The 142,810-nt window shown below is 43.2% G+C and overlaps 6 protein-coding genes across 19 annotated transcripts; 4 read left to right on the forward strand and 2 right to left on the reverse strand.

Annotated features, from left to right (window-relative positions):
- Positions 1-920: 920 nt before the first annotated feature.
- On the forward strand, positions 921-4,771 carry rpl8 (ribosomal protein L8). Its single transcript, XM_076081843.1, has 6 exons — positions 921-1,008; positions 1,636-1,779; positions 1,894-2,035; positions 3,242-3,460; positions 3,596-3,711; positions 4,575-4,771. Exons 2-6 carry the CDS (start codon positions 1,642-1,644, stop codon positions 4,731-4,733), a joined length of 774 nt encoding a protein of 257 aa, XP_075937958.1. The 5' UTR covers positions 921-1,008; positions 1,636-1,641; the 3' UTR covers positions 4,734-4,771.
- A 1,555-nt stretch (positions 4,772-6,326) lies between these two features.
- Positions 6,327-45,170, reverse strand: usp9 (ubiquitin specific peptidase 9). Of its 7 annotated transcripts, none has more exons than XM_076081840.1 (48): positions 44,782-45,170; positions 40,136-40,404; positions 37,731-37,876; positions 37,257-37,336; positions 36,116-36,228; positions 34,000-34,218; positions 32,660-32,775; positions 32,290-32,541; positions 32,041-32,176; positions 31,804-31,956; positions 30,733-30,837; positions 30,352-30,564; positions 30,117-30,253; positions 28,766-28,804; positions 26,587-26,720; positions 26,388-26,478; positions 25,811-25,924; positions 25,473-25,701; positions 23,542-23,637; positions 23,156-23,367; positions 22,688-22,928; positions 22,368-22,517; positions 21,985-22,105; positions 21,740-21,870; positions 21,088-21,366; positions 20,804-20,941; positions 20,525-20,650; positions 20,040-20,206; positions 19,801-19,909; positions 19,552-19,698; positions 19,288-19,434; positions 18,974-19,181; positions 18,666-18,886; positions 18,340-18,527; positions 18,076-18,249; positions 17,837-17,978; positions 16,948-17,704; positions 15,056-15,179; positions 14,749-14,974; positions 14,401-14,530; positions 14,068-14,253; positions 13,555-13,775; positions 13,377-13,465; positions 13,118-13,274; positions 12,179-12,391; positions 11,446-11,475; positions 8,851-8,949; positions 6,327-8,521 (listed from the first exon to the last, which is right to left on the reverse strand). In XM_076081840.1, exons 2-48 carry the CDS (start codon positions 40,235-40,237, stop codon positions 8,195-8,197), a joined length of 7,935 nt encoding a protein of 2,644 aa, XP_075937955.1. In that variant the 5' UTR covers positions 40,238-40,404; positions 44,782-45,170; the 3' UTR covers positions 6,327-8,194. The 7 variants fall into 7 exon arrangements, with proteins under 7 accessions (XP_075937955.1, XP_075937953.1, XP_075937954.1 ...); XM_076081838.1 differs by having other exon boundaries at positions 20,525-20,662; positions 44,928-45,169; XM_076081839.1 differs by having other exon boundaries at positions 20,525-20,662; positions 30,358-30,564; positions 44,782-45,169.
- A 4,048-nt stretch (positions 45,171-49,218) lies between these two features.
- Positions 49,219-62,480, forward strand: med14 (mediator complex subunit 14). Of its 3 annotated transcripts, none has more exons than XM_076081827.1 (29): positions 49,219-49,665; positions 50,185-50,211; positions 50,330-50,435; positions 50,556-50,729; positions 50,847-50,976; positions 51,114-51,242; positions 51,373-51,480; positions 52,350-52,482; positions 52,644-52,794; positions 52,908-53,019; positions 53,382-53,507; positions 53,726-53,804; positions 54,167-54,326; positions 54,453-54,644; positions 54,864-54,998; positions 55,131-55,207; positions 55,351-55,511; positions 55,608-55,754; positions 56,105-56,349; positions 56,515-56,784; positions 57,428-57,677; positions 58,179-58,301; positions 58,527-58,703; positions 59,811-60,049; positions 60,160-60,339; positions 60,628-60,735; positions 61,161-61,286; positions 61,382-61,571; positions 61,717-62,480. In XM_076081827.1, exons 1-29 carry the CDS (start codon positions 49,490-49,492, stop codon positions 61,788-61,790), a joined length of 4,305 nt encoding a protein of 1,434 aa, XP_075937942.1. In that variant the 5' UTR covers positions 49,219-49,489; the 3' UTR covers positions 61,791-62,480. The 3 variants fall into 3 exon arrangements, with proteins under 3 accessions (XP_075937942.1, XP_075937943.1, XP_075937944.1); XM_076081828.1 differs by having other exon boundaries at positions 56,135-56,349; XM_076081829.1 differs by lacking the exon at positions 58,179-58,301.
- Positions 62,481-63,584: 1,104 nt separating this feature from the next.
- Positions 63,585-66,527, forward strand: LOC142938560 (uncharacterized). The gene is made up of 6 exons (XM_076081830.1): positions 63,585-63,936; positions 64,814-64,942; positions 65,070-65,172; positions 65,979-66,097; positions 66,189-66,334; positions 66,413-66,527. Exons 1-6 carry the CDS (start codon positions 63,778-63,780, stop codon positions 66,519-66,521), a joined length of 765 nt encoding a protein of 254 aa, XP_075937945.1. The 5' UTR covers positions 63,585-63,777; the 3' UTR covers positions 66,522-66,527.
- A 1,711-nt stretch (positions 66,528-68,238) lies between these two features.
- On the forward strand, positions 68,239-86,243 carry LOC142938531 (cohesin subunit SA-2). Its single transcript, XM_076081778.1, has 32 exons — positions 68,239-68,523; positions 68,996-69,085; positions 70,247-70,334; positions 71,752-71,916; positions 72,216-72,312; positions 72,702-72,778; positions 72,866-72,937; positions 74,064-74,268; positions 75,128-75,279; positions 75,360-75,433; positions 75,529-75,652; positions 75,795-75,893; positions 76,140-76,219; positions 76,313-76,420; positions 76,500-76,620; positions 76,700-76,817; positions 77,410-77,513; positions 78,795-78,887; positions 78,973-79,059; positions 79,297-79,497; positions 79,809-79,891; positions 79,987-80,074; positions 80,163-80,243; positions 80,980-81,072; positions 81,174-81,348; positions 83,368-83,504; positions 84,071-84,172; positions 84,255-84,409; positions 84,502-84,630; positions 84,705-84,895; positions 84,984-85,059; positions 85,143-86,243. The coding sequence occupies exons 2-32, from the start codon at positions 69,042-69,044 to the stop codon at positions 85,276-85,278; spliced, it is 3,555 nt and encodes a 1,184-aa protein (XP_075937893.1). The 5' UTR covers positions 68,239-68,523; positions 68,996-69,041; the 3' UTR covers positions 85,279-86,243.
- A 123-nt stretch (positions 86,244-86,366) lies between these two features.
- On the reverse strand, positions 86,367-115,321 carry ppp2r3b (protein phosphatase 2, regulatory subunit B'', beta). Of its 6 annotated transcripts, XM_076081784.1 has the most exons (15): positions 115,129-115,320; positions 114,249-114,633; positions 100,091-100,282; positions 99,678-99,781; positions 98,939-99,041; positions 97,499-97,573; positions 97,299-97,385; positions 96,491-96,647; positions 95,869-95,917; positions 95,693-95,782; positions 95,429-95,604; positions 93,933-94,051; positions 93,728-93,834; positions 88,336-88,377; positions 87,363-87,501 (listed from the first exon to the last, which is right to left on the reverse strand). In XM_076081784.1, the coding sequence occupies exons 2-14, from the start codon at positions 114,600-114,602 to the stop codon at positions 88,359-88,361; spliced, it is 1,632 nt and encodes a 543-aa protein (XP_075937899.1). In that variant the 5' UTR covers positions 114,603-114,633; positions 115,129-115,320; the 3' UTR covers positions 87,363-87,501; positions 88,336-88,358. The 6 variants fall into 6 exon arrangements, with proteins under 6 accessions (XP_075937895.1, XP_075937894.1, XP_075937901.1 ...); XM_076081780.1 differs by lacking the exon at positions 88,336-88,377 and having other exon boundaries at positions 86,367-87,501; positions 114,249-114,629; XM_076081779.1 differs by lacking the exon at positions 88,336-88,377 and having other exon boundaries at positions 86,367-87,501.
- Between the last annotated feature and the right edge of the window lie 27,489 nt (positions 115,322-142,810).

Raw genomic sequence — 142,810 nt, forward strand, 5'->3', positions numbered from 1 at the left:
GAAGCATATGTCTTTTTATTTTTTGAGTATAATGAAATGATATTACATTAGTTGGACAGTATAATAACTTGTCCTCCATTGGGTGGTTAAATATTTAAAGATTCAGAAGTTCCTCTGAAAACCAGCATGCATCAGGATCTGTTTACAGCTGCAGTGACATCTAGTGGCTTCAGCTGATCTCTCCAGTGTTGATGCTAAATCACAGCTGCAGTTTGTAGCTGCAGCTGTGATTTTGCTCCATGAAAAGCACCTAAAACCTCAGCTAGTCTGATGACAGAGCTGCAGCTCCCAAATGTTTAACGCAACATTGAGGTTGTTCTCCTACAAATTCATGGCTTTAATGAGGAACAATTCAGGTCACAATCCAGTGTTTCATGCGTGGCAAAATATTTTTTAATCACTTGTATCACAATGCAAGTTCAAACATAAACCTAGAGAATTCATTTCTCACGAAGGTTTTTGTATTATTTTGTATTTCTGCTTTATCAGAAATAAACAACAAAAAGTTAAATTTATTCTGATAAGAAATGTTGCTATTGTTGTTATTCATGTAATATATCATTTTTAAAGCTCTTTATGGTGGACACATCCAAAGGCCCATCAGATAGGAAGTTAGTTATCGGGCATTTGATACATTCAGAATTTGCCCTATTGCATCGTTAGAGGGCAAAGGTCAAATTATGTTGTCCTTAGCGTCATTCAAATGTGACTGGTAGATAGATTATAGTTTAAGCTTTACAATGATATACGACTTCAGGATATTCTGTTATACTGGCTTTATTCGTAAAATAGCGAACAAATGTGGAAAAAATTGTAATAATGGAGTGATTGCTCTCCTATCGTTTTTACAGTTTTTTCAGGAAAAAAATAAACTTGTTTCTAGGGTTGAAATATTTCAAGAAGTTACACAAGGTAGTCCTCCAACTCCCATCATCCACCGCGGTGATTTATCCGGAAGAAAACCTCCGCTTCTCCCTTGCACTTCCTCTTTCCGTCAACGGAGTTTAGGTATGACATCTACAGTCTGATTCCCATCCTAAAATCTGCTCTAAATCATGATTTTGTTAGTTCATCCACTGTAATACAACAGATCTAAATATTCGCTAAATGTATGAGAATAAGTTGTACTGAGTATTTTATTGGTAGACATGTTTTGAAGCATTTAATTGTGGTTGTGAGTAGCTCCGTGATAACATGGTGCCGTAACGGCTAAAAGGCCGGTAGCCGCTACAAGCGGGAAGGGTCTGTGTTTTATCTTTTAAGTGAGCCGTTTACACAAGTTATATTTAATTTCGATGTATTTACAACTGCCAGTAAATTTACAGCAAGTTGCGCTGTTACTGTCAAACGATATCCCGCTGTATACCGTGACGTTAGCATACATTAGGTCACAGTGGCTAGCTTGCTATGCTGAGGATAGCTTCTAAGTGAAACATTTAGTTTGGAACATCAGGTTAAAGTTGCTCTTAACTGCTGTTTAGCAAACTCCTGTCATGGCTGCTTAATAACCTTCCCTTCAGAAAGTGAACTTGTTGAATGAAGTCAGTAATTAGCCATTAGCATTAGCCACAGGCCTCAAAGCTAGCACTCGCATGCCCAGCTGGTAAATAACGCTGTCTTGTGGTCTTGTTTCAGTACACGATGGGACGTGTGATCAGGGGACAGAGAAAAGGTGCGGGCTCCGTGTTCAAAGCCCACATCAAGCACAGGAAAGGTGCCGCTAAACTCCGTCACATCGACTTTGCTGAACGCCATGGTTACATCAAGGGGATCGTGAAGGTAAAGTTAGTTTAGCACTCAGACACGTTTTATAGGAGCAGATTGAAGTCCTCATACTTGTTGGTGAATGCAGACTGACTTTGTTTTCCTATGGTGGTCTACCCTCTCTCTCAGGATATTATCCACGACCCTGGCCGTGGTGCTCCCCTGGCCAAAGTGGCCTTCCGTGACCCGTACCGATTCAAGAAGAGGACGGAGCTCTTCATCGCTGCCGAGGGCATCCACACCGGACAGTTCATCTACTGCGGCAAGAAGGGTACGAGGCTGAAAGTAGACTCTCCTGGATCAGCATGAGGCAGATGAACACAGTACCTCAACTGTTTGGACCAGTCTGCTGTCCTAGCACTCCCAACGTGGTTCACATGTGACGGGGTCATTATAGATACAGTTGTTTTGCTTGCACGCCATCAAGCGATGGATTTGAAAAGCTATTTCTGCTTTAATGTTGAACTCAAAGTAAATCCACGACCATTTAAAGTTTTTCGGAAATGTTATTATGGCCGACTTGGTGAGATTGCAGTCACGATGTTAATGGAAAAAATATTTTGAAGGCTTAAACATTGAAATTGTCAGCACATTTGGATAGTAAACACTTTGGTGAATTTAGTTCACCTTCAGTGTTTTAAGTGCGTTCCTATTAATCCAGGAGTCCCACCGGGGTTTGAAATAGAAACATTTTGGACTAATTTCACTGCATCTGGCATCTTTCTGTTGGCTCTGTATGCTGTTATGATGCCTCAAAATCCTTTTAACATGAGTGAATCTCATGTTTACATTCAGTCTTGCATGTGGCAGCCTACAGGGAGTTGCATCCAAAGTAGTAAGGGTGCTCTGATCATGATTTTTGGTGCCGATCAACGGGGAGCAGTATAGTCTAATCAGATCACGGGGTCTGTTTGGAGTAATTTCTCCACGCCGGTCAATAAGCGATTCTGCTCTTTGTGTGCTTGATTCACTCTGGGCAGGAACATTAAAAAGGGTAGGCAAGCATTTGTTTATGTCGTATAAAATATATCCTTTTATATTTTTAACTAGCAGTGTGGTTTCTTGCCAGATTAGCTAATGGAAAAAATAGATCAGTGAGGCGCCGAAGCTATTGGTGCAGATGACGAACCGGCTGTGGAGCTCCGCGGTGCCGGGCCTTCGCATGCATGCGTCTTCAGCTGTGGAGCTCTGAGCAGGAGAGAAAGCAATCAAATGAGTATTGAACATGTTTGAACTTAGAATCGGTGCGTCATCTGATTGGCCTTTTATAGAGACCACCAATTAAACTTCTTAGAATGATCATCAGCTGATGACGATCGGAACACCATTTCAAAGTTGTGTGATGGGATTGTTAGAATAAGGACAGAAATGGGTTCTTGTAAACCAGTGAAATTGAGGTCACATTGTTGGATGGAAGTGTAAGATGTTTCAGTGTGAAGCCCGTGCCTTTAAAAAATATATTTTTTTAATTCCACAGCTCAGCTCAACATCGGCAATGTCCTGCCTGTTGGCACAATGCCCGAGGGAACCATCATCTGCTGTCTGGAGGAGAAGCCCGGCGACAGAGGCAAGCTGGCCCGCGCATCAGGAAACTACGCCACCGTCATCTCCCACAACCCCGAGACCAAGAAGTCCAGAGTGAAGCTGCCTTCAGGCTCCAAGAAAGTCATCTCCTCTGCCAACAGAGCAGTTGTCGGTAAGGACCTCAGTGTGTCTTGCGGAGCTGATGTTTCCTCGTTGACACTTGGACGTAAAGTGACGATCAGCAGAATATGAGTGTATCGGTGCATTTTTTGACCAGCTCTGCCCTGTTTGTGTGTGTTTGTTAAAGGTGTGGTTGCCGGAGGTGGTCGTATTGACAAGCCCATCCTAAAGGCTGGTCGTGCCTACCACAAGTACAAGGCCAAGAGGAACTGCTGGCCACGTGTCCGTGGTGTGGCCATGAACGTAAGTGAACACGAGCACACTGCAGCAATGTTATCTGTGACGCAAACCAGGTACAACTGATTTTCTGAAGTCCACTAAGGATGAGGAACAGCTGAGAGAAGTGAGAGATGACGTGTAGACAGATGGCAATCTTGACTTAGTGGGTGCACGTATGAACGCATTTCATTTGGTTCATATTTTGCAAAATAGATCGTTCCAGTGGGAAGAGCGATCACTGGAATTTGCATTTTTTTTTTTTGTGTTGGTCCCATCAAACAGCTTTATTGGTAGGCTATGTTTTGCAGCATATCAGAATCTGGAGAAAGGGATGTTTCACGAGGAGGAGGTGACCATAAGGCTTTAACGTCTTGTCATTTCTACATGGCTCCCCTCAAGTTCTCAATAGCTAATGGGAACTGTTTTCCAAACCTGTATTTTTTTTATCTGAAGAAGTTACAAGAGTTTTTCAGACATTGCACGTGTTAAATCGAGCACATTTTGATGTGTGACGTGGGTCAGACTGCTCGTCTATGTAGAAGGTGGTGCTGACATGAGGACGTGGTCTTAATGTAGATGCGTGTTAGAGGGGTGGACCACTAAACTTTTTTACCTAATAGGATGGTGTTGGTTTCACCCTTGTGAGGGTCTTCATTTAAAAAAACAAATGTCTCTCAAAGTGAAGCACCTTGTGACTGTAATGTCTTTAAAATATAACCACTCACTAAATACAAGCTTGTTTGATGCCGGGTGTCTGGAGCTAATATTATGCACTGAAAACAAGGCAAGGGGAGAGGAGGAAGTTTATTTTTGTTCCATCACTGTGAAGTCTCCAAGAACAAATGATGGTTCCTCTGACTAATGTCCCTTTTCTTCTCTCTGTGCAGCCTGTTGAGCATCCCTTCGGTGGTGGTAACCATCAGCATATTGGCAAACCCTCAACAATCAGGAGGGATGCACCTGCTGGTCGCAAGGTCGGTCTCATCGCTGCCCGTCGTACAGGCAGACTGCGCGGAACAAAGACCGTCCAGGAGAAGGAGAACTAAATCTGACTTTCTTGATAATAAAACGTGTTCCAAAAGAAGCTGTTCAGTTTGTTCATTTCTGGGTCAAAACACGGGTCAGAGATTAACAAAACACCTTATTGTAGATCATCACGAATGTAATGATTGAACTCTGTTTAGCTAGTTAAATCATCATCACAACAGAATAAAGCGGAGCTACTAAAAAAACAGGATCACCTGTTTTTCTATTTCAAGTGTACTACGAACACAAAACAAGTTTCTGCTTCCAGATGGACAAATAGGATTTATTTACAGTTAAATGAAACAGGTTTGTGGGGCTTTTAAGGGTTGTTTTTTTTACATTAAAAAGATTGACTTTAAGATAATTACAAAACCAGAGACTATGATGTTGGCTACTAATCAAACTACCCTATTACAGCAGGTAATCTTCCATTTTGAGGATAGTATTGGATACATATAGCTCGGACTGATGCAGGACAATGTTGCAAAACATCATTCATCCATTGAGATATTAGATTATGTACTGTTCAATACTAGAAAAGCACGAACTACAGCCGTTTGAAGGAATGTTGAGGTAGAATTTTTAAACTAGTACACTAGTCTGAGCTTGGTGTCCCTGCATCAGGACACTTGTCAGCCCTCATGCCAGTGATGGATGTATTCGTAGGCCGATTTAATAGCGCAGACATTCCAAAGTTTATTTGGAATGGTTTTTGTGAGCCACTCAAAGATTAAGGTCTTTTTGTGGAACAAAGTGAGGGGATTGTTTTCCTTTGAAGGGATTTTAGACATGCAGAAGTTCTCCAGCATTTCTCAAGAAAAACTGAAAAAAATATTACAGAAGCATTAGGTATTTTCTTGAGACCAATTGAAGGCTGCCCCACCCCCCTCGAGTTGGGAACGACAATAGAATCCATGTCACATCAATAATGCTGAGGCTCTCCAAAGAGACAGACCTTTCAAACAAAAAAAGAACAGTCAAAGTTGAAGCAGCAGAGACATCGTGACTTCAGGTCTGTAGTAGCCAGTAACTCCAGAAACACTGGTTCCTACATTTCCCATAATGCAACTCAGTGGCAGGTACATCTTTCAAAGGCTGTATTGAAGGGTTGACGTCCTGAGTTCAAAACTTGCAGGCTGGTCTACACGGTCACATTTACAGAAACACTAATTTATGCCCGTTTATTAGGTACACCAAACTAAAACAAACAGTCTAATCCAACAGTACTGCGATACATTCTACCTTCACAACAGTTACGTTCTTGTTTTCACTGATTTGGAGGATGTAGTTTGTCGTGCTGCTGAACTGAATTACATTAAGTTATTTCTGTTATTTTGTCCAACCCACTTAGATCAATGGAGGCAGGATAAATAAGTTCAACTGCAGCACAAACTACATCCTCTAAAATAACATGCATTGGTTTTAGCTAGGTGTACCCAATAACCTGAACCCAAATTATCAGATGCAGAAACAACAAACCACACACAACTTCCAAACTTGGTTAATAAAAAAGTAAAAAAAGTAATCTAGTTTGTGTGTATAGCTGCATGCTTTGTGGAAGAACGTTGGCAAAGCTTGGCGGTTGTTGTCCACAAGTAAAAATGAGACACGGGCAAGATTCCATGTTCTTTATTTGCTAAGGGCGCAATGCTTTTTTTGTTATATTTCTGTGCACAAAAAACCTCACAAAGTGAAAGTCCACATCGCGACTGTAGCTCCAGAATTCAACGTCACACCATGGCCAAAACAAAAGTCGGCAAAAAACAGGGCGCAGAACTCTGTACAGTCAATATCTCCTTTAAAAATAACACAAGGACAAAAATGTTCCTCTTAAATCAAATTCTATTTTTTTTTGTGAAATACAACAAAATAAATTCTATAAAATAAGAGCAAAATATTTAAATATAATACGATGGGCAGAATATTTTCATTTGCAGGAGTATTTGGTATGTTTTAGACAAAAAAAAAAGAAAAAAAATTCAAAAGAATACATGCATTCAAGTTACCAATTAAATACAGTATTTACTGATGTTTACCTTTTACTCCTACAGAATTACAAATTAGCTCAAGTTGCAACATGACTAACCAGCCACTATTCTTACAGTACAACCCTGCTGTGGGACCTGGGGACCCTCGCCCTGTTGCCACAGGGCGAGGGTCTCACTGAACCAGACCAGCTCCACGGCAGAAAGGCAGCCGATGGGCAACGAGTCTGTCTACGACTAGGCTCTATTGAAGAGACGGAAGCAAACCACACAGTCTATGTGACACCGGGTGACCCCAGTGCAGCGCTTCTGTTGCATATGTTTCATTTTTCAGAATTCCTAACGATGAAAGCTAAGCTGTCTAGCCCACCAAAAAACGGACTGCCAAATGTTGAAGTTGGAGGATTATAATGTGCAATTGAAAAGCCACTTATTCATACATTGGTTCAAAATATCACCCTCATTGTAGATAGGGTAGATGAGTAGAAAAAAAACCCAAACAAAAGAACCTCAGGGTAACAGCACCCCTCTGGAGATGTGGATTAAGAACAGCTTTAGGTTGTTATGATCACAAGTCTTCCCTTGGGCTACACTATTCTGGTGAGAAGCCATGCTAAATGTTACAGCATATTAACGAGAGCTTCAAAAAGGATTGAATTAATTACCAGAACAAAACAAAACAAAAGAAAAAGAAAGGCAATGAGTTTCAGAACAATGTTGCATCACTGCTTTTTCACATCAACCAAAAACACCGTAAAAGTCCACCCAACCATTCCATCACACTAAAACCAACCACAGCTCGTGAGTTGATTTGGCATGGGTCATAAGGTTGCCAAGGAGCTTAAGAATAATAATATAATTATGATAATAACAATGCGTCCTTCTACAGTTGAATGACCAGTAACCTTCCGATGGTAGAACAAACTTTACTGCTGAGCATGGGTGATAAAACAAAGAGGAGTCGTTGTCTTCTTACAGTTTTTTGGGGCATTTTTCTTATTTATAATATCCACTTTTTTTTTTTTTTTTTTTTCATAATATCTGCGACATCTCCCAACAGCAAACCACACAGAGTTATGCTACTGGGGGATCTGAACAGTCAGAAACATTAACATACTATGTACACCTTTTCGTCGTGTAGACAAGCGCGTCAGCATCGTCAGCTCCGGGTGAATTTGTTTTTTTCTTTATTAGAACTCTTGTCCACTCCCCTCGACCTCTGCGGCCGCCAGCAGGCCCCATGTCGCACGGTCAGGCCGCTCCAGGCCAGGGGAGAGCGCCGCCCGGAGGTGGCCTGGAGAGGGGATGGGAGCCCTGGCTCTGCCCTGCCCTGGGGCCGGAGAGAGAGGGGGGGAGAGAGGGGGGGAGAGAGAGAGAGAAAGAGAGAGCGAGAAAGAGAGGGGCCCAACAAAGAGCTCTGTTGACCGAAGGATGAGAGGAAGGAGAGCAGGACGATTGAGGCTCGAGGCACAGCAGAGGGGAGAGAGGGGGGGACGTTACTCCTTAGGTGGGGCAGGCGCTGGGGTAGTGGAGGAGGTGGTGGGCGCGGGGGCCGGGGCCGGGGCCGGGGCCAGGGCCGGAGCTGGGGCCAGGGCCGGAGCTGGGGCCGGGGCCGGAGCTGGGGTCGGGGCCGGGGCGACCTCCTCGGTGCTCTCCCAGTTCTCTTGTGCTCGCGGACCTGAGCCGGGAGTGGGACCAGGGCCTGGTGTGGGGGTGGTCTGGGCAGGGCCCGGAGTTGGGGCAGAGGCAGGACCGGGACGCTGAGGGTTGTTCATGTGCTGAGCAGCGGGCCCGGTGTACGGCTGCCCATGTGGGTGGTTGTTCTGTTCAGGGGGGGGGGAGAGAAGTGGACGAAAATCAGTTCAACTGTTTAACTAAGTACATTCAAACGTAACTCTATTGTAATGCATCTAATGTGATGAATAAACTAATAGTATTAACAAATATCTGTGTATCAAAAGTTAAATAAAAATCATCAAATAATCTTTTTTGCCATGGTCGCTGGAGAGACTGGCTACGATTTAAAGTCACCTTCCACGTTCCTACTCCCATCACATTTCATACGTCATCGCCTGTCATGAGGACGTGAACGGGTGAATGGGTGAACAGGTAAACATGTGAACGGGTGAACATGTGAACCCTGACACGCTACCTGCTGAAACTGAGCGGTTCCAGGAGAGTGCGGGTACAGAGATGTGTCCTCGGGTGGGGAGGAGTCTTGATCATCAGGTGCTTCCTGTTCATCTGGCTCCTGAGCAGACACGAGAAAGACGTTATCGTAAATTAACTCAACAACAGTTAAACAGACACTTCTATAGAAAGTATGCACAGCAGGAAACGCTAGTTTTATCTGAACACAACAGTGGGTGCGATGCTAAGCTCCTGGGTTTTCAGTGTGAAGTAGAGAGTGGGGTTGTGTGGGAAAGCCAAATTTCCAACTGCACTAGGCTAGCCAGTAAATGAGGTTTAGATGGGATTCGATAGTGTGCGTGTGCGGACTCTCCACCTGAGAGCATCCTGCTGCTAATTCTTTAGAGAAAGGGCTAACAGGAGGCGAACATGCACCTTTCTACTGTGGAGGCTGTTTACAGTGCAACACTTTCAAAAGGCTGGAGATAAATGATAACATGTTTTTCTTACTGTCATGAAATACCAGCTTCATTAAATAATTGTCAATCACTGTGGTTCGCTGGAGTCCCAAAGCTTTAGAAATGGCTTTGTAACCTTTTCCAGACTGATAGATCTCAATTACTTTGTTTCTCATTTGTTCCTGAATTTCTTTGGATCGCAGCATGATGTCTAGCTTTTGAGGATCTTTTGGTCTACCTCACTTTGTCAGGCAGGTCCTATTTAAGTGATTTCTTGATTGAGAACAGGTGTGGCAGTAATCAGGCCTGGGTGTGGCTAGAGAAATTGAACTCAGCTTTCGAAAGATGTGATAAACCACAGTTAATTTATGTTTTAACAGGGGGGGGCAATCACTTCTTCACACAGGGCCATGTAGGTTTGGATTTTTTTTCCCCCTTAATAATAATAACCTTCATTTAAAAACTGCATTTTGTGTTTACTTGTGTTATCTTTGTCTGATATTTAAATTTGTTTGATGATCTGAAACATTTAAGTGTGACAAACATGCAAAAAAATAAGAAATCAGGAAGGGGGCAAACACTTTTTCACACAACTGTATCTATGTGTCATGGTATTGTGTTTAACATGTGCACATATAAATATATATATATATATTTATATATATATATATATATATATAAATATATATATATATATATATAAATATATATATATATATATATAAATATATATATATATATATATATATATTTATAAATATATATATATATATATATATATATATATATATTTATATATATATATATATAAATATATATATAAATATATTTATATATATATATATATAAATATATTTATATATATATATATATATATATATAAATATATATATATATAAATATATATATTTATATATATATATATATATAAATATATATATATATATATATATATATATATATATATATATATATATATATATATATATATATATATATATATATATATATATATATATATATATATATATATATATATATTACAACATGGAAATACAACAGATCCTGTAGAATGTAAAAGCTTGTGTACTAATAGATAATATCACAATCTAGCTATTATCAATCAACACTGGACATTTCTACTAACTTTGAGATTTTTAACAATATTTTAAGAATCTGATTTAATTTAAATAAAAAAAAATTGAGTAAAAAAAGATTGACAACCTTGTGTTAAGAGGTTGTTTTGTCAAATTGTGTCCTATTTTTCTAAAGGAGTGGCTCTCCCAACTAACTAACAAGTAAAGCCTATTAATACCTAGCATATTAGCTGTACATATTAGATACGATGGCATAATGGAGAACAGAATCTGGCTTAAAGCACAGTACAGCTGTGACCTCACAGCTTAAATATCGTTTACTAATGATCACTGAAGTATAGATGAGGCTAAGAGCTTTCTGTCAGATGCAGGTGGCATCACAGTTTGAGTTGGGGAGGAAGCAAATATTGGGCAAAAAATAAAATAAAAATAAAAAGAGGCTAGATTGAGCTATGTCAGTGATGTGGCTTTGGCGAATCACTGGGTCCGAGCAACAGGACCAGCAGGAGAACAAAGTGGTCTCACAGGCAGCCGTCCTTCTCTTTACTGTATGGGTGGACGTCGGGATGGGGGGGGGCAATTTTGTTTGTCATTTATCTTTGGTCACAATCTGTGTTGCTCGTGTACGTTTACATCATTTGAGAAGTTAACAGAACAACAATAATACACGTCTCAGGTATATACTGTGAATAAAACTGTTGACGACTCAAAGTGCAAGTCATTTTCAATCTGGCAGTTGGTATAGCCTTACTCGAATCTCCTGTATTTATGCAACACTTGTATCACATAAATGCATATCGAGAGGGTACAAAAAGAAAATGGAGCAAAGTCGACAAAATGGGAAAATCTACGAGGACTCAACATGACACATTGCTTCTAGCCTCTGCCACTGACGACTGGTTAAGCTACAGGAAACTAAACAAAGTGTTCACTGTGTTGGTGATCTAAACATTGGCCAACTGTTCATCGTTTCTCTGCTGATTCTTTAATAAAACAAATTAAAAAAATAAAGATTTGTTTTCATTTCCTTCCTTTTATGTTGTGGTGCCTGGAAATACTGACCTTCCCTGGGCTTCCCTGAGTACACTTGAGCTGTGTATGGAATATTACAGGAGAAGTGTGTCATTGGACTGGATTTGTCAACATAAAAATACAAGCAACTTATTTTACGTGAGAACAAAAAAAAAGATATTTTTTATGCATTGTGAACGGCAGCCATGAATCAAGACAAAACATATTCAGCATAGCAAACATAGTCATAGTTGTAGCTTAGGGCCGACATTTAACATTTAATGGCTTTTTGGAAACAATTAATGGGTCCAATGAATCTAATAAATGTCAGATTTCAAAATTATTATCCACAAAAAAATCATTTATTCTATCAAAAGTCTGAAAAATCAACAAGCCCAAGAAACCCAAACATTCAATTTATAAAGACATGAGATAGAAATGAATCATTAAAACTGTTCATAAATGTTCAATCCAGTACTTAATTAACCCCTTCAGTGTTATCACATGTATACACCCAGTTAACAGCTGATCGTGTTGTAAAAGCTCATCTGGCTCAGTCTCCACTGTACACCATTGTTTACACGTTGCCATATAGGTATGTTTTACTTAATCATCAACGTCCGACAGCGATTTTGAACAGCTGTTCTGAACTACAGATGTTTTCCACTGTATACTTACATCCAGTGTCCCACAGCTTCATACACTACTGGTCCCTAAGACTGGAGGATAATGTCAATGTGCACTGTAATGTGTGTGTGACGGGGACAATGTCAATGCCGTTTACCTCCTCGGGACAAAGTTCACAGGCCTTGGCGAGTGTCATACGTGCGCTGTGCGAACGCTCCAGGAAATAGCCGTTGGAGGTCTCGTTGCTCTGGACTGGAGGGGACCAGTTGTTGTAAGTGTACTGGGGGTTTCCCGTGTACGGCCTCCTCTCCAGCTCGTCCCCTAACCACTCAACCGCCCACGTCCACTTCCGTTTCAGGTCACCGTTGCTCTGTGTGCACAAGAAGGAAACGGGGATTAGAATCGCGGCTCCACCTGTTGAATGCAGGAGTTTTATTAACAGGAAATTTGACAGAAAAAAAGGAGCAAAAAGAGCGTTGGCTCTTATTCAGTCACTCTTGGACGTATGTTTGCTGGTGTTACAGAGAGATTGAAACCAGTGGAGAAGCAAGAACTGTGTAGTGAGTATTGAAATACAAGGACTATTTTTCTGACCGATAGCCGGCCCTCGTTAATCGATCATGAATTGTTAACCAGCAAGAGTAGTGCCTTGCATGCGGGGACTGTGCTGGTGGTGCCCAACAAGCCGCCAGCTGCAACAACAACTGATGCACAAACAGGCTAAAATGTCAAATGTATCACCAGCTGCAGTGTACGTGCAAAACAAGCTACCGAGTCCCCAGTTCACCCATCTGAGAGTTAGAAGTCACAGTGTTGTGCGCGTTGTCATAGACACATGGGTCACTTTCCCTTAAGTCTCCACCGCATCAACTAGTTTAAGCTGCGAAGCTGTCAGCTATGCGTCTGCCGGGACACTCTGCACAGGAAAACCGCCAGTGGATGTTAGCGATTGTCCAGTCAAGATAGTGTATGCGACAATGAGCATCAAGTTAGCATTAACATTATAGCTGTGAACGTTTGTGTCCAACAATGTTCCTTTAAGTGACAAGCCGCTCCTCAGAGATAGAGATAGAGCTCCATCTGTCACTACGTGTACCTGGAGGATCTGGTAAGCCACGGAGCAGTTGCTAAAGAGGGCCACCATGCACTTGATGCACTGGTAGGCCCGTTTCTGGTAGTGGTTCTTGGAGCGCTGGATGGTGTCAAAGAGCCCATCTCTGTCATCAGGAATGCCCTTCAGCACATTGTGGATCCTACACGAGCAAACGGGGAAAGAAGATATATAAACTCTGATCACACCCCAGAAAACCAACAATGCAGCATTCGCACTTTAAACACCGTGCAATCGGTCTGACCTGTGCGTCTGCCAGGAGTCCTCGATGAGCAGGATCTGTAGCAGCAAGTCCAGGTAAGGCCTCAGCTCATAGGTGTAGGAGTACGCCACCTGCACACGCACAACACGCATAATGTGAAGTGACCGCGGACACATGCGAGTGAGCCCCCTGCGGAATTAGAGTCAGTGGAAACATTTACCTGCCAGAGCAGCTCACTGAGCACGGTGGAGGAGAACTGAGGGTTCTCCCAGCAGCTGAAGCGGAGCAGCTTCACCGTCTCCTCGGAGTTGCTGCAGTCCTCGATGATCTTCTTCACGTAGCTGGTCCTCACGAACAAGATCTCTGCCACCAGCTGCTGCACCGGCATCACCGGGGCCGTCAAGATGGTGTCACCATACGGGTTGGGGAGAGGAGGGTTACCTGGGGAGGGTAAAAGGGGGAGGGACTAAGAGTAAGTGATCTGAAATGCATGTAGTTATTAAAAAGGCAAAAATAGGTGTTTCTATCTATTAAAGCCCTCAGCTCCAAGCTCTACACAACGCAGAGGCTCAGACTGCCTGGTTTGTCAGTCACTAGATCCTGAGCAAGGATGAAAATCCTCATTGGGCTCCAACTCTGCTTCCTGATTTATTATTGGCTCATATCTGCAGCGTTCGCGTCACATTTTGTGTGGCTGAAGAGTAAAGAACAAAACAAAAAAAAAACAACTCACCATTTATGGAGGACTGCATGCGTGAGGAGACGTCACAGCAGCGGACCAGCTGGGAGACCACAGTGTAGAGCTTGCCCAGCTCAGCGTACTGATACTTAATGGGAGGGCCGGGACCCTCGTCCAGAGCGACCAACATGAAAGTAGCAGGGACGTTCAGCTTCAACAGCTGGGTCTTTTCTGCCAGTCCTGCAAATGGGACGGGGACGGGGGGGGGAGAAGCAGCATTTTAAGTTCCAGGACAAATCATTAATTAGTTTTACATAAACCTTGCTTGTACAATACACTCAACAACAGCTGTACACGTCAGCCGTGCGATTGCCGTGTGCTTCTTACCCAGATTGGCATACATGACAAAGAGGTTGAAGTACTGCTGCAGGTGACGGCCGTGTTCAGACACCTCTCTTCTGAGCAGGTTGAGTACGGCTCTCAACAGGTGGTCACTTAAACTGAGGTTATCACTGCCCTGATAGACAAACACGGGAGAAATAGCAGACACGCGGCAGCAGGGTTACAACAAGCTAAAGTACAGGAAGAGAAACCTCTGTGATAAACTGTGAGGTAAACTGCTTTAGTTATCTTTCAGGACACTCGTGATTCAAAAAACAGCTTCAAAGTATCTTCCAGAGAGTCCTAATAAAAAAATCTTTTTCCCTCCACAGAGCTCGGAAGTCTGGAACCAACCTGAGTGGAGGGTCCGGGCGAGGCAGTGGGGGAGGGGCACGGGCCGTCTTGCAGCGAGAAGTGAGCGATGAAGACTATGAGCTTGGCAAACGCGCCGCGGACCTCGGCGCTCGGGCACTCGAGCAGGTACTCCGAGAACCGGTTGGGGTAAGCAAACAGGACTTTGTGTGCAAACCAATAGCGTACATTCTTACTGTGTCTCAGCAGGATGCAGAGGGCGTCATACCTGGAGGGGAGGACCAAGAGAATATGATTAAGAGAGGACGACGAAACGGAAAACCAAAAACACGAGGCGGACGGAGCTTACCAGTCGCTGGCGGGACCCCGTACTACTTTCTTGGTGTGAAAACCTGTGCTGAAGAGGAACCTAGCAGCCAGCTGAGCACTTATCATAGCAATCTCCTCTGCCTCTGGCAGAAGATGGTCTTGTCCTGATAAAAATTTTTAAAAAAGGACAGCAACGATAAAAACAGTGACAATCTTCCTGGTAATTTGCTTATAAGTACTTTAACATGAGCTGACAATCTATGACGCTTAACCAAGAGACCAACGTAAAGGCTTCATTTAACTCGCTGTTGGATTACTGAATTGTTACAAAGAGTAAATCTTGTGAGCAGTGATTTGACATGAATAGTGATGACCCAGACAGAGCGTTAGCGTGGATATGTACAGTACACGCCACAGCATACATGAACGTACATTGCAGTTTGCAAGGAGGGCAGTGAGACACTTCTCCTGTGTTTTGGCTCTGTCCTCCAGCACACTGGGTTTGAAATTAAATTATAACTACGAGGTTATAGAGCAGACTTTCTGCTTTAAGGGTGTTTATTGTTAATTAAGTCTAATTCGTCTTTTGTCTCCCCAATTTGATGCCTATAAATAAAATGCCACAGATGAAAACATCCTTAAAATAAAGCAGTCGGCAGCTTGACCTCGGTCACAGTTTCAATCAAAATCCAATGTGCTGCAGTACACGGATACTGTGCTACATATACATCATATCATGAATAGTGACGTAAAAGACACGGAATGATCGAGAAAATCCACATCTCATCCTTGTTCAATCCAGTAAAAACTAAGAGGTAAGGCTCAGAGGATGCTCCAAAAAATATCAAGTGATCTCTGAGTAAGGCCAGAAAATAATATGTCAAATCAAACATTCATTGTCTAAAAATCTAGCTTACAATAATAAGTTTTTTTTTTTTTTTTAATCTTTGCTGCTGAAAATATAAAACGTATCTCAAATGGATACAAAGTAGCTAACAAAGTATAAACATGACTGCCCTCAAACATGTGTTTTCCTGTCTAACTTTACGGGGCTCTGGTTCCATTAATAATGCATTCACAGAGGCAGTGCATTTCTGGGAAGCCCGTGCTAAACGCTACTGACCACCAATTATTTCCACTGGGATGCTGTGCATTTACGTCACTTTAAATATATACATTTGTTCAGACACGCAGGCCAGAGATCAGCAATACAATCATAACGGCAGCTGCTATGTCTTTAGGAGGGAAGCGTTGACATCTAGTGGAGCTACGATGTGGACTTCATTACTGTGCTGAGGATCAAAGCAGCCCTCTGGGGGTGTTGGATGTGCAGAGTCATGACTGGAGGAGTGACGATATATTGTGCAGCGACGACAAATCACACGACGACGCACATGCAGGGGCTGAACTGTTTGTGGCATCAATGGTTTTCTTATCGGGTATACTGTCCCTGAGGTACGTACGCATGTTGTAGACATGTATACTAATTACTTGTGTGGTTAATGATCGGTCAGTTATTAGCTTATTTTATCCTACTTAATATTATTTCTTGTGCATATTTTGTATAATTTTGCCTACAAGTTTATTCAGAAGTTTTCAACTTCAATGGGAACTTACCTGGTTAAATAGAATAAGTAAAAAATAGCTACACAGCGTGGGAACATCAGATTGTGTTCATAACTATCATTTGGCTCATAACATCATCATATATCACCAGCATGATATTTGTTGTACTAGCCAGCTTTTGTGTATGTTTTTGTTGGTTTATGTTTCAAAAGTGATTCTCAACCCCCCCCACCACCCAAGGTTTGAGTTGAGGTTAACTGGCTACCTAGATTAATTTAGTTGTAATACTTTAACATACAATAATACATAATCCACGGAATGAATAAATTCATGAATTAGCAGCACACACTCAGGAAAGAGGCATACCTGGAGGAGGGTTTAAATAGACACTGTTACAGGTCAGAAGTTTCTTAATGAATTGGAAATATTCCAGGCTGTATTGCATTCGGTTGTGCATGAATTGGACGTTCTGCTTGCGGACGCTGCACTCGATGACACCAGGCATCTTGACCTGATGCGGCTTGGTGGAGGAGATGGTCAACTCAGAGATGTATTTGACAAGCTCGCTGTCCTTGTCCAGTGAGTCCATGCGCTCATAGAATAGGATGTAGGCATTCCACCAGCGCTTCTGCCTCCGGTACGACATCCTCTTCATCATGTGATCGAACACCTCGCCCATGTACTCCCCTCCGAAGCACTGGTTCTTCATCTCCTCCTCGTCGTCCATCTTGCACTCGGTCACGTCGCCGTCGTCAAACTTGTACCAGCGGTTCTTTTCGCCGTCGCCCCCGTTCCTCTGGATTATGTAGGAATAGTAGTGTCCGCCACTGGCCTGGCCTGAGTGGACCAGCACTCCAACCAGGCGGTACTTGGAGCTGCCGGGGGGCGCGGGCTCGGAGGGCTCGTTCTGTTGGATCACCTGGTTCTCCGGGTTGACGTCGTCGCCCTCCAGCTTCGCCACACCAGCTACCGTGTACGGCTCCATGTCCAGCTCCCTGGGGAACTCAAAGTAGTCATTGAACTTGATGGCGCACTCCCTCTCCCAGTCGTAGTCGAAGCGCTTCAGCTGGATGGCCAGTACAGGCGGCAGCTTCTTTATCAGCAGGCGCTTCACGGTGTCCACCTGAAGAAGAGAGCGGACACAACGGAAGCTTTGAAACAATGGACAGCCATGAAAGCCTCTTCTATTTCTCCATAGCACTTTATTATCACATTCTAATATTGGCAGGCGACCAGGTGGGTGCTTCATTCTCACCTTCTTATTACACTTCTCACAGTGGTAGGCGTTAGCTCCCTCAAGAAGATCTCCTTTAACGTACTGCTCCATGGAGTCCAACAGGTTCTGGTGGTTTCTGATGTCCACATTGAGTGTTGTGAACGACTCCTCGCACTCATATCTGGCAACGCAAAACATTATTAGGAGCATAACAGGAACCAAAGTTTATATTTCAGAAATTGTTTCTGGTGACTGAGCGCAGGCAGGACTGCACTCACCTGTGGGGGCATCCCTGACAGATCTTCTGGTCGGCGAAGGACCCCCCCAGCACCTTGCTCAGCATGGCGGGGTGGCCCAGGGCTTTCAGAGCTTCGTCCAGACTGTCCACCAAAGAGTTGAAAAACTCCAGAGCGTCATGCTGCTCCCGCAAGTTCACTGGCTCACCCCATAACCTAAAAACAGACGGTACAGAGATGAGACGATTAGACATCAGCAACGGCCAAAGAGGAGAAATGCTAAATTACTGTGAGTCTTTGAAATACCTGAACTGTTTCCAGAAACCCCTGGGGACATAGTACTGAAGTCTGGACGCCGCCAGGTGTCCAAAAATGACCTGCAGGTGACGAAGTACCCCGATGTTGTACTCTTTCCTGTCCTCTGACTTACTGGAGGGCTTATCGTCAAACTGATGGTGGTAGCTGAACACCTCATCACGAGGATCTACGTTACTCTGTGGAGACCAAACGCGCAGGTGAAAAATGACTTGCAAGTCCATCCAAAATTGTTCATTGTTTTGCAACCGTGTGTCATTGTGTTCATGGGGAAACAAGACTAAAAACTAATCACCAAATGATGATCAGATATGTACCTCATTCTCTTGCTTCTCGTCCCCTGACATCTCGTCGTCCACATCGGTGCCTGTGCCCTCAATGGCCAGGATGCCATTGCGGATCGGAGGGATCATGTACAGCTGCTGAATGACAGAGTTCATATAACAGGTGGCTCCGGCATTCTTCAAACCCACGAAGCCTTTGTTGGGCCTCGGCCCCACCGGAGGCAGGTACTCCCATTCTGTCAGTGTCTCGCAACCTGAAAGCAGAGGGAAGGGACAACACCCTCATGCATGATGTAGTTTACAAACCATCAAGTGAAGCTGCCGCACCGCTGTTTACATACCTAAGTAGTACATGTCGGTCAGGGTGTCGACTATTTGCTTGAGGTTGCGGACACACCCGACAGCCAGCGCTACCAGGAGCTCGAAGCCAGCGTTGATGGAAGCGGGGGTGCTGCACACTGGGATGGCCTGCTCTGTGGGGAACTCCCCACTCTTCATGTACTGCAGGTACACATTAGACGCTGGGAAGATGAAGTCGTCGATCAGCTCCTGATCAAAAAGAGAGGGAGAAACATTCTCTGAGTAATGTTACGAGAAAGGAAACGATTATAAAAGGACAATGTTGACATTTTCAGGTGTGGTCCATTTGTTTCACCTTAATGAGGTTAGCGCCTCCCTTCTCGCAGCCAATGTAATACTTCTTCTCTGGCGTCTGGAAGGCTAGAAGCTCTTTGGTAACCCCAAGGTGTCCCTCCAGGATGGTCTCCTCCACGCCGGTCTCCCCTGTCCTCTTAACCTCGTCCTAGTGAATGAAACATGTTTGTGTACCATCAACTCTGCCCCACACTGAACTAGGTTGATTTATAGGCAGCATAATACAACAAATCGGATGAAACTTGCGATTAGCAGGCTGTTTTACCCTTATCCGTTTCAGCCAGTCGATCTCGTTGTTGAGCAGCACCTCAGCGTTTGGCAGGTTGATGTTGCTGTTATAGGCATAGTTGAGAAGGTGCCTGAGTAAAGTGAAGTAGTCTCCAGCGTGTTTGGCTCGCTCCTTGGCCGTACTCTGGACACGGACAACTTGAAATTAGGATCTTGTGAGCAGTTAACTGCTCTGACTCGTTATAAAATGATGGTCTTTAAGAAAAACAAGGCAATATCCACTCACCCCCAACACGGTGAAGAGGAGGGTGATAAAGAAGAGGAGGGGTCGATGGCCCATACAGCACCTAGTTGCCATCAGGAAAAACTGCTCCTGGGCCATTTGACGCACAGATCTGTGAAACACAAATGACGACATCACCGTCACGATATCCTGTCAGAACTACGAATGGCTGGAGTTGGGGACGTCTCCGCTACACAAGTCAGTAGATTTAGGCTTCGGGAAACGCGGCCTGGTGTACTTACTTGCTGTGGCAGTGCAGCAGCAAGTCGATGATGAAGGTCTGCCAAGCCTTCTCCTTGCTGAGTGTGTCCAGAGCCGTGGGCATGAGGGCAAAACACAGTGTCATCACCTCCAGGGCCTCGCAACACACCTGCTCATCTTCCCCATCTGGCTCCTTAGCTGCATTTGTCTAACGAGAAAAAAAAGAAACAATGAAACCCATTATGCGAAAACATAGCGTTGCAATTTCTACGTTGTAAATCCCTTGAAAGTCCACAAAGCCCATCAAGAGCTCTTTGTCTCTTGATTGTACTGTGAGCTTTTACTGTCCTGTCTCCGAGGTTCTACAACAGTCTGCATCTATTACGGAACTCTGCACTGCACAACTGCCCCTCTACTGTGCTCCTACTTCCTATCCAGCTTATTGTACTATGTTTTTAAAGGAGTTGAGCAACATTCAACAACAATGTTAAACTCTCACAAAGAGTAACATTCAAAGGGAACTTACCTTCTCGTATATCTTGCTAATTTCTTCATTTGAGCTGAAGACGAGCTGCACTGTGCCACAGCCTGATGCCCACACTATCTTCTGTACCGCTCGGATCACGCAGATGTCTGGGATGTACTTCGATGCCTGGAAGAAATTCTATTGAAAAAAGTAGCCCCATAAGATTGTCATCTATTGGTCCAAACATGGTGCCTATGAAAACTATTCACAAAAATGAGTTACCATTGCTCATTTTTCATGTATTCTATTCTTACAAACCTCCAACCTCCATTTGCTTACATTTTCTGTGACCTCATCAGAGATCTGCTGGGCTAGGCGGATGGCTACGTTGCGCAGCATGCATTCTGAGGCCGGGTTCGGGATGTTTTGCAGGGCACTCTGGAGGACGAGGGCCTGGTCGTGAGTGGCCTGATTGATCTGTAGACAGTGCAGGGAAGGTGATGATGGTGTGGAGAAACATGAAAACATGTTAGAGATGCCAGTCGAGTACTGAAGAGCCAGTCATTACAGGTATGGGTCTGTGGGAATTGTGTGTGTGTGTGTGTGTGTGTGTGTGGTCTAACCGGGGAGACAGGAATATTTCCCTCGGCGTTGGGCTGGCAGGCCTCGGCCACAGCCTTCACATGGCCGAAGCCTACGGCTGTAAGGAGCAGTTTGGCGATCTTCAGCGCGTTGAGGTAAGCACCGCGGCGTGTCTCCATGTCCGCCGATGGGAGGAAATTGTTCCTGGTGAGCATGCTCAACACCAGGGGCAGCCCACCACTCTTCAAGAAGTTGTACTGGAAGTCGCTGGCGTCCTCGCCCAGAGTGGAACTGGCTGGCATCAGCAAAGCATAAACAACCTGGAACATGGGGAAGAACAGTGTGAACCTTTTTATAGATCAACGGACATGGGACCGAAACCACGGGCCCGTCTCACGCAGCAGGATCAGTGGCAGATCCTGGTTTCTTTGTAAAAACAGGAACTCTCTAACGTGGTACATTGTACACACTTTGTATTCACTGCAGCTAATTTTGTAGTCTTGCTCTGCAAGACAGGGGCCACATCATAATTTACCATGTCCTAATAGAGTTCTAGTACTGCTGTTAAAACACCAATCAACTCACAATGGTTTAATGCTATTTCACAGGCCAGTCAAGAGAATGTAAAAAAAACATGGTTACCAGGGCACAAATGTATCACAAACTGCGGAGCAACAGCACACTGGGACCCACCTCAATGAGGTAGAGCACTTGTGAGGGTGAGGGGCCGAAGAAGCGCGAGTCCAGCGAGGGACTGAGGCTGTTCTCGCCGAGCTTGGCGTGGTCCAGACACACGGCTCGCAGATTCTCCACGGTAGTGTTATCTGAAGGGGGAACAGCACAAACGTGAATGAATACGAGTGTTGCCCGTGTGCGTCGTTTATGTTTACATCAAGTAAATTGGCTGGACAATATGGAGAGCACAGGTGCGTGTATACCTGGGGGCATGAGTTTCATGAGAACTCGAGCTCCATCTCTGAGCAGTGGCATGTTGAGGTTGCAGCCCAGGTCAGCCACCTGCCACAGGAAGGAGATGTAGCGCAGATGCAGCGACATAATCTGTGAAGGAGGGCAGAGGGACAACTTCACAATGTGATTTTGACTTCACAAATAAAAGTGATGTCCAGTATAAATGTTCCTAACTGACTATAATAAAATGATAAATAAGCAGTCTGATTAAAAGGTTCTGTCGGACTTGTGCAGCTAGCTACTTTGATTGATAAAGAGTGGGCTGGATTTTAAAAGGTACAATACTTTTAAATGAGGTTTCTCAAATGTTGCAGACCCCAGCGTTAATACAGTATCTGTGCTGTAAACTCACCACACCAGGAAGACAGCTCTCCACCTCAGGGTTAGGGCCATCGCTGTAGTGGTTGCCGTGGTTACCAGGGGAACCAGTGGATGAGTCAGATGAGCTGTCCGGGCTTGAAGGCATGTTGGCACTCACCTGGGTCAGCTTGGCCGTGATCAGCTACACACACCAACAACAAAAAAATCGTAGTGAGTTAATTCTGATCTAAAAACAAACCATTTGACCAGGACACTGTGGTTAGGATCACTAATTTTAAAAGGAGAGTGCAAAGCACAAAGGAGGCAACACAGCACCTTTCCAAAAGAACAACAACAGTCAAACATTCTCACCGTTTTGTCCTTCAAATTGAGCTGCCCAATCAGCTTCCTGTCGTCAGCTGGATCAACGACCTCTCCACCAATGAAGAGCTCGATCTTGGTGTGCGCAGCATTGGCTTTGATCCTGTTGAGGATCCCACGCCGCACCGAACCAATTGTGTCATTGGTGTGTGACCAGATGTCCAAGTCGTCCACCTGACGCCCCTGGTTGGGGAAACGGACGATCAATGTGATATGCTTCCCTCGGAAGGCTCTGCAAGAGAAAACGGAAGACAGGTTGCCCTGAGGTTTCAGTGACGGAGTAAAGACATGCCACCGTTGTTAAACTCAATGAGAGGAACACAGAGGTCCTCAGCTATGTTGGGCAACAATGTACCGATTTTAAGAAAAGTAATCTACATGATTAATTTTAGTAAGAGACTTGTATAAAATATTACTTCAGTCTCTGGGTGGGCATGTAGTTCATTCTTGTGGCTGTACCTTGACATAGGCAGTATAGTCCTCTCCTCGTGGTAGTCACTGTCACACTCATTGATGTACTCTTTGAGTACGGTGAGCACTCGCACCATGCGGATAGCCTCCTGACGGGCGCAGTTGATGCTGTCTTTGTCTCCATCCAACACACACAGCGTGTCATAGGACGCCTTCAGACGGTCAAAACATGACTGGATGAAATCTTCATGAATTTCCACCTAAAAGGGGAAGGAGGCAGGTACAATGATGAAGAGACACAATTTATCACCAAATGATTTTAAATAGTTATATTTGTTGACAAATAAATCTGGACAGGAAGGAGACAAGAAAAAACAAAAACAGACAAAGCAGATTAAACTTCTGCCCCGACTGAAACAGAACGACCAGTCTACCTGATTGACTTGTAACTTTGGTCCGAGGTTGGTGTAGATCTCTTTCAGCAGGTCTATGGCTCGGCTGGCGATGTCATCGCTTCCTTGAATTACCACCTGGGGGAGAGAGGAGATTATAGGATGAAGTCATACTCCGAGCTGAGAGCTTGACTTTCATGCAGACACGTCTGTGGCGCTACGAAGCACTTTAGTAAAGAGGAGCCTTATTATTGCCCACTCAGAACACGAGAGGGGGAAGGCGAGGGGCGCAAGGGTTCACAAAATATGAATTATTACTATTAATAGTTCTGATTGTAACTTTTAGAGATGCCCCGATCACGTTTCGGTTCGCAGCTGACACAAACTGGCGTTCGTTTATGAGCCATATCTGCCGATACAGATCGTTTTTGTTGTTGGTCTATTTTGTTATAGCAGCTGGTATACAGGGCTCCAGGCTGTTATTTTTCACCAACGTCCTGGAATTTTTTTAAATTATAATAATTTCAACCAATCTGGAGTGAGTGTAAAAGTATTTTCTACTATGTCATAGTCATCTATAGTGGTTATTTGCATAAAAAACATTTCTAATGATAAAGAAATAAAATACTTTGGCATTCATATTTTTGATTAGGTTTTATAAATCTGTTATTGCTTGTGTTAGGAAGTAATTCTCTCTCTAATATCCGTATAGTGCTGTGAAAAAAAATCTCTTTCAAACAACTGTTTTTATTTTAGTTTCTTGCCAAAGAGCTACATTTTAGGATTTTTGCAGGATAACCACCGCTTTACCCGGCTTGATCTTCAATAAGGTGCTGGAAGTATCAAAAAGCTCAAACTGATAGAATAGATATCCACACACTTAAATCTATGCAGAGCTTTTAGCTTTCAGTCATAAGGACCTTCCTCAGAGCAAACATCTACAAGATTACATCTGAACACATAACTTTATGATACACCTTCACCCAACTTATTTTTACTGAATCGAGCATTGACTGTAGCATAATGGAACTCAATGGAACCTCCTTACGTTAGCCCCAGTGCTGCCAATGTTACTAGCTCTTCTCCAGCCGATTTCACTACAACACTACGCTCGGTTACATGACGAGGCACGGTGCAATGCACTACAAGAGTGACGTTTAATCTCTTGCATGAGAATGTCAAAGAGACAAAACCAAACAGAAATGGCCCTGGAGGAAGAGAGGATCTCAAAAACACGTGTACAGTCATACCTTGTGTCCACTGTCAACTCCTCTTTCTGTCGATGCAATTCCTACCTCAAGGCTACAATGACAAGTGTACAGGAGTGACGCACTGCAGAGCATCGTTAGCTCACATGTGCGCCATTATATCAGAGCTTAAGTTGTCAGAGCAGAGAGTGCAAGTGGAATGTGAGCCTACCTATTCACAGGTACATTTACTCAATTGGCAGATGCTTTTGGACAAAAGCAACATAAAAATGAGGTGCAATCCAATCCACAATAAATCAAGGAAAGGTCTTTGAGAATAAGTGCTTCATCACCCAGTTCCACCTGACTAAGTGCCACAAACCTTGTGGATAAATGAAGCAACGTAGCAATTACAAATGTTTTTTGAGAGAGAGAGCGAGAGAGAGAGAGAATATTAGGTGGAATATGTATTCTCGGAAGAGGTAAGTCTTGAAGCATTTTCTTACGACATAAAGTAAGATTTAAGTGGTGCTCAAGGTGACTAAATTAAGATCTGTTTTTTATGTTTTCAAATTGTTTCTTAAAGCTAATAAAAAAAGTATATAGCATAAAAAGAAAAGAAAACTGGCAAACGCATTTAAAGGCACTTTCAAATGTCTGCCTCCCTCCCCAATAAACACACTGTGTGTGTGTGTGTGTGTGTGTGTGTGTGTGTGTGTGTGTGTGTGTGTGTGTGTGTGTGTGTGTGTGTGTGTGTGTGTGTGCCCATTGCATGGTACTCCTCACCCTCCAGAGGTAGTCCAAGCCTATTAGTTCCAGGTCATCCATCATGTAGGCCCGGCGCTTTGCCACCAGCTTGCCCTCCCTGCAGTTGACCGCCTTGAAGAACCTCTCGAAGCATTTCATGCCATTCTCCGTCAGCAGGGACGGGTCCAACTGCAGAACGTTGTTCTCAAAGAAGTCCTTATTGATGTCTGGGTCTAGGTCTGGTTCATCACCCATCAGCTTGGAGTACCTATTGGGTGGCATTTGAATAAGCATTCAAAACACATGTTTTCTACTTTTTCATAAATGTAAGGAATTCATTTAAGCCGAAGATGAGAAGAAATCAAATCCAACTGTACCATTTGAAGCAGGCCTCGCGGTCGCAGAGAAACACTGCGTTCTCAGCCAGACACTTCCAGATCTGCTTGGCCTGAGGGGCACACAGCCAAAGCTGACCATCTTTTAGCAGGAACCTGGAAAGTAAAACCAATAGGAAAATCAATAGCAGATGCTGGTGGCCAGAAGGTTAAAGAAATATGCTCGTGAAGGTCATTTAGTTCCTCCCAGACGTGAATCATAATAGCTGGTGGGGTGAAGTCCCCGGGTACCACTTGCTCCTCCCTAATTACCCACTGCTGTCCTTGAACGAGCTACTTCAATTGAGTGGCTCAGTAGCTAGAAGACACGACTGCGGATGTAATGTGTAGCTGCTCGGCTTTTTTTTACAAAATGGACTACGACAGTAATTGAATGGATCTAGTAGCAATACAGCTGAACCGAGCCAACGCATTATGAGAGATGTGATCCTGATTTCACACAAAATCCAGCTGTGTTTAAGGCAGAATATGATCGATAACTAAGGTTTTTATATCTAAATTTCTTCCATTCCTAGTGGTCGTCTCAGCTTTTACTAAAACGTGAGATGTGATGTTGTACCTCAGGAAGTTGAGTCGTTCCTGTACTTCCTGCACATGGCTGTAGCGGCTTCCCGGTCTGACCGTCTGAGGGTCAAACTCAGCCTGTTCTTCTGTAAGAGCACACATACGAGCGGTCAGACTGCAGACAGTGCACACCCCTGACCCAACTGCTGTACCCACTGAACCAGGGCGCTATTTGTGGCCCCCCAACAGCGTACCTTTGGAGAACTGCCTCATGGTCTCCATGTAGGCCGAGAGGTTCTCGGCCACCAGGGTGACCAGAGCGTGGTTATGCTGCAGCTGGTTGATCAGGTCATGGCGGTAAAACACATGAGGACTTCTCTGAGTTTGACTAAGGAGAGAACAGCAGGAGGAGGGGAGGTTGTCAGGGGGACAGAAAACTGAAATACGCTGAGGAAGCAAGGAAGACTAAAAAACAAAGTGAGAATGAAGCTGACATACACAATTGAACACAATTTCTGATTAAAAATAAATAAATAAATAAAAACATAGCATGACTGATTTCTCATTTGTTTGTTTTTTATCAGGGAGATTAAGAAAGCAGCGTTTGGTGTATTTGTGTGTGTATATATATATATATGTGTGTGTGTGTGTGTGTCATAGAAGAACCAGCAGAAGAAGTCATATCAATGAAGGTCATTTCCTGCCTTGTTTTCCACATAAAAAGAAAGTTTTTGGCTTGAAAACTAAATTCAAAAACCAGATGAGCTTCAGTTTTGATAGCCACATGGAAATCTGATATACACTAAAAACAGTGTTAATTACCAATGCCAAATGAAAACAAAAATACATTTTAAAAAGTTGGCTAAGATTTATTAAAATTCTGCAGTTAGATTAAGACTCCTGCATAATCTAGCGGCTGCTGATAAACTGAATAGAGCCACTACTTTCTAAAACACATTCTAGAGCTACTACAGATTATTAGTATCAGTTTGAGTGGGTTCAAGGCAGGAAATACCCCTGATATGTTGCTGTGAGTGATTTGTGCTGAAAGAAGCTGGCATCAGGAAGAATGGGGCTCCATCTCAAAGGACCTTTCATTTAGTTGTGCAACAGTCTAGATTAAAAGGACTATTCTGTGCATGCATTATGGCTTGTGTTCAGTACTGACAAACTGCACAGAAAGTGCCTCTGGAGAAATGATGCACATCAGATAGACTTATCCCAAAGATGTCTGTTTTAGAAACTATGGTAACCACGCCTCATACAAATGAATGGACATTTAGAAACTTGACTTTGATTTGATCGAACCTGAAGTTGCATTCAATATGAACAAACCATTCCATCTCAAGCTATTTTTGTATTATGTTGAATAAACAGAATTAACATAGTAATAAAAGTCATTATTATTTAACACTCAATATTAATAAGGGGCTATTGTATTTTATATATTTCATAATATATGACGGTGATTCTGGTATTAATCATAGCAGTGCGATCATTCTAGTAACTAGACGTTACAGGGAACACTGCTTGTATGACTTTTTACTCCTCATCAGAATATGCTAATATTGTCTGAGTGACACTCTGAGGTGGTCTGCTGTTATTTTGATTTAAACTGAGTTGCAGAAACAGGAAGTTTCTCAATGACTCTGAGGTGGTGTACTGAAATTTGGAAGTTAGATTGATCTTTGGAAATGGATTCTTTATCATCAAGTTTGACTAATTATTCACACAATTGAAACTATTTTCAAGTTTCTAGGCAATATTTAGTTAATTATTATTTAATATATATTTATTTTGTTCTCATTATTTGTGTATATTAATTAAATTATTATTGACAGGCTGACTGACTGACTTATTGAATGAATGTGAAATTCCGCGTCACGTTCACATGCAGGTCGCTTTAATTTTTTGCCAGTTCGTAAATAGGTTTACCGTAATGCTTAGTATATACACGTACCTCAAATCTAGTTTATTTGTCATTTAGAGGCTGGCATCTTCCAGTACCGTTTCTGATCTCAACAAGTACAAACTTGTGACCACAGCCTTTGGTCCTATTGATCAATGCTCTAGGTGTGTCTTTTTTGTTTTTTTGACCTAAGGTCAAGTGCAACAGAGAATGTGATGGATGAGCATCTGGGTTGCTAAGGCTCCCCTTTTCAATAAAATAGATCTATAGCTCATTGCTTTGCTATCAGAATACCAGTATCTTGTCTGTTGTTCGACTGAACTACACATGTGCAGGACTTTGAACAGGAGATAAGATGAGGTATCAGTCATTTGAGATGAAACCCAAGAAAGAATTGCTTAAGCGGATTCATGACAGAGATTTACATTTTATATAGTAAATATATCATAAACATGTTCAAAGAGAAAGTCAGACTTGACGTGAAACAGAAATAGGTAGAACCCTGGAATTAGCACTCAACTTACCCCACTAAGTTCGTTTGTATGTTAATTGGCATTTTCTTTCTGAAAAACAACAGGCATGTATACTACATGTTTTCTACATGGACTAGAAAAAAGCACTACTTCAAATCAAATAATTTGCGATTAATGCTAAACAATATGACTTCATATCAATCTTACAATTCTTTCACAAATGTAGCATGGTAATGTTAAGTTAAAGCTTATGTTTGTAAAATCTTTTTTTTTTTTTTACAGTTCCCTAGCAACTTACAAGTCCTTGTAACATGATTCACTGACAGAACAAGTTCTGAATTATACTAAAGCTACACTTCTTAATAGCATGTATAGCAAAAAGGCATTTTTCCATTGTACACGTTTTGACTTGTGTCAGAAGGAGAACAGCACAGGTGCATCTGTTTCGGGGTCCTGGTATTCTACCAATAACACTGTTAATGTTTCTAGTACAAACTGTGCTTTTCCCTACTACAACGAGTCAAAATGTCCACAGTGAAAAAAGGCCTATGATTTTAAAAAATATTCATGTAAACACAAACTAACTTAATATCTACAAGCTAGCTACGAGACTAGACAGGTAACGAGCTAGTCGGCTAAAGACAAATGGCATTTTGACTGGATGGATGTGACCGATTAGGCACGGGCTTAGGAGTAGTTTAAGTTGGACCTGAGTCTGTATACTTTCTCCTGCGCTATTGTTTTAGCTTTGTTCCAGTATAACAAAGCAAATGAAGGAAGTGTACCTTTCAGCTACTTTCAGTGTACTAAAAAGAAAAGTGTGCATCCCTTGCCCCAGATCACCCCATTACTAAACTATAAAAAACAAGAAGAAAAGTAGCCAAATATCTGTAATGCTTGTTTTAAGGCGCCACACAGTGGGACATGTTTTAAGAACATACAAACAGTCAAAACCAGCAAGTTGGGTGCAAAATTTGGTTGGGTGAGAGATATTTAATAGAAGAAAAAAAAAAGCAGTCAATTTTGTGTCTAACGCCCAGCCACTGGTCAGCACCGATAGTAAATGTGTGCAGCGGGATGAGTTGCAGAGGACAATTGTGATGTTATTGTACAATGATGTGACACTACACTGCAGGTCCAGTTACTCTCTTGGGCACTAAGAGAAAGAGTCACCATGCCTCGGGTCTTGTGCAAATGTGATTAAAATGTCAGCTGGTCAAAATTAAGTGGATGTGAAAATCACGAGTCTCGTCGCTCTCCTATTGGGTGTTCATGCATTATGTGCAAAATACAGATGAATAATTCTGAATATAGCACTCTAAGACTACATTAAATAAACACTTCAAACCTGCCGACATTAGAACGGTCCTGTACACGGTCCTGTGATATAAAGATGACTTACCTAAGGTTTTGAGGGGCTTCTCCAAAGAGGCTACAGATTTCTCTGATTTGCTTCAGGGCAGGGATCACCCATTTGTCATTGGTTCGTAGCTCCTCTATGAAGCGATCTATCCACTGAATCTTCTGCGTGTCTCTGTCCTGTGAGTGAAAATTAAACATCGTCAGGATTTTTGACTTCCACCAAGTCCTCCATCTGGTATTTGGCGTGCCGTGTAACTTCAAACAAATTCACCAACATGCACCTGTGAGCAACTGTAATCTAAAATTTTGATGTGAGCACTAAGCGCCTGGTCCATGATGTCTACAGGCACATCATCACTGTGCGCCAGGTTCCACAGCAGGTTGAGGACCTTGTGGGCCATCACCCCGTCCTTATCGTCCTCGGCCAAGCGCCGGATGAGTTCCAGCAGTTTCTCACGCTGCTTCTTGCTGGCGTTGGTCCAGCTTGCCTGCACGAGAGAACAACCAGGTCCAGAGGTTAAGGCGGCGCGTTCGGCAGTATGTTGTTGTGATGCAGCAACGTAATTGAGACAGAACCGAATGAAAAGATGCAGCGTATTGTGTACAAAACCCTTCTTATGATCTGTGATTGGGTTATTAATCAAACTCTTACTCACCTTGAAACAGTCAAAAAGGTGATCGAGCTGCTCAGGTGAGAAGTCCCATGCCAGCTTGGCCAGGAGGTCGTGGACGTTCTTCACAATGGCCTCATGCTTACCGGCCTGCAGATACAACAAGCCGACCGCTGGGTTAACAACATACTTCTAAGCAGCGTCAGGGATATGTTGCAGCTGTGATGCGGATGTGTTGGAAAGTAAGCCATGACCGGTACCCTGGTTGTTTTTCAAAACACATGTAACAAATGTACATCTGAACTCTGTTACATTGCGTTACTCTAGGTGTGAAGAGGTCAAACTCCCAGCAACACTTTAACGTATAGACAACTTTACTGTGAGACGCTGCCACACCAAAGTGGAATTCATCTCTTCAGACTTTTTCCTTTCTCCGTGCAGCTTGGGAAAAGGTGGAGCCATTCCACAAATCCTTCCTCTGCTGCGACTCCAAGTGCGACCAGAGCCAAGTCTACAGCTGTGTGTGGTGATCGCGCCACGCAGGCTCAACTAGTACTGGTATGGTCGGTAACGCAAACGCTAGTGATAGCAACCCAGTGACTGGTATAAATGGAATAAAAAGGGGACTATGAGGACCATTTCTAGTCTGAAAACATAGCTGGGCAAGAAAACGTGACCGGACAACCACCTGGATGTTCAACAGGCGCGGTCGTGCAAATCCAAAACATACAATATTAACTAACTAAATAGCTCCAAGCTCTTTTCATTTAACATTCTAAAAAAGTACAGCAGCATACAGTTTGCTCGCACAAAACAGAACCACGCACTCAAGTGAGGGCTGCAGTAACTCACTTTTTGGTGGCCGTTTGACACTGCCATTGATTTACTGCTGACTCATCATTCACTACTCTTAACCTGCAAGTGATAACGCAGCTGAGTGCTTCGCCCCTACTCTGATGCCAGAGGCAGTTATTCTGTACCTTTTTTTTTTTTTTTTAACCAAACATTACAGCAGTGGTCACTGCAGCCACACCTGGCGGAGACCTTTCATGTTATTGAATCTTTTGGTAAGAGAATAACATTAATACTGAAAGAATATTGGTCTTTGTAGCGTACCTGTGCCGCCCAGATGTTGTCCAGATCCTGCATTGTAAGAGCTTTTTCTTTGATAACGAAGCGAAGGATCTTTTCCAGCTTCTCTACGTACTGCGGCTGGTGCAAACTGTCCCTCAGCACAATGGACAGGATGTGGTTCTGCTGGATCCACTCCTGACACACACAAGAGAGGAGAGGTGCATGTTAGGTGGAGAAATCATTTGACGCACCGCACAAAAAGTCAAGGGCTGAGCATACCGCCATGCGCTCTGCAGTCAGCCACTCCTCCTCCTCAGGGTTATGCCGATGAGTGTAGTAGGACACACTGGAGATCACCTTGTTCACTTCATTTAGTGCATTCATTTTGCCGTTAAAAGAAGAAATTTGCAATAACCTGGGGATGAAAATAGAGAATTCATTTAATCAACATCAAATCATTAAATGTGTTTAAGGATGATTGCACCAAAATGTTGACAAATAATAATGACATGATCTTTTGGTACTTGCCTAAGAATCATTTTTAATCTAAAAATCTCTAAATTCTTCACGGTTTCCTCCTGCCCTGGTACACGAGAAGCCAGATTCTTCAGAGACTTGATTATCATGGACAGTGCGTCGTTTTTGGCTTCATTCTTGGCCTCTTTCTTCAGCTCCTCGTCCGTGAGGTTCTCTAGAAACTGGGGAACCATCTCGATGACTGGAAGGAAGTACTTCTTTACCGTGTGCAATGTGAGGAACTCGTAACACTGGCCGAAAGGCCTGTAAACGCAGGGAGCACAAAAAAACAGGGTCAGCGTTACACCGACAACACAGAAAACATCCAGGACAGCACATGGACATGTTGCAGAATATTGTGTTCAAGGAACAACGGGCTCACTTGATAAGTGCAGCGATGATCTGGACGTTCAGTGCTTGGCCGCTCATGAAGCGGTCGTGCAACATTTGAAACCCGTTTAACGTGCCAAATTTGTTTATTAAGTCCACCAACCAGCCCTGTGGAAAGAAAAAAAACAAGAGGAAAAATTTAGACATTTTATCTCCATCTCTGAAACACTTTTCAAACTCTTTTTGATAAATCCGTTTCCCTTTTTGGGGTTGCTTTGCAGTGTCGGCAAATGTTGCCAATTCTGATATATAGCAACTTTTTGTGCAGGATATTCCACCGTTGAATCAGGCTTTCACCACCTGAAGACGTGCACGCTCGTATGCAACAGCCAATAGAAACGCCCTTTCTTTGAAATGACCTGTGATTGGCCAAAGTCTCCCATCACAAGCTAGACTGTCTAAAGACTGAAGCAGAGCCAGGAGGATGTTTTCTCTCAGACCACTTTAATTACAATATGCTGACAGGTTATTATGGAATCTTAGCCCAATGATGCAAAAAAACCTGCCTATCCAAGCTTTCATTTCTTCAACTAAATTAACACATTTCTTGGTTTCTTTTTCAGACGACCAAAGTTCACAATCACAGCTTGAAAAAACAAACATTTTGTGCATTATTAGTATTAGTGAGGGACTAGAAGAGACCACAAATACCTTCACCTGACAAGAAATGTAACCGTTGCTTTGTAGCTAATAAATACTTTTAAGCTTAAAAAAAACAAAAGAGTTGCAAAATGTGACTTAATAGTCTCAGCGGGACCCTAAGTAGTCCTGGGCCCCCTGCCAACAGAGGCAGACAGGCGAGCAGTGCTGCAGTACTGTTCACACTGACCCCCTGCCCACGCTGAATTCATCACTTTTCACTAGAAAATGTCTATTCTCTGGTGTATCCACCTTCTCTTTAACACAATCCGTTTTCTGACACAAGTGCCCGATGGACTGCGAGTACCATATGTTTCTTTAGCAGGCTACTCCAGAGAGGGATTCTCTTTATTTCACTAGGACCCTTAGGGTGAGACTAAAATGCCAATCTATGGATTCTGTCTGGCGGGAAGAAAGACAGGTCGACTGTCCTCTGGAGGAAGAACACAGGCTGTTTCTTGTTTAATTGAACACAAGCCCAAACATTTACCACATGATAGAATTTGTTAAGTAACATCATGCACAATCTAAACTGTTGAAGAGTGTCTAGTAGACAATCATCTGATCACATAATGTAGGGCAAAAAGGGTGAGTTTTAAGAAAGAACAAGGATGAAAGAGTGTACGATGAGCCCCATTAAACTTGTTGAACACCATATTAAAGAGGCACAATTTTCATGCGGTGGTGACTCACCTTAGGAGAGCGTGGGTCTGGTGGCCGGGCGAACAGCTCATCGTCGGCCAGCTGTGCTCCAGCGGGGACGGTCTCAGAGGGCCGTGTGCCGTTGTAGATATGGAACTTGCAGTGGGGGTTGGTGGCCATGGCCAGTAGCTCCAGTAGAGGGAACCAGTCCTGAGAGAGCTTGGCCACACACAGCTCCACCAACCGGTGTGTGTTGTTGATGATACACCTCTGTGAGACAAGGGGTGTATGGAGGGGGAAAAAAGTGGTATTAACAATCAGACCATGAGAGATGGAGAACAAAAGCCAGATGGGGCGAGGAAGAGAATTTCAAGTCCAATGTCTTTTCTCAGAAACGCTGCGATCCGCTTCTGGTTTAGGAACAATAATCTTACATTCTGACCTTAAAATCTAGTGTTTCCCCCACACAGGATTTGCTTGGGTTGTCCGAGTATATCCTGACTTATTACTACACAAAAGTTCATAAATACAGATTGACATCTAATTTGCCCTGAATCCCCAGACCCATTCCACAGAACAGTGCACAGCTACGTCACCTGCTCACCTCGTCAATTCAACAGAATTGCAGAACTACCGTTTCTTGACTTCAAAAATATAACTACATTAAACCAATTTAAACCTCAAACCGCTGCAATATTACCAAAAGTATGCACTTTGGGAACAATACGAGTTGGCGAGATAATGTTAGCACAGTAGCCTGTAACTAATGTTCAAATCTTCTCTCCTAATGGAGCCTTTAATCTCCTGGATCAACTCCTCTGCAGCACTTCAAGTTGAAGTCAGAGGCCCGGTATGTTGAAAACAGGTTAGAAAAGGATGTAGAATGCAATTTAGAGATATTTGTCACAGTGTAAGCCATTTATAATTAACGTTTTTTGCACAAATTAAAGTAAATCAGTCATATGCCATGGCCTAATACATACATGTACAATACATAGTATCCAAATAAGAATTTACTTTAATTAACAAGTTGAATCAAAACTAAACAGTCTGGGTCGACGGTTCAAATTAATGTGTTATTACTTTGTGTTTTCGTTTCTAAAAACTCAATGTTTTCACTGATACCTTAAGATTAATACACTTTACTTGGAAATATTAGAAACACTATATTATTCATGGCTTCTGCCCGGTTACCCTGCAGTCAGGCGAGCCTCGATAGAGCAGCTGCCACAGACTTCACCTCTACAATAGACTAACTGTCAACTCGGATGTTTTACACAACAAAACAAAACACGTGCCTGCTAGTCAGATCATTAATAAAATGACCCTTCTGCATGGTTCCTGTCAGATTCACAGATGTGAAGGAGCCAGATACCAGTAATCAATATGGGACTGGGTCATCAAAGCATTCCAGAGAAGCTTTCAGACATCAGTAAAGTCGTGTAGTTTACTAGCATCTGGTTGCATCCTGAACATTTTTGGGTGGAATGAGAATAAATCAGAGCAGCTGTGGATAATAACAAAATAAGTGTTTCCTGTGTAATGTACTAAATTAAAGTTATAGATTAAAACAATGTAGTCAACAATATTTAAAGGGTGACTGGAGAAAGAAAAGGACATTTTGCTCCTTTACGTTCCAGAGATCAATCTCCTTAATACAACACAACAGCAAGCCTCAGCTACCTCCAACAAACGGATCATTGATTGATCACTTCTGGCGTTGCCTCTTTCCCTCAGCTCTAAGAAAAGCAAACAGGTAACTCAATTTACAGGCAAGACCCTGGTCTGAGCATTGCAAGCATCCACTGACATAAGGGCAAATGTGTAAAAGAATAAATAAAAGCTAAGGAGACCATGCTGAGTCCTACCACCTGACAATAATATGGATTTTTGTCAACCTAACGCCTTCGATCCCTCCCATATCAACCAGTACAAAGTAGTTGTCGTGCTCTGTGGGAACTGAAAGTGGCGTCAAATTACAAAGATGGTTATCCTCTACCTGTTAAATTGAGCTTCTACATGCATTACAAACAAGCAGCCATATTTCATTCATTAAAAAAATGAAGAGCTCAGGTATGATGGGTTGCGTATTTCATTTGAAAAGAAGAAAATATACATCTTTCAAGCTATTTAAGTATGCAAATATAAAGCAACAGTGAAAACTCACATGAATCTCAAACTTCCAGCCACTGACCGCCTCGTCTGTCAGGATCTTTGTGAAGGAGATGGTCAGACCATCTCGGAAAAATCTCTGACAAGCCTCACACTTCACATCCAGTCCTGCAAAAAAAAAAAAAAAAAAAAGAGGAACATTTTAGGATTCCATTTTCTTAAAGATGCGAGATTGGGAGCATTTCGATGATCTCTCAACATGTCGACGTAGAGCCGGTGGCTCATAGCTTATGGTGCTAACAGCGCTAATAGTGCAAACTCCGGCGAAGCAGCTGACATAGCTAACAGTGTTCACCAGAGTGTGGGTGCTACGCTTCTGTGACTGTGTTGTCTGCCGGCACGGCGTTATCAGCTATAACCGCAGTACAGAGCAGCTGCAGTCCGACATATATTGAAAATATATTTTTGATAATTGAGTCGATTCAGAGAGCATTTAATATTTATCAACAGCCTGAGTGTAATAGGAAGGGTACGATTCAGACGCTGACCTGACAAAGATCCTTTGTTGACAAAATATTTATTCTCATAACATAATGAGTGCAGAAAGAGTAGAAAAACAAACATGCCATTAATATTTGGTTCAGCATAGAGGAAGTGTCTTGCCTGGTTACAGACATTTGAATATGTCGACTCCACCGAGTAGACAAATTTTAGACCAGAATTTAAATGTGAACATTTGCTGCTTTCTCGGTTTCATTTCATTGTAAATTTAAATCTTTGGGTTTCGGAGAGATTAATCCACAAAGAAAATAACATCAAAAATGACCATATCCATATATTTCTACTAATCGTTTAAGTTCTATTTCAAGCAAAAAGGGTAAAACATTTGTTTGATAAAATTGTACATTACATATCTGTGTGTGATGTGTTAAACACATTGGGTTCTGGGAAGGTGTGGCGGGGTCTTACTCACTATTTACTGAGATTCTATAAACAACATTAATCAAATGACTGAAAACATATTCAACAGATTAATTAAAAATGAAAGTAATCATAGTAGTGGCCTTATTCTCTACACTTAAATTGACTTTGTGATGATGAATAATGTGTTTGATTAGCCTTGAAAAGCAATGACTGTGGGATGTAAGTGCCACAAAGCATCTCTATAGACAGAAGAACACACTGTATATTCATACCTTTTTTACTCAGGTCAATAGCAGCTTCCAAGAGGACTTCTAACTCGCCTTTTGGCAAAACTGGAACGACCCAACGAGGCCTGGGAGGGAAAAAAACATGAATCAACAAAGGCATGCTAAGTGCTACATGCTAAGTCAATGGAAGACATGAGAGGCTGGTTCATGGAGCACTGAATTGAGCTGGATTTGAAAATATTTTAACCTAAATCAAAAATACATAACATCACAAACTATGCAAACAAAATGTTTCTGTGAGAGCCTGTTAGTTCTGTAATTGTTGAAATTCAGTTGTCCCCTGTGGGTATTGTGAGCATCTACTGCTAATGATCAATTATGTGGATATTGTCACAATTACCTACAGACTGGAATTTGAGGAAATCCCACTTTACAAGGAATCCTGCCGTGGAAACTCACTTTTTTGGAGTTTTCAAACAATATTTCTGTGAGCGAGGATGCAGCCATGTGAGTAAATACCTGTTGATCATGTCATCCAGCTTGGCTAGGTCAGTGTGAGGGAAGGCGGGCTCCTCCTCTTCCAGCTGAGGGGGGGCGTCCCCCTGGCCCTGCTCATCCGGTGGGCTCACTGGAGAGTTCTCATTGGATGAGTTAGGAGATGATGTCTAGAAAAAACACACAATCAGAATCATGCAGTGCCTACTGATCTCTGTATCATGCAGTGCCTACTGATCTCTGTATCATATACTACAGTACTACCTCAGACCAGGTATCAAAAACACAATACCTAAAAAGTACTTAATTCAAAGAATTAGTCACAGAGTTGAGTAGATTAAATCCTTCAGATATAAAGCTTGTGTGCATCATGTTTGCAACATAGCTACATTGTGGGAAAAATTTTAACATTTGGAAATGTAATATAATTGAAATACCTGTACTATGTAATGCAAAAGAAAAGTAATAAATTCCCGATTAGCTTTTATGTCCATTACACAATGGAAAACTAAATTGTTGGGGACAAAAAACAGAAGCAACTTCATTTCCGTTTGTTTCTCTCCACTTGTGGGGTGAAGAATTTCAAGTTAAGTAACAGCCATGTTGTTACACATCTATTATTTATTTCTATGTATTTAATTCATATGTAATCTATTTATTGTATAGTTATTTAAAAAAATGTATATTTATTTTGATAGTGTGACTGACAGGAAACAGAGGTGAGGACTAGTTCCTGACTGGATGTCGTGGTAACAGGGCAGGTGTATTGAACCATTCAACCACCAGGATGTTTCCTGTCAATCTGTTTGGATTTTGTGTCTATTAACACAAATGTTATGCCATAAATAAATATGAGAACCAACAGCATCATTTAAGGTGAGAAGAAACACTGAAATAGCGACAACACTTTTTAAAGGTATATTTAAATATTTTTTGCCTGTCAGCTCACTAACAGTCATCATTAACTGAAACAGCAGGCTGCTGTTTATCCAATGTGCGTGCTCGTCTGATCACTCGCTAACGAGGCTGTGCTATGTGTCGTTTATTAAGGGGCACTTTTGATCACTGGTGTATCGAAACAAAGGATCCGATACGGGCCCCGGCTTTATGTAGCGGATACCAATCCATCAAAATTCTTTAAAAATGGGCCCTGAACAATGCACCAGCCTCACCAAATCCCTTGAAGAATTATTCTGAATTTACTAAATACTGTGTTCTTCCATAAATTAATCCAAATCTGCAGCAAAAGAACAAAACGACAACCGCAAAACTCGCTTAAACTTTCAGTAAAGCTGCTGCAAATTCAGTCATTTTTAGTGGAAAAATCCTCTAAAGAGAGAGTGGAACTTGAATTGCTGTTGCACACACACACCGGTTTCTATAGGACCATGTACCAATGGAGAGGCAAGGCCCACTTCTTGCATGGGATAGGGTTTCTATTGTCCCGGTCACTAAGTGTACATGCATGTAGGCATAAAGAAGCAGGTGTCTCTCCTGAAAGGCCTTTAAACAAAGCCATTCAAGTCATTATGCTCGTAGCATTTGGCGCACAGAGCAATGCTCTTTTCATCCTTATCCACCCAAAGGAAACAAAACCTGTAGGCCGACATGGATGTGTTAGAAGTATAAATGTGTTAGCATGTGGGTGTATCCGTGTTACGGTGCTGTCAAACAGACATTTTTTTGAAGGAAGGAGTGCTTGAGAAACAAAAGGCAGCAATGTACATCCACGGATGTGAGTTTAAGCGCCAACGTGACCGTTTCCGTCTTTATCTCCTTCCTAATCCGGTGGTGTGAGCAGCTGTGTGTGTGTCTGTGTGTGACGGAGTAAAAGAGCGACACACATAGTGGAGGGAGATGCATAACTGAGAAATATGAAATGTGGGGGTGTGTGGTGAAGGCTCCTTCTGCTTGGCTGACCTACATAGGCAGCTTGCCTCTCACCACGGCTCATCTCACACACACACACACACACACACACACACACACACACACACACACACACACACACACACACACCCCTTTATCCATCACTCAGGAGGCTCTGTTCATTGATGCCTCGCCTCCACTCTCTTTCTCCCTCTTTTCCGCTCCCTACTCCCCTCCCTTTTTGTCCCCTTGGGCATCTGTGTGTGGTTTAGGTAGGAGCAATATCTTCTTATTTTTAAACACTGTGCTGCAGTGTCTGGACCAACAAAATAAAAAGATATATCAAAAGACATTACATCCCTTCTCCTTTCACAGGTTAATCTAAAAGCATGTGTCTACCGTCAGTGTAGTGCACAGCCATGTAAAACAAAGACGAGACAACGCGATTGGATGAAAGCAGTAGCCAGCCAAAGGGGACAACAGAAATATTCAACATATAGGACAAAATATCGTGACAGACAATGAGTAAAAGTCTAAAGTTTTGGAACGATGATGCTGACCTGGTTCTGTGACAGTGGGGGTTGGCTTTGAGCATCAGGTGCCTGGCCCTGGCCCTGACTGTCGTTGCCCCCCACCGGAGAGCCACGCGTGGTGGCCGTCATGCTCGCCACGGGGCAGATCTTGGCAATCTTGGCCTCTTAGGGAGCGCTGGCCAGGAGGGAAATCACAGCCACCTCAGCTGTAGAGCAGAGGGAAGAGAGCCCGGACGCACGAGAGAGGGACACAAGCACCTGGAGATCTGGACGTGCCGCTGAGACCATTGCATAACCTGGAGCGGGTAAGAAGGGGTAAAGGTCACAACAATCAGCAGACTGGTTAAACTGTAATGCACAAGAGAAACACACAAGGGGGTTGTAATCAACCATCTATATCAACTTGTTCTGAACGAGGCGGTGTCTGGTAGTCAACCACTTTTTTCTCACGACCTCACAAATGTTCTGTGGCCAACTGGATGCGTTATGAGTCAGGATGCTACAGACAAGCTTTGGAGGGCCGACACGGATCACTGAAGTAAATTTGATGTAGAATATCCAGCATCGATGATTCAATAAATCTTAATTACATTTTATAAAGTCAGGACCCGCATCATCTTACACTTAAAGTTGTAGATCGTCAATTGCTAACAGACAGTTTTTACATCGAGTAATTTTGCCAACCATGAGACAACACTACAGTGACCGGTGGTGTTGGGGCTCGCTAGCTCATCTAGCCCTACAATTATAAAATCAATAATGAACAGCAAAATTAATAATAATATCAAATATCAAAGTCACCCCAAAAGTAATCCTACAAATGCTTAGTTAAATTTGAACTAAATTCTGTTGCATCTCGCTAACACAGGGCCCTCAACACTTGCTGTGAAGAAGTAGCCGGAGGACACAGTCTGCCTGAGTCCATCTCAAGTCCCACCACAGTCGACAGCATCATCTCAAATGTGTACACGGACGAGGTGAACATACAGCCTCAGGTGTGTATCGTGGCGTTAGGGCAACAATGATGAATTGTTAAGTGAACACAGTGTTTTATATTTACTTTACTAGTTTTTCTGACTGGCATATTGAAAAACGACTGACTAAGTCATTTGTAATGCGTATTATCAGTCACTCTTTTTCTGTGCCCGATTCTGTTTAATGCAACTTGGGTGTTATTTTAGTTGTTTTGGCCATTGTTTTTTCACCAATTATAATACAATTGAGCTCACCAAGTGAATTGCAGAGATCTAAGAACATGGGGACATTGTCATTGCCGATAGGTCAGAAACCCTGAGCAGTCACATGGTCTGATCTTTTCAAACAACCCGCCAGTTCGGCCAGATTATCTAACAGACTTCATCTGGAGGTAAAACATGTAGCGTCAATAGCGTTTCCTCACTGACAGGTTGAGCCAGGAAGTTGGTCCGTAAACTGGAAACGTTATTTACTGCAGTGTTTGGGCAATACCGGTTTTCTTTCCATTTCTATTCCAAAAATCTTTATATAATCTGGAGGTTTCTTTAAAACCTGCGTGATCAGGACGCCCCATGAGCCAAATGTTTTAAGGAGCATTCCACATAACAACAACTGCCCCGGTTAGATTCCAGCCAGAGCACATTTGTGGCTTGTCATACCTTGCCCCGTCTGACTTCTTCTTGCAGATGGCACGGCATTCTCAGACGCAAGCAATTAACTTGAGTGATTGCAATTATTTATTAGAAAAAGGAACGATGAAAAATACAAGGAAAAGACCCTACTTGTATGACACAGGAATCCCCCCTGTTAAATGTCAGTATGACAATCAGTACGACATGATTCAGCCTGCCAATTCAGCACTTGGCAACAGCACTTGACTGTCTGATCAACAACAAATCCGGAAGAAAAATATGTCCTAATGCATTTCAATCCAATAGGTCCAAGCTTCAGCTTTCATTACAGATAACTTTCAAACACAATATGTTTGAGTGGTTTTCATTTTTTTAGCATCCATTCTTTTTGAAAAGAGCCACATGTAACAAGAGATATTTTGGTCAGGATAACTGTACAACGATAGAACTATGAATGAACTGCTATGACATTTGGGACCTATACATTAGCACACATGCCTTTAAATCAGCAGCCAAAAACCTGAAGTTTAATACTATATATATTTATAAACCAATTAGTTCCTGTTTCTTACGATGTTCAAGACTGGCCATTGGACAACAAATCAAACCACAATTGTTAAAGATAAAGTAGATGGCTGAAAGACACAAACAAGGCAAATGCAACACCCCACCGTTGTTTTCAAGTCATTCACATTAACACTCGGCTATATGCTAGTTCAGAGTCAATGCTGTGTTTAATGCATTTTGCCATTGAAGGTGGAAAGGGCTTTTATCAGGGTTACAGACTGGCAATGAAGGCAAAACCCTTTTCCATCGCGATTCCTGTGATCAAAATCAATACGATGCAGGGCATCATAAAGTGAAGGGAACGTGACTTGATGTTTTTTTTGGACAAAATGGAACATTTTCAAGACATCCCCAATGCTGTTCAAACAACTCAAAGCTTTCACAAAATTATCAATCACACTACGTCTTAGATTGACCCTTTGCAAGGTGCAAAGGATAGGAGTCCTTGAGCTATTATGATCTCAATTTCAATTACTTTCTAAAAGCCCATGTCTCCTGGATCTTCTGCCCAGAAACATCAATAGTTTGCCAGATCAACAAATGACTGGAAATAATCAAATTCAAGTGGAATGATGCACATAATACAAAGTTTAGAGATACAAATAAGTCAACCCCAAAAACATAAACATCATTAAGAACCATAACCCTCTGGTAGAGGGGCAAACATGGGCCTTACAAGTTAACATGGGTACACTAAAGTGGCTGATATGAATTTTGTTCACCATAACTATATTTAGTGAGTATCCATGAATTTCTCATCAGATATGTATTGATTGAAACCAATTGTTAAAACGTATGTTTGGTTTATCTTCAGTTACAGTGTTTCCTAGTGTAACGGTAGTGAAACTAGATTATTTCCTATTTTACAGGTCAGCGACATCTGCTTCAGCATCAGCAATTTGTTTTGCAGCTGTCATTACAGACAGAACATTACATTGAAGTCATTATAATAGGCTAAATCTGGCTAGTGTGCTCTGCGTTCAGAAAACGAAATTCCATCGAATGTATCGAATGCCACAATCAGTGAAACCACTTAGTAGCTAACTATCTACTAATGGGGAGATAGGGTGGGTTACTTTCATGACGCACAAAAAACAATGTTTTATCAACAGTGTCAAAAAGGTGACACATACTTTAACAGCCACCATTAAAACAAGCGCTAAGCTATGTAACATACAACTGCGGCCTTTAGGACTGAACATTCGTTGATGTTATTTAGAAAAAAAAATACATATTTTATGGACGGATAAATCGGTCATATGACATTATGTGTGTTACCTTTGGAATATTGTCAAAATAAAATAGCCCAGGTGCATATAAAGTACACGGTGACATTACGTAAGTATCAATACACACAAGCATCGTCAACCACCGTTAACAGCTGATGGTTTAGTTAGTTAACGCCTGCTGCTAGCTAGCTGCTAGCTAGCTTCGGCAACTAACGTTAGGTTAGCCTGCAAGGCGATCCGCCCAGACCAGTGACGGCCTAGTCGTCCAAAGCCCTGAGACACACAGGCCTCATTACTCGACCGGGCCTGACACTAAACTAGCCCAGCAAACCGTCGCTACCTAACGGATGACCTTAAACACACATATAGTTTAGTTAATAACCTAAATCATCATCCAACATCACTTTCCCCGGGTTAATTGTTGACTAACAATGTCCATATAACGCCATTTACAATGCGCTTCGGTCGTGCTAGTATGCTAGCGAGCGGCAATCTAGATAAACAGTTAACGTTAGCTAGCCGTTAGCTTCCGTGCGAGTAAATACCCGGAGGAGCGTTTAGCTAACGTTAACGTTCCTATTTTGACAAGCGGCTTGCTGGTATGACTCGACAACTAGCAGACTTGTTTTCATATCTATAAAATAAACACCCAGCGTTTAAGCTTTACACCACTTTGTAGCAATTTCGGCATTCAAAATAAATGAACCTGTCTGGCTACTTTAGATAACATAAAATATGTTAGTGACAGGGGAGGCGTCTATTTCCTGAAATTCAGAGTGTTCTGATCTGTATCGTCTAACGTCAAGTTAGAACTTAACGTTAGCAAAAACAAACTGAAAATGAGCTATTGGAAGCCCAAGTGATGCAAAATGTTAACAGCAATGTGGTTTTGACAAATCAACTATTAATTAAATATACAAATTGTGTGCGGAGGACAATGAAATATCAGTAACTTGTAAACATGAGACGTTAAAGGAAATGTTCTCAGGATGTAGACTGGGTCGAGAACCATTAACGTTAGCTCGCGCTAGCTTCAGTGAATCTTGCGGGGTAACGTTAAGATAATCTGACTACACGTACTGTTAAAATCACGAATTGCAGTTTAATCGCGTTGACACCGTCACATTTTCAATAAGCAGTAGCTAGCAGAGATAAAACCACCATCAACTGAACATCACAAGTAACCCCAGTAATGTTACCTTGCATCCACCACCAGCTGACGCTAAGACTAGCCAGCTAACAATCACCAGCTAGTTAGCTAACAACTCACCAGGAATCTGATATGACTTCCCCCTCTATTCACGGGCTACGTCCAGCCTTCAACGATGGTATCGTCGTATATTACATAAACGCGGCCTATATCAGCGACAGTTTTGTAGGACCCAAAACCTGTTACTAGAAATATCTAATTCCTACGTTTTCTCCTCGGCTTCTGGGTGTTTTTCCTGCGTCACCGGCGCGGTAACAGCCCCCTAACTCTATCTAGTCCAATTTCTGGGGCTTGTCACTTCGGTCCCAGCAGTCACTCACAACTTGAATCAGTTCAACATGGCGGAAGCGCAGTCGGACACAAATGCCGCTCAGTAAAACGGGCCAGACGACTGTGTGAACTCCAGCAGTCGGCGTTGTCTATGAGCCAGTTTGCACCACAACGGAGAACAGCGCAGCAAACACAACACCCGCTGAATGGAAAGGGCATAAAACCCCTCTCAATTCTGATAAGGGACTCCGGCTCCAGCGAGGTAATCCAGTCCGTAGTTTGATAAAAACCAGGCGAAAGAAACTGAGCAACCTGGCGCACTTGACTATATCGCCTCCTATCGCACGGGGTGGTCATACATGGATGGGTAACGTTATCGTGTCTGTCAAGCAAACACACAAACTGACATTAAATCATGTATTTAATTAGAGAGGGTGTGGTTACAAGGACACACATAGGGACACATTTAATATAAGCTCATGTCAAAGTCATGCAAGACTGCTTGGGCATGGAAATATTCTGTAAACTATGATCACTTTCACTTTTGTTAATTCAGTTATAGATTGTGGCCAGATTAAAGGATATGGTCACAATATTTTATGTCTGTCTGTAAGACACCAAACTCATCAATCAGCACAGTAAATAGTCAACACCTTCAATCAACAAATTAGAGGGATTTCAGAAAAGGGGTTGCTACAGGGCATTTGTACTGATTCTATTACAATGAATAGGGGTTTGCATTTTTCTAGATACTCTATTCCTCACAGCTTCAGTAAACAAGCAGCTGGCAGGATTTATGGATTGAAGGGGAACATTTAATTTATGACCAGTTCACTGGCAGCATTGAGGGATGATACAAATCTTTTCATATCTCTAATATTCAATTTCAAAGCCTGCCTCTTGGAGTCAGTTTAATATGCTATATATTGTCAGTCAATCTTTTCTGCCATACCCAATGTGTTTTATGTATCGGCGTACACAAATACACAATACTCCACCACCCCTGGAAGCCAACAAGGTTATATGGGAACAATATGAGCCCCTTTCAGACATGAATCTGTAACACTTATGACTTCATGTACATAATAATCTTGATCAAATACACCACTAGGATAGCATCATATTTACAAAATAAGGCAATGAAAGTCAGTAAATGAGATAATAGAAAATATAGAAGAACCTTGGTATGACTCATTGCAGTGTGAGAATGGATGCATGTGTTGTGTCACTTTGCATATTGTGTATGTTTCTATTTAAGGATGCACCAATCCAACTTTTTCAGTCCCAATACCTGAGCTTTGGGGTTGTCGGACGATAACGTTCCGATCCAATTCTTATATTACTTTAATTACCCCTGTTTCACAAAGGGGTACTGAGAAGTGTTGAGCTGGCTATAGAGGTGGGGACATGTAGCAGTAAATCAAAATACAAATAAATTGTGACCTCTCAAACGAAACGAAACAAAATTTATTAATACATTCAGATCTCCTATAAACCATCTCTTGGAATGCTTTTCAAGGTAGACTTGACCAAGATAACATACCATTAAAGATGGCAGGATTTAATAGTATTATAATCACATCTGTGTTAAAAAAAATCAAGCACATGAACACAAGAATATCAAGTATTTAAGATTTGATAAAGTTGTTTAACTGATGCCTGAGGTATCGCTGTCAAAAGCTCTACACATCAGAGCTTATGAGTTTTAATATCATATTAAGTTGTTTATTGTTACAGCATTTTGTGATTCATTAAGTAATGGATTTTTTGGCTCTTTGTTTATTCGTTAACCTTCTCTGTCATCTGCAGTGGTGGAAAGTGAGTAGTACTGAAAAGTACATTTACTCAAGTAGCCTACTGTACTTAAGTACAAGTTTGAGGTACTTGTACTTTAGTCCGCTTGAGTAATTCCATTTTATGTTACTTTATACTTCTACTCAGATTACTAATACAAATTATAACCAACAAATACAAAGTTACGTTATCGCAGATTAAGCTACAAAGCAGTATATAAACTAATTACAATGACCGTTGCCCCCTGCAACATTAAAGCATTACATCATCTATCAATGATTATAATCCAATAATTCAGTGTGGCTTTGTGGCACAAGGCAGTAAAACTGCCTGTGCCAAAGCACACTGTATATTATCCATCGGGCTTACCCATAATAATAATCAGGTTTATCCAAAAGTTTGGCACGCCTCTCCTCACACAGCGTTGCCAACAGCGGCGTGAAAAATATATCAAAACGTGCGGCCTGATCGGGAATAGTGCGGAAACTGTTTTTCGGAGAGATTCGCCCAGCGGTTTTCCCGAAAATCCCGGAAAACCCCGAAAAACTGAGCAAAATGAAGTTTGGCAGCTTCTCCTCACACAGCGTTGCCAACAGCGGCGTGAAAAATACATCAAAACGTGCGGCCTGATCGGGAATAGTGTGCTATCTATTTTTCGGAGAAATTCGCCAAGCGGTTTTCCCGAAAATTCCCGAAAATCCCCAAAAACGGAGCAAAATTTCTCCATTCACTTGAATGGGGTTTCGGCGTGAAGAGAGCTAAAAAAACACTTAACTTTGGGCCCATATTGACTAGCTGTACATTTTCGTAGAAACATGATTCAAAGTTTAAAACGTAGACAAAACGCTGCACTTTATTGAGCCAAAGGGACATTTTGATAGCTATCACAGTTTTCATGAAGTCACAGATTAAGTTTCAGGAAAATTTTGGGTCCGTTTCAGATTTTATAATGGGTGTGTATTAAGAGCTAGAGTGAGAGCATAACTGTCAGAGTGGAGCGGAGCTTGAAAATCTTCTGTGATTTTTCCAAACAAATTGCTCCAGCTCCCACAATTTTTACTCTTGAAACACCATTTTGGCCAAAAAGCTTGGAAATGTTGTGCTGGTCGCAGTAAAGTGTCTATGGAATCCAACGGACTTACACATTTGGCTCAAAGAGCCGCAGAGCGACATGAACTCCAACCAACTGCTCCATTAGACTCCATGTTAAATCTCACCACTAATTTCTCAAAGAAAGCAGACAGTACCAGTTTTGTCTATTGCTCTGGAGCTCACATTATTAACACCACAAACATAAAAAACACATCAGCGCGTTTGCCAGAGTCTTATCTTTCTCACGGTATCCATATTTTGGCACTCAGACTCCTGCTAATTTGTTAAAAGGAGTTAGGGGTTTTGTTCAAAATCACTGTTTACTGTAATGTTTCTTAATCAGTCTGCCTCTAACACCAGGTGCGTCCTCGCCATGGCAACCAGTTACACGCATGCAGGCTCTCTCTCTCTCTCCCACTCACTCAGTCCATCTAACTGTCTGTCTGTCTGTCTCTCTCTCCCACACACTCAGTCCATCTAACTGTCTGCCTGTCTCTCTCTCCCACTCACTCAGTCCATCTAACTGTCTGTCTGCCTGTCTCTCTCTCACTCTGTCTCTCTCTCCTCTCTGTCTATCTTTCTGTCTGTCTCTCTCTCTCTCTGTGTCTCTCTCTATCATACAGTCATTCAGGTCTTAGATATTTTTAGAGGATTTTCCCCTCTCACCCCCCCCCCCCCCCCCCCCCCATTTCAAATTAAAAGCCCCACAGAATGAATTCTAACTGGAATGCTTGTGATGAAGCCTCTCATTTTAGTGACAAACATTATGATTCTGTCTCCTCTCCCCCTCTCTCACCCACCCAGTCCCACCCTTTCAAAATAAAAGCCCCACAAATACAAGTTTCAATCCAAGAGTATGAATCTAAAATGCAGAAAAGAGAGTAGCGCTATCTCAATTGAACCTGAATGACACGACCGGTAACATTGGCGTGTGTATATATTGCGATTTCTTCAGGCAGTAGAAGCCACACTGTCAAAATTTCTTTAGGAATTTTCTAGTTTAAAATACAATATTCTTAAATGGGTCATTCTGCACAATTCAAGTATATCATGATGTTTATATTTTTTTGTACTTTTACTTGTAACAGTATTTCTACCCTAGTATCAGGGCAACAGATGAGAGAATACATTAATGAAAAAATGACAGACGGATCGAAGCTGCCAAGCTAAACTACGTCTGTAAACACACAAGCACATCTCTGGTGTTGTGAACCTGACACTTTCCACCTTGTTTGGTCCCAGTTAATCCAGTCTGGGAACCAGGTGTCAAACACAATTATGAGGAGACTTTCACGACTCTCGCTCCTCAAGGCTCTTGTCCGGGTTTTCTTTCCCACCGGACATATGGTAGGCATTCCCGACAGCAAAGATGGCGGCTGAGCGGCGTTGAGCCTTCTCCGTAATGAGTTACCAAATGTGGTACATTTGTTGAGTTTTCTGCCGAATAACGGAACCAAGTCCACGCCGAGAAACTGGTCTCGTGAAAGAGATGTTGTGAGACTGAAGACCATCTTTTCACAAGGAGTTACCTACTACAACTAGATAGTTTTCCCCCCGTTGTAGCGCTGGGTGGTTATCACCGTAGCTAACTAGCCCATATCGTCATTGTAAAATGGCTCCGGTGCAGATTGGGTCAGATGGGCAGCTTGTCCCACTTGGGGGTCCGGTTGTCTCGGGTCCGCAGCCGCCACCACCGGGGGCACCGGCCACACAGGGGGTCCGGCTGAGCCTGCTGATTGAATTTCTTCTCCAGAGGACCTACCACGAAATTACGCTGCTGGCAGAACTGTAAGTAACACTTCAGCGTTGTAGGCCTCAAAGCTAACTAACCGGCGGGCTAATAAGCTAACGTTTACGAACTCAAGATGATGCTCTTCTCCCAGCCACCATAACACAACTAACGGGCGCACTAACGTTGGCGCTAATGGAGGAATTAGGAGATGCTTCTTGATATTTTAAACCCTAAAAACGTGGATAGCACAGATAACTGTCGTTACTGTTATGCGAGGGGGCGTACCGGTAAACAGCACATCATAATTTGTCTGAAGAGCCTAAAGTTATAGCTAAGTTAACCAGCGTTAATAGTTAGCGTTTATGTGGGGCGTAGATATGTGACTTTATGATAGACCACTTGCAACAGTCTGCTGTTAACTGAAAATATGAACGTTTACATTTGCTGTAATCAAAGTAGTCTCATATAAAGGATGCGCAGTATTTATGCATGTAATAATGTAATGTTGTGCTATTGCTCTACTGTTGCGGATGAGGAACAATTGCAGTAATTAAACGTTTTAATGTTTTTTCTAGACTTCCCAGGAAAACGGACATGGAGAGGTATGCTTCTTTGGATTCTATTCAGAACTTGTCTATCCCTTCACTCCTTTAGTCATGCATTCTGTTAAGCTGTTGTTTTGAAATGTTGTAAATCCCCCTTTTCATTTTTCTTTTTTAGGAAAATTGAGATTGTCCAGTTTGCCAGCCGTAGCAGGCAGCTGTTTGTGCGTCTGCTATCCCTGGTGAAGTGGGCCAGCAATGCGGGGAAAGTTGAGAAGTGTGCGGTATGTTGCTTGTAATTTGACATTCCTGTTTCGGTGGGTTTTTATAATCAACTGCAAACTGACTTGTTTCCTTTAGAACACCAATAAGCTTACTTCTCTCTGTTGTATCCATGGTGACAGATGATCTCCAGCTTCTTGGATCAGCAGACCATCCTGTTTGTGGATACAGCCGATAGGCTGGCATCGCTGGCCAGAGATGCCCTGGTACATGCTCGCTTGCCCAGCTTCGCCATCCCCTTTGCCATTGACGTTCTCACCACAGGGTCATACCCACGCCTGCCCACATGTATACGAGTAAGTCTGTTGAACCCCCTTCTCTGCTGGCTAATACTGCTAACGTGTATGAAAATATGTTGGGAGATCAAACTCGTGCTTTAAAAAAAAGTTTCTCATGCGCGTCCATTTCTTTAGGACAAGATCATTCCTCCAGACCCCATCACCAAGGTTGAGAAGCAGACCACCCTGAGCCAGCTCAATCAGATTCTACGACACCGCCTCGTCACCACAGATTTACCGCCCCAGCTAGCAAACCTCACCGTTGGTAAGCAGCCAGCTAAACCCACTAGGGTGTACTATAACTGACAGCCGTTCCAATAACGTATTTAGCATTTTGTTTTTAGATGTATTTGCTATGGGAAGATTTCATGCATGTGTTTGCTTGTGTGTATATTTTCGTAGCTAATGGGCGCGTGAAGTTTCGTGTGGAAGGAGAGTTTGAGGCCACCTTGACGGTGATGGGAGATGACCCCGACATTCCCTGGAGGCTGCTGAAGTTGGAGATTCTGGTAGAGGACAAAGAAACTGGAGGTAAGGCGTGCACTCATCACACACACAGTGGGTACCGCTGACACACTGATTGACAATATACTTAATTTGCTAATGTTTTCCCTGGTTCGTCTCTCCGTCACCTGATTCCCCCTCCCCTCCACTTTGACAGATGGCCGCACCCTAGTCCACAGTCTGCAGGTGAACTTCATCCACGAGCTGGTCCAGGCACGTCTGTGTGCGGATGATAAACCCCTACAGGACATGTACAACTGCTTGCGTATCCTTTCTATCGACGTTGCATTTTGTCTACGTCGTGCACAAAACCACTTGGCTTTAGTCCCAGTCTGATGGGAACTGCTGCAGTGGGGCGGGAGTGTTTGTCGGAGCATATAGAGTATTGACTGGTCAAGCAGACGCTTGCAGCATTCCAATGAGTAACACAGCTGCAGAATTGCATCCGAGTTAAAGCCCTGTTTTTTGTTTTTTCATGAATTCTCAAAAACAAAACTAAACTGCCTTTTCTTGCTGACAGGTGAAGGGCAGCACTGTTTTCCCTACAACCTGTCACTTAGTCATATCATGTGAGGTGTAATTAATTCCCTATGGAATATTTGTCCAACATCTTTTAATACTGTGCTAAAAAACGCCTTTGTGACATTTTTGTACCATCATTTCAACATCAAAACCAATCCATGAGCATTAGTATTTTCAGGCAGTGATGAGTGTGCCATTCACTATGTTGTTGCAACCTGTACATAAAGTAGGGAGAGGATTTGTTCTGACCGTCACATGCCTATACAACAGCTTGTAAGCATTCATGCACATATCAAAGGGCCTAATCAAGCATGCAAGCCGACCACGACTGTGCTAATCACAATGCTAATCAGTACATCTCTGCTGTGCCTTTCCCCCACCATCGCCAGCAGTGCAGCTCACCGTGTCAAAGAGCAGTCTGTGCTGGGCACAGATACCCCTTTTTACCAACAAAGTGTATGTGTCTTGAGTGTGTGTGTGTGGGTGTGTGTGTGATTTGAATGTTAATGGAAAGATCAGTATAGTGCTTCTTTTTTTTTTTTATATTTTTATCTCTAATCACCTGGACCTGGTATTTTCCCACACTGTTTTCTTTAACCACATTGTTTCCAGACTCCTTCTGTCTGTCACTGCAGCTAGAGGTGCTCCACTCTCAGACTCTGATGCTGATCAGAGAGCGATGGGGAGACCTGGTGCAGGAGGAGAGATATATGCCCGCAAAATACCTCACGCTCACTGTCTGGAAGTAAGACGTTTTACAATTGCCCTTACATAGAAATTGAAGAGAACACTGTGTTCCCAAAACAAACGACCAAAATTGAATGATGAGAGAAAGTTCAAATTGGCGGATGCATGAATGTAGGTTTCATTCTTATTCTCTGTTCTTTTTTTTGTTTGTTTCACCAGCCAACAGGTTTTGGGGCGGAAAACAGGTACAGCCTCAGTGCATAAAGTCACTGTCAGGATTGACGAATCAGATGGATCTAAACCATTGCAAATATCTCATGAGCCTCCTCTCCCGGCCTGCGACCCCAAATTAATGGAGAGAGCAATGAGGGTAAGGTAGACTGGACATATGTTTTCGGCGTAATATAACGTATGGGCAGCATGGCTTACTGTGCAAATGTCCTACGGACAAATAATGTTTGTGTTCTCTCGCTCGTCCCTTAGATCGACCATCTGTCGGTGGAGAAGCTTTTGATCGACAGTGTGCATGCACGGTCCAATCAGAAGCTTCAGGAGCTGAAGGCCATTCTGAAGACCAACAATCCCAGCGACAACTGTGTGTATTTACTCTACTTTCTCGTCATTAAATCAGTGAAACACATTCTTGGGTATATATCGAGCCAATGCACAGAAATCCGTGTTGTCGCCTCCAGCAGCTGCTGTGCTAATCAGTGACAACAGTTGGTAAAAAAGAGGCCTTCTTAAGGATGCGGAACGCTTCACTTTAACACTGAAAGAAATCTAATGGGAGGATTTTCTTGGTCTTAATTATGATAAATTACATGTTCAAAACTCCCATTAGCTCAGAGCGACTTGCTCTCTCACGCTTTCACCCGTTTGCGTTCTGTCAATTAATGTTGTACCATGATTTTGAGCCTTGTGCAAAAGAGATACTAAGTGTGTGTTTGTTTATTTCAGCGTTCATCGAGACTGCTTTACCCACACTCGTTATTCCGATACTTGGGCCCTGTGGTCGTTCGGAGTGCTTACACATTTTTGTAGACCTGCATTCTGGCATGTTCCAACCCATGCTGTATGGATTAGGTAAGTCGTAGCACACATTAACTCGTCGCTATTTTTTCATTATGTTAGTTCATTGTGTTGTGTGTCCGTTTTTTTTTCAGGTTGTGGGTTTGTATAAGGGTTTGTGTGTGTGTGACAACAAAGGAATCAGCAGTTTGGCTGGTAGTGTATCTGGGATGATTTAAACGTTGGTCTGCTCTGCTCTGTGAGAGTGAAACCCTGGTGTGTTCTCTCTCTAGATCAGTCCATGCTGGATGACATTGAAAAGACCATTAACGATGATATGAAGCGCATCATATCCTGGCTTCAACAACTGAAGTGAGTTCTCCATTTGTTAAATAGCAATGCACATGACATGTATATTACCAGCTGACCGTTTAAAGTATTGTTTGGCACAGGCAAAAGATAGCAGAGGCTGTTTGGAGTCAACAGTAGACGGCGAAGTCTGATGCCTGCTAGCGTGTCAAAATTGACTAAGAACTGTCGGTAGCAACACTTGGCTTAGCAGGTGGCGAGATGGGTGTTGAGAAGGATTGCCATGGCTCTGAATTTCCCCGAGTCTTGCACTTGTGAACTGTGGGAATGCTGTGTGTAATAGTATGAGCTATTAATAAATCTGGGACTTTTCACTACTTAGATTTTGTTTCGACACCAAAATCGTTCTTTTTCTCCGTGGTAAGGTTCTGGTTAGGGGAGCAGCGCTGTCGGCAGTCCGTGAAACACCTTCCCACTGTGTGCACTGATGTCCTTCACCTGTCCAACTCGGCTTCCCATCCCGTCGGCAACCTGTCCAAACACAAACTCTTCATCAAGCTCACGCGTCTTCCGCAGTACTACATTGTGAGTTCCTCAACCAATATGTTGTTGGGAAGTGCTGCTTGAAGAACAATCTCTCCACAAAGTTAAAAAGGTTATGATCTGCTTTCATTGTTATGTCCCTCTATTTTTATTTCTTTTTTTTTGTAGTTGGTGGAAATGCTCGAAGTGCCTAGCAGCCCCACAGCGTTGCAGTACAAGTACTCCTTCCTGTCCGTGTCTCAGTTGGAAGGAGACGACGGACCCATGTGTGCACAGCTCCTGCAGCACTTCAAACCCAACCTAGAGCACCTCGTTCAGGACACAACAGGGAGAGGGGTCCGGCCTGGGACTAAGAGAAAGGTAGTTAGTGCTACTGTAGTTATACACCAACCATTCATTATTTCATCATACACACATTTGTTTTTTGTTTTAATGGATGTGGTGCTTGCCTAGAATTTAGAACTTGGACCTTTTTTGTCAATGACAGACAAGCCATTAATAAGAAAAACCATGTGAGCCCAGCTGGATAAATTAAGCTAAATAAATGTCCTTCAATATGCATTTGTTTTGTCTCCGTAGGCATCTGGGTACCAGGGGGACCCAGAGCCAAAGAAGCCTAAGCGGTCTGGAGAAATGTGTGCCTTCAACAAAGAGCTGGCTCACCTAGTAGCGATGTGCGACACCAACATGCCTTTCATTGGCCTCAGAACAGAGGTAAGTCACAGTGCTCAGAGAGTTGGAATCCATTCATGCCAATTATAGATGTCTCGTAAAAAACAATATCAAAACATGGCAATCTCAGTGTTTTTTGGCTAATGCTGTCTGTCTGTGTCCGTCTTTGAGCAGCTGTCCAACATGGAGATCCCAAACCAGGGTGTCCAAGTGGAGGGGGATGGCAGCAGTCATGCGATACGTCTACTGAAGTAATACACACAGTCACAAGCACACACGCATGCATTTATGCACACACGACCACAGCTAAATGTAATATTTTTGTAATATAAAGCGTGAATAATTTTTGCCCAAAGCCATCGCGACTATTCAGTGTAATGCTTTTATTTTGCAGGATTCCTCCCTGTAAAGGTGTAGGAGAGGAGACCAGGAGGGCTTTAGAGCGGTCCCTGCTGGACTGCACCTTCCGGCTGCAGGGCAGGAACAACCGAACCTGGGTGGCCGAACTGATGCTGGCCAACTGCCCTCTGAACAGCACACACAGCAAGGAGCAAGGTACACACCACACACACACAGTGTGCTCCCAGTTGGTCACTAAAAGTTTACAACGCGGCCCAGCGTCTAAACAAACCCATCTGTCCCCTGTACTAGCCTCCACGCGGCACGTGTATCTGACCTATGAGAACCCTCTGTCAGAGCCGGTGGGCGGGCGCAAGGTGGTTGAGATGTTCCTTAATGACTGGAACGCCATCAGCCAGCTCTACCAGTGTGTCCTCAACTTCTCTCGAGCGCTGCCAGGTACGTGCTCGGTCATCCGCAAAGCAAAGATTTCACTGGCATGTAAATGAAAGACTGTCTTAAATCAGCTGATATCTTACTGGTCATTTTGGTGCAGATGTGTGGATTTGCAATGACGGTGATACAAACATTGTTTCCTTATTTTATTGGCTTATTTTCAAATTTAAAACCCAGAATAATCAGATTTACTTTAGTAAATTTGAGCCGTGTGTGTGTAGAATTCTGCACGTACTTAATTCCAGTTAGTTAAGGCTCGCACTGATCAGTGTCACTCACGCTAGTTGGTCAATGCTGAGCAAAAGAAACCCACTGATCTAATGCAGCTGCGCATTGTGACTGCTTCCCTCCAGAGATGCCATCTTACCTGAGCCTGTTTTCAGAGGTGCGGCTGTACAACTACCGTAAGCTGGTGCTGTGCTACGGCACCACCAAGGGCAGCTCCGTCACCATCCAGTGGAACTCCAACAGCCAGCGTTTCCACCTGGCCTTGGGCACCGTGGGGCCCAACTCCGGCTGCTCCAACTGCCACAACATCATCCTCCATCAGCTACAAGAGATGTTCAACAAGGGTCCGAACGTGATGCAGCTGCTGCAGGTAAACCGCAGCCACAACATGTACAAGTGACTTTTAAGGTTCCACTTAAATGTGTTCACATTACTTCCTCCCTTGTTCTGCGTTCTCTATCCACATCACATACCATCTACTTACAGTGTTGTGTGTGATTTCCTGGGTGACGTTTCTACTTATCATCTTCCTCAGGTGCTCTCTGACACACAGGCCCCTCTGAATGCAATCAACAAGCTACCAACAGTGCCCATGCTGGGCCTGACCCAGCGCACCAACACTGCCTACCAGTGCTTCTCCATCTTGCCCCAGTCACCCACACACATCCGCCTGGCGTTCAGAAACATGTACTGCATCGACATCTACTGTCGCAGCCGCGGCGTGGTGGCCATCAGAGATGGAGCCTACAGTCTTTTTGACAACACCAAGATCGTCGAAGGCTTCTACCCTGCTCCCGGACTCAAGGTATCCCAGGCTCGGAGACACAGCGGTGGTGTCAACTAACAAGAGTTTATCTGGGAAAGGGTCTCTCTAAAAAATGAAGTTTCTGTCTGAGCAAAGAAAATCCTGCCACTTTTAGTTCTAATGGACATGCATCTATGAAGTAAACTAATCAGGGTCCACCCAAAATCCACAAATCGCGACCTGTCTGTTTTGGAAATCCACAAATTAGCTTTCTTGTCAAGGGGGAGATGAGATGCCATTCTAATATCTGTACGCTAAATATGAAGCTTGAAGTCAGCAGCTGGTTAGCTTAGCTTAGCATAAAGACCGGAAAAGGCTAGCCTGGCTCTGTTCAAAGTTTAATTCTACACATAACCCCCCATGAAACCATAACGTGTTAGTTAGCTTCAGAGATGCTTTGGGTGGCAGATTTTGTTATCTTTGGACTACCAGGCCAGCTGTTAAGCTAACTGCATATTTCCCTTCATGTGAAAAGCTTTTAAATTCTATGTGTTGAGAACACTAAGGGTATTTTCTAATCAGCACTACAAAATACTATTTGATTCCAAATGTAATACAGATAAACAACGATAAACAACTCAAACCTTTTTTTGGTCCATCTTTTAACATAAACTTCTGTCCTTCTCTCGTGTCCCCCGTCCAGACATTCCTGAATATGTTTGTAGACAGTAATCAGGATGCTCGCAGACGCTCCGTCAATGAAGACGATAACCCGCCCTCGCCGGTGGGCGTCGACGTGATGGACAGTCTGATGAACCAGTTGCAAGCTCAGCAGCAGCCACAACCAATGAGAGGGGGCGCGGGAGGCGTGTACCCACCTCTCACCTCGCCGCCACCAAACTACCACGCTAACGTAACTCCCTCGCCGTCCATGATGCCCACCCAGTCGCCAGGTAACGGCAAACTTTGTGCTCGTCCCAAGTCTGTGTGAGTGAATGATTTCCCGTACTGTTTGTGTCATCTGAGCTTGTTAAGCTGCCATGCAGGATTACGACCAGCAAATCATTGTTTTTGAATATATCCCATTGCTGCCATCAACCTCCCTGCTGACTTACGCATTTCGTTGCCAATCGAGCAAATCGTGTGAATATTCCGAAAAATGAGGAAGAGCAACCATGTGTGCCCATTTTGATTTTCATTAAAAAAAAAACATGAGATCAGCTGTTTCTCATGCAACATGCACACACCTCACAGCCGAGAGGGAACAAAGCATGCATTTAGTCCTGCTCCTTCCATTCCTCTCCATCTCAGCCCACCAGCCAGAGACTACAGCCCTTCCGCCCTGCTTTAGCATGTGTGTACATGCGTGAGTGAGTGTGTGTGTGTGTAAGAAGAACTTGTCAACCTAAGAGTCTGACGAGTGTGTGTGTGTGTGTGTGTGTGTGCGTGTGCAGGGAACATCCATGCCTCTGGCTCCCCTAGCGGAGCTCTGAGGGCACCTTCTCCTTTCGGGCCCACCCCGTCTCCGTCTTCTCTGGGCATAGCAATGGGCCAGACCAGCTTTGCCAGTCCCCACGGTAAGCAGCAGGGTGGCCGTAAAACTTCTGGCCCCAGTGGTAATTCTGGTCTGTGGGACAAGGGCTGGAATGGGCGGAACTGAAGAGCTTCACTTGGCACTGCAGACTATATGACAAATGGCCTGTGGTCAGTGGGCACACGGTGGTGTATTTGTTTCACAGTGTTTGTTGTTGTACGTTAGGTTGTTGTTTCGTCGCTGATGTTCTGGTTCTCCTTCACCATAGGTGCTCTGGACCCCAGCTCTCCGTATGCCATGGTGTCTCCCAGCCATAGGGGCCAGTGGCCAGGCTCACCCCAGGTCTCAGGGCCTTCTCCTGGGGCTAGGATCCATGGCATGTCCCCTGGCAACCCATCGTTGCACTCACCTATCCCCGACCCTCATTCTCCACGTGCCGGATCCAGTAAGTACTCAAACCTAGTTTGGCACTGCTTTACTTGCTTGTTACTTATTACCCTACATGTATACAGATACAGATATGTTTGCAACGAGATGATGTCGTCTGATGTGTCAGCGTAGCTCTATTCAAATATTTAAATGTTTCTCTACAACAGGGGTATTCAATTAAAATTCCAAAAGGTCCAGATTGAGAAAATGTCCTCGTGTAAAGGTCCGGAACATTACAACTGACATAGCAGAAAGCTTTTCAAAAATGTGCATCTTAAAATAAAGTAATTCATTTTAGAAAAATTAATTTCACTGAATTCTCCTGCAGCTTTAAATTCAGTTCATTCAGGTGTGAAGTGATGTCAATAAAAAAAGCCACGATATTATATTTTTCTCATCTTCTAAAAAGATAAAGTGAGCATGGACTTTATCTGTGGTTATTAAACCACTTGTTTCAGTTATATTCTCTCTGTTAACATCATTGGTCAGTGAATTCATGTGTTATGATTCTGATCATATTGGACTCTTAGGTTTATTTTCTGTGTCTTCATTCAGATGTGAGTGGGTACGTTTGCTCAAAAGAGTTGTGCTTTGTCTCGTAGTGTCGCTTCATTTACCGCTTTTAATAATCGCCACGGTCTCTAAACATATGAGACACACTGGTTATAAACTGTCCGTATGAAGAATTAACCTATAAGAGTCTGTTCATTCTTGGTTAAAGACTGGTCTCTCTGACCACTTGTCTCTTTTTGGAGAACGTCACGTGAAATAACTTCTCTGACTCACGTATTATTCTCCTGCTCTTCCTTCTCTTTCCTCGTCTCTCCCCCGGTGAGTGTACATCTCACTCGATTCAGGAAACTTGTCAGAATACCCATATTTGATTGGCTGAGCTGCTTCACGTGATGTGATTTACAACGCATTAGTCGGTGCATTTCCTGCACCACTGAACAAGTGCCGTAAAAGCTGCGCCGGTTAAAATAGAAGCACTCTGTCAAAATAAAATCCATTTTAGGTCCTGGGTCCGGCTACAACGGCGTCTGGGTCCGGATCCGGACCGCAGTCCGCCAATTGGCGACCCCTGCTCTACAACTTCTTTCTCCCTCTCTTGTTTTTGGTTTAGGTTCACAAGTCATGCCCACTAGTATGCCTCCACCCCGCAAGCTACCTCAGCGCCCCTGGGCTGCCTCCATTCCCACCATACTCACCCACAATGCCTTGCACGTGCTTCTGCTCCCCTCGCCCACTCCCTGCCTGGTGCCGGGCCTGGCAGGAAGCTACCTCTGCTCGCCACTTGAGCGTTTTCTGGGGTCGGTCATCATGAGGCGGCACCTTCAGAGGATCATCCAGCAGGAGGCCAACGTAAGTGCCGCACTCATTTGAAGCGATAATTCCACTCAAATTACATTATGTGTTCTGCCCCCCCCCCCCCCCCCCCCCTAACTTACCCTGCTCTGTCAACTCTCGTCCAGTTGTCCATTGTGAACTCTAATGAGCCGGGCGTGATAATGTTCAAGACGGACGTGCTCAAGTGCCGTGTGGCTCTCAACCCAAAGAACTACCAGACGCTGCAGCTCAAAGTCACTCCAGAAAATGCAGGTCCCTGGTCCCAGGAGGACCTTCAGGTGCTGGAGAAGTTCTTTGAGACACGGGTAAGAAAGAGCAGCAGCCACTTGAAGCCTTATTCATACATTATTCAAACATATGCATTGGAGGCATATGTACACACATAGTTGAGTTTGACATATACATGATAAAAGTTTTTGTGTTTATATTTATATATTGGAAGCATTTAAAACGTAGTTGAAGTGTTGTGCTTCAATTAAAAGACTCGTCAATTAGGTTTACAGGGATGGACTTGAAGGCCATTCATAGAAAGACATGCCTGCACTCATGCTGTTATTATTCCATTGATTCATCTGCTGTGATCCTTTTTCTAGGTTGCTGGTCCTCCCTTCAAATACAACACTCTGAATGCCTTCACAAAGCTGCTGGGAGCGCCCACTAACATCCTGAGGGACTGTGTGCGCATCATGAAGCTCGAACTGGTGGGTGGCACTGTCTTTTTTTTTTTTAAGAGCGGTTGTTACAATGTATTGAATCATGCTTGTGTCTAAGCCCCCTCAGTTTATCTGTTGTTGTTTTTAAAGTATTTTGATCCGTATAGCAAACGGCTAAAATGGCTTAGTCTCTACACAGATTCCATAAGAATTTATGAATATGCAAAATGAATGAGACCTTTACTTCCCTGCTGGCAAACAAGAGTAAACATTGCAACAAGATACCAAACAAGTACACTAAACGCTCTGATAAACTGTACTGCTGTGTAGTAGAGAAATGTATTTGTGTGTAATGAATGACACAAGATATCCATCTTATATGTTGATGCTGTTCTTTACCTTTTTGAATAAAGCCATTAGAATTGCCCATGTGTTTGAAAGGTATTATACCTATATATTGCCGTTCCTTGCAGTTCCCTGACCAGGCGGCTCAGCTGAAGTGGAATGTCCAGTTCTGCCTCACCATCCCTCCCAGTGCCCCCCCCATCGCCCCTCCTGGAACCATCGCCGTGGTGCTCAAGTCCAAGATGCTCTTCTTTGTAAGTCTCCTCAGAGCCTCGACATCAGCTCCGTGTAGCATCATTTTGAAACAACCTGACCCCCCCCTTGTGTTTGGTGCGTTTTTGCCTCACAGTTGCAGCTGACCCAACGTATCCCAGTGCCCCAGGAGCCGGTGAGCATCATCGTGCCCATCGTGTACGACATGGCCACCGGCCTCACACAGCAGGCCGACATCCCCAGACAGCACAGCTCCTCTGGCGCCGCAGCGCTCATGGTCTCTAATATCCTTAAGAGGTTCAATGAACTGCACCCAGCCAGACAGGGTGAGACTCGCACTGAATAATTGACTGCGTCGATAAAGCGTTTGCTAAACTGAAAGTGGTGTCAACTGAATATTCACCGTTGTTATTTATACTTTATGCAAAATGTAATTTCTAACGCTGTGGTGTTTTTCTGTCTTTCTGTCAGGTGAGTGTACGATATTTGCTTCTGTTCACGAGCTGATGGCCAACCTCGCTCTACCCCCCGGCACTCGTCAGTAGAAACTACACGCTCAGAACTCTGGAACTCAACCTGACTGGTCCATCTCTGAGCATAGAAGAAAGAGGAAAGTAACAACTGTGGTCCCAAGATGTCAAAATCCAGCCCGTGTCTCTCCGCTTCAGCCACTGGACTATTGACCCGATGTGGAAATGCTGTTATGAAAAGAATTTAAATATGTACAGTTGTGGACCACAGTCTTTATTCTTGATAGGAGCTCACAGACAAGATTTGCCATTGAGGTAGAACATGGACGAGGGGGGGATATAAATGTTATTTTTTTTCCTCCAGGTGCACTTGTAAACAAGATTATCTATTGAAATTAAGGTTGTTTACGAAAATATGTATTATATTGTATATTTGAGTGTTGAACAGAATCAGGTGAGTTAGAGTTTTTGCTAGAGAATTGTCTTTAGTTCTTTTTTTATAACGCCAGACTGATATTATTATAGTATCAGGAGATATATTCCTTAGCACACTATTTAAATGTTTTCTTTCCTTTACTTTGCCAAGACCTCTGCATTTTTATTTCAAACTTTCACTTTGGATACTGTAAAAACTGTGACAAACTTTATAAGCCAGTCGTATTTTATTAAGACCCATTTTGAGTCCTGATTGGAGGATTTGAGACTTCCTGTCTGACTTTGCTATTTAATAAACCAAGCCCAGAGTTGGTTTGTGCTTCGAGGATCTTCCACTGGCAGCACTGAATTCATCCGATCACTACACAAATACTATATTTTAAGTAAATGTCCTGCTTATATATGTAATGAATACAGCTGGGACAATTCAGGGGTTATTTGATCAACAGGAAATGAATCTGCAACTAGTTTGATGAGAAATTACAAGTCATTATTCCAGCTAAAAGGCCAATCAGTTCCTAGTTCCAGCAAATCTTCTCAGTTAAGATTTGCTGCTTTTTGAAACTGAAGGCAATTTTTCAATATGTTTTGACATTGTGTAGCCCAAATGATCAATTGAGATAATAACTGGCAGATTAATCAGTAATGAAAATGACCATTAGTTGCAACCCTAGCAAAAAAATGTTTTAGCGTAAAAGGTACAATAATCCCCTTATTAAATTTGGTGGACTACAGGTAAGACGCGGAATGAAAAGAAAATACTACTTACTACATATAGTACTTTAAATCTACTTCGTTAATCTCCACCACTTACATCCTGGTTGTCTTTGTTGTTCCTGTGTTAAACCTGGAGAGAGGCGCTCTGCATCCTCATCCCTAAAGCATGACATCATCCAGACAGGCCCAGTCTGTGTGGTGGGAGGGGGCGTTCAGAGCCGCAAATCACGGACTGTGACTGCACGGCTGTCGTTGCAAAGGGCGTGAGCATTGTTTTTATTTTTTGTATTATTACATAGCTGCATGGATCGTACGGGTGTTGAGGATGTATTCTTCACCTCGCGGCTGCGCGTGAGCGTCGGCATCTGCGGGAAAACGAACGAATTGCGGACGAAGAGACTCCGTGTCGGCTTTTATTCACCCCGACTGCACGTTTGACACTCGAACGCATCCCCACGCGATGGATTGGATACTTAATGACATAAGATAAATAAATAGACTCAAATGGTGACGTTGCCCTTGCTGCCCTCCTTATGGCTTTCATCGGCGCTGCACATTTAGGAGAATAGCGAGATAACCACCATAGTCCGATATGGCGGTGAGCACATCCGAGCCGCTCTGCCGGCCGTGCGTCTACCACGAAGCTTTCAAAGGTAAGTCCCGGCGCTGCACACAAGTTTTTTATTTTAATTATTTCGGGCTGTAGCAGCGTTGACATCTTTCTGGTGTTCGAATTGCATCTCGGAGGAGTTTGTGAACCGGGCCGCGTCTCATTTCAACACACTGACCACTCCCCTTCGGTCCCTGTAAAACTCCTCCATCCTCCCTGTAGGACCTGTAGGTTAGATGACGCATGCACGTTGTCCCCCTCCCCCCCCCCCCCTTTTAGTTATGTCATTAATAAGGGGAGATGTCAGACAGGCCTACTGATTTGGTTGCTGTGTGGTCAGTGGAGCTACAGGTGAGGAGACCCCTGATGCCGGTCCAGCTGAGTCCAGAGCAGGTGGGCCTGGAGATGTTGTGTCTTTGCGGGCAGCTGGACCTCCTCATCAGGGCACAGATGCAGCAGGTAGAGTTGACCCCGAGCACCTAAATGCATCACTTCCACCGGTGCTGACAAAGATCACATTTAACTCCTGCACTTTCTGTCCCTGTTTCTGTTTCTGTTGAACTGTCAAGTCAAATTTGAGTCACATTTCATATACTATATTAAATATATAGAAATAAAAAATTAGCCCCATGCATCTCCATCAGCCTTAACCAAAGCTAATTAACGGTTATATAATGTATTAACCAATGCACAATGCGCGCCCATTAAACAAGAGTCAATTAGCGCTGGGTGTGCAGCAACTTAATTACATCAGCTAATGTTGGCCGTCCATCACGTTGTATGAGGATGACAAGACATGCACTTGGCAACGGCCTGCAAAGAATGTGTGTAGAGCTGCAGTTAGGGCTTGCACATGCTGTTCCGGCATCTTTCTTTTTTTTTTTCTTTAGTTTTAAACTAAATACAGCGTTTGTTAAATCGTAATTTGCATCATTCTGCTTGATGGAAACCCATTAATAGGAAAATATCCCTTCAGCTAAACACCTTTTTTGGGCATCATTAAGGGTGCTTTTATTAGCCAGGAGCACACATTTTCTTCTTCTTAAATTTTATTAAATTGTGCGCACACACACACACACACGTGCTATTCTTTGAGAAGTCCTTATGATCCTTTCCCATATTATAACTCTGACGTTTACGATGGCACTCAAAGGCAGCATTAGACTTGAAGAAGTCATTGCCAGCTGAAGCACGATCATGTGCATTATGCCCCAACGTGCCAAGACTTATGAACTGGTTTCAGGTCCCACTGTTCATTAAGCACTTTCACACCATTCTCTGCATTGACGCTCCTTTTAATCCGGCGATATTATCGCTCATAGTTTCCATGTTCCAGTTCCAGGAGCAGTTAGGACAGGGCTGTAGCCCAGAGGAGTCAGACACTTTCCAGGCTCAAGGATCAGAGATTCTCGACCAGATGCTGCAGTGCCTTGAACATCTACCAAAGCCCATGCCCCAGCTGGAGGTATAAAGTCTGATGATATTGTCTGAATAAAACAAGAGTATTCACGTCACACGCTTCCCTAAAAGGGGCTTGAATTAAAGGCTACTGTTGCTTGCCCTAAAAGCAGAGGCGTCATGTGTTTCCTCAGGACTACCTGGACATGGTGGGTCTGTCTGTAATGTTCCCCCGTGTGGAGGTGTTCCTCATTCAAGGCAGCCCAGTGGACATGCTGGAGAGGCCGCCTATGGACGGTAAGAGGAGGAGGAGGAGGGAGAAGAAGCACATTTCAGTCTGTTGGTGTTTTTGACGACAGATTATGTATGGATTTAGAAAGGCATGTGAAATATCAAGGCCTATTTTATTCTAGCTGGGATTCAGTTCAAGACATGTAAAAAAAGAAGAAATAAAAGTGCAAAGCTGTCAAAAAGCAGCTTGTTTCTAATTTATAAATATGTATATTGTATCTTTCTGTTCTGTATTATTCTAAACTTGGACACCCAGCCAGCGATGGGATTTTAACTACTCAAGCAATTGTGCTTTACTCAATTATTTCTATTTAATGCTACATAATACAGAAAATACACTAAATTTCAAATTCATATATTTGACTTATTACTCTATTTGACTTCAGTTACGATTCACTTTGCAAAGGAAGATTTCACACACAACGCACAAGATTGCCTTATAGTTTAATTTGCCTCGTTCTAGATTAAACAGATTAAACCAGTAGTTTATAAAATGTTCAAAATAGGCTCGACCTTGACTTTACATTAAATGTATAGACATGATAAAACACTCACAGGGGCCTTTATTCTGCATGATAAGCACATTTTGCTGATAATCCTCCTGTGCTTCTACGTAAGACTTTGAATGTGGTACTTTTTCTTGTAACAGAGTATTTTTACACTGTGGTATTGCTAACCCTACACTCCAGTAAAGGAGCTACATTTACTGTATGTTCTCTCTGCACACCGTACCGGCTGTCCACGTGATTCGAATGCGTTCCTTTTTTCCTCCGAAGATATCGACTAACGTGAGCCGATGCTTCTCCCTGCAGAATACTTCTCCCACGTCGCCAAACTGAACCAGCTCCTGGTGCTGAGTCAGCAGCTGGAAGAAGATATCAGGCACCTCGGAAGCCACAAATACATTGCCCACCAGTTGTCGGTCCTCTATGTGAGGAGAATACATTCCTATAGTGCATCAACCTCTATATTTTCATTCCACTGTGCTTTTTAACATTGCTTTTTTTTTGTTTTGTTTGCAGCAAGTCGTCAGCTCTTTCAGAGGAATTCAGGCTTTCTCCGAAATGAAGAAAGACATCGAGGCCAACTTCAAACAGATGAAGCAGTCTCTGGTGGTGGAGGAGGGCTCCAGGCACGAACCTCAGCTGGCCGCTCACTACATCAACTGGTGAGTTAAGAGTCCGAGCGTTAATTTGATGACGATTACTGCAGCAACAAGCTGATGTCAACCCTGCTCCCTGCGTAGGATATTGGAACTGACTCGGAGCTTAACGTCGGTGGTGTTGACGCTGCCGGAGGAGCTGACGGAAGACCTCGACCAGGCCGTGACCTTCGTGTCCCAGTTCCTGTCCTGACTCCCCCCCCCCATACCCAACGCCTCTGTGTCTATGAACCCTGACGTTCCGGTGCACCGGGTCCCTCCAGGAGCCTCTCGATGAACTGTGAAAAGGTGCTAGGTCATTCGATTCGACCGGTGAGATTGGGTGCTCCATTTACGAATCATGTAGGTTTTTATACATCGTCCTCCTGAATGTGGCCTATGTTAGTCCCTATGGTGAGTCAGGTGGAGATGAATGTAATGTATGAATCCCTCCTTGCACTACTGCTATAACTACTGTTATGCTTTCCTTTCATTTTTTTTACCGAAAGTGGAATAATAAAATTGAATGCAATAGGGGAAAGTGTTTGTATTCTCCCTGTTCTCGAGCAGATGTGATGATCATTTCCAAGGATGGAGCTATAAGGCAGGAACTTTGAGCGGTCATTACAGTTAAATCACAGGCGTGACTATGAGCAAAGGCTCCTCTTCCCTCACTACAGTGTGTGTGTGTGTGTGTGTGTGTGTGCAGGTGCACAGCTATGCAGCGAGCCAAACAAACTTGGTGGTGTTGTAAAAATGTATTGTTAAAGATGCACAATATAGATTCGATTAGCGTTGCATTGTCCCTCATAAAATACATGTGTACAAGTATCATTAGTGAAATATCAACATTAAAGGCCCTGAAAAATCTATTTTCCTATTTCAGTTTTGAGTGATGACCTCCGACATGAACACAACTTTGCAGTTGCAAACGGTTTTGGTAGTTTCACATGAGGGTTTTTCTCTGTTTGTGTTTTTGAAGTGGGCGGGGCTCCGTTTTCATAGGAAGGTCAACGAAGTCAATAATCCAGGAAACATTCAACAAGTCCACAAGAGTACGTGTGAAAAAAATTGCAAGATACATAACAGTTAGTCCTACGGTAATTTTAACAGTTATTTCAAATTATTAGCAACACATTAGCCTCACACAGCTAGTAGGCTGTTATGGCTCGTTTAAAAGTCTGAGCATTTCCATTTTCTGCTGCCAGACTAACTTATAATGTTATTGAGTAATGATACTTACTCTGTCTGTCTGTGTGACTATAAAAATATAATAGAAACAGTATAATTCAGTAAAAAAGTAGAACATGCTCACATAATATATCGTGATATAGTACAGTGTAATATATTATGGAAATAAGAAATAGTAGCATATCAGGTGAAATGTAGTAATGTAAAATAATACACAGTATAGTATGCAGTATGAGTACAGTATAGTACAGTATAGTACGATAAAATACAACGAAGTATTTAATAAAAAATAAAAGTATATTTTGATGCCAATATTTTTTTTCACTAAAGTATAAAATTGAACTCATGACTTTTACTTGTAACACAGTATTTCACTCTACACTGTTGTATTGCTACTTTGACTTAGATCTTCATTTAATTTAATTTAAATGTATTTTAGGATTACTCACGACATAACGATGATGAGTAAATGGCTCCTCCTGCTGTTCAATTCCTGCACAATGATAAATCAGAAAGTACCGCGACAGCTCCCTTCTGAATTAACAACCTCTGGTCTGGTTAATTAAAATAATCGCTACACTGAGGCATTTTTATACCAAACTCAGAGCAGGAAGGATACAACACGACGATATATAATGCTGTTTATTAAAGCACTACATTGTGACGATTGCTGTCTACAGATTACCTCATGTCTCACGCGCCCTACAGATGTTTGTTTACAGTGCTGAGGTATGCAGGAAAACCAAACCGGACAGACCCTTCTGTCTGTGACAGCCGCCGGGGGAGGGACTAAAATGTGAGTGACGCTTTTGAATAACCAATTGCATACGTTCGATTTGGTTCGCCAGCCAATCAAGATGCGGCTAGGCTGTCCGGCAGCTTGACTATGAGAGCTGGGGGGAAAACAAGGAGGATATTCGTGGTGGAAAACGTTTTTTTTTTTTGTATTTATTAAATGTGATAGCCTTCGGATTTAAAATAAGATATCAATGAACATCAAGGCAGGATGAATCAATGTGAAGACGGTGAGTTAAACAAGTTTAGGACAGGCGACTGACCTGTGTGTTTACCTGTCAGTCATCTTTGTCACAACGTAAACACACCTTAGGGTAATTCAGGGACTTGTAACGGACGTTTTCAGCTTTTAGAAAACAACACGTGTCGGCTGGCAGAGTCGCAGCATAGCAGCGTTTTGTATGTCAGTTGTCTCTGAAAGCCTGAAGGGGCCACAAGCATCTGCTCTGCCGGAGTGTCCATGAGCAGCCCTTTAAATCCCCTCTGACAGCTCCTCCCTGTGGAGGGGGGCATACATTCATGCATCGGCCCTAAAACCCCCCTGCAACACCCCTCTAACTGGAGATTATTGGCAACCTCCTCTCTCTCTCTATACAGATGTAGGGTCAATGTTGATCAAGTATCCATGTTGTTTTTCTGTTGCACAAACTGTTTGAACTACCTTCTTTATTTGAACCCTCCTTCATCACACTGTACTTCCAGATGCAGAGACGCACACCTGAGCCCCGTGTTGAGATCTGAGGAGGAGATGATACCAGATCCCACCGCTGCATCCAGGGCCACAGAGCAGAAGTAAGATCAAGATAAACATTTATTGATTCCCAGACGGGGGCAATTCTGTTGTAACAGCAGCACAAAGACAGCAACAGTACAGATAACTAGAGAAAGACAAAAATAATGTAAGAGCGTATAATAAACTAAATTAATAATAGAATAAGAAAATAGAATAGAAAAACCCATACAAGCACAAGAACAGACGGAGACAAAATGTGCAGAGTGAAGTGAGAGTGGAATGGTTACGCCTGATGTGTGTGTCCTTGACAGTGGTGGAAGAAGTACTCAGATCCTTTACCTCAGTAAAACTGGCAACACCACAGTGTAATAAAATAAGATAATCCTTTACAGGATTACAGCGGCATAATGGATCGTGCAAACAAGTATTATAAATATATAAATAAGTAATAAACAGGAAACATGATTGCATTTTTTTTAATGCACACAATTTGTACACGCAAGTTATTATCATGTGCTATAAGATAAAAAAATCGGCTTTATTGTTCTGAGTAAAAATGACCTCCAATCAGCAACATAACTGAAAACACCTGTGTCTGTGGGCCCTTTAATCTATAACCATGCTTATCATATTTAATAAGTTGATGTTTCGTTTGTAAAATCAAAGTAACTATAGCAGTTGTATAAATGTAATGGAGTAAAAGGTACAATATTTCCCTCTGAAATGTAGCAGAGTAAAAGTATATATTGACCTATAATTAATATACTTAAGTAAAGCACAAGTACCTCAGTATTGTATTTACGCACACTACTTGAGCACATGTTCTTAGTTACTTCTTAGTCCTTGAATACCAATCATAGACTGTATATAAGAAGTGGACGTAGCATTCTCCGCTCTATGGTCTATTTGACTCTTAATGGACCATCATTTATTAAATGAACATCATGCTGTATTGAAGAAGACTTGAAACTAGAGATTGAGACCATAAACTCATGTTTACAATGTTTACGGAGGGAATAAATCAAGTGAGAAGTAGAGTCATTTTCACATAGACTTCTATATAATCTGACTTCTTTTACTAACCAGAGGAGTCAATATAGAGAGAAAGCAGGTTTTAAGACACTTCCGCATTGGCTTCACTCGGCAGAACCGGAGGTTGCCGCCTGATGCCAATTTGATTTTCCAGTCTTGTAATCTAATTTAATGTTTTCACTTCCCAGTAAGAACTCTCACGATGAGGCGAACTCCTCCAGGGCTGTCAATCAATCGGAGGACGAGTCGGGGAATGAGAACAGACAGAAGAGCGTGGTAGGTGTTTTTCTGTTCATCATTTAGCATGCAGGTTCTAAAGGCCTGATAGCAACTGTTCACAAGAGGAGTAGTATTAGAAGAGCGCTATGATGATACCAGGAAAGGACACATTAGTTAAAAACCACAGGTGTAAATAATAGGGATGCACCGATCCGACCTTTTCAGTCCCGATAGCGATACATGGTCTTTGGGTATCGGCCGATACAGAGTGCTGATTTAATATCACTGTGTGGAAGAGACTGGGATCATTCTCCTATAGGTAAAGGCAACATCTGACTTGACTTAAACATTGCTTTTCTAACTTTCTAAACCACAATGCAACAGATAAATACATAGATATTAATGTACTTATTTGTTATTTATAATAATGGTATCCCGATACCAGATCGACCAATTGTCACCGATACCCGATCCAGCTGTTTGAGGTGGGTATCGGACCGATATACGATATCACTATCGATATTGGTGCATCTCTTGTAAATAAGAAAATGAAAGATGGCTGGATTCCATTCTGGTGTGCCTGCTCACTGTCACACTGTCACGAGTTACTGGGACACCTGAATAGAAGAGAGCCAGTAGGCTTGGTGCAGTTTCTTTCTGTATTTTTCATACCTTCCTGACATTTTACCAGGATATACGCTACATGAAGTCATTCTACCATACATGACACTGTCTAGCCTACAGGGCTGTGTCTAATATGCAACAAGCCTACTTTAAATACTTAAATATTTATGGCACATAGAATAATGAATAGATAGGAAATGTACGCCCACTTATTGCTGCAGCGGTTACCTACAGAGATGATATGCAGGTGGTGGTGATAGACTGACTGAATCAAATCATTTGGCCAATAAACTTTTGTATCGTACCTTCAGGATACCCTGATATATCGTAATACCTTGATACCGTGCCGTGGTTGATGTTATGAGTATAAGAGATAACACCTGTGCTTTTCCTACTAGTTGATTGGATATTTAAAGTAAAGAAACGATAAGTTAATTGGCAACTTTTTTGATTAATGATTTCACTCATTTTTAAAGAAAAAATGCCAAATGTGAGGATTTGCTGCTTTTCTTTGTCAGATATAATCGTAAAGTTAATATCTTTGAGTTTTGGTCATTTGAGGACCCTGGGAAGTTATGAGCTTTGTTCAATATTTTCTGACATTTTACAGACAAATCACTTATTTGTGTAATTTCGAAAATAATTCGCAGATTAATTCATCATAAAATAATCGTTCCCAATTGCTCCCAATCTCTCATTGCTTTGTGTCCGACTGACTCTCATGAATTTGCACCTTGAATCCTCGAGGTACTTCAGTGTTTACTCGGAATTTGTCATTTAGAAAATTGTATTTGGCCTGTTAAGGATGCAGCGCGCTGGTTATTAAAAACTCATATATTTAAACCCGCAGAGACGAAGAAAGAGACCACACGAGGGCTCCGAGAATGTCAAGCGCAAAAGGGCCAAAGCCAGTTGCAGCAGTGTTGGCGGAGCAGGAGGCAGCCGCCGCAAACGGAGACATGTGGAGGCCGTCACCCTGTTCGAGGTGCTCACCATGGGCAGGAGTGCCATGCAGGTGAGGCCAGCTCACCCTTAATTTGAAAGTCAAAAGTGTTTTTGTATTTTTCTCAGAAGTAGTGCGAGAGACGTGCACGGAACACATGCGTTCACCTTTGAGTTCTAATAAAAAAGTTCTCGTTCTGTTGGTAGGTTTACATGCACATTAATATTCCAGTTATAATCTAACTGATGAGCACTTGCAAAAAAGAAAAAAGAATGAGCCCATTTCCTGATTATAAAAACACCTGAATATACTAGCTGGGATATATACAAGAAGTAAACACACTAATTGACTCTTGTGTAATGTCTGAGCAGTCGGTGATTGATGATTGGATCGAGGCTTACGGGACGGACAGAGACTCTTCTCTCCTCGACCTCATCAGCTTCTTCATCCAATGCTGCGGTTGCAAAGGCAAGCAGACGACACACACACACACACACACACACACGCGCACACACACTCACGCATTCCTACATTGTCAACAGTGGACTATCGGCTACTCCAACCGAGTGGGGACCTTCTAGTCATTTTGAAAAATACAAAAATAGGATAAAACAAATCTTTTTTTAAGATCTTTTTTTAAGATCTTTTTTTCAGAATGTTACAGCAAATGTGATTTCTTTTTTTTATTGCTATATTTTTTAAAGAAGTTGCCAAGAGCGAATTTGCAGTCTTGCAATACCGACCTATCAAAGACACACACACACACACACACACACACACACACACACACACACACACACACACACACAGACACACAGAACATACACAATCAGACGTTTCTCTCCCGTGTCTCCCAGGTGTGGTCACAGCAGAGATGTGTCAGAGCAAAGAGGACAGTGAAGTCATGAGCAAGATGGTGGAGGAGCTGGATGAGGTAAGAGGTCTTCAATCTCAGCTTCTTCCAGTGTCTTTATCAAATTTAACACTTTGTACTGAATCCGTATGACTGTGCTTGTTTCAGGTTGCCGGTCTGCAGTACAAGAAGTTCCTGGCCTTTCCCTGGATCCTCACAGTCACGTGGCCCATGGACACAGTCAGTAGTACCTCCCTGCTTAATGGATTTGTCCTGACATTTGCATCTTTTTTTGCCTTCATGCCCAACTATTTCTTCAGCCAGGTTTATAACAGTGATCAACATGTCAGTTAATTGCATTAATTATATTGGTGTTCTATCTTTTTACCTGGAATCCCTATTAGCTACTACCAAAGTAGAAACTACTCTTCCTGGGGTCGGTAGTAAAACCACTACATCACAATGTAAAAACAAATAAATTATTTAATCAAAATCTAAAGCTAAACATGGAACAAAAAACAAAAGCGAACAACTGAAACGCTACAACAAAAACCAATAAATCAACAACAATAAAACCACTAATAACAATAATAACAACAAATGACAATTAGTCAAAAATTGAAACAAAAAAAACTAAAGAAAAACATGCAAACTACAAAATTTATAAATAATCAACAACAGTAAAACTTCTAATCACAATAACAACGAAACAACAAAGTACCCACACCTAAAATACATTCAACACAGCTAAAAAAACACAAAAGCAGCACCATTAAAAAAACAACAACGTATTCAGCTTCCGAAATATGAATAAACCAAAAAAGTTCTTCATTAAGACCACATGGTCAGATATTATGTTGCAAAATGTGTTGTATTTGATACAAATAATATGACTCAAAATCGCTCCATCATTCACATGTTATCTATTCCCTTCATAACAGTAATTTGAGACAATGGACACTAAGCGGGTTAAAGGTACCGTGATGAAATCAGGGCCTTTTACAATCATGCGTTTACCGTGTTAATACTACTTAATGCTGCTGTATTCTTCCTATCTGTTTGTTTCTTCACTGTGTACACCGTAGCACTGAAGGGACACAATTTCTCTCCCCTGTTCAGTACTTCATATGGAGAGCAATTCTCCCTTGACCTTTGAGGATGACCAACTTCTTTCTTTCTTTGCTTCTAACTGAACTGATATCCAATTGGTTTAAGCTCCAGAGTGATCCCTGACCCCTCCCAACATACTCCTTCACCTCAGGAAAGTAAAGATGCCAAATATCTAAGTGACTCTCTTCTCTAACCTTCAAGTAGTTGCTGCCCTTCAGAGTGTGTTCTCTCCGCTTCCTTTCCCCCCTCTCTGCAGGACAGTGTGGAGTATCCTCTGATACAACCCGGACCGTACGGCCGCTGGTTCCACTCTGAGTTCTGCGACTTTGTGTCGGTGCTTGTGGCTCGGTGTCAGCACAGCGTCATATTTGACAGTTACCTGATGAACACCCTCATCTCTCTGCTCACCGAGCTGTCGGACTCCTATGTGCGGGCTTTCAGACACACCTGCACGCTAGCAGGTAAGGAGTAGAAAGCACACACGGGTTGGGTTAGCCCAGTATGAGAGCGGCTCCCTCCTAAAAATCTGGGTGCAGGGACAAAGGCAACAACACTCATGAGAAAAAGATAAGAAAACTGAATAAAAGGAGACAAAAGGAGGGGAAAAAGGGGTGGACTCCATTAACTCTCCCTTGTTGCCTCCATCCAGGGCTACACCAAAGCCCTTATTATTTATAGATTAATTTACCTATTCCTTTTTACTTATTATTGTATTACATTTTTCCCTTTTTAAAATTATTATTACATTTACCTTTATCTATCCTGACCATTACTGTTATTATTGTTAGTGATGATGGTGATGATGATAATAATAATAATAGTAATATTATTATCATTATTGTATGTATTATTTATTTAATAAACTTACTTATCAATGTTATTATAGTTAACATTTATTTATTTATTTATTTAATTGATCTATTTATTTATTCACTCATAGATTAATTATTCATTTGTCTCTCTTCTCTTCCTCCTTCTCATCAAACATTCCTGTACATACCTGTGGTCACAGCTATTCACATAAAGGAATATATGACACACTTACACAACACACTTTGATCTATACGTACACAAGCACTTACAATGCTCCCAGTCACAAAAGCAACCAAAAATCTTTACCATATTCGAATTATAACATCTGTTTCGTACGTCTTATGTTAATGTCTGTATATTTTGTGTTACAACTTTAGTCTGTATAATTTGTTTAACAAAAATCTAGATTAAAAAAAGAGAAGCACATACAGATACAGATACATAAACACAATCAATAAACGAATCTCTGCTTTCTCTTTGGTTTGTATTTGTGACATCCCTGGTAAGCGGTGAAGCTGCTGAGCTCTCTGGCGGCCGCGGCTCTGAGCCTGAGCGTCGGTATTGAAAACAGTCAGAAACTGTACCAGGTGCAGAAGACGAAGACGATGAGACAGAGAAGCCCCCCGCAACAGGAGAGAATACAGGGGAAGATCGCAGAGGTAAGACCGGCGTCACTCAGTGTCTATCTGAAGGTATTTATCTTTGCTCCGTAAGTAATGTCTGACTCGTACCCTTCAAGCTGTGGGAGAAGAGGGCGGAGATAGAGACCATGATGGACGACATCTTCAAAGGAATTTTTCTGAAAAGATATCGGTAAGTGTTTCTCTGACACTGTTGGTTTCACAGTGCATACAATTCAGTTTAGAGCTGATTGTTGTGTGTGTGTGTGTGTGTGTGTGCCTGTGCAGCGATGTGCTTCCAGAAATCCGCTCCATGTGTATGGAGGAGTTGGGTTTGTGGATGAAGCTCTACAGTTCCGCATTTCTCAACGACAGCTACCTCAAGTACATGGGCTGGATGATGCACGACAAGGTAAACGACAGCAAACACGTGATGTAGCGTAATGCGTCGTAACGCAAAGATTACACAGATATAGTCTGGATATTTTTGTGAAAAACAAAATCTTTCAGAATGTAGACAGACTGCTGTGAAACCGTGCGTATCATGGTTTCAGGTACCAGATGTGCGTCTCAAGTGTGTGTTAGGCCTCCAGGGTTTGTATGGCGATCCTCCGCTCCTCCCTAAACTGGACCTGTTCACCACCCGCTTCAAGGTAAACAATCCTGCTTAAAGTTGCATTCATGGATTATGACCACTAGGGGGCAGAAAAAACATAAACATCAAATTCATTATCAACAGTTACATAAAGTTGTAGGGAGGAAGTGTCCTATTTACACAAATATTTCTAGAAAACAGCCTTTTCACATTTCACAGAGTTGATTCAATGTTACCTTCCAAAATATGATGAATGCACGTTCAGACCGACACGTTTGTAGAAGTGCTCATGTTTGTTCTCCAGGACCGGATGATCTCCATGACCCTGGATAAGGACAACGAAGTGGCAGTGCAGACCATGAAACTGCTGCTTCTCATCTCCAAGTGAGCCGCCGGCATTTCTCATCGTTTTCCAAACAGTTCCACCATGCTTTCCTGCTATATGTCTCGGCATCAAACCACCTCTTGACTCCTCAGAACGTCCGATGATGCGCTCAGTCCAGAGGTCTACAAGCAGCTGCTCCAGTTCGTCTACTCGTCGCAGCGCCCTCTTGCTGCCGCCGCGGGGGAGCTGCTCTTCGCACGGTGTGTTCATCTCCATCACTTGGAAAAATACCTCATTTAATTAGTGTTGTTCTGAACATGGCTGGCCTCTCTCTGTTAGGCTTCTCAACACCGAAGTCCCTGCGTCTGATACCCAGGGTGAAATGAATGAGGAGGAGGCACATGAACGACAAACATCCGCCAGACTGAGGGCTCTACTGCTCTTCCACCAGGAGTCTGAGGTGATTCGATTTGAGCCTCCTGTTTGAGTTCAGGACAATGGACCATGGAATGGACTAACTAGTCTCTCTTGTCTTTCAGCTGCACAAGCATGTGGTGTACCTAGTGGACAGTCTGTGGGACTGTGGTGGAGCCCTGCTGAAGGACTGGCCCACACTCGCGTCCATACTGCTGCAGGACCCCTCCTCACACAGTCCAGGTGAGTGTGACGCGTATGTCCGTGTATTCGTAGGCAGACGTGTCCTTAAAATTCTTAGACCACCAGAGGATCAGTTCGACTGATGATTTCGTTGATTTGGAATTTGCAATTTACTGACATTTTGTGCTTGTTTTGTCTCCATGTATGTTTTAGCACGTCTGTAGGCCACAGTACTTCTACATGTTAAACAATATGTCTTTTTTTAAATTTAGTTCAATTGTAATCTGTTAAAGGGATTCAGAGCTTGGTCTGCCTTAATTTCTACATTCATGAATTATGGTTTCATATTTTATTTGATTGTTTATTGAAAGCATTTTCTTTAGGGTTTGTCTCCGCCTCTAACAGCCTCATGTACTTTGTTTGCAGTAATGTATATTTCCGCCATAGACATGGTGATAGACATTCTCAATTCACCTTTAGGGGGAAGTCACATGCCTTAAGTCTACAGCGGTCATCACGTGTGTGTGTGTGTGTGTGTGTGTGTGTGTGTGTGTGTGTGTGTGTGTGTGTGTGTGTGTGTGTGTGTGTGTGTGTGTGTGTGTGTGTGTGTGTGTGTGTGTGTGTGTGTGTGTGTGTGTGCGCGTGCGTGCAGGTCTTACCCGGGCTGATCAAGTGGTGCTCGTAGAGATCCTGGTAGCTTCGGTGCGTCAGGCCTCAGAGGGACCAGTGCTGGCAGGAAGGAGTGGAGCCAAGAAGGTCAGTGGGAGGTCCATCCTCAGTTATGAGCAGAGAAGTATCAAGATATTTTACCTGAATAACAGTACCAATACAACAATGTAAGAGTACTCCACTACAAGTAAAAGTCCTGCATTTAAAATCCTACTTAAGTAAAAGTATCATCTGCTAAATTAACTATAAGTATCAAAAGCAAATGTACTCATTCAGCAGAAAAATGGCCCTTCTAACAGACCTATTCAATAATATTTAACATTATGTTGTTAATACTAATGCAACATTGCTTTCCTTTAGCTGCTTATGATACAGTCTCAATATAATCCTGATGCCTCTATATGACCTTCATAAGTAAACGAGACCATCAGCATGAAGATTGGCTAATTCTGTACAGTTATTCTTCATGCTTGTCATCTGTGCCACCGGGTCGGATTCAAATAAAACCATGCAGGTTCACCAGAAACTCCTTCAGCTCAGATTTGTGCGGGTCTCTGGCAGCCACAGTGTCTCCGCTGGGGGCCAACACTGACACCACGCTGCTGGAGACCCGGGCTGTATTGCGTGGCCCGCTGGAGGGAAGGGAGACTGGACTGAGCGGGGCTGCAGTAACATTAGAGGTTTTCTTAAGGGAATGTAGTGCTCGGAAACACTTTGTCCAGAGGGAGCTCTAAAATCAACACAAAATGAAAGCTCCTCATAGTAGCTTTAACTACTTTACATACAGTTAGGTAGTTTCATCCAGTGGTTCCCAATCTAGGGGTGGGCTCCCTCCTATGGGTCACAAAATAAATCTGAGGGGTCATGAGATGATTAATGGGGTAGAAAAGAAGAAAAAAACAAAGTTCTGCTTTACAAATTTGTCCCTTTGGACTCTTCTTAAATATTTGCGTTTTTTTGTGAAATAATTTATCTTTTTTTTTTTCAATGGAACTATCTGAAAAGTTTAGAGGGGAAACGACTAACAACTCACGAACCAAAAAGATTAGAAACCACTGGTCGAATGTGAAACACTTTTTTTGTATTTTCTAATCTTATATGTTTATTTTCTGATGTAAAATCTTAAGCAACTAGTAACTAAAGCTGTTACAAATGTATTGGAGTAGAAAGTAGCAGAAAATGGACAAACTACAAGTTCCCCAAACGTATACTTATGTACAGTATAGTTTCTTCCCACCGTTTGTTCGGCAGTTCTGGTGACACATGACGCACTTATGAATCGAAAGCATCGCTTTAAATCTGGAGTGAAACACGTTGAACATGTTTGGTCATGCTTTAATAAACCAGTCTGTGTCTTTAATGTTTCAGGTCATGAGTGCCAGGGAAAAGAAGATCCAGATCGATGACTGTACCAAGCTCACTGATCATCTCCTCGTGGTGCTTCCTAAATTACTGTCCAAGGTATTTATTTATTCCACATTTATTCCACATTCTCTTTGCTGCACAGTTATATTCTGGGCTTTATATTGTGATAATGTTTGTGCAGTTTTCAGGCAGCTATGACACCATTGCCTCCCTGATGAAGATCCCTCAGTACTTCCTCCCCGAGTGTCCCGAGGCCGACAACACACAGGTCTGCATCGATGGACGCAAACAACACCATGAAGCCTTCAATGAGATATGAATGTGGTGACACAGTTCCCTCATCTTTTAATTGCCACTATAAACACTGGAGCCACGAAATACAACTTAAATGTGACAGTTTAATTCAGAAATTATTAAAACTATTTGCCTTGCTTGTCACTACTACCTGCTGGGTGCAGTCCCACATGTTAAAGTTACTCTGCGTTGTCTCCGTGCTCTTCCTCAGGCAGCATCCGGCCTGATGGCAGAGATGGGAGCGGCTTTAGACCGCCACTCTGGCCCCGCCCTTCTGGAGGCGGCAGCCCGCACGTACCTCAGTCTGTGTGGGGGGGAGGCGTCCTGGTGCTCCGTGGCCCGGGCCGCCAGAGACTCCCTGGTCCGCCGCTGGGTGGACCACCTGACAGCTCTGCTGGGGGACTCGCTGCAGGTGAGGAGCGCCGTTACACTGCAGGGCCAGTAGCATGTTGACGTATGTATGCGCGTGTTTTGGACTTTCTCTTAGTTTTTCCACACGAAAACGTGATGAAAAACTGCAAACTTTGACTTCTTCAGGCCTCTTAAGGCTGCGTTCATACTGCAGGCAAAAGTGGTCCAAATCAGTTTTTTGTTTTTCTATAACCGTATGAACAGCACAAATCAACTAGTGGACATTCCTTTATTCTAAGAGGTGCCGAACATCCATATATGCAAAGAATAAACTTTACTCCACACAATAACTTTAGTATTTCTCCGTTGCAGGGTGAGAGTCCGCGTTTCTCTGCTGACGAGGAGAAAACTGCAGAAATTTTAGCCACGCTGAAGAAACTCAGAGCTTTCCACAAGTAAGATTTCAGAGCCGATCGAGCCTGCAGTCTCCCCGCCCACGATGTGTGTTTACTGGCTGTTCAATATCTTGTTTCTCCTCGTGTTTTGTCAGCTGTCACGATCTCCAGGAGTGGAACCTGTTTGGGCTGTTGTCTCCCCTCCTGTCGGCAGAGAGCGGAGCAGGAGGAGCCCCGCCGGAGGTACCAACACCTCCTCTTTAAAATCCAGTTTATTCCCCGTCTTCCTGTTTCTAAGTGTCTCTTCCTCTCTCCACCTCTTTGTCTGAAGGTGCTGCTGGAGGTGCTGCAGTGTCTGTCTTACTGCATGCTCTGGTCCCTCAACACCAGTGGTGGAACTCTAACCTCCAGAGTGAGTAGCATCCGCTGTACTTTGAACTAGAATGAGTATATAAAGATGTAGAAATAAGACAATAAGGGATTTCCATTAGTCCCAACTAAATATTTGCAGAAATCTCTCATAACCTCTGCGGGATTGATTAGTTGACAGAAATGAATCAGCATCTATATTGATAATTGATTTATCATTTGACTCGGTCGGAAAAAATCCAAGAAATTTTAAGATGTCACCTCGGGCTCTGAGAACTAGTGATGGGCTTTTTTTGAGCAAATCGCCGACTCGTCGATTAGGGATTTGTTGACTAATCGGTCGAGATCTCTTTTGTCAGTTAGTCTTCATCTATGCTTTTTTCATGCTGAATGACTTGCTTCCAAGAAACGTATGAGCACATCTCTGGTGAACAATAGATTTAAAGTGGTGAGACTCACTCTTACAGATCTGTCGGTTAAATAAACTAATCCATGAGTCGACAAAGTGTTAGTCGAATAAGAGCTTCTTTGGTCGAGGACAGCCCTACATTTGTTTGTCCAAACAATGTATCTGATCACTAAAATAATGGAGGAAAAAAGAGGCATATGAGTATCGATGTGTAGAGTGTCTAGAGAGGCCCATTGTAAGTGACATTAATTGACATTATTCTGCACAGTCTTAGCCTCCCTGTTCCCCTCTAGAAAGCTTGTGCATTAACTAAATGTACATGTGCGCTATTTGTTACTTATCAGTGTGTGTGTGTGTGTGTGTGTTTTAGGAGAACGCTGTGTCCCAGAGACTCCAGCTGCGTCTCTTCTGTGAGAGGGGTAATCACTGTCTGTCCCACTCCGACCACAGCGTGCAGCAGCAGGTAAACTCATGTCTCCATCAATAATAGCACCATTTACTCTCTTGGTTTTCCTTCTCCTCAACTGTTTATAACCTCCTCTCTTTATTGTTTTTGTACGTCAGGCTTTCCTGGGTGTGTGTGACATCCTGACGGCTCACTCCTACCAGCTACAGGTGTGGGAACCCTCCTCCTTTGGTCCTCTGCTCTACACACCCAGCCCCAAACTGCAGAGGGCGCTGTTGACCTTCGTCTGCGTGCACGTCTTCGTCGTACCGGACTGTGATGGCCAGAGCGCTGGTGAGATGTGAATCAGTTTTTGTCAGCCGCTTAACCTTCCTGGTAATGTTTGTCTTTGTATTGCTTGAGTCTGACGTTGCAGATTGGTGTTCGGGTTTGACACAAGAAGGCTGTTATTTGCCGCTGGATTTGTTAATGAGGGAAAAGGAGTTGATGTGATTGATAGAATTTTCAACAAGTTGATTCAACTTTTTTTTTTTTGTGTGTGTCGAAAAACCATATCAAACACAAACTCTGTTTATGTTCCGGGTATCTTTAAGAATAACTTATATTTCATATTTAGCATTTATCTTTACTTGAGCATGATTTTAAAAACAAATTAGGGTACTTTGACAGCGGACAGTGAAGAGGTGACAAAAAACAGGGGGGGGGGGGGGGGGGGGGTCAAAGTAACAATACAACAATTAAAAGAAATACTGCAAGTAAAGGTGCTGCTGTACCTAAGTACTCACTATGAGTAGAAACATCCCCAGTGATAGACTTTACTGTTGTAGCTGGGTGAGGTCAGTCTAGTTTTAACTGTATAAAGTATAAAGGTATTTTATAACGGGGCAGGAAAATAAGAGAAAATAAAAGGTATTAAATACTCTAATCGTTGCTTCTTTTTTGTGAAGTAATCGATTATTTGACCTCTTAACGGTTCAAATGAAACCACGTGAGGAGTTTACAGGGGACATGTGTTTTTGGTGGAACTGCTACCGTCTCATGGACATCAGAAAGCCTGCTTTTGGTAAAGAGCCACAAAGGGCCAAAAAAGTTTGGAAGCCACTGGCTTCATTTCTTAACAATACTACATATTATATAAGATTATGATATACTTTTCTTTCATTTTAAATCTAAATCTGAAAAGTAGACTCATAGCTGCAGCTGATAAATAAACGGTAGAAGTAGAAAGTAGCATGAAATAGAAACTACAGGAGGAAATGACCAGCTCTGCTGAGCGGTTAAGATGTTTAACTGTTGAAGATGAGTGTGTTGACCTGCGTGTTTTTTTTTGGTGACCTTTGCACTCAAACACACGGCCAGGAGTACCCGGGCCGTGTGGGTGCATTGCAGTATTTTACACAGCAGATGGCGCTCTCACTCTGTCCCTAGCTCTTTTCATCAGTGCAGCGGCGGTAAAAAACCCAACAGCCATGCAGATATTAAATGCACAGCCACACACTCGGCTTAATAACTCACCGCAGAGCTTCCCGCCGACCGTAAATTAAGTCTGATTTCCAACCCGACCTGACCACTGACCCTGTTAACATCCTCGGGACTGAAACTGGCTGCACTAATTTCTGCAAGACTTTGTCGTGCAAAGAAATGCAGCTTGTAAAGTCGATGACTTTTACGGGTATGTTCCCACCCGTTCTAATAAAATGAGAAAAACAAGATTGACGTGTTGGAAACACGTAACTGTTTTCTTTGTAAAGTCCTGCAGGTAAACGAGTTAATCCGCTCCTGGCTGACTGTAACTAAAACATTGCATTATCTCTACAATAGCTTCTGCTTCCAGAGGCATATTGCAAATCCAAATATGGGATCGTCCGGAGGAGGCAATAGCGCTTTCCTGGTGGGAATCTCTTAAACGTTCAACCAAATACAATACAGGATTATTGGTTTTTGAACATGCAATAAAAGAGCTATTGTTTTATTGGATTTGCCTGGTAACGGTTCTGTTATATAGACAGTGTTTTCTATTAGCCGCTGGATCAGAGATCACTCGGAGGGCAAGGGCGCTGACTTAAATCATAAAATCAGGGGCAATCTCTTTCCGTGAGAAAATTCCATTAACTCCGGCTCACCTCTGAGCCCATTTTATTAGCCTTGTGAAAGATTGAAGCCACATGGTGTCACAACCATAACTCCAGCCTCATGTTATCTTTGATATCCACCTGCTAAAGCCATCGTCCTCAAACTAACTGCGGCGCTCCGCTTTGTTCTTTTTTTTCTCCTCTGGTATATGATTTCTGACGATTAATCACCCGCTTTCGCGTCCAACCGCGTTGCCTCGACTCCGTCTGGCTCGCTCAGTCGGTGAAGACTCTGAAGTGGAGAGGCTGGAGGAGCTTCACAGACGGAGAAATCTGCTCGCGGCCTTCTGCAAACTGATCGTGCACAGGGTGCTGGAGATGAGCATGGCAGCTGAGGTCTTCATGTACTACATGAAGGTAAAGGTGGAATAGTCGGGCATTTTTTTTGGGGGGGGGGGGGGGGGTGGTTATGTGTATTATCTCTCCCGCCAAAATTAGGCGAGAAGATTGATACTCCCTCTCCATGACTGTGGGGTAAATATACAAATAACGGCCAGCAGCCAGTTAGCTTAGCTTAGCATAAAGTTTGGAAACGGGGGAATGGCTAGCCTGGCTCCGTCCAAAAGAAACTAAATCTGTCCACCAGCAAAATCACAAAGAAAGTTGTGGTTTTATGACCACTACTTTTTAAACAAACAAGATATAACGTCATAATTTGTGAGCTTTTGAGGTCCAGGTAGATGTTTTTTGTTACTTTTGGAAAGAGCCAGGCTAGCTGTTTCGAGTCTTTATGCTAAGCTAAGCTATCTGGCTGCTAGCTGCGTCTTTCTATTTAATGCACAGACATCTGGAGAGTGGTATCAATCTTCTCATCGAACTCTGAGCAAGAAAGTGCATTTCCCAAAATCCTAAGCTATTTGAACGTGTATTAAGTGAACGCTAGCTTGTGCTACAGAAGCTAATTTCGCCCTCTTTGTCCCCAGTACCACAACGACTTCGGAGACATCATCAAGGAGACGATGTACAAGACGAGACAGATGGATAAGATGGACAGCGCTCGCACACTGGTGCTGTGTTTGCAGCAGGTGCAGTTGCCTCGCACACATCTTGAAATATAAGCTGCCCACCGCTAGCTGCCGACGCGTGTTTTTGTCCTTTTGTCCTCAGCTGTTCGTCCGTCTGAAGCGAGAGCAGGAGAGCGGCGGCGGCAGGGCTCACCCGGGGGTCCAGACCTTCACCAGCATCAAGGAGCTTGCCCGGCGCTTCGCCCTCACCTTCGGGGACCTCATCAAGTTCCGCGAGTGCGTCGTCGTGATCCACAGGTCGGCTCTCGTTCGTCGTTACTTGGATTTGTTTTTGCAAATTTTGTTGTTCTTAAAGTTTTCGTGTCTTCTTTGTCTGTTAATATGTGCAGGAACGGCATCGAGTTTGTGTTCCAGGAGTTCAGTCAGACCCCGGACGCCCTCACGCCGCCGTACCTCTCCTACCTGACCATCCTCGGCGAGTTCTCCAGCAAACTCCTCAAACCGGACAAGAAAATAGTGTGAGTGAGAGTTACAAACATTGTTTTTTATTTTTAAACTTTGTTTTCTGAAAGTCTCGTTCTTGTCCGGGCAGGTTCTCCTACCTGCAGAAGCACACCGCGGAGCACATCGTTGACCTCAGGGAGGAGTGCTGGCAGCCACTCGTCTACTACCGCGCGTCGCTGCTGGCTGTGGCTGAAGGGGAAGATGCCGTGTCGTACGTGAGCTCCGACAGGAAGCCCTACCTGCCCGGTCGCTCTCCCTTCTCCAAACAAAAACTAGAAGGTGCGACACCCGACAAAACGAAATCAAGCACAGAATTTAAAAAAGTAACCGCCTCTTCATGTGTGTGGTTTTATTTTTAATTTTTTAGGAAGCAAGTTCCCCTGCCCGTTCAGCCCCGTCGACTCCAAAGTCAGCAAAGGTCACAGGTCAAGCTTCAGTCCAAGGTGAACGACTCATTCATTTTATAAAGCAGCTCTACAGCACATCTCCACCTGGCTCATACTAATAACTCACCCGCCTCCTTCAGCCACCAGGAAAAGACGACTGACGCGGATCCCTTCTCCGTCCCCGCTGACCCTCCTGCGAAGAGGCTGAACTTCGAGGAATCCGTCCTCAGCACCGGACACGAGTCGGAGGACGACACCGTGGACGTTGAACTGTAACAGTTAGGAGGCCGGAGGAGAATCTGGTGCTTCCGTCTAGACGACGAGAGAACCACACTGGACCTCACGAACTTCTTTTTGTGTCATCTTTGTAATGATGTTCAAACATACCAGCGTCCATTTGTTTTCTACAATACTGTTAATACAGTTTTAAAATGCAGTATTTTATATCTTAAAGGATAAGTCTGCGATATTCTCTATTTTTCTTAATGTCAACAAATCCCATGAAAAGACCAAAACCAGCAAGAATGTATCCTATTATTACCTGTGCCTGATACATCTTATTCTTCTGTGCCATAAACTTCCAACTGTTGCTTGGAAAGTATTAAAAACACATCATAGTTTCACTGGGGGGACGTTATCCTACAGTATAATGAACTGTAGTTAACTGTAGTTTACTTTGAATCAATGCCACATTCACCGCCCTGCTGCTGCAAATACAGACTAGAGCACCAAATATGTATTAATCCACAGCGGAAAATAGTGCCCAACAAATGCACTTTTACTCCCGTTTGAGTAATATTTGCTAAAAAACTAAAGTGTCACTTGTTTTAGCAAATTACTGAGTATATAAAATAATATATCTACATATTTCTGATCAGTGTTAAAAGATTTGACGTTTTCATGGGATTTGTAAACAGAGAAACATATGGAATATCTTTATCATTGAAATAATGTCGGACTCCAGTATATTTTATTCACAGACCAGTCTCATTTGAGGACCACGTGTTTGTGTAAAGCTTTTCTCCATATTCACTTCTATACTGTACTTGAGTGTTACATTATTTTACGTTTAGATCCCACTCAGTTCCAATATTTGTCTATTTGTCTTTTAGAATTTCTGCTTTATTGTCCTGCCTGCCACTTTATTATTGCTCCTCATAGGATATGGTTGAGTTAAAGTTTGCCAAAAACTACTTATGTATTTTTGTAAATTAATTTAAATTAAAAAACAGTCCAAACTATTCGATTTTGCCAAGCTGTAATATATATATTTTTCATCATCTTTACGTTTTTTCACTGCATTTTAATATCCGTGTGTTCCTTGTTTTCAGTGAACATATCAAAACCAGTTTTTACGAGACGGATGAAATCAAACTGCAGAGTTTTCTTTACTCTTCCATTAACCAAGGCTTTATTAATAATTTAAAGAAAAGCATTTTAAAATTGGTTCCTTTTGTCCTGTCAAAAGTACATTCAAATTAAGTACTTGATAACATAGAAAAAAAAGAATTTGTCTAAAACATTTTCCCAAATCATTTACAACACGGCAAACACCAAATAAATATTTACAGTTATTTATAAATCCATCTATAATAACTTAATAATAAACCCATCTCACACATACAGTAAATCTATCATAATGAGTACAGACCTGTACAATATACAGTGTGTGTGTGTGTGTGTGGCAGTCTGAGCTGTGTGTGTGTGTGTGTGTGCAGCAGGCTCAACGGTGGCTTGTTTGGCATTTACACTTAACTTCTCATTTCAACAAACAACTATGAATGAATTTTACAGTGTATAGAAACCTCTTCCGTTAGGATCACTGGAATGTAACATTAGCCAATGACTTCAGATGATCATGAGTTTAAAAACCTGAATCTACTTTGCTTCTGTCCAACAATCCAGGGAGCTCCGCTGTGGGAACACTCATGTGATTACACAGCACGGATGTTCAGATGAAATAACGCTCGCCCCCACATTTACACAAAGCGTTACCTGCACAAACACTACTTCTTCTGCGGTAACGTTGTGGGGATGGAGCGCCGGTCTGCTCGTGACATCATGAAGTCCTCTGTGGAGACTTCTTTAAGTGTGGCAGGTGAGAATAAATCATCTGGTAAGGACCCCGTTCTGCTCAGACCACTTCACATTTCCTCTGAGCCAAATGTGTGACACTGTGTCCATCTGACCACACCAGTGCTCTGACAGCTCTTTGTGTTCACTCCCTTTTTACTGTCCTGTTACTGGGAACCGGGAGGGGGGGGGGGGGAGGGGGAGAGATTCATCCACCGACGCTGCCGGTTGAGCCGTGTTTCTGGGAGCGAGCGGCAGGCGTGTGAGAGAAACGCCGCGGGGAGAGAGGGTCATTCAAAGTCCTCTTCGTACTCGTATTCGTCGAGCTCCAGTTTGCAGTGTGGACTGGGGATCTGGAAGAAGTGTCTCTTCAGACCCAGCTCAGTGGAGATGTGCTGCCCTAAAGGGCTCAAAGGGTTGTCGTACCTACACGGACACACGGAGGTCAAAGGTCATTCAAACAGTCGATGTGCTACAGGAACAGAAATAGATCGACATTTGGGAAATGTGCATATTCATTGTTATACTGGGAGTTGGAGATCAATACAAACAAACAATGGAACCACCAGCAGCTGGTTAGCTTAGCACAAAGACTGGAAACGGAGGAGAACAGCTAGCCTGACTTTGCTTCGACTAGTACATTTAAAAACCTGCTGATTAACAAACCAAAGTGTGAAAACAAAGTCGGCTGCTAACCCCCGTGAAACAACAACCTGTCGTGTTTACACTCTGCTTTTAATATGGATTACACAAACAGTATATAACGGGTTCACTGGTGAGCTATAGAGGAGCTGATTAGTTGATTTTCTCACAGAGCATGGCTAGCTCTTTTCCCTGTTTCCAGTGTCTGCGCTGAGCTAAGCTAACTAGCCCAGGCGGTAGCTTTATTTTTTATCATACAAAGTATGAGAGTGGTGTCTCTTTCTTCTGACTCTTGGCAACGAAGCAAAAAAAGCAAAGTCCCCAAATTGTCAAACTATTCCTTTAAAGAGAGGTTTCCAACTGGAGTGTACAAAGGAGCAACACATAAAGGCGTGGACAGAAAAGGAAAAGATAACAACAGAAACCGTCTGGTTCAAAAACAGACTCCCAGCTCTAAGACGTGGCCACATACACATGTACTTTCTGACAAAACAACTATCTGCTGTCAACGGTGGGCTCAGATTGGGGGGGGGGGGGGGGGGAGAGGCCAGGAGTGGGTTTAGGACTAGAGAGGAGGAGGAGAACACTTAGTCCCTGCTGGTTCCCTGAGTGTCTTACCTGCTCTGGTTAGCGGCCTGTCTTTAGGAGTCGGTGGTGTTCCTAAAACCACCACACAACATACCAGTCAACGGCCTCGTCTATCTCTGACCCACTCTGCTGCTGAGCACATGATGCACTCTGTGCTCAACCACCACTGTCTGACTCTTATCAATCATCTTTCAATCATGTCTGCTGCAAAAATGATATATTTATGTTTTTTGCAATTGATAACCACACAATATTGGTAATACAGCACTGGTGACCATGCTGATATTTGTAATTACAATAGCTTACACAATAAGCAGGGCCTGTATTTATCAAACTTAGAATTATCAATGCTGTATAGTAGACATTAACAAAGCAACAAACTGCTACTGACAGCAAAAGTGTAGAAATAACCTTTAAAAGCAACTTTAAGTGATCACATGATTATCACGTGTCACCTCGAGCAGGAACAGCCAATCAGAGACAAGGATTTTCCCTCCATCTGCCATATTGTTCATGCATTAAAATAAATCATTACATTTCAATATCTTATTCTGCAAAAACATATTGTATTCTTTGTAAAGTTTTTTTGTGAAATCCTTTTTCTCCAGCTGCAATTAACAATGATCTAATATAATTATACTGTACAAATGGGGATGAAGTTTTATATATATGTATATATATATATATATATATATACATATATATATACATATATATATATATATACATATATATATACCTATATACATATATACATATATACACATATACAGTGGGTACGTAAAGTATTCAGACCCCTTTAAATTTTTCACTCTTTGTTTCATTGCAGCCATTTGCTAAAATCAAAAAAGTTCATTTTATTTCTCATTAATGTACACTCAGCACCCCATCTTGACAGAAAAAAACAGAAATGTAGAAATTTTTGCAAATTTATTAAAAAAGAAAAACTGAAATATCACATGGTCATAACTTAAATGTTTCAGATCATCAAACAAATTTAAATATTAGACAAAGATAACACAAGTAAACACAAAATGCAGTTTTTAAATGAAGGTTTTCATTATTAAGAAAAAAAAAAAATCCAAACCTACATGGCCCTGTGTGAAAAAGTGATTGCCCCCTAAACCTAATAACTGGTTGGGCCACCCTTAGCAGCAACAACTGCAATCAAGCGTTTGCGATAACTGGCAATGAGTCTTTTACAGCGCTGTAGAGGAATTTTGGCCCGCTCATCTTTGCAGAATTGTTGTAATTCAGCCACATTGGAGGGTTTTCAAGCATGAACCGCCTTTTTAAGGTCATGCCACAGCATCTCAATCGGATTCAGGTCGGGACTTTGACTAGGCCACTCCAAAGTCTTCATTTTGTTTTTCTTAAGCCATTCAGAGGTGGACTTGCTGGTGTGTTTTGGATCATTGTCCTGCTGCAGAACCCAAGTGCGCTTCAGCTTGAGGTCACGAACAGATGGCCGGACATTCTCCTTCAGGATTTTTTGGTAGACAGCAGAATTCATGGTTCCATTTACCACAGCAAGTCTTCCAGGTCCTGAAGCAGCAAAACAGCCCCAAACCATCACACTACCACCACCATATTTTACTGTTGGTATGATGTTCCTTTTCTGAAATGCCGTGTTACTTTTACGCCAGATGTAATGGGACATACACCTTCCAAAAAGTTCAACTTTTGTCTCGTCAGTCCACAGAGTATTTTCCCAAAAGTCTTGGGGATCATCAAGATGTTTTCTGGCAAAACTGAGACGAGCCTTTATGTTCTTTTTGCTCAGCAGTGGTTTTTGTCTTGGAACTCTGCCATGCAGGCCATTTTTGCCCAGTCTCTTTCTTATGGTGGAGTCATGAACACTGACCTTAATTGAGGCAAGTGAGGCCTGCAGTTCTTTGGATGTTGTTCTGGGGTCTTTTGTGACCTCTTGGATGAGTCGTCGCTGCGCTCTTGGGGTAATTTTGGTCGGCCGGCCACTCCTGGGAAGGTTCACCACTGTTCCATGTTTTCGCCATTTGTGGATAATGGCTCTCACTGTGGTTCGCTGGAGTCCCAAAGCTTTAGAAATGGCTTTGTAACCTTTTCCAGACTGATAGATCTCAATTACTTTGTTTCTCATTTGTTCCTGAATTTCTTTGGATCGCAGCATGATGTCTAGCTTTTGAGGATCTTTTGGTCTACCTCACTTTGTCAGGCAGGTCCTATTTAAGTGATTTCTTGATTGAGAACAGGTGTCGCAGTAATCAGGCCTGGGTGTGGCTAGAGAAATTGAACTCAGCTTTCCAAAGATGTGATAAACCACAGTTAATTTATGTTTTAACAGGGGGGGGGCAATCACTTTTTCACACAGGGCCATGTAGGTTTGTATTTTTTTTCCCCCTTAATAATAAAAACCTTCATTTAAAAACTGCATTTTGTGTTTACTTGTGTTATCTTTGTCTAATATTTAAATTTGTTTGATGATCTGAAACATTTAAGTGTGACAAACATGCAAATAAATAAGAAATCAGGAAGGGGGCAAACACTTTTTCACACAACTGTATATGTATGTATATACAGGTGCTGGTCATATAATTAGAATATCATCAAAAAGTTGATTTATTTCACTAATTCCATTCAAAAAGTGAAACTTGTCTATTATATTCATTCATTACACACAGACTGATATATTTCAAATGTTTATTTATTTTAATTTTGATGATTATAACTGACAACTAAGGAAAATCCCAAATTCAGTATCTCGGAAAATTAGAATATTACTTAAGACCAATTCAAAGAAAGGATTTTTAGAAATCTTGGCCAACTGAAAAGTATGAACATGAAAAGTATGAGCATGTACAGCACTCAATATTTAGTTGGGGCTCCTTTTGCCTGAATTACTGCAGCAATGCGGCGTGGCATGGAGTCGATCAGTCTGTGGCACTGCTCAGGTGTTATGAGAGCCCAGGTTGCTCTGATAGTGGCCTTCAGCTCTTCTGCATTGTTGGGTCTGGCATTTCGCATCATCCTCTTCACAATACCCCATAGATTTTCTATGGGGTTAAGGTCAGGCGAGTTTGCTGGCCAATTAAGAACAGGGATACCATGGTCCTTAAACCAGGTACTGGTTGCTTTGGCACTGTGTGCAGGTGCCAAGTCCTGTTGGAAAATGAAATCTGCATCTCCATAAAGTTGGTCAACAGCAGGAAGCATGAAGTTCTCTAAAACTTCCTGGTATACGGCTGCGTTGACCGTGGACCTCAGAAAACACAGTGGACCAACACCAGCAGATGACATGGCACCCCAAACCATCACTGACTGTGGAAACTTTACACTGGACCTCAAGCAACGTGGATTATGTGTCTCTCCTCTCTTCCTCCAGACTCTGATTTCCAAAGGAAATGCAAAATTTACTTTCATCAGAGAACATAACTTTGGACCACTCAGCAGCAGTCCAGTCCTTTTTGTCTTTAGCCCAGGCGAGACGCTTCTGACGCTGTCTGTTGTTCAAAAGTGGCTTGACACAAGGAATGCGACAGCTGAAACCCATGTCTTGCATACGTCTGTACGTAGTGGTTCTTGAAGCACTGACTCCAGCTGCAGTCCACTCTTTCTGAATCTCCCCCACATTTTTTAATCGGTTTTGTTTCACAATCCTCTCCAGGGTGCGGTTATCCCTATTGCTTGTACACTTTTTTCTACCATATCTTTTCCTTCCCTTCGCCTCTCTATTAATGTGCTTGGACACAGAGCTCTGTGAACAGCCAGCCTCTTTTGCAATGACCTTTTGTGTCTTGCCCTCCTTGTGCAAGGTGTCAATGGTCGTCTTTTGGACAACTGTCAAGTCAGCAGTCTTCCCCATGATTGTGTAGCCTACAGAACTAGACAGAGACCATTTAAAGGCCTTTGCAGGTGTTTTGAGTTAATTAGCTGATTAGAGTGTGGCACCGGGTGTCTTCAATATTGAACCTTTTCACAATATTCAAATTTTCTGAGATACTGAATTTGGGATTTTCCTTAGTTGTCAGTTATAATCATCAAAATTAAAAGAAATAAACATTTGAAATATATCAGTCTGTGTGTAATGAATGAATATAATAGACAAGTTTCACTTTTTGAATGGAATTAGTGAAATAAATCAACTTTTTGATGATATTCTAATTATATGACCAGCACCTGTATATAGATAGTTACAGTGGCGGGCCGTGCATTTTATACCTGGGCCTTCACTGCTGTCCTGCAGCTGAAATACCACCTTATAACCACATTATGGCGCCACAGCTATTATTCATTTTTAATGCTGTAACTATGTACGTCTTCGTATTAAACCGTTCGGTACCAGTCATTTGAATAATGCTAGGGCATTTAGAAAATGCAAAAGCCTAAATTCAGGAAAATATAATGTTCTCAGCTGGTCTGGCTGTGGGATCCACAGTCATTCCTTAATGACAAGCCACGACCCAAAGAGATTATAGGATTTTACTTTCACAAATTGAACGTTGAACGTACTGCTCTGCAATGTCTTTCATCGTCTCAGCACCCTCTCTCATGGTGCATCTCACTCAGTCAGAATGCATTGTGATTGGCTGAGCTGCATCACGTGATGTGATTCACTACCCATCAGCCTCTGCTGGCTGTTAAGTTTTGTTTCACGATAGTCACCTGCTCGCCCACTGACCAATCACAGCACACTCTGCACCTCGCGGGAAAGCTACACACGGACACTGAGCGGCATGTAATGCTGACGTCATTATAGGCCGGCTAGCAGGCTCTGATAGTCAAAGAATACGCCCAACATGTCAAACTAAAGATCTGATTGGTTGAACACTATGACAATCAACAATATCGTCCCCATTCACTTTAATCTGCACTGGCTGCAGGTGAGACTCTGCAGGCCTCTGCCTCTCTTCTTACATAGAGACACAGAGGTGAAATCTGATTGGATAAAAGCTCTACTTAAAACAAGCTGCACTGGAAGCAGAGCAACTGAGGAAGACAGTAGCTGTGCAATGAGAAAATAAGATAATGGGAAAAATATTTTTATAAATTATAATACATGTAGTGTATTTAAGAAAAAATATTAAATTATAAAATAGATATAGCTTTGTGATTCTGTTTAGGCCAGCAGAGAAGGCCTTGCAGGCCCTGACGGCCCACCACTGGATAGTTATATATATAGTTATATATAGTATACAAATAAACAAAAACTAAACTGGAGCAGGAAAGTGCTGCCGGTAGACGAGGTACAATATAAAGTTTCATTACTGCAGTCATGTAGCTCTTTTTTAAGAGTAATTGTCTTTTAAATTCAAGTTGTAAGAAATGTAATAAGTAGCTTTTCTTCAGACCAAAATTACAGTTTCTAATCATTTGAATAAATTCGGGCCCAGGACTGTAATTGCAGCCACATGTAACAGAGCGATGATTAAAGTGCTGAACTCACGCGTCGTTACACTGATCGTTGGCGGCCTCCTCGGCCACCAGGATGTCGTACTCCTCTGCAGCATATTTCTCCCAGTCCGTCACCTCCTGTCCGTCCGTCTCCATCTCCTTCAAAACAGGACGAGTAAGGTGATCCCCTCTGACGGGACAAACAAGTCACGGTGCTCTCTCACCTCTGGTGACGTCCTACAAGACTCAAACCTTACCCGTATGATAGAGAACGGGTCCTTCTGCTCGTGGTCGAGGTACTTCTCGATGTTAAAGAAGGTGTCAAAGAAGATGTGGGACAGCTTGCACCTTTTGAGGTCCCGCAGAGTGATCTTACCTGGACAGGATGAGACGGCGACGGGTATTATTAAACTGTTCAGGAGGTCTCACAGCCAGCCAATCAGAAATGTCAGGCTGTCTACCCTCCCTCATCTTGTAGTGTGACAGTGGTTATGGATGTGATATTGTGTCTATTAATCAAACTACAAAACAGCTGGGCCACAAATTTGTCAAAATAGGGCTGCAACAAATTTTTGCTTTTATTATTTATTAATCTGTCAATCATTTGTATCAATTAACTGACTCATCTAGTCTCTAAAAGTCGAACAAGTTAGCGGAGTGCACTGTCAAGTTCTCAAATAATTTTGGTAGAAAAAAACAAAGATATTCTATTTATAAAGATGTGAAAAGAGATCGGCAGCACATTCTCAGATTGGAATTCTTACCGGATCAATGAAATAAAATGCTTATCCAAATAAATCAGTGTCCTCTAACTGTTTTGAAACTGTGAGTCAAATGAGGATAAGCTGAGCTGATTTTAAACAGCCTAACCATCTCATGCAGCTGCTCATAAAGCTCGGGGCTACTGACAGCAGAAGCCCGATCGCCTTCACTTTTAAGCCTTCAAATCTGGAACTTCCAGAGCGGGAGCCCGGCCTAATGTCTGGAGGCGGCCGCTGAAGTTAAAGATGTCCGATTTGCCTCATGATAAGACATGAATGTGCTTTCAAAGTGATGAACAAATTCTTAAAATCAACTGTAAACCCAACAGATAGACGTGTTACGTGGGGCCTGAAATTAAGTGATTTTTAAAATCTTCGTAGCCCTCACAAGTCCTGGTTTCTGCTTTTGAAAGAGGAGAGAAGAGACTTTCGATTGATGAGAGAATTAAGTTCAGCATTCCACGACTGCGGAGTTTAAGACATTCTCTGGTCTGTTTGTGAAAACTCTGCCAGACTCATCTGATCTGCATATTATGTTGTCATCTAATGCAACGTCTCCATCTGCAGCTAGTGTTGAAGCTCATGTGCCTGTACCGCAGTCCAGAGATCATTTAATGAGACATTTTAACACACTAATAAATCTCTTAAATGTGTTGTGCTGGGGGGGGGGGGAACATCAGCCTGAAATAAGAAGTTGTTGCATCTCATATTACACAGCTCCACTAGTAGAGCATAGCAGCAGGTCGACTGAGAGTCACATTCAGCTGTGGCTATCAATACTGAACATGCATGGCGTCGCCGTAGACCAGTGTCTCCTAAAAGGCACGGGGATAAAGCTAAGTGCTGGAGGGAATTTGTTGACAGTGTGGATGACACTAGCAGCTGGCATCAGTCAGTCCGTCTCTCATCTGTACGTTTTCTGTCCGTCGCCGTTTAAATAAATGGAACCTGTTAGGACTTTCTGGTGTGTGTGAATGTAAAACGGGTCTGACCTTCGACCTCGGGCTTGACAAGGTCGAGCATTTGGCAGAGGCAGTCCTCGAAGGGAAGGGGCTCGATGGCCATGGTCTCCAGCCTTTGGCACTGGTCCTCGTAGAAGTACTCCAGCTCGTACATGCTGAGCACGCCGTCCCCGTCAAGGTCCATGCAGCGGAACCAGTACTCGATACTGGACACAGGGAGAGGTGCGTGTGAGTGAAGACACAGGCTTTGGAGAAACAGAAGATGCGATCGGTGTGGCTCGTGAGTCCACGAACCTGGTGTCGGTCTTCTTGTCCTCCTCAGAGATGAGGAACCAGACGAAGTCGGCGTAACTGAGCCGTCCCTCCTTGTGCACCTTCCTGTCTCTGGTGGAATAAACCCACACGGTCACGACTGAAACATAAAAGAATCGCTCGGGCCTCCTTTAAACTCTTTTACATTCTTCACTTACCTCGTTACAGTTCCTGAGAATAGTCTCTCAATCATCTTCTGGGAGATGGCTGGAAAAACACAGCAGAGAGATAACTTACAATCCAGACTTTTGGGGATACAATTCTCTCATACAACAGCGATCTCGGTTAACGTGCAATATTATTCACAACACATGCAATCCATTCTCACAGACTGTAAATCCAGACTGGCGAGAGTAAGCTCTTTTTTTTTTAATCTGGACAATAAATCTTCCGGTCATCATTCTGACCGTGCAGTGGTGGAAATCGTTCCAGACGTGGCGTCATTGGAGCGGAGTAGAAATGCTGCTCTCTTATTGATCTCGTGTCTCATTTCCCCTCTCTCACTCACACACCATCAACCAAGAACATGTGGCGTGGAGTGTGTGGGGAGGAAGCGCAGGTCTTATGAACGGGTTTGTGTGAGAGTAGTAAAAGAAAAAAAAGAAAAGCAGGCCAAATAACGTTTACAAATGCTTTTTATGTCGGCATTTGTCCTTTGTTGTTTGAACTGTGAGTGTATGATTATAAGATGTACACTTTATCCAAATACAACAAATCCTGCGGATTCTAGTCCGGCGTGTTTTTGTTTTTCGGTGAAAAGTGAGGCGTGCTCGTGCACACCTTGGTCATTGTGCTGTGCCAGGTCCTTCTGGTCTATGTAGAGGTCGTGGTCGGTGTCCAGCTCCCAGAACTTGCAGTAAATAACGTAGAAATGTTCGTAGGAGAAGAAGTCGGTCAGCTGGTTCACATCTTCTTCCTGCTCCAGCAGTGCCAAATTCTGGGAGAGAAAAAAAAGAAGTTACAGCCATGAGAAGTTTTTTGTATTATTTATGATCAATATACTCTAAATATTAGCCAAATTGCCCATGATAGTTTACGGGCCAGCTTCCTTGTTCATTTTGAGCTGCTGTACTTGGTGTAGTTGTACTTTAAGCAGCTTTATAGTGTAATAAGGAGTTTAGATAATCTGATTCAACCGTCGACATGTCCACAACCTGTCTCATTATCGGACCGTTTGTTAGACTTCATTCTAGTGAAGTTGCCATGTTCCCATGTTCAACAATTACTTTGGTGAGAACAATGTTTTCATTACAGAAGCAAATTATGACCCATGTACAAAAATAACTGAATTCTCCTTTAATAAGCCGTACATTATTAACACAGCTTTGCTTAAAAAAAAAAAAAAAAAAAAAAAGAAGTCAGGTGCAAGTATTAGTATATTAGGATTTATTTTAAAAACTGTGAATGTGCAATTGAAGATAAATGTTTATATGAAAGAGCTCACACATTATATTTTAAGACAATAAAATGATTCTTAAGCCTGGTTTATCTATTCCTAGATGTTTAAAGGACCAAAAGACACCCCTAGTAAAACAAAATACATCTTAGTATCAGAGAAAGTAAGAGTTTTGTAATTGCAGTCGTATACCTGAAGAAAATTACTTTTCCTGAGCTCCGAACACGTTATTTTTCCAGTCCATGAACGGTTCGCATTGTAGAATATCCTCTGAATCACCTGCAAAAACAGTTGACAGTGTCATCATGTATAACTCAATAATGCATCAGTTAAAACATAATTAAAGCATTTTGTAGCATTAATGTGCAGGTATCTGGGTTATGGGAGCATACCGTGGTGATGTACCGCGAGTGAAAGTCCGGGGCCTCCTTTAGGAAGGCCAGGCCTGCGTGCGAGTTCACCACATCCTGGATAGATAAAGTAGAGTCAGCTCTCTTTGTCTCTGCTGCAATGTCGGCCTCATTTCCACAACAAACCCCTCACAACTAGCACACGCAAATGCAAGAGGACAACTCGGTGACATGCTGTGCCTACGACAATAACAAATACATAAGTTCAGACAAATTCTGCCGTTACTTTTTAGAGACGAGTCAAATGTTAACGCACATGTGGCATTTCTCTTTTTGGTCGACAGAACACATGACAATCAGAGCAGGCGCTTAAACGCATGCTTATTCAGACATCCAGGGATGTCAGTGTCTATCTGCATCACTCTGTCGCACCATATGCTTTATAAATTGTGCTAAAGAAAAGGCTCCGGGCTTCGTTGGCGGAGGCCATCACATTTGAATGTTTCTTTTGAAGGCACAGAGCAATTGGTGGACCGGTTTTGGGATCAGCTTAAAGTCTTTTCTGATTTGACAGCGAAGCGGTGGGACGGCCAGAGAGAAGACGTTAGCTGTTGACTGCTCTTAACCTTCTCTCCTTCCTCATGCCACAAAGCCACAGGGGGTGTGCTGCATTTCCAATCAACTGTAGCTACACTCTTACCATGACCCCCCCCTTGTGTCTTTTTGCTCTATTCTACCCCCTTCCCTTTCTGCCGGGAGGGGGAGGGGGGAGATTGTTGACATAAATGCGAAGGCGGCAATGAAATTAAAAGGCCTTATTTCGGGGCAGCCGTCGTGCCTCCTTGACTCTTAGTGTGAGAAATTAAATCATAGAGAAACACATAAATCACAGGGCACAGGAAACAGGCGGGGACAGTCAAATCTACTCCACTGCAATCCGCCTTTCATTCATCAAAACAGTCAAAGGCCATTCGCTGAGCAGGGACCATACAAATTAAACGGCGGGTGCCACAAGGCATCTCTGCCGGTATGCTAACGGCTGCTCGGTGGCAGCATGAAAATGAGTCAGGTGGAGGGCGGGGCCCGTGTGGAGCACCAACAGCTTGTCAGAGGGAATGAGAACACAAACAGCCAGCACAGCAGGTCCACATGGCCAGACTGACCAAACAGTCAATAAGGAGACTTATGAAACCATTTGATAAAAACTGAATCCATGATTTCCAGGATTATTTTGGTGCTACAATGTGTGCATCACATTTCCATCTCCATCCCTCCCTTGGTTCATTTCTGTTACTCCCCTCCACTATGTTACCGGCTTACAGTAACGTCCCTGATTTAGTCCTCGGCCACATGAAAAAGCACTGCTTCAAGCAGGGCAGCCCTAAAATTAAGCCCAGTTTGCACTACCCAAGCCAACGCAATGTTGCCATGCACCGCGTTTGCCAAGTCCGGCCCTCTCCCTGGGTGAGCTGCAGCCAGTACCTGCAGGAATGGAATAAGGTCGTCTTGTTCCAGGTAATTACAGCCAGGCTTGGCCAAGAGGTGCACGAATTTAGAAGCGTCGTCGTGACAGGTCTGCAGAGTTCTGGAGAAGAAAAGAGAGAACAGATGGTTGCAAGGTTACTCCCTCTTTTCACTCTGGTGTTCTCTCTATTCTTTTTTTTTTTATCATTCTTTCATGAGCACAAGTTTGAAATTGTTCCCCTCATAAAAGTGCAAGTGCAGGTATAATGCATTCGGAAATTAGGATTCTGAATCGTTGCCCGGTGATTAGGAGCGCCGAGCGTTACGCTAGCGACGGGGAAATAATGCGAGCGTCTGTTGAGGCCTCTCATCTAAGAATGGCTCAGTCATGAGCTCGAGTCAAAGGCCAGGTCTATCCGGTTCTCTTGAGGCTGGAGCACTAATACAAGAGCATGCCTATTGTAGAACAGCATTCTGCACACAGCTAAGAGCTCAGCCGTCATTACAAAAAGCCCTGTGGCGATCCTTTCAAAGACACTCAATAGATGTCTTCATTGAAATGACTGTATGCCCGGCAACTTCTCCCTTGTGAGCATTTGTGATCAGTGACTTCTGTTCAGAAATGAAAAGGATAATGTGGCGATCGCAGAGAGCCGCATGCAGCGTCTGTAGTCTCAGCGAGTGGTCATCATTGTTCAAAGGGGACTGTACGAGTGTACCAGCGGCCCAGTGAGGATAAGAAGAGCCATTGTCTTACTTTCTCCACATAGCCACCAACTTGTGAACGGAGACGAAGCCGGTCCTGTCGCCTCCAGCCGAGCAGAACAATGGCATTTTCCAGTAGAGAGGACACTCACAGGCCTGGGGAGACAAGAAAGCAGAAGAGTTGGGGAAGAGTGTGGTGTGGATGTACAGAAGAGAGAAAAAAAAGTGCACTGCCTGGATACACAAGATCTCTAATGCAGAAAAACACGGCACAATGACACTGTTGGTTTTGACTGTTGCATCACTTAAAGACCCAGAGGACATCCAGCTGTCATTTCTCTCTTCACTCAGGATCCCCTCAGGCCTCTGCTCACATTCCTCAGGGAGAGAATATTTTCCGAAGAGGTTCAAAATCATTTGCTGGGTGGCAGCTGTACCTCCGATGCTCCAGAATCACATTCTCACCTTGGCGACCTTCCCCATGTCCTCAATGGTGGCCCTTTCATTTGGGAATTGGGAAAATGTTTTCTCAATTTTGGAAATGAGGCTGTCGATGTTGACGTTGGCTTGGGGCCGGCCCTGTGGGAAGTAGAACTTTGGAATGCTTTCACTCAGCGCTGTGGCGACGGGCTCCTGCGTCCTCACCTGGGCCTGGGCCTGAGACAAACACACAGAAATGCACACAGTTAGCCACCGACGCTAGCGAAGGCTAACGCCTCGCAGCGCAAGCATTCCAGCGTGTGCCGAGGCTAGCCTTGACACACACTCTACATTGCTGGCACGACGAGCACACCTCTCAGCAGCCCTAGGCAGCTAGTAGTTATAGTTATTATCCATTTATCTGTAACCCTGTATTAGAATTTCCCCTTTTAATAGATTGTCACTCCGTACCAGCTGTAAATTAAGATGTGTCAAGCGACATTAATGTGTGTAGAATGCTTTGACCTTGTTAATGTCATCCGTTTATCAAATTAGAGTCAGGAATTTCGAGGGCACTGTAGAACAAGTTAATAACTAGATAATACTAGATAAGGCAGAGGACATCATTTATAAATAACATTTAAATATAGAAATCTACTTACAGATGTACTAGTCTAGTTGTATTTCAGAAACACAAGCATTACATAAATAGGTAATGGGGATGACTCATCTTGAGTATTAGTCATTCGTCATTACTGGAGAACTATTGTCTGTGGCATCACAATAATGTCTAATTAAGAAGTATACTTTAGACTTTAACTGCATAATGTGTGATCTAACTGGACACAAAAAGGTATCTCTAAACAACATGAAAGTCAACCACACACTGTGAGTGACTCATGTTTACAGAGGCTGTTAACTATCTGTTTTTACCAGTTAGGTTTATAACAGACCAATGTTTCCAATTGTCAGTTGAGATCCGTGTCAACATATTGGGAAATGATAAGCTCAACAAATACTGACTGGATCTTTAATAAGCACAAGGTTTTCTTAATGACTGCATTTGTCAAATAAATCAATCAATTCCCAGGAGACATTTTGACGACATAGATAACATTACTGATGACTCAAGTATTCCAGTAAGCCACGACTGTGAGCCAACATACACGACGCCGTGGCCTCAGAACGGACACGCCTCAATCAAATACTGATGTTGTTATTGCCATGCGTTACCTTCTTTAACGGACAACCCCAAGAAAGGACTAGACGACTGACACTTCATGATGCATAACGTGTGTTCCCTTAAAATAAAGACTGAGAGACACCTTTGGCTCGGCTTAAACTAGGGATGCACTGATCCAGCTGTTTCAGTCCAGATACTGACACTAACACCTGGGCTTTGGGTATCGACCCATCGACAGTACTGAGAGTTTAATTAATAAGCACGTATGTGTGGATACTGTGTGGAAGTGACAGGGATCATTCTTTTATGTGCAAGTCTGGACATTGTAAAACAAAATGTAATGAATAAATACATAAATATAAATGTATTGACATGTTATTATTAAAATAATAAATCAAACACCAGCAACTTGGTGTAAAAATCTAACAGTGACTATGCAAATCAAATGTAAACCCTTTTAATGCAGCAACAAATTGGTCAAATTTAAACAGGAATTAAAATCAGTCAGTATATAATGTATATAGTATTTACATAAAGAACTGAATCGAATAGATCGGCCAACTGTCATCGATACTCGATCCAGCATCAGCCTGACATGGATACTGGTGCATCACTAGTTGGAACAGAGTACCCGATTAAAGCAAAGTAGTAGACAGCAGTCGTCAATGACAGCCCTGGAGACAGAAGCTGGCTGGCAAGGATGCATGTGTGGGTGTTAGCTTAGAACTGGAGAGGTACAGTGTGGGTTTAGGGCCTTTTAGCTGTGACTCGTTACAAGATATAATGCTGAGCTAAACCTTTTTTGAATCTTCAAAACCTTCCAATACACCACAGCACGGTGTTTCTGTGCGTGGCCTCTTAACTACTTCTGCCCAGGACCCAAAACAATAGCTTTGTGTGTGCTTTGCTTTTGGTGCCTCGACATGGAAACCAGTGTATCTTTTGAAGTCTGATAACAATGACATAATGCAACATTGGGCCCGTGTCTTTATGCAATGATACATCTTATTCCAAAGCAGTGTGATTTACTACACCATCTGAGCACAGCTGACACACTGTGAGGAGATGGTGTTCATTGATAAAACATCCCCATGGTGTCTGGCTGAGGACTTTGCTGGAGAGGACATGAGTCAGTGAAGCTGTACACTTAAAAAGCCAGAATACATTAGGATACAAATGTGTTATGTTGCACATATTAGCCACTTACTAAAAACAGCTTGAGCAGAGCATGCTTCACTCACAGTCATCATCCCATACCCAATGACCCTTTACATGACTGATTTGCCAACTGGATCAGTATCCATGGCCTCATAAACACCCACACAGGCTAAGAGACAAAAAATACCATCTTGTTGTTTTTTGGTGCAACACATTCTACCAATTGTTCTCAAGTCTAGCTAGATTTGACAAAGCCTACATATAACCATTGTGAAACCCTTACAATTATAGTAGGATCTAGCCATATCCATTCCTACAGGATAAGTGTCTACAGTGAATGAAATTGTTTTGCTGTATTCTGTCAGTGATCTCCTCATTTCAACCTGAGGAATGGTGAATGCTGCTGCTCCTCTCTGTCCTGTGTGCTGGTGTCAGCCATGGCTATAAAAGGACATAAACATCTCCTGCTGCCCTGCCCCTGTCCCCTCTATCTCTCGCTTCATGCTAACCGCTAGCAGAGCTCTTGAGCACAACCGCTAAGCCCCGTGACATTTTGCACGTTCACGATGATGTGGTGTGGAAAAGGACAGTAAAGCGGATGAGCACAACATTCCACACAAGATGAAGCACCCCCCCACCCCCTCCAACAACCGCGGCTCATGTTTCATATTTCTTGGCACAAATAGAAGAAAACCCTGACCCCAGACCACCCGCAAAAAGTGGATATGATTGCACAACAATCACATTGTTACATGGCACGGCAATGTGTTTAAGCTAATTGATGAAAGTCGCCTTGGGAAAGTTATTCAACTCATTTGTCCTCAATGTGCAGCTTGCTCCAACAACACCTATAGTTCCACTTTATAAAGACGGTAAGCGTGAGGAATAGGTAGCATTACTGTAACTCAAATAGGCCTGTAACATAGCAGATATCTACCAATGCAAGCTGAATACCAAGACACGAAGCCCACAAATACCAGTCCACATTACTGGGCCTGCCCACTGGCCTGTGGTAGAGGGTACACCCATACACTCAACACCTGCCTGTCCTTGCTGGAAGGCTCTGAGCCGCTTCTTGAACCGAGAGGGCAGAACAAAGTCACAGCCGCGTGCCAGCAGGGCCAACTCCTTCCTCAGGTCCGGGTCCTGACGCAGAGACAGCTCCCTCATCCTCATCCTTGCTCCGGACAGGACGGGGCAGACATGTATACACGGAACGCAACCGTCACTCCGGCGTTATCCTCTGGAGTGCGTGAATCACTTGGTGCCAGTGAGCACTGTGAGCGAAAGGCAGTGGTGGAAGTCCTCTGTGTCCCTGTGATTGTCCTCTGTCAGAGTGAGAGCCTCTTAATGCAAGGGAGCAGCTGCTACGGTGACTCTCTCTCTCCCATTCCAGATCTGGTCGCACAATCTCAGCTCTGCCTGCTGCTGCTCTGTCCCAGTCCCTACACAACATGCACATGCACGTACACGCACGCACGCACGTACACACACACGTACACACACACACACACACACACACACACACACACACAGTCAGGGAGCCCTTGCCTCAAAGCCGGTGGGGAGATAAGAGGCGGCAGGGTGTTTGTGTGTGGGAGTCACTTAGTGTACGTGTGGGATGGGAGGGGTGTGTGCAATGGATCTGCCCTTTCCAGTTTGCATTCCTCCGCGCTCATGGAAGGTTATGCAAAGAGACAGACCTGTTGTTGCAGCTTGCAGCAGCCTCGGAAGCCAAATGAGGGATGCGCCTCAATATTACACGCTGCTCGTGTTCACCGGCTTCCTTTCTGAAAAGCTCCCACACGACCAAACAGGTTGCTTGTGCTCTGAGGCCTGCAAATTTGACCCCCTTCCTCTGGGCGGTACAGACAGGCGCTAATGGGGAAAATTCTAAATAAAACCCCTGCAGTGATGGAATATGATTTCAGCCACATGCTCATTCTGTCTACATCTGTCACTAAATGTGCCTGAAAGTATGAATCACAAGAACAACAGGCACACAAAATAAACTTAATGAGGCACTGGCAAATAAAATAAACACACAACCACGGTATGACCACTTTATAATAGATAACAAGAGTGTAGGTCAAATACAAATATTCTATGCAACTATTCTGCATCTTATCTAATGGTGGTCTTTGTTTTGCCTTCCCCTTGCAAGCCTGGGCTGCCAGCCATTCCACGTCTTATTATAGTTGATGGGCAATAGGGGGGGGGGGGGGGCGACATGTCAAATTCAAAGAATGATGACCAAACAAGTCTGCGCCTATTAAAAGCATCAGTAAGGACTGTTTGGGCAATCCAAGAAACTGGACCTGGAAAACAAGTGTGTATCTTTAGTCCTCAAACAAACATCCGCTTCCGGTTGCTGCTGTCCTGGAGTGATGGCAATTACATCAATTCTCCACAAATACGCTGATCCAACAGCTCTGGGGTTGACTGTATGTACGGAGAGCCTCACACCTACCTGCTGATGTGAGTGTTGATTAAACAGAAATGGTTCAGAGATGTCCACATCAGCAGACTATGTAAATAATGTTTTTTGTTAATGCCATTGTTATTTCACACAGAAAGTGAAAGAACGCCCACATTATTTTTAGATGACAGGATCACAAAGTCAACGGTTTTCCACTGGTTTCTGCTCAAGCCCAGTTCCTGTTATCGTCCACACAGGACGCGGCACGTGCTCGATAAGCTGTTTGTATGACGGCTTCTTCACACTGGCTGCCTTTTGTTCATGCTCATCAATTCAAACCAAACATGGAAAGGAAAGCACCGAGGCCAAAACTAAAAAAAACACACGGGTAGATCACAACTGTCAACGCACATGGAATACTGTTCTGTCCGACCTTGTGTTGGAGCAAACAAAAAGAAGTGTGTTTCACAGACAGAGGTTTCACAACACAGCGAGGATAATGATGTGCTTGTTTACATGTGAGGCAACAGTCCCGTTAGTGTTTTAAAATCAGGGCATATGTGGTGTGTGGACTGAAGAAACTACATTTCAAACCCCCAAACTGGGACCCTTACAGGAAGTGCACTGCACGTTCATGCACACGCACATACTGTATATGCGCTTACGCATGCGCCATAGGGGGGCTATTGTATATTGATATCTGGCCGTTGTAATACATTTTGGTATTTCGGCAATTCCGCGGTGCGTGAACAAAATAATTCAGCAGTGCCGTTGCCGGGTACTTTACGAAGGAAAGAGCGAGCCTCTTTAGAAAAAAATTGATTTTCTCTTTGTCATGACTGCTAACCGTTACTGACAGTCTGGACAACGACAGATTGATTGATGTGGACACGCATCAGGGTAAATCAGTGTTGAAGTCAGACGTGTGCTGCATTGTTTACATTTTTAAGTTGGGTTAAGTAGTAATGTGTGGGAAAGAGCAAGATTAACATCTATGTAAGCGCCAAAAACAACGATAATATTGTTATTATTATATTATTGTGGTCAAACCCGGGACAATTTGGTAGGGACTGTTGAAAACCGGACATTTTTGTGTTTTACAGATGTCGGACAGGACTCGGGAGGCCCGGCTTGAAACCAGGACAAACCTGGACGTCTGGTCGCCCTCACACAGACACAAAACACACACCGGTTCTGAACATAAGCTTCCATCAGGATGATTTGAAGTGGGAGCCTGTTAAAGTCCCAGAGAAACGGAAGTTAGAGTGCTTCAGCTCCTGTACTGTGATTACATTTTGATGCAAAAAAAGACTCTGATAATGATATATTTGAAATATAGGCTATGTGGCATAAGACAAGAGAAGACAAGAGAACAATTAACACGTGACTGTAAATAACCACGATGGACAAACTCCAGCAAACCTCGTCACTAACCACATCATCTGAGGGCCATTGCAGGCAGGCTGTCCAAACAACACGACCCCCTGAGGTAACCAGCTATCAGTCAGTCAGACTGCTGAAGTACTATGTCCACACTCTAGTGGGTCACTGTGACGAAAACTCAGACTGACCCCACAGTATGTCTAACCTGTAAACTGTTAATCTGATTTGTACGGAAACATGTGTCCAGTCATGTCCTCTTATTACATAACACGTGAGATTATAAAACACACTAAGCGAGTGACTATTGGCAAGTCCCAGCAGTCAGATGACTATTCACAAGTTGCTGAGGTTGGATTTTAGTTGAGCTTTCATCAACAAGGCCGTCGACAATAATTCGGTGCAATGATTGTGACCTGGAACGATGGTCTACGCTCCCTCTGTCCCTGCTCGGTCATGTTGAAAGTATTCGCATGAATGTTCTGCCCAGACTTCTCTACTTATTTCAGATGCTACCTATAGAAATTCCAAAACCAATTTTTGATAACCTGGATAAAATAATTTCCAAATTTATCTGGCAAAAAAAGCGTCCTAGAATTAGACTTAAAACCTTACAGCTATCTAAGCTAAATGGAGGCCTTAAACTTCCAAACTTAAAATATTACTTCTGGGCTGCACAAATGAAACCGTTGATAGTGTGGATTCAGAATAACACATACAATCGCTGGCTTAATATTGAGAAAAATGTATGCCCAGAGCCCTTACAAATTTTGCCTTTTTTAGATGCGCCCATAAAAGAACTGGCAGAGTGGACTAAGATCACTCTTAAAATCTGGAACAAAATACAGACATCTTTTGGGCTTCCGAAGTTAACTTCATTATTAACAAGTATTGGATCTATGAAGACCTTCACACCTAACAATCTAGACACGGGATTTAGAAAGTGGTCAGATATGGGACTGGTTTACCTCCACCAGCTATTTAATGAGGACAACCTCAAGACATTCGAGCAGCTGAAAAGGGATTTTAATCTCCCCAAAACAGATTTCTTCAGATACCTACAATTGAGAACTTTTCAAACAACACACAAAGACTGGGGAAAGTTTGTGAAACGTACGCCTATAGAAAGGTTTTTAATAGAAATACAGATGGGGAACAAAGATAAGAAAACAATAAATAAACTATATAACGTATTTCTATCTATGAATCTACATAATTCCCTACTGATAAAGCAGAGATGGGAGGCGGCAATGAACAGGATCATACCACAGAATACCTGGGAGGAAATATGCAGAGGCACACCTAGTTTCAAACTCAAACACCTGGAGAGAATTTAAATGGAAAATAATCACCAGATTCTTCAGAACACCAGAAATAGTAGCCAAGATGGGCCCAACACATTCCAACTTGTGTTGGCGGAACTGTGGAACACATGCTGCCAATCACACACATATATTCTGGCTATGCCCCAAGTTAAATGCATACTGGAGAGAAGTCTTTGATGCCCTCAAAGAGATATTCCAACAGGACATCCAACAAGACCCCACAGTAGCACTATTGGGAGCGATACCTGAAGGCCTGGATGGGAGGGCCAAAAAATACCTTCTGAACATACTACTCACAGCAGCATTGAAGGGTATAACCATCAGATGGCTAAAACCGGATCCCCCTACATACGATATATGGATCCAAAAAGTATGGGACATCTATCAAATGGAGCGAATCACATATTCATTAAGGCTCCAAAAGCCTATCTTTACTAAACGATGGGGTCCTGTCATAGCATTATTAATACAATGAGGGTTACTATATGTTGCTCGATCTGGTTGAACTGATACCTGTTAACTCTCTATACACACACACATTATACACCATCCTCTCTGAAAAGCATATATAGCACCTACAATACTACATTCAGGAGTGGACAATTGTTATTTCTTCATCGCTTGTTTTTATTTTTATATTTTTTATCATGGATGCATGTAATCAATTATCTATTCTTATTATTTTCCCCTCTTTTTCTCTTGGAGTGAGCACCATCTGATGTTTGTTGTTCCTTCTGTGCGATGTACACTGTACCCGAATACCATGTGCACCAAGACTACATACAGCTGAAAAATGGACAAAGAAAATGCATGTGTTATGTTGTTGAAAACTAAATAAAAAGTGAGTTAAAAAATAAAATAAAAAGGCCGTCGACACTGTTGTTATAAAACTGTGATATTCAAGAGACAACATGCAGGGCAGACAGGCAACCGCAGTGGAGAGAAATATTACAGGAGGTTGGGGCAAACCGATTAAAACTCCCCCAGCGGGCTTTCCCAAACTGTCAATACCAGCAAATGCAACGTCCCACACACACTGTGTTCAGCTGGCTTCAGTATATCTGCATTACTAACATCATTGAACCAGTTACATGTACCACAGTACATCCACACCGAGGTGACTCAGACCATCCCATGACAGCGGGGTAGAGCCACAGCTGGTTCACAGCGCCGATGCTGCCGTGAAATCCAGAAAGCTCCAGCCCAATCCGCCACAATCGGATGTCTGAGACCTGGATTTTGAGATACATGTGAACGTGGGCCAAAAATAGGACTGATTGACTGACAACATGGTGGGCTCAGGGAAGGCCGACGAGTAGAGCACGATGTGAGCAGATCAGCTGGGCTTGTGTAAGAGCAATAACGCAGGAGCGGAGTCGGGCAGCTATCGTAGGGGTCTGTTGGAAGATCTATGGGGTCCACATGGCACCAGAAGTGGAGCAAAGGGCCAGAACACGAAAGAAAGAAGCTGCAGATAAGGAGTGATGATACTCAGCCCCCCCACTTGAACAACAGTCTTACAGTAAATACTGTGTAAACATTGAAAGAGCTTAAAGTGAATTTTCCCTAAAACCTAGAAGTTTGCGAAGATGATATTTAACATTTATGATGACGTTTCCTACAAGTGTTTACAATCCAGGACTTTAAAAATGACATTGATTTTATGTTTCCAGGGTTTTCACTACAGTGAGAGTCCAAATGAGCTGGCTGTATGAGCGCTAAGATAACTGTGTTTGGAGTTTATACATACTTAGCTTATTCAATTACACGTTTATGAATAAACATAAAGCTGCACAAACAACAGGTCAATTGAGACGAATGACAACAGGGTAAGGAAATTAAAGCCATTAGATAACTTTTCAGAAAGTTAAACAACAAAAACAACTGGAATAGTTTACACGTTTGTGTTCCAGAAATATTGGTAAAATGCAAAGGCAGATAGCCTCCTCATATTTCTTTGTGCCATCTCACATTAGGCCTGGATCAACTGAGTCTGAGCTGAAACCCAACGTTTGCAATCGAACACTTTATACTGATAAGTTCCCACGACTCCAAAATAAAAGGACTAGCATTCATTAATTAACGCCGACAATTATTTTATCGCGCGTTAACGCATTTTTAAAATTTATTATATATATTTTTTTTTATTGAAAGACAAGAGACAATACATATAAATAACAACAAGAGGATGACAAGAACAGTGGGATAAAAGCCAGCAAACATCCTATAGTCAGACTGTCTCATGTTTATCGTTTTGTATTAGAGATATGATGTCCCTTCAGGGTTGCCGTAGAGAAAAGGCGACTTCCGCTTCTGGTCGAGAGAGGGGGGGGCAGAAATAAAGAGAGAAGCTGCACCAGCTGTTGCTCTCCCTGGAGACTACTGCACATCGCTGCAGTAAAGTCAGCAGACACTCAGATCTCCGTGGTCAACTCAGCAGACACTTACACTTTAGTGCACCTATATGCTGAAATTCACGGTAAACGCATTTAAACGGCACAGATCGGTGGGCGAGCGAAGGACTTTGAAAGTTAGTGGAAACATTAACGTGAGACAACATCCGGTTTCTTCAGACGAACATCCGGTTTTCAGAATAAGATGCCAACAAAGTATGAATTATATTCACATTAAGTATAAAACATGCTACCTGCATCTTGTGAACCAAATGTTATTGCCCTTTTGTTCATATAGCAGTACTTTTAAAATAAAAGTGCGCAATACACTACTTTTGAATTAATTATTGAACTTTGCCATAACAATGCGATTAATCGCAAAAAATCCATGCGATTAATCGCGATTAAATATTTTAATCGTTGCCCAGCACTAAAAAGGACTTGTGGGAAACACGTTTAACACCTGGTTCTGTCTGACAGGTCAGACGACTGATAACGTGACCCTAGACCCTTTGCTTCAAATAGCTTCAATGTTGCTGAGCAACAACCGAGCACATTATAAAAATACATCTTGTGAAATAACCTGTGATCCTAAATGCGGACGCTGACAACTGAAGAACAAAACAAACCATCAAAGTACATTTATTTATACTAATCTATACTGCTACAACTATTGAGTGTCTCCGTGTGTGACCTATTGCACTCGTAACACAGAGGACATTTCAGCTGCTGAGCTACACGGCAGAACCGAAAGCCAGGCCTTTATAGGAAGCTGCCAGTTACTGTACATAGTGCACATGACAAATCTATGACCACATGCTCTGACAATGAGCAGCGTCTAATAAGAGTTGTTTCAGAGAAAATTACAGAGAGGATGAATGTGCTGCCACGCCTCATCTCACTGGCAGAGTTCTGGTTGTCTAATGCCAACACAAGGGAACCAAGGCTATCTATATCGGTGTCTGATGTCAAAGTCAGACCAGCTGTTCCAGGCTGCATCAGCGCGACATAAATTGAATTTTTGAGTAATCCTTTGAAGAATGCATCTGTACGCAGGAATTAATTTTGTTGTCTTAAAATAGGAGTATTACGTTGTAGGACCTCACAATCCCTTTAATATTGAGTGACACAGTGGGGCCACATGCCGTGACACACGTCACAGAAGAATATATACAAAGTGTCCAGCAGTTGCTTTTTATGAATCTGTGGTGAGCATTGGGGGCCAAATGTATAATCTGTAAAACCTCTTACTGCTCCACAATAAGACAAGTAGGAAAGCTCTTGGTAAAGATTCAAAGCCAATCGATCAGCCCTGTGAGGAAGAGAGAGACCAGCATGCTACTGCAATGCCTTTTACATCCTCTTCCCCCTGTGTTCAGGCTGTTCTAACAATGAATCATTTCTCATCAGGTCACAAAAAGGCCTGTGTTTGTATCATCACCTAGACCTGAGATATCCTAGTGAATAGAGGATCAAAAACTGTAACGGGTGTTTCATTCTGATGCATTTTAGGTCTCTACATTTGTCTAAAAAGAATGGAAAGATAAGCATTATGGACTTCTAAAATAAGTCTTTTCTTCCATTTTTCTAGTTGGTTAAAAATATATGCTTTATGAGAAACCTATGAAATTTGCTTCGGATATGAGGTAATAAACACTGATAATATGATTATGCGAGTTATGCAAATAGGTATTCTGTATTTTTGGACTCTTGGTATTGTGGATTTGGTTGATATTGATTTGCGGTGACTTGTAAACCCATGCAGGCTACGTATTAGGGCTGGGCGGTATGACCAAAAATGCATATCACGGTATTTTGTAAGATTCTGGCGGTTTCACGGTATATCACGGTATTTTTCCCCCCCGAGTTAAAGCATTAATTAATTAATGCCAAAGCGGTGAACAGCTGTTTATGTGGCGTGTCTTCCGTTCCGTCACTTCCTGTTTCCTTCACCTACATTCCCCTGGGTCCTAAGCCCCTCCAAGTACAGCTTCTTATCACCCTCTATGTACCAACGTACATTTATAACAAATACCACACATATTGCACGTAATCAGCGTTGCATTGTGTCTAACCAAAATACCTTTTGTTGTGCAGTCTTTGTTCATCCTGCATTGCTCTTTTCTGTTCTTTAATGTAACGTTACTGGAGCGACAGAGCCTCTCCCAGCTGTTAGCAGACTGTTGTTAGCGAGTTGTACCCAGCATGCAGTTCGGCGTTGAAATTTTATAAATGTACAATTATTAGTGTTACAAATTGTTTATGTGTCACAAACTCTTGTGTCGTGGTGTTTTACCCTGTTAAAGAGCGTTAGTTGTGGGTTGTTAATTGTTGTTATAGAGTTATAACCATGACCAGGGGTCCCTCTCAATATACTTAAGACAACTAGCTCCGACTGTAGCGCCCTCAGCGGCGAACAATATATTTTGCTGCCTGTTGAAGACCGACAGAAGTTGTTTGACAACCGGTATACCGCCCAGCCCTACTACGTATAGTTATCTGCATTACACAATATAAAAGAAGAGGATCATCTTCAAGACACAATTGCCTTTGCTCTAGCCCTGGTGTTCCAGTCAGAGAGAGTGATGTCTCACCAGTGACCACTTGAACGTCTTTAGCGTGTCAACAGCATGTCGAAGGCAGAGTCTCTAAGAGCACGTGCCTCCGGTTGTCCGGCTGTCACCACACTCGCTACGCTCACAACTTCTTATCTTGACAGAGCCCTCCAACAGACACACAAAACATTGTTTTAGCCTTTTAACTGCTTTGTGCAGTTTCAATTCTATAATCGAAGCAGCCCAAAGCAAAAAAACATGATTTACATTAAGACATAATAAGATCTGCCCCACACGGACTGAAAGGAGCAGCCAGAGTGGCAGTGATAGGCTCGGTTCAGACACTCCCACCTCTCATACCACACTAATTCTTGGGCGAGGCCTGAACATTTGGAAAGTATTTGCCTAACAATCACAGCATATGCCTTCAGACATGGAGGCTCCACTGTGATAGTGCAGAGTGGACAGCCCCTCAATGCCTTTGATCTGGTTGGCTACTCAGCAGCCCCTTGTGGCAAGCCTTAGAAAATAGAGACCCCAGAGGATACATTAGGGCCAACTGTGAGAAACTAGAAATTGAAATCTGTAAACGGTTGGGATGGATAAAATAAACTGATTAAAGCCCCTGAGTGTGGGATTTAAAATATGTCCAACTTTGGGGGGGGTGTTAGAGTTAAAGTAAGACACTGCAGCAGACAGCAAATGTTGTTGCTACCAACAAGGATGCTATAATCACATGGAAAAATAGATCAACCACAAACTCAGTAACGCATTCCATTTACAATTGGATATTTATGCCGTGTCTGATGAGGTGCAACTTTTGGCTATAATGCCGGTGCACTTAGCAAACCCATGAACGCATGATCTTACAGCGGTTATGTTTAGCCCTCTTTCACAGCAGACAGTTTGGCCTGTCATAATAGGAAAAGCACCAGTGTTACTAATAACGTTAATATTGGCTTCATTATATTCAAATACACGAGTAGGCCATGACAGTGTGCCAGAATGAACAATACCAGGGCCCTGAAATAGAAGCTATCTGTTACTTAGACCGGTGCTTTTTATACTAGAACATGTTAAAACGTCTTCTGTGAAAAAAAGCCTATTGGCACGGTTTGTGTGCATATATAATGTAGGTATAGGTATACGTTATGGTTAACAGTGAAACTCAAGCAGGTCCTCATTTCCTTGGTCAAAGCAAAGTAAACGAGCAAGTGTCTGCATGCTTGTTGTTAGGGCGGTTATTAACTAGCTTGACAAACATGGAATTCATTCCAAGCTATTGTGTTGGAATGCATTTGATTAGTACAGGTGTACCGAAGAAACTGGTAACTGTGTGCGTACAGTCTACTAAAGCACAATATAACCATTTTAACATATGTGATGAAGATGAATTTGGGATTAAATTACATTCAACGTGCATTGCAAAATAATGCTATATTCCCCTTCTCTACCTGCGCCTCAGACTTTACTGCTAATACCTGTTGCAAAACCAACGAAGCTTAAGACGGACTACGATTTTGCAACACCCCTTACGTCACGGGTACCTCAGGTGGCTCCAGGAAGAAGGCTGATACTGTGGGATACGCCTTACTTTTGATGTTATTAAGAGCAGCCTTACATGGTTGCCCCGTGGCATGATCTTGTAAGAACCTCTGAATCTTGTTTAAACATGTAAAACTGTTTCAGTTTGGATACGGTGTTTTGAATTATGTCAATGGGCTGCGTGATAATCGAACAGTTTAAATGTTGTTCAATGTCTTAATTGACCATTTCAGTCGAGAACTTGCCTTTTTCGTGCTGACAGACCTCCGTAGCACCCTGCCATTGGGTCCGGTCACTCTGGTATTACTGCTACTGCCCGAGGGCAGAGTGCTGGCAGACAGGGGGCTGGAGGGAGTACCAAGAGGAAGGGGCTTCTTCTCCGCCAGGTTCCTCTGGGATGCCACGTTGTTGTTCTCGTTGAAGGTCAGCGACCTTTTGTCCTGGCCGTCCCCACAACTCAGTTCAATGTGTTGTCCGCTTTTGATTATGTCAAGATAGTCTTTGAGTAGTGACTGGGTTGCAGTGTCACTCAACCAGTTGAGAAACAGCTCGTCCACTTTCATCTTCAGAACTGGCTGGAGGACTTGTGGTGACGGCATTTTTGCAGGATATCGCTGAACGTAACGCTACCTGTGCAGAAATATAAGAGTTAATACCACAGCACACCACCCTGGGTCTGTAATTCAAGCACAACCCTCAATGAATACGGATACACTGTATAACCGACGAGATGATCAAGTTATTGTAAATGCAGTGACTGAAAATAACACTTGTAATTGCTTAGTGTCAGTCTTCCTTGCTTTGAGTGCACAACAAAACACCCACTGACGTTATTGAGTTTTAGCGCGAAACGTCAATGCCGTAGCCCACAGGCAAAAGTAAACATCAACACATATTGACCCCGGGTATCGTTAGCTATTTTTAAAAACTCCATTGTCGGAAACAGAGCTGCTTAAAGCCAGTATATACTTAGCTAGCGTCACTTAGCTGTCAGGCTAACGTTAAACACGAGAAGCCAGGGCTTACAGAGTTAGTCCATGTTGATATGAGATGATTATATTAGCAACACTTGTTAGCTACGATAGCTCTAGCAAGCTAACGTTAGCCAGTAATTCAGGTACCAACCTTGGAGTGAATGCACGTTAAAGCCAAATGCGTTGAAGTGACTCTACGTTACTTCCTTCATCGGCGAAGCTGTTGCACGCTTATCTGTTTACCTGAATTACAAAAGCAACGCTGTACCTCCTGCGTTCATTCCGCTGAGCGAAAGCAAAGCACACAAGTGCTACTTCTCAGGCTCTCGTTCCCCTGGTAACCACAAGGTGTTAACGCGAGATCTTGTGCAGGGTGAGAGTTCATCCTCTGGTTCATCTCAGCAAAACGCTCCTTTTCCTCCAACAAAATGTACTCTCACCGCCCACCTGTTCAGAGAAAAAGCCTGCTTCACTGCTCGCTGCGGTGTGTACAAATATATTTCTCCACTCTGTCATTATTTCTGCAGCTACAGTTTCCCTTATTATAAGCCTCAGTACTCAGTGGGGGAAAAATAGCATTACCGCGGTTTAAAATACATCCAGTTCTGCTAGCAAAATGTTTTAAAATGATAGAAAATATAGTAATAAGTAGGCTGCAGAATGGCCCCTGAAAGTATTGCATTAGACTCACGTTACTACTACTAGGCATAATACCACAACAACTACTACTTCTACTAGCCTACAACTTCTAATGGCAGCTGGTCGAGGTAGAGACGTTTAACAAATTCAAGTTTGGCAATTTAACCTGTAACAATCTGTCATATTTTATAAACTTATGTGTATTTTATATCAAATCTTAATTTTTTTAAGTAGTAAGTAGCTTTTAAGTAAATGTAGTGGGGTAAAAAGTAGTACCATATTTCAAGAAGTAGTAAATTACCTCAACATTGTACTCAAATACAGCACGCTTGATATACTTAGATACACTCCACTTCTGCATGTACTAAGTACATCTTGCATGAACACATGTCTATAATGACACTGATGTATGATGCAAGCATTCTTAATTTTTTTTTGCAAGTTGAGACATACTTACCTTAATGAAAACAGTTATATTCATACATTGTGTTGCTGCAAACCATGTCTCCTACAAAATGACCACCTTTTGTCAATTCATGACTGTTTTCTGCAATGCACAATCCAGATCAACTGGGTCATCACTGCGGGACTCCTCCAGGAAACTAGCCCCGTGTGACCAATTTGGCCTCTTATGAACTTGATCCTGACTCTCTGTGCATGAATAACAATGACACATCTGCGCCTGATTCCACCCTCTCTTCTCTCCTCGCAGACTTACTCATCGAAGCAGCTGGGTCGAGCACCTGGTGTGTGTATGGAGCTGGACATTCTTATTGATTTCTGTGTGTCCCAGACTTCGTGGCTCCCCCACCGCACCCCCCACCGTAGAAAACAAGCAACACAAGTATAGAGGTCAGTCAAAAAATAATGGGTGCCATATTTGACACCGGGGTCAAAAGAATGGAGTGGAATGATTTCAGCTGTGCGGACTCTGTATCTCACGTTGAATCCAACCATCAACATATATGCATATTTTAGAGATGAAGAAACCCATTTTGGTCGCACTTGAGTGGCCAACATGTAACATGAAAATGACTGAGACCCATTTCATGATCACAGAGTCAGGAAATGAATGCTACAATAACAATTTCACTTGGAATTTCTTTGACTTAGCATTGCAACCAAAAACAACAACTTGATTACTTCATGTCTGTGTGAACACAGTGTTGCTGGGTAATTATACCTATTATGCAGGCAACATAACAAAATGGTCTAGACCAATCTGTCCCTTTTGGCAATGACAGATTATAGCCCCAAACAAACCTTTTCACATAATCTTTTTTTCTGTGTGTAAAATCTAATTATTTGTTGCTAATGCTTCTATTGTCTTTTACGTTACTGAGATGCGAAGCGTTAGTTCTTGATAAAGACCATCACACAGTTGTATGTTGACCTAAAAAAAAAAAAAATTACCTGACATGTACGTTATTGATGGTATGGTGTATTTTCACCATGAAAGACATTTAGGACACCTCTCACCCGAAACCTCTATCTCGCTAATAAACCACATTCCAAGTGCCTGCGGACTCTCAAGAGCAAATTAATGGCGGCTGCGCAGTTGGGGAAATTATTGACCGAATTCTCCTGATTGCTTCCCTTGATAACGCCTGTAAATCAAATCTAAAACATTCAAAGTTGTCTGAGGCCCGGCAAGTAATGAGAAACCTCTTTGTTCTGTGTTTCGGAGCCAAATCAATATCAGAAACGAGAAGAGAGAGAGAAAAAAAAAGTGAAGGTCTCGAAACTTTAAACTGTGCAACTTTTCAAAGTGTAATTACAGTGTACAAATAGGATTTTACCCAAAGCAGTGTGCATGTTGTTTTTTTCACGCCTTGAAGGACATTTCAAAGGTTTGGCCGAAGCTGAAACCACAGGGGGACAGCTGGTTAGCGTAGGAAAGTGTTAGTGAGGAGTTCATGTGTGCAGCTCTCCCTTACTGCTGTCAGCTATGCTATACGGGCGCTCTGTGAAGTAGGCGATGAGCAATCTGCTCTAATAAGGAGAGTAAATAAAGTTGAAAGTGTTGTCTTGTAGCTGTGCTCTGTAGAGAGTTATTTAGACCGCATTATAGTCCATGTACATAATAGAATAGGCGATTATTTTAAGGTTTAACTTTGTTTCACGTTGTGCAAGTCAGATACAACTTTGTTCTATTTGTTTTAGAAAGAAACATTCATTTACGGATTCAGATTCTAGGTTTTTTTATCGACTGAAGTCGACATCAATTGCACCACAGTTAAGAAGTTACCTAATTGAACTGTAACTTTTCGCTTTATCCAGCTGTAATAACAACATTTATTTAAACATAGATGGATGGTTTCAATAGTACTTTGGCAAATACTTTCCCCTATTACTCATTACATTCTGACATTCAAACAAAATGGACTCCCAGATGGTTGTCATTGCAAAAGGTTTGGGATCCTTTGATTCCAGTCCAAGCCTTTATATCTTCATGTGATCGCGGGGATTCTGGCGCTGCTAACCTTGAAGTTACAAATAGCCCGTCTGTAATTTTCATACGAAAGGTACTTTTCTGATTAAATCTCCTGTTTAAAAGCGGACATAAAGATCACACGGTGACATTCTTTTGAGCTGGCTTTGACACATTTGTCTGAGCTGGTCCTTCAGCCGGTGTTCAGCAAATCTTTGTGCCAGACATAAGTCAAACCACAGTCATGCATTCAAATATATTATTGTTCTCTTCTGAATATTAAAACATCATCTTAATAGTTTTAACAGATTTCCCCCCAATTTTGTTTCAAAAAAAATGGTTGGACAAAAATGTAAAATAAGATTTTGACTTGTACTCTGGAACATCCTTGTAAAATTGAACTAGTTTTTGCAGGATGATTTTGGGATTCATATCTCTGTTCTGAATATACAATTGTATGTGACACTATTCAGTTTATGATGGTTAAAAAAAAGGCTCAGAATTTATTTCAGTGTGGATCCATTTTTTTTGAATTGTGAGTATAGTTATACAGTTGTACAGTATGAAAATATTAAATTCTGTGGATATTCAATGCTTCCTTCCTAGAACAACCTGTCACACACTGTTAAGGAAACTCTTATATAATTCCTTACACACATTTTGTTCATTTTAAAACCCAGATGGGATTCGCACTTGGTACGTTCAGAGAGGGATCATTCCTCTTTAATTGGAACACAGAGACAGGAACTACACACACAAACGGGCATGTCGAGTATAGAGATGTCATTTTAAACCTCTTGATTTTAACTGCTGGTTTACTACAGCTCACTGACCTCACAAGTCAAACGTCCTTCCCATTACACGATCACAAGTGAAACCTACGTCAGCTAATTACATTAACTGTTGTCTTTAGGCTTGTTTGCATTGGACCTTAAAATATCTCTGTAAACTGTGAATGTATGTAAAAGTGATATTGGCGCAGACAACAGCTGACAGTCACCAGTGAGCATTCAGGGCCGCATTTTTTCATCTTCCGCTGTCGTCTCTTTTTCTCACCCAGACTGTGCAGAGAAAAATAATCGGAGGCTCCTTTTGAATTATCTTATTTTCAGGCTGGTAACTATAGCGGAACACAGTTTTTTTAATAGCATATTGCTGTTTGCATTAAAATGCTGATACAATTTTACCTGGAAATGATGTTGATGTGTTGACCGCTAATAGACTTTCCCATTGAGTTTTAGCAACAAAGATTGTGCAATTTGTGGGTACAAGTGACAATTGTAATTACTATTTTGTACAACCCGACTCTTAAATATAACGTATTGCTTATTTCCAGTACATTTTTCATAGTTTCTGCTAAATAGAAGCAACAGAGAAACTACCTAGGAGCCCACTTTACGTTTCACATACTTTCTTCACAATTTGTAAACTGCATAATATAGACGTTTTAAAAATGTCCCAAAAGTAAATTTTAATATGTTTTCAATCATTATCCAATTTCGTTATCCCTTACAAGATATTTTAGAATGTTTAGTTTAGAAGCTGAAGACAATGAACTTTTAGTCAGTTGCATGTTGCACTCTGGTCCATAATTTCACATGTTTGGTTTTGCCCCTGCCCATCTCAAAGTCAGTGCACACCACTCCTCCCAATTTAAGAAGCCGGATAGATTTTTAGATATTTCTCTGTCTGTCTGATTTCCAATAATAGCCCGACATTGTTGAAATAACTGCTAGCATAAAGTAACAGTCTTACAAGAATGTAGCTGCTCTAGTGATATTTGTTTGACCAGAAACGGCTTTGATCTCGGTCTTAAACATTCTCTGTTTGATACGGCTTTCAAAATGAACCCGCGGCGTGAACCTCAGTCTCCGCCTTCCCAAAAAAAAAAATGGCACCGGGTAGTGATGAGCCTTCTCGTGGCTCTTTCATGGCTACACTGTAAACACGCGCCACTGTGGTTTTTTTCTTTTCTTATTTCTTGAGAAAAAAAATCACAGGCAAGAGAATCAAACTGTCTTCAGTCAACATTTAGATTCCTAATACGCCGCGCGAATAAAACGAGCCGCAGAGGAGAGGAGGAGACTTCTTTCATTAAGGCACTTCACTGATGCTCTGAAGTTTGCTCCCTCCATCTGAGATGACTTTAAAAGAGAAACAATGCCTCTGCCTGTTGGGGTCTTTGGAGACGTTCTCTCTCATCACGTATTAATGAAAGAGGTGGCATGTATGGAGTTGGAGAGCTGGAGCGAGGAGAACCTGGTTTGTGAGCAGCTGCCTTGACGTCAACAGACTTGTGTGTCGTGTATATACGTCGTTTCTCAAGAAATCTGCACTGAATTTCCTCCCACTGGCCCTGATACACACACACACAAACACACACACAGTGCATGTACGACAGAGTGTATGACATGGGCCTGCAGAGGGCACACTTCACCTGGGATGCTCAGGGGCTACACCTTTCCCAATCTCTCACCCTCTTTCTCCACACACACACACACACACACACACACAAACAATATTCATTTTGAGCGTAATCCTCTTGTATCAGGCACAGAGACAGTATGAATCAGAGGTGAGTTCATGCCAGTTATTCCGCATCACTTTCCAACACTGGCCTCCATTTCTCCTTTTAATGAGACAGGCCCATCAAGACGGAGCAGTGGGTGGGGTGGGGGGAGCTTTTTGATATCCTCAGAGGGGCACGTCGCATTAACGCTCGTAATTCACAGCAAAAATCAAGAGCGATATTTTGTCGGAGCGGAGGGATCACACCAATTACCAGTTGTTTATTGTTCGCCATTGTTGTGTTTACCGCAGTCTAATCAGATTTGGAGGTCGGCCACGGCGCTACATCAGCTCCAAGTGGAGGAGCTCTTTTGAAGCCTTTCATTTTTTCCGCTGTGCCATATTAGCAGCGCCGAGCGGCCCCAGACAACACGCTGCCTTTGCTCTCGAGATAAAAAAGAAACAAGCATTGCATCACTCTCTAAGTAACTTATCGAAATTGAGGAAATTGCACGTAAACTGGTCACCTGAACAATAAAACAAACAGACCAGCCCATTAAGAAAAATGTGTTTCATCTGTTAATTTGCCTCAAGATAATAATCGTTTACATAATGACTTGAACGTGAGAGCGAGACGTTCTGTTCGATTCTGGGCCTACTAATGTTCGGCCGGACGAGGCTCCCCCCCCCCCCCCCCCCCCCCTTTTTTTCCCCCCTTCTTGCCCCTCCTATGGAATAGCAGATTCGTGGCATGAAAGCAAGAAAATCATGGAAATCAGCAAGGCCTTCATTATACCAAGGTCATTACAGCTGGCTTTTATCCTCCTCTGTACTTATAGGAGGTAAGAGAATCCTATTCGCCATCACCCAAGGCCTCACCTTTGAACACACACACACACACACACACACACACACACACACACACACACACACGAGCAGGCTCACACCAGGGCCAGATTTTTTCTCAAACACACACACACACAAACACGCATCGGTTTCTCTTTCATTTGGCCTCCTTGAATTTCATCATTCACTTTTACATCACATTAGCACGGCGTGCTAGTGGTCGGCGTGCCTGCACATAGAGGGCGGCTGTTACTTCAGGAAAAGACTGAATAATGCATGGGGAAAAAAAGCAGGGGGGGGGGGGACTGGAAGGGGAGTCGGCAACAGCACTGATGATGATCTCCTCATACCGTATATATGTGTGAAACAGTTAGGAGTATACATGGGTATACATCACAAGGCTTCTCCGAGGAGGTAAACCAGAATGTGGGCCACACCGTGGGGGTAACAGCTCCGTGATTCTGTTTTATATGGTAAACCGCATTGAATAGTCATAAAAGCTTTGATTCCGACAGTCGTGTTCTGTTTCTTTACATCCACGGCAAAACACAATGTGTAGATCAAGAACACAATGCAATTGGAGCAATTTTGTTGGCAAATTGCCGAAGTTAACGAACAATGTTAAGTATTAACAGCAAATTGGACATCTTCCCAGATAAAGGTTTGTAAAAGAATGCCTTAAGTTTTCTGTAATTAGCCCATTACTTTAAAAGTAACCCAATTTAGAGCACAAAAAAAACTCTCCACGTTAATATTCTTAATGAGCATCTCAAGACAGTTGAGCCTTCCTCAATGGCTCCATCAAAAAAGAAAAGAAAGGGGGGGGGATAACTGATCTTGAGGGGGAAGGAAAGCGTTCTCTTAATGTGCACCAAAAGATGGTCTCTTCCGTCTGTCTCGGCGGCTATGTCTGATTTGAAAACTCTCCATTGATCTGATACCACCAAGAACCGGCCTGCATATTAAACCGACGCTGCGATGCATCTCTCCTTGAGACGGGTGGTTTTTTTATGTTCGTCAGTGTGTGTGTGTGTGTGTGTGTGTGTAGGCTCGTGGCTGTAGTCCAGGCTCAGGGTGAAAGAAGAAAGCCCTGAGAAGAAAATGTAGTCAAGGGTTATGTGCTGTCCGTTGATCGTCGTACAAACTGTACCAACGCACGCTGGCCTTCGCTTCTGATGCTGACGTCGTGTAATCTTCAGGAGGGTTCCGGTCCCAAATCCTTGATCCGGCTCACCTCACAGGATGAGCCTCGCCGTCTGTCCTCCAAAATACACAGACTCGTTGTTGTACTCCCTTTTGTCCGAGACGCGCAAGACCGTCCTCCCATCTTTAGAGGGGACAAAGCCTCTCACTGTTGCGACCCTTAATATTTACACAAATGTCCTCATCTTGGTCTGCATGGGAACTTACAACAGGCCAGGAGATATCTTGATTCATGCAAGTCCACATAAATACACAAGCAAATGTCCCCCTTGTCGAGGCTTTTTGTGTCCACGGAACCTTTTTCCGCTCAGTGGAACAATCCTCTGCTGCTTTTTTTGCGTGTCCGGGCGTTTTATGTGCAACGGGAAAAAAAGGAGGCGCGCCTCTCAGATTGGGACTGGCAGAGACAGCGCTGGAGAAAGGATGAACATGAGGCACCTGATCGGACAGGATCAATGAAAAGCAATTAGATGATAAGTCTGTGGGAGCAGCGCCCGACCTAGAGGGGCCGAGACCTTAGCAACGGCGGGTGGAGTGCGAGATGGGATGGACTGTAAAAACGTGTCATGGTGATACGTACGTTGTACAGTATTAATGCGCGTTTGTCTGCTTGTGCTCCTGCCTCCTTGGGCTTACGTGTTTTACCTAACATCTATTGTCATAATGATGTGCAATTATTAAGGGAGCAGGGTTTTCACAGCGGGGGGGGGGAAGGGGGCTGAGCCGACAACAAGTTGGGCCTCCCTTTGTGTCTTTGTTTGAGCGCTCGGCAAATACATATTCATGCTCCCAATATGCACACAATAGCACACATTTGTTTATAATCTTTGTTTATTTGGGTTGAATAAATTAACGGAAACACTTTTTTGGGGGGCGTTTTGTCATGCAAACAGGGGCACATAAGACACAAAGACAAAGAAAGGTTTTACCGGTAAAAGAGGTGGACACAGTGTCCAGGAAGCGATGCCTTGTTATTTCAGTAGCATCCCTGGGAGAGGTGAAGCTCTCGCAGCAGGCTAGCTATTAGGGTAAACCAGGGTGCGTTCCGTGTGGGCTGAACAGACAAGTTCTGACCATTAGCCTACCTAGTGTTGCCTTGTTCCAGAGCACACAAGAGTTTTTGTCTCCCAATTTGTGGGTGTAATGATGACACACAACAAATAACTCGGCGCCTAATCAGGGCTTTGTTAGTACATTGTGTTTTTATTTTCCTGCTTATCTGCTCCGACTTGAAAAAAACCTTGTTTGTGGCCCTTTAAAACCGAATGAAGGCCACTGTGCTGGATTCATGCATCGTTGTTGATTTGTTTACATATATGCAACAAAAAAAAATGACAACAGAAGAAATAATAGAGAGGTGCAGAGAGGCTTGAACGGGGCGCTCTCCGGGGTATACTTTAATCTGTTAGAAAAGAGGGAGAGAAAATATATTAAAACGATGGAAAAGAGAGAAATACACAAGATCAGATCGCACACACAAGCAGGCATCCGTAAGTACACAAAGTAATAAAATAAAAGGAAAAATGACTGATTGTCAGTGGGCGGTTTACACTGATAACCCATGAGATACTCATCGTGGAGGTAAAAACAAACCTTTCACAGCTCCCTTGAATTGTGCAGGTGCTAATTCTACAATAGCTTTCCCCATCACTGACGCTCTGTGTGAATTAAACCAAACTGTTAATGTGATGTTCCGACAGATCGGAGGCCTGAGCTTGCAGTGGGGATTGATGATCGTAGGAATACCGTTCACGGAAATATGAAGGATGGCTCCCGCTCTGGGGAGCTGTATACACATGAAGCAATGATGACACTGATGATGCCCGACTGCAGAAGCAAATGTGCACTAGTGGATGATTCTCAATGCATGTGCTCCCTTCCGACACTAGATGGCTGTCTGTGCTGCTCGCGCTGCGTCTCTCTGCACCCTCCTGCAGCCTCCTCACACTGCTGCTATTGGCCCTGGGAAATGCGAGGGCTGAGCAGGAGAGCTTTTTGCTCATAATGCTTCGAGACACTCGGGTTATGAAAACACACATCTACACAGACATAGCGCCCAACTTAATGTTTTGATGTTTGAATTTGCCAACCCTTCATTTTTTTTCATGAAAGTCATGAACAATGGTTTAAATATACTGTCATCACAAAAGTCACGTACAGATGCACGCTCGCCGAGGTGAAAGTGCATGAGAGTAGATTTAAAAATAAACTATATGCAATGTCAATATTTATATATATTCCACGAATCTAGATTTTTTTAAATTTTTTTCTCGATCAGGAAAGACTAAACTGACAGATTTCAAAACAAGTCAAGGGTGCTATTAGTGTCAAAAAGAAACCACTGAGCACATTATTTATCATCCCAGTTATCGTATAATTATTCTGACTACAGCTCTATTTCCATGCCTCCCTCTCATATTAGTGTATTTGGCCGTGTGTGCTTTGTGCGAGAGGCTATTTGTAGTTTCATTATGTACAGTCCATGCGACCCTATTGAGCACTTGGTCTGCAGTATTGACTTTGAAGACTGCCTTTCTTCTTCTTCCTCTTCTTCAGAGGCCGTCCGTCTCTTTAGCCCGGAGCTCCCAGACCGCACAGCCGGCCAGTTCACGGCGGCCCTTTTATTATGATGTCAGCACTTCGCTTAAAGAGCATTCGATATATCTCCGGGATGACCGTTAGTGGAACATCAGTAGCATAATACAGACACGCTCCGGATGGCTATTCCTCATAGCCGGTCAGTTCATTTGCTCATTGATTTATTGGTGGCCAACGGTGTAATGGAATTAAGTGAGCAGTGATTATCACGACCGGGAACAGGTTGTTTGTTTGTTTCCCCCCTCTGCATCTGTCAAGAGCTTCAACGCCGGCAACGTTGAACCGGACAAATGCATGCGTGTATGCGAATCTGCAAATGCATGAGCGCATAAAAAATAAGTCCTCCTGTATTATTTGGAAAAATAAAAAGAGTTCCCAAACTGCTAGGGCGAGTTATGCGATTTCTCATTTGACCCTCAACCGGAGACAGGAGGTCCCGAGGCTAAAAACTGGGTAATAAGAGGAAAGGAGGACAGGAGGAGCAGAAAAACAAATGAGCAAAGCGGTGGAGTGGAGGAGAAGGCTATTAGGCCCGGTCTGATTTGCAGGCCTATTAAAAGACGATGATCTAGAAAACAAGCAGTTGCACCAAAATCACCCCCACATGAATCAGGGTTGCGATCACTTCAGGAGCTGCGGTTGTTGGGTGCTAATATTACTCTCTTATTAACACTCCTAATGGTGAGAAGCAGCTAGTAACAGAAGCCTTGCATAACCCCAAGCTCTCTTTTACAAGCCCAACCAACAGCTGGAACAACAGGGCAACCAAAAAAATAATCTGATTCATTTATTCAACTGGTGTCGGAACTGTTTCGGCTCCATAATGTCACCATGGTGCTGTGATCGAAACCCTCCTGATATTTAAAGAAGTTTGATGGTTCAGTGCGGAGTGCTTTGTCTGGTTTTGTTTGTGAGCGCGTGTGCGCACCTCCACATCTCGATCTGCATCTCCGGGCTCTGTAATTTCATGCAAACTGAAATGAAAACCTTCTTAGCGATATGCAGATTTCTTTATGCAAAGCAGCATTACCTATGCGCGGACGGCAGCTCACGCCTTTGATCAGTCTCCCTGACATTCTCTAACTACTGAGAAGAAAAGAACTTAAAAAATTGTAAAGGCCCCTAATTGAAGTGAACATAAAAGAAGATACATGGTGTTAATTGGTATACGCTAAGAATAATCTAGACCTCGGAGACCACTGTCCCTTACCACCCCCTTACCCCCCCCCCCCCCCCACCAAAGTGTCAGGATTTACATCTTTAATTCAAGATTTCCCCACATTAATTACCTCGCAGGCAGCGAAATACGGATCACTTCATTTTAAAGTATAATAAACATCCAAATAGTTTCCACCCCCCTGCTGCCCCCTCCCCATCCATGAATATCAATTATTTTGCTAGTGTGCAAAAGCCTGTCTCTGCTGTTCTTAAGGAGGCTGTGCATAATTGAAGTGAACACTGGACAAAAACTTGAATCGTAATTTTTCAGAAAAAGATGGAATTAAAGATAAAGAATACTTTCAGAGGTCAGTGAAAGATGCTGTGTGCAGCCTGTTTACGGACAAAACTAAAGTGGGTTTAGATTGAGACCTGTGTCAGAACAGCGTATTTGTCACGGCGTAATTTTGGCATGACAACTAATTTGTATCTGTGTGTGTGTGTGCGCGCGTGCGTCTGCTTTGCGGTGAAGTAAAGCAATTTGAACACTAAGCCCCGGTATGACCTTTGATTATGAGAGGAATACAGCGGTGCTCATATCCCGGGCCTCTCGGTTCCCTCTCAACATGATGAATGGGACACCCTCAGCTGCAGGACAAAACAACCATTCGAGGATCCAGGGTGACACGCACACACACTCACACACACACTCAGGCACATGCACGTGCACACACACACACTCAGAAATGCTGACAGACAAATCACACTCTGATGGAAAGTGAAGCACTTTTAAGTCCTTAAATGCCACTAGAAGCACACACACACACACACACACACACACACACACACACTCACACACACAGAGAGATATTACAACACCTACACTTATCTCCTTGTGTTTAAAGCACATTTAACACTGCGCTGCCCTTGAAGATAACCAGCTAAGCTGAGGCTTTTATCTCGGGAGCAGAGAGAGATTTATTAGCAGAAAATAGAAACATCCATTATGGCTTATTGAAACAGTTTCAAACGTACCCAAATGTGGTTGAAATTATGCAGTTTTATTAAGCAACAATGAGCAATTTATGTAAACACAGTTCAAGCTAGCTCCTGTACACCTTAAAATCTTCCCCCTTTTTTTTTTGAAGCAGGTTTTATTTCGGGGGTTTCATCGTAATTTATTGGCTCAAAGTGCACGGCGCGGTGTTAAAACTGATTTGATATGGAAACCTGCAGGGACATATTAATTAAAATAGCAATCTAATTAGCATTCCACTGTGACCTAAAAGTTGAATATTATTAGAGCCGCAAACCGGCGGCTGTGATGAAAAGAGCTTACATGACAGTGAAATTGAAATTCAAAGAGCTGGAGATAATGTACACACAGATCAAAAGAACAAACGGTGGGGAGAAAAATAACACACCAAGAAGTTTTACATTTCCTCACGAGGGGGGGGGGACCAGCGTGTGCACACTCCTGCACACACAGGCACACATGAGAGCACTCACACTCTGTATTAGGTAGTTTGGTGTCATTCAATCCCCCCAAAAAGAAATCTGCCAGATACAAATATGGCTGCTATGACAATGAGTAGGGTAGTAATGGCGTAGTATGTTAGTAACTCACTTTTGCTGTCTGCATTTTATTTGCAGAATAGAGTATGCATATGAATCATATGAATCTTTTCTCATGATGTGACTAAATGCTGTTCTGAGTAGTTCTATAAAGTCATACGAAGACGGGATGTTGAACTGCATTAATAACACCATGAAATCATTAGCGGAAGTGTTTTTATGCATAAATAAACATTCTGCACATCATTACTTGTCGAAGCACTTCAGTAACCGGAACGTGTGCTCAGCATAGTGATCCGCTGCAACTGTGGCAACGTTCAAAAAGGGTTGTCTTTATAGGACAACTCTAACTGCTCACATGATCGCCGGTTTTGTGCGCTGATAAATAACTAACTTTTACTAAAATACAGTCTGGATATTTGACTCCATAACAGTGCATTATATTTCATAAGACCGTATCAGAATCTGCGTAACTTTTAACTACCTAGAATAAATGTAATAAAGTACAATTTTACAATACTTCCTTCTAAAATGTAGCAGAAGTAGAAAGCAGCATTAAAATGGAAATACTAAAGTAAAGCACCTCAAAGTTAATACTGTGCTTGAGTAAATGCAAATTGTTACTCTCCATCGTTTCTCAATCACAGTGGAGCGATGCCGCGTCAGGAAATCTACAGGATATACATATCGTCTGTTTTCAAATAAATATATCAATATTTATTGACAATTTTGTCCACATGTATGCTCATGCTAAAATGATATTATCATCCCAGTGCTGTAAAAAAAACTAAAAAGTCAGCACATTTTTTTCCCCATGAGATGTTTTATGACGGTGGTTTACTCGAGGTCATAGTTCGCCGACCTTCTTCTTCACTACTTTGTCCCTGGTTGACATCCAATAAGCGCCCCAGTCGCACTGAAGCGTCGCTTTTCCTACGGTACAGCCGGAGGTTTACGATGCTCCGATCGTCGACACCACACTCGAGCTGACATGTTTCATCACGTCACCAGAACGAGCCGCCGCTCACGGTCCCCGGCGTTCAGGTTAACCCATATAAGCTGCCACAGCACGCCCCCCCCCGATATACATTAAGCCTCACACAGGTCATGACAAATCCAAACAGCCCTCGCAGGGGTCAGCGCACTCCGGTCCTGCTCAGTGTTACTTTTGTTTAACCTTGAGGGCGTCCATGCTTCCTCTCTGCATCCCTTCAGTGAGAGCTGCTTATTCCTGCACAGCCTTTTTTTTGTTTTTGCACGGGCCGAGCTTTGCCGGGTAAGGGCCTCTACGCCTCTAAGCAGCGGCTCCACAAGTGGGTGCGTTAACATGTGTCCCTGCAGTGGGCCGGCGCGCCAGCGAGCCGGTGATAATTACTCATTAGTATTCATTAGTGTGAGGTGCTGGCCGGTGCAGGATCATGTTGAATCATCGTTTTGACGAGGCCTCGGCCGCGGCGCGGGTCAGCGAGGAGCCAGTAATTAGGCCCACCAGTCAGGAGGCATTTTCCTTAGCACAACACCTGAGGTTGAGAAGGAGAAGTTGCAACCGCCGAGGAGGTTGAGAGAGGAGAGGGTGTGTGTGTGTTTTTTCAAAAGGGAAAGCCGACCCTGGCCTCCTCGCCTCCCCCGTCTGGGTGCCGTCGAGTGCCTTAACCTTCCCTCCATCGCTCACTTTCTACATCAGAGGTAGAAAAGCGTGATAACCTTGGTCGCCCGCATTGTTTGTCTCTGTTATTCTGTTTACCGTGCTCTTCTTTGAAGCTTATTTTTGCTGAAATTCAAAATGAATCTCCTCTTCTCTTCTTTCTTCTCCTTCTCTCATCTCCTCTCCTCCTCCCCTCTCCTCCTCTCATCTCCTCCTACTCCTCTCCTCTCCTTCTCTCATCTCCTCTCCTCCTCCCCTCTCCTCCTCTCATCTCCTCCTCTCCTTCTCTCATCTCCTCCTCTCCTCTCCCCTCTCCATTACGCACATACCGTATACGTGCTTGTTTATTTCATTCCAATGTGTGTGCCTTTGTTGCATATGTTTATTTATGGATCTTCGTGTGTCGCGTGGTTGATAATAACAGCAGTTATTATCACTTACAGACATAATTGTGTAACGGTTAACATGACAGAGTGGTCGCCTCCGAGGAACGCTGTTAGTGTGGTAAATGCGACAGAGGCCTAACTGAATTAATCTAATCGGAAGATAATTACACTGGCTGGGACAAAGCTGGACCAGATTCATCAAACGCTTTCTTTGCCCCCGCGGGCCGTTAAAGGGGAAGCGATCTGCGAGCCCAGTGAGGTTAAAGGCGTCCGGCGCACCTCAAAGCTGGCTGTGCTACAGCTGTCATTGCACATCTGACACAGAAAAAAAGCTGATTTGACAGCAATTGAGGAAACGAAGGGGTCAAGCGTTGAGCTGTTGGGAGACTAGAGAGCGAACCCCCGGATCTGAATCCCCGCGTAGATGATACAGCTTGTCCTGTCAACACATAACGTCAAGTTGACCTTGAATCAAAACAAGGAACATAAGACATTTGCAACCTCTCTCTCTCTCGCTCTGTTTCATTCCATCTGGTTGTTTTTCTTCCTCTCATTTTAGTCATGTACAAGTGCAGACGCTCGCGGGAGGGGGATTGCATTGCGTAGCCTCGCTGTATCCTGACATGATTCCAGATTAGACAAATTCCCTAAACTACAAGCGGATGTCATGACCCCCCCCTCTCCCTTCTCTCCCTTCCCTCCCTGCCCCTCCCTCTCTCCCCTTGGTCTCCGACATACATGATGTTTCTCCTTCAGATTTATGACACCGGCATATAGGTGCACTTGACAGCTCTCAGATTGGCGCTGCAGAAGAGGGAGATCCCAAAGTGAGTCGGGTTAGCTGGGTAAATCTATCAGGGGTCCATCCGGGAGGAGGAGGAGAAGGATGAAGAGGGTGTGTGTGTGTGTGTGTTGGGCGGGGGTGTGGGAGGAGGGGGGGGGGGAGCTCAGGGATAGGTGGAGAAGGGAGAGGAGAGTGAGGGAGAGAGAGGCCTCGGTGGGGCCCCGCTGAGCACATGAGCCTCCATGCTGAGTGCAACTGCGGCTGGCTGACAGTTGTGCTCAGCCTTCACTGTAATAATGAATAAAAGGAAACTCCCTGCAGATTACACATCTTCCGTGTTTTGACATTGACCTTAATACATAATTTAACCACAAAGCCTGAAGAGTGTGTAACGATATAAGAGAGGACCAGAGGATAGAAAAAAATAGATGCCCGGGCTAAAACATGCTTCAGTAATGGCTCTAATATGAGCAAGCCTAAGAAGACTCTTGCCACCGGTCATTTGTTTTTTCTGAGCAGGATGGGGAAGATTTTTGGGGAGAGGACTGGAAAATGGAAGGTAGAAGAAGAGTAAAATCCTGTGTGTGTGTGTGTGTGTGTGTGTGTGTGTGTGTGTGTGTGTGTGTGTGTGCGTGTGTGTGTGTGTGTGTGTGAAAAATGCAGCGATTTTTTAGCTTATCGAATTCCCAGTGGGAGGAAAAAAGTAGTGCTGCTAAACCACAATAGAATAGTAATGTGCCAGCCCTGGCTGTGTGTGTGTGTGTGTGTGTGTGTGTGTGTGCAGACCGGCAGAGCGCGATACCTGAGAGAGGTATTTGTCACTGTCAGTGTCATTTCCTGGTCTGTGAACGTGTGTTTTCCTCGGGGGCGTGCGAGCGCTGTGATGTTTTGAGTGACTGTTTACAGCGACGTTTGCTGAGCCAGCACTCACTCTCGCTCTCTCTTTAGCCACAGGTTATGTCACTCCAGCTGAGGTCACAGTGTCACACACACACACACACACACACACACCTACACTTACACACACGCACACACACACACACACACACACTGTCAAGAAATTCTCTCTGTAATGTCACTCCTCTGGAAGAAAACTAGCAGACTAACATAGCTCAGTGGAATATGTCCAGTCCATCCATAAATGATGCTCAAAGTCAGCAACGGAATTTTGATTATTGTTGTTTTCATCTAGCTTGTGCGTTCGGTGCATTCTCTTTTTTAGTTTTTTTCTAAATGGGAAATGTTGCTGCACATGATTCATGCATTAACAATCATTACAACCCAATTACGGAGGCGGTTACGTCACTGGTTGGCTGTTAGGTGCTGTGAAACACAGATGCAGATATTAAATATGAATCACAGAGGCCGTATCTGCCCCCCCTCCTCCCCTCATCCTCTTAACTCCTCTCAAACCCTTTCGTCTTCGGGCTCTACAAAGACAGACTGTTCTGTAATTGAAGCAGCGCGTCAAAGCCGATCTTCCTGTCCACGTGCAGCCCTCTGATTCGCGCTCTTCTCATTAGTGTCATAATTACAGCCGATGGAAAAGCAAGGGGTCCCCGGCGAGCGCTAACGGTGAGAGCACTGGGCCCTGCGGTGGGTTGGGGGGAGGTGTGACCTCCTACCCAGTTGGGGCCGCAAATTTGTACTGAACTCGGGCTGCGCGGTAGTCCGCAGCGCTGCGCACCAGGTCTCTTTAAAGGCCGCATGCTGATTTGAATGGTAACAAGCTGCTGTAAAGGGAAAACATTGGTTGATGAATGAAACATGAAGAATTTGCGGGATGGAATTGATGAGCTCTGCTGCTTTTTCCTCACATTTTATACCCCCTCTATCACCCATCCATCCATCCATACCTGTCAGTGTATCCCCAGGCCTTGGCCTCGGTCTGTGTGTCTGAGTTCTTCAGGGGATTTTGTTTGGCTGCGGCATAACTGGCCCTGAACTGCCTCCAAACTGGTCCAGCTGGGTTGGACATCTATGTGTAAGTGTGTGTGTGTGGACTTGTGCCATCATGGCTCCGTTACCACAGAGAGCCACAGCTATGACTGTGGTGGCAGTAGTGCTTTGGTGCTTTGCCATCAGGCTTCCCTCCAAGGGCCGTGTCAAGACACAGAGAGTCTTGGTCCGGGTGTGCGTACATGTGTGTGTGCGTGTGTGTGTGGCGATGCAGGGTGGTGCTCTACTTCTGCAGCAGTAATCTAATGAGCCTGTAAACACACTCATTTGACATCATTAATTGGAAGGAGATCAGAGATCCGAGAAGGTGTGTGTGTGTGTGTGTGTGTGTGTGTGTGTGTGTGTGTGTGTGTGTGTGTGTGTGTGTGTGTGTGTGTGTGCGGTAGCGGTTGGAGGGTTCTCCCAACAGAGAGGGTTCTCTCAGATCAAAGATTTAGAGTGTGAAATCCTTGATTATGCGACAGAGAGACACATTAGAGGCAGTTTTCTGCCAAGCTGAGTGAGCAGCAGAGTGTTTGGTCAGTGCCAGCAGCAGGCCTTGATTTCACCAATGAGAAGCACTGAAGCGACACACACACACACACACACACACACACACACACACACACACACACACACAAAGCCGCCCTCTGTTTTGTCAATTTTAAACCATGAGTGGACAAATCAAAGTTCTTCTGGCCCCAGTTGATTTTTCAAGTATTGTAGCGATTGTAAACACATTAAGCTATATATATATATTTTTTAGACATGCAGCGACAAAGCTTCTGCCGGTGCTTTTGAAAAAAGTTTTGAGTCCTCTTTGTGACAGTCACAGAGTGGGATCCATTAGCTCTAATTGTGCTGCCATGCTGGTTCAGTCACATTTGTCAGCTGGATCTAAGCTGGGGGGGAAGCAGAGGTGCAGTGCTGGAGTTGCTAGCTACCAGTCCTCCGCTCTGACTGTAACCCAGTCCAGTCCTTAATGATCTATCTGTCTACCACCCTCACATACAATGGCCCCACACCGCTGTTCGCTTTCATTTACAGAGTGCCAGTCTCTGAACTCCCCTCATCAACCCTTTGTTCCTGGCTGTTTCATGTTTTTTTTTTGGAGGGGAGGGGAGGGGAGGGGAGGGGGGGTTGAATGGCATAGCTGTGTATATGGGATACTTGTGAGCGCACACGTTTGAGAGAGACAGCCAGAGCGGGAAATTTTCCAGTGCAATGCATTATGAAGATTTCACTTTCTTTGATTCGGCGCTGACAGTTGTCCTTCAGCCCTCCTTTAAAGTCCCACTTTCAATCCCTAATGGCTGTCATGTCGCTGCACACTCTGGACTCTTACTCAAAGTGTCATTGGCATAATGGTCGGCAGCCGTTGGCCTCTTTTGATCATCCATGCTGTGTGCGAGAGCATACTGGAGCCGAAACAGTGAGGTGTGTGTGTGTGTGTGTGCACTGCTCGCACCTCTGCTTGGGCTGCCACTCCTAGGCAAAGCTCCACGACCGGAAATCTAAAATTCACTTTCAAATAGTTTTCCTCCTGTTCTTGGCACCTAATAGCCAAGCAGTGGAAAGTGTGTGTGTGTGTGTGTGTGTACTCATTAAAGAGATAGCGTAGGTTTCTACTGTATCAGCATCTCAGGCCCAGCCCAGTTTGGCACTCCCTCAATGGTTATGCATACTCCGACAAAAGGATGAAAGGCCGCAAGGGAGCGAGAGAAAAACCAGGAGAGAGAGAGAGAGTGAAAATCAGTGTGTGTGTGTGTGTGTGTGTGTGTGTGTGTGATGGTAAGCTAAGGCCTTGGACAGACGGAGCCAAGCTGCACTCAAGTTCAAACACCCCCGGCCCACGTTCAAATGTATTAAGCCAGTCCAAGATAAAATCACACTCACCAGGCCAGAAAGGACACATCTAAGCAAGACGGTCGGGGCCAGAAAAACATCCGGAAGAGCTCCGACACGCTACAGGAGAGACGTGCTCGCGATATGGATGACATTATGTTCAAACATCCCGGGTTTAAAAACCCCCTCGTGTGCGGATCCAAGCTCGCCGGTGTCACTCGTCCAGGAACCAGCGTCCTCTCATTTCCTGCCTGGTTCACCTGCTGGGCAGCCCAGCAGCCCAGCAGCCCAGGCCCCGGTCCAGGTGTTAGCCGTGCCGGATCCAGAGCCTAGGGCGCTAAACGTTATCCATGTCCAACGAAAGAGACCTGAGAGCGGCCACGGGGGCTGCTGCACATCAGGGCGTGTGGTTTCATGACACAAGAAAAAGTTATTCTGCTTTGATAAACATTCGCTAAAGAAAAGGCTTGTTGAATTCGACAAAAGCAAAAAAAAGCATATAGAGCTGGAGAAACATCTTCATATTCGTCTGACATCGCTCATTATTCCATAATGCTTTCGCTTGATGCCTTTTCAGACAATATAGCCTGAATCCACCATTCTCTTTATTTTATTCATGCTCAATGTTTCTTGCTCGCATGCTTTGTTCCTCCAAATCTTTATTAAACAAAGCTCACTGCCTCCCGCTGTCTGAACTTTGAACTCAGTATATTTGATGCGGACAGCAGCAGCAGTGTGTACAGCCACAGTCCTACATTTAATATTGCGTATCTATTGCGGTAGCTCCATAGAACTTTTTTTCTTTTCTCTTTTTGTCTAGTTTTCTCAGAAAACTTCTGCATTAATCGATTTGTCTTTGGACTTTATTTATTTAATACACACACTTGCACTCGCGCGCACGTGCAGCACCTCCCCTCCCCTTTATCCACAGAGGGATCCAGATCAGAGCGCTCGGCCAAGATCGCGTGTGATGTAAAGTTCTGGAGAATAAAAGATGTCTCTTCCAATAACATATTTCCCTGCATGTATTGAAAGACGTGTCAATTTCAGTTACACCTGGCGCGGCGGTTGGAAAACAGAGAGTTCTCCGCTTCTAAAAGACAATGCCATAGCAGTCACTCCCCACCTGAATGACTGATACATTAAACATGCAGAAAGCAGCGGGAGGACACTAGGGAAAGAGCGTTCAAAGACAAAAACAACGCATCCAAAAAAATAAATAAATAAAAAATATGTTGCTTGCTACAGTACAGTGCAATGCAGCTGTCTGGTGCTGCAAACTAGTCTTTCTAGGAACAGAGGAAGCAGTTTACTATACAGACAAAAAATTTGCCTCATTTAAATGACCATTTTAGTGGGCTATGAATTCCCAGATAGTCAAAGTTATTTTCCCCGCTGCCTCGTGAATCTATTTCTGTATCTCTGTGATATTCCGCCAATGTTTGACATTGCAAAAATGAGCATTTCCTCGCCTCTCCGTGCCCTGAAAGCTATTCCAGAGAGGCAGCTGATCACACGGGCTTTTGGTAAGAGGAGCCGAGGAGCATCTCTGCCTTCTAGTTTCCCTGACAGGACTGTCAGAGTATACGCGCGGGGCCCATAGACCAGACGTGCTAACATCCGCAGTCCTCACCAGGCTCATGAAGTGCTGACACAGCTGCCCTAGGCCTGGCCCTGTTGTAGAAAATTAATTCAGGCAAGCCAGAGGACACCTCAGTCGGTGAGACAGACAGACAGACAGACAGACAGAAGGGGTCCTGTAAGGCAGGCAGTGCGAAGAGGAGTCTGGGCTCTTTGTTCGCTGCTGGACACATTACGACTCCATTAAGGAAGCCTCACACACGAGGCGACGGCTGTCTCTGTTCTCACTGAGCAAGCAACTTACCAGAAGAGTGAGACTTCTGCTCTCTCTCCCTCTCTCTCACTTACTCTCTCTATCACTGTGTCTCAGCAATATTTAAAGTATAATCCTTAGTGTTTCTGGACTTGGTGTAATTATTTGGTCGAAATTGCAGTTACCAAAAAGAAGAAATGTAAGTTTTACTCGTTTTCCATCAGTGACAGCAACTCCAACGTTAGTGCTCTCGAGGGGGCTTGCATTTTTGGTTTCATCTGGTGTTGCCTGTACTGTAGTTTGATTGGTGCAATAACTGTGTGGACAGGCCAAGAGGCAAGAAATGAATGAAGGCCCAGCAGAGGTTGAGCGCAGGAACTTTTACTGCACTATCATCTAGTCTGTTCTCTGCTCCTCAATCACTGTGTGGTTTGGATCGGCCACTAAACAGGACAGCAACAGACTACAATGGACTGTCAGGTCTGCAGAGAGAATCATTGGTGCCAGCCTGCCCTCCATCCTGGACTTGTACACCTCCAGAGTCAGGAAACCAGCAGGAAAGATCACTGCAGACCGATCACACCCTGGACACAAGCTGTTCCAACTCCTCCCCTCTGGTAGGCGCTACAGAGCACTGTACACCAAAACCACCAGACACAGGAACAGCTTCTTTCAGCTGGCCGTCACTCTGATGAACAATTAATCAGTCATACTGCACTATTACCTCTGTTTGCACTATTACCACAATTCTGCACTAATACCTCAAATCCATTGTCATTGTTGTTGTTCTTTATGTTTGTATATATACTATTGGATACATATTTATATTGTACATATAGTTAAATGTTTATGCTTACCTCTGTTCTACTTTGTTGTCCTTGTTTTTATTTTTTTTCTTGTTTATTTGTATATTCTATGTATGTACGTTGAAAGCGATGTGAAAACCGGAGTCAAATTCCTTATATGCATACGCATACATGGCCAATAAAGCTGATTCTGATTCTGATGAATCCAACGAGGAAGTGCCAAAAACTGCAGTTCCTCAAGTGGCCACTTGAAGCTGGCTCCAAAAGAGAGTCAATCCCCATAGACCCAAATTTACAGAAGTTCATAGCCTTTTCATTTTTTTTATCTTATTAGCTCTGCTGCGTCACCCGCCTCAGCTCCCCCGAAAATCCACCTCTTTGCCCAGATTTGCATATTTAGAGTTATTCTGTGTCGTCGCTGCCAAGATGGCGACGGCCGAAGCCACCCGCTTTGAGCTTCACAACGGCTCCTCAGAAACGTGTGGGTGACGTCACTGAGACTCGGTTCTGTTAGTCATTCGTTTCAGGATTTGAATTGTAGTAACGTGCGGTGGGGGGGGGGGGGTTGCGGTTACAAGACTACCCTCTTGCTGTGAGTTCTGACAGTGTGGTCATCAAAATCGGACCAATGAAAGAGAGACAGCTTATGCTAGCTAGAACCCTACCTTAAAATAATGCGAACGCAGCAGGAGCCGGTGTTGAATCATTGATAACATTGGTAAACTAACCAGCTAACCACTGAGCTTGTTAAAAAAGATGAAAGAATAAGTCTTGTATCACCACTCGTAGTCTCTACAGGGTCAGTAGCACATCTCCTACCAATACCGGCCCTCAATGTAAAGCCCAACCAGACGTTTGAATCTTAGACGCTGTTTCCACAAATATGTCAAAACTTTTTTTATCCTCATCTGTAAAATGGAAAAATATGCACAGTTGCTGAGTAATATTTTACCAAACAAAAAGTGAGGACATTTCAAATTTCAATTCGACACCAATAGTATTGATACATTATTTTTCCCTTTATGTGCAAGACTGAACAGCCACCAGTTGCTTGTCAAATTCTCCAAACTGACTTTTGCTTAATATAACTAATTGCTGCAACTAATTTTATCAGAAGATGAAGATGTGAGTTTTTTTTTTAAATCAGCTAGCGGCTTCTGTTGCCAGACCTACATTCAGATTGGAGTCTTAATCTTTAGTCTTTAGTTAGGCCTTGGGGAATCCTTGTTAATGGATCCTCTTGCTTAGGGCCTCTGGCTTAATCCTTGCCATTTACCACTTCCTGTGCTAGTTTGCTAAATACTCTCAATTAGGTGGCTGGCGGGGCATTTTGCACCACTCCAAGTACTGACCGCTCCTCCTTTTTTTGGGGCTAATTTTTGCTTGACCTTGCTTCCTTAAAGATACGGCCACGATAGGACCTTGGCACTTCGTCTTCAACATCTCTGTGGATATACTTGTAACTTCATGGTGAAATGATAATTAACTCCCGGCATCAATTAGCATTCCGCATGTAGAGGGGTAACGAGGAGCCAATTACAAGAAAATATACATAATCAATTATTTATTCGCTCTTAATTACAGTGAGTTTTACCCTCTTACAGCAGCGGCAGTTAAATTAATGACCTTCAGCTATCTTCATGTGAAATTGCCGCCGAGCAGAGGAATTTACCCATACCCCCACAGTGAAACAAAGCAGCAGAAACACACACGCAAACACACACACGTGCACGCTTGCAGAAACTCCGAAAAAGACACTGAACAAGGGAAAGGGAGGGAGAGAGTGTGAGAGAGGTGGAAGAGCAAGAAAAAGATGTAGCAAGAGAGAGAGAGAGAGAGAGCAGGAGAGGGAAGGGACTGGCACTGTCTGTCAGTCAGATGCCCATGAGCTGCGGTGTACACGGTGTCACCCACACGACCGAGCCGTCTGTCGAGGCCACCTGCCTCATTATGGGAAATGTATGCATCTGGAGCAGGCTCTGGCTGGCTCATCCTCAGCATGGGCAGGGAAAATGGCACGCTGGCAACTATTACTGCATTATGTTAGCAAGCTGTACACACTGCATGCATACATACTGCGCTGAGAGAGAGAGAGACAGAGAGAGAGGGGAAGAGGAAACTAGGGAGCCAAGAGTTTTACTGAATGGACTGGAACATTTTTGGAAGTGACTCAGTGTGTGCGCGGAATTCTCACATGAGTTCAGACGGGATAAGAATGGATGAGCAACAACACACAGCGATGAGGTGGAATTTAGAATTAAAGGAGCGTGATCTTTGAGGAAGTTTGACAGATAATGCAAGAATTAAGATGGTCAGTGAGTGGACAGCTGAATTTGGGGGGGTGGGGGTGCTGCTGCTTGGACCCGGTGCAAAATGTCCCCCTCTCTGTCCACGGGGGTACCTGCAGAAACCAACACGCACAAATTGAACAAACTGATCACAACAGGAAACTTTCTCCCTGTCCGTCCCTCCTGCTTGCTCTCTCCCCGCCGCCTTCCGCCCAATACCTGGCCTGAATACCATTAGACCCTAATGGAGCGCGGTGTGAGGGACAGCCAATCACAACGGCGTCCCGTCAGTGACACCGACATGTATCTTGGTGCTCATTATCATCCTTGAACAGCGCCAATTTACATCTGATGCTCTGACTAATTCTGCTCCAGTGTTGTCAAGAGGCATAGGAAGTGGCCTGGCCGTGATGACAGCGCGGCTGTCAGGAGCTCGTGGATGGAGGATTCCTCGGGGCATGATTTAATGCCCATGTCAAGCCCCGCTGTCAGCCTCTCTCTCTCTCTCTCTCTCTCTCTCTCTCTCTCTCTCTCTCTCTCTCTCTCTCTTCCTGCTCCCCGCGCTCCTTCTCTCCATCCAGCCATTAGGATTCAGCCAGCGGAGAGATGGAAGCGATGGAGCTGGCGACTGGCCTGCTTAGGATTCACACTCTGGGCAGGATAATAACACGCCCTGTTTCACAAGTGATTACCCTTTCCCTGTAAACTACAATTAAGGGTTTGTTTCCGTAGAAACAAAAACGTGCGCGGCCGCCAAGTGGAGGGGAAAACCTTGAGCATTTTTCCCCCCCGCTGCTTTACGGCGGCTTGTTTTGTCTTATTTCCGTAGACAACTTCTCCGTGGTGTTTTGCTGAGTTGTTTTGGTTTCTGTGTGGTTGTATAACACCCGCAGATTTCTTGCCCCCCACCCTTGTAGAGTGATTAACATATTGCATGTCTCTGGATAGTTCCCGAGACTACCACTATGCAATCCTTTTCTCACTCTATACATATTTAGTTCGGTCAGGGTGGAGAAGAATTTTTTAGCAGTTGTCTAATTTTTTTTGTGCATCTTGTAAAAGTTTATTCAGTGTGGATTACCAGACGTGTTGTGGCGTCGAGGATAAAGCTGGGCACATGTCTCGTTTTTTTTTTTTGATAATGAGACAGACTGTCTGCTTATCTGAAACAATGGGCCAAACCTGAGACGCCTGACCTCTGCTGACCCCTGCTAAAGGTCAAAGGTGAGAGGGGCCACAGATGGCCGGAGAGGACACAGAGGGGACGCAGGGTGCAGATATTTCACAATCTCACAACACAATAGGAGAGGCCGGAGGTTATTTGAGATCTGCAGAAGTATAAGTTTTGGCCTCCTGTCTATGTGATGGTATTCCCACAATATGTTGCCGCAATATGTTGCCCAAGCCCCCGGTTTCTCTCCTCTCTAACGAGGCAGTGATGGATGACCACAGATTTAGCTGCCTAATGTGCAGCGTGTAAAGGACATATGGCTCAGTTTGGTCCGTCCTTGTCCTCGCACAGCAGAACGCCGCGACTGTTCTCGAAATAGAGGCCGACGCGGTTTCATGCGAGTCCATGGACATTAAGATCACAGACGCAGAAATGAACCTGCTTTAGCTTGTAATGAACGTGAAAATAGGTTCGGTCTGCCTGGTGCATGTTTTGTCTCAGCTTAATTTCCTCTTCGGCCACATTAGGGTGTGCTCGCAGCCGCTGAGCCGCAGGTCTCTCAACGCTTCAGCTGTTTGAGAAAAGAAACACATCCAGTTCACAGCATGAAGCGGGCAAAAGACAAGGAATTCTTGTGTGTGATTTTGGTGAGAGATGATAGGCGTTTTTATCAAGTGCTGTAGCTTTTAGCTACGGCTCAGCAGCTGGCAGACTGAAGGAGGCTGACTGGGGGAGTGGGCTGGACTTGGGCTTGGTCCATATGGCTCAGGTTGGTAAGTGATTGGTATAAGCCTGTATGCCTACATCCATCAGTGTACACTCACCACAAAAGTGTGAGAAATCTTTGCAGATGCTTTTAAAATCAATTTATGATATGGGATATTTAATGGGAAATGGCATCATCAAAAGACAAAAAGGAATCCATGAATCCATGGATGAACAGGTTCATGTTAAAAAGATGTTTTAGTTACTTGAATGTTTTTTAGAAAATAGATTAATGAAGAATAAATGAGAAATAGAAGAAATTGTAAATTGTTGCATCTTTAATTAGGGATATTAAAGGTACATTCCTTATTAATGTTTTTATAAACATATATATATGTATATATATGTTATATGTCCTTAGTAGTCAACAATATGAAAATAAGTAAATTTAAAAAAAATCATTTAATTTAAAAAAAATCATTTTGCATTCCTATTTATTTTAGCATTTTGTTCCCTGTATACTTTTACATTTGCCAACTCTATTGAACTTTCATTGGCGATTAATTTAACTTGTTAGCAGCCATAAACCATTCCAGTTCACATATTCAGCAAGGTAGAAAACAGGGTGCAGAAAGAAAGGATACAAAAATAAATAAAGAATAAAGATGCATGCATCAATGTTGCAGTTCCTGGGAAAAGTTGAGTTGTACGTTTGACCAGTGATCTGTGATTGTTAAACTGATCTTGTGAAGAAAGCAACACCTAACAGAACGACTCTGTCCTCTGCATTTGCACAAAATCACTCTGAGTCTTCCTGTTGTCTGCTGCTGCCAGGCTATTTCAGGCTTTTCCACAACACTTGTGTGTAAAACAAAAAAGGCTGATTTGAAGTCCTGTGTGGAAAACTGTAACAAGAATGTGGCTAAAAACTCCTGACTAAGCCCGTGTATAGTAGAATAAATACTTGAAATTGTGAACCTCGTGACTGAATAACACAACTTGTGCTTCATAATTTGGCTCTAGATGAAAAACCCTGATGTATAACATCTAGTAATAAGGCAAATGAAGGCATCCTGTCGAGTTTTTGACCACTAGTTGACACTGTAAAGCATTTTCTGTTATGAATGGGTTCCCTATTTTGATCTAGAGGTGGCAGTAATGAGTCCAGAGACGTCATAATGCACCCACAAAGGCAGGGAAAAAGAAGACTGCTAGCAAGGAAGCATGTATGTAAACAATCCAGTAAAAAACACCATTAAAAAAATCTGCAAATCTGGAGGAAGGAAAATGCATTCATCATGTTCATCAGGCCTCAAGGATACAGACAATACGTTAAGGTGAGTAATACCAAATGTAAACAGCAACTTTACTTATTGTCAGGAAAACTCCACGTGGCACCTTTAAAACTAGAGGAAGAACACAACAAAATCCCTGCGAAAATTCAACGAAACAGAATCTTTTGGCAGCGTCACA

This window comes from Anarhichas minor, unplaced genomic scaffold (genome assembly GCF_050575085.1).
Source record: "Anarhichas minor isolate MPS153535 unplaced genomic scaffold, ASM5057508v1 ptg000087l, whole genome shotgun sequence".
Lineage (NCBI taxonomy): Eukaryota > Metazoa > Chordata > Actinopteri > Perciformes > Anarhichadidae > Anarhichas > Anarhichas minor.

What these genes read in the sequence shown, in the direction of transcription:
- rpl8 (XM_076081843.1), top strand. Translation starts at nt 1,642, where the DNA reads ATGGGACGTGTGATCAGGGGACAGAGAAAAGGTGCGGGCTCCGTGTTC. An exon ending in CATCTACTGCGGCAAGAAGG is followed by an intron (nt 2,036 to 3,241) that starts GTACGAGGCTGA and finishes TTAATTCCACAG; the next exon opens with CTCAGCTCAACATCGGCAAT. An exon ending in TCCGTGGTGTGGCCATGAAC is followed by an intron (nt 3,712 to 4,574) that starts GTAAGTGAACAC and finishes CTCTCTGTGCAG; the next exon opens with CCTGTTGAGCATCCCTTCGG.
- usp9 (XM_076081838.1), bottom strand. Translation starts at nt 40,237, where the DNA reads ATGACGGCCACCACGCGTGGCTCTCCGGTGGGGGGCAACGACAGTCAG. An exon ending in CGCGAGGCCTGCTTCAAATG is followed by an intron (nt 25,702 to 25,810) that starts GTACAGTTGGAT and finishes GCCACCCAATAG; the next exon opens with GTACTCCAAGCTGATGGGTG. An exon ending in GGTTTCTGGAAACAGTTCAG is followed by an intron (nt 18,250 to 18,339) that starts GTATTTCAAAGA and finishes GTCTGTTTTTAG; the next exon opens with GTTATGGGGTGAGCCAGTGA.
- med14 (XM_076081827.1), top strand. Translation starts at nt 49,490, where the DNA reads ATGGCTCCGGTGCAGATTGGGTCAGATGGGCAGCTTGTCCCACTTGGG. An exon ending in GCCTGCCCACATGTATACGA is followed by an intron (nt 50,730 to 50,846) that starts GTAAGTCTGTTG and finishes CCATTTCTTTAG; the next exon opens with GACAAGATCATTCCTCCAGA. An exon ending in CACACACAGCAAGGAGCAAG is followed by an intron (nt 55,512 to 55,607) that starts GTACACACCACA and finishes CCCCTGTACTAG; the next exon opens with CCTCCACGCGGCACGTGTAT.
- LOC142938560 (XM_076081830.1), top strand. Translation starts at nt 63,778, where the DNA reads ATGTCAGACAGGCCTACTGATTTGGTTGCTGTGTGGTCAGTGGAGCTA. An exon ending in TCAGGGCACAGATGCAGCAG is followed by an intron (nt 63,937 to 64,813) that starts GTAGAGTTGACC and finishes TCCATGTTCCAG; the next exon opens with TTCCAGGAGCAGTTAGGACA. An exon ending in AGCCCATGCCCCAGCTGGAG is followed by an intron (nt 64,943 to 65,069) that starts GTATAAAGTCTG and finishes GTGTTTCCTCAG; the next exon opens with GACTACCTGGACATGGTGGG.
- LOC142938531 (XM_076081778.1), top strand. Translation starts at nt 69,042, where the DNA reads ATGATACCAGATCCCACCGCTGCATCCAGGGCCACAGAGCAGAA. An exon ending in GGGGAGCTGCTCTTCGCACG is followed by an intron (nt 76,421 to 76,499) that starts GTGTGTTCATCT and finishes TCTCTCTGTTAG; the next exon opens with GCTTCTCAACACCGAAGTCC. An exon ending in CTGTGATGGCCAGAGCGCTG is followed by an intron (nt 81,349 to 83,367) that starts GTGAGATGTGAA and finishes TGGCTCGCTCAG; the next exon opens with TCGGTGAAGACTCTGAAGTG.
- ppp2r3b (XM_076081780.1), bottom strand. Translation starts at nt 114,602, where the DNA reads ATGCCGTCACCACAAGTCCTCCAGCCAGTTCTGAAGATGAAAGTGGAC. An exon ending in GGCACAGCACAATGACCAAG is followed by an intron (nt 95,918 to 96,490) that starts GTGTGCACGAGC and finishes GTGTTTTTCCAG; the next exon opens with CCATCTCCCAGAAGATGATT. An exon ending in GACAAGAAGACCGACACCAG is followed by an intron (nt 95,605 to 95,692) that starts GTTCGTGGACTC and finishes CCCTGTGTCCAG; the next exon opens with TATCGAGTACTGGTTCCGCT.